Source organism: Drosophila ficusphila, unplaced genomic scaffold, assembly GCF_018152265.1.
Source record: "Drosophila ficusphila isolate 14025-0441.05 unplaced genomic scaffold, ASM1815226v1 contig_607, whole genome shotgun sequence".
Classification (NCBI taxonomy): Eukaryota; Metazoa; Arthropoda; class Insecta; order Diptera; family Drosophilidae; genus Drosophila; species Drosophila ficusphila.
In genome coordinates this window covers 1,531,210-1,668,625 of record NW_025064537.1, presented here as the reverse complement: position 1 = coordinate 1,668,625, position 137,416 = coordinate 1,531,210, and the positions used below count along the sequence as shown (strand labels likewise).

The 137,416-nt window shown below is 40.1% G+C and overlaps 18 protein-coding genes and 1 pseudogene across 29 annotated transcripts; 11 read left to right on the top strand and 8 right to left on the bottom strand.

Annotated features, from left to right (window-relative positions):
- Window positions 1-21,521: 21,521 nt before the first annotated feature.
- Window positions 21,522-22,639, top strand: LOC108102093. Its single transcript, XM_017206747.2, has 3 exons — window positions 21,522-21,647; window positions 21,705-21,820; window positions 21,881-22,639. The coding sequence occupies exons 1-3, from the start codon at window positions 21,599-21,601 to the stop codon at window positions 22,367-22,369; spliced, it is 654 nt and encodes a 217-aa protein (XP_017062236.1). The 5' UTR covers window positions 21,522-21,598; the 3' UTR covers window positions 22,370-22,639.
- Window positions 22,640-23,116: 477 nt separating this feature from the next.
- Window positions 23,117-24,251, top strand: LOC108102095. Its single transcript, XM_017206749.2, has 6 exons — window positions 23,117-23,222; window positions 23,282-23,338; window positions 23,398-23,442; window positions 23,499-23,537; window positions 23,595-23,651; window positions 23,709-24,251. Coding segments are annotated over exons 1-6 (651 nt in total). The 5' UTR covers window positions 23,117-23,220; the 3' UTR covers window positions 24,160-24,251.
- Window positions 24,252-24,302: 51 nt separating this feature from the next.
- On the bottom strand, window positions 24,303-25,856 carry LOC108102094. Its single transcript, XM_017206748.2, has 3 exons — window positions 25,002-25,856; window positions 24,568-24,675; window positions 24,303-24,512 (listed from the first exon to the last, which is right to left on the bottom strand). The coding sequence occupies exons 1-3, from the start codon at window positions 25,824-25,826 to the stop codon at window positions 24,393-24,395; spliced, it is 1,053 nt and encodes a 350-aa protein (XP_017062237.2). The 5' UTR covers window positions 25,827-25,856; the 3' UTR covers window positions 24,303-24,392.
- A 613-nt stretch (window positions 25,857-26,469) lies between these two features.
- On the bottom strand, window positions 26,470-28,524 carry LOC108102097. The gene is made up of 2 exons (XM_017206751.2): window positions 27,935-28,524; window positions 26,470-27,864 (listed from the first exon to the last, which is right to left on the bottom strand). Exons 1-2 carry the CDS (start codon window positions 27,957-27,959, stop codon window positions 26,561-26,563), a joined length of 1,329 nt encoding a protein of 442 aa, XP_017062240.2. The 5' UTR covers window positions 27,960-28,524; the 3' UTR covers window positions 26,470-26,560.
- A 993-nt stretch (window positions 28,525-29,517) lies between these two features.
- Window positions 29,518-44,709, bottom strand: LOC108102102 (gastrula zinc finger protein XlCGF57.1). 10 transcript variants are annotated; one of them, XM_017206757.2, is made up of 8 exons: window positions 44,404-44,709; window positions 41,144-41,255; window positions 38,428-38,533; window positions 36,928-38,315; window positions 34,808-34,975; window positions 33,138-33,875; window positions 32,314-32,526; window positions 29,518-32,226 (listed from the first exon to the last, which is right to left on the bottom strand). In XM_017206757.2, the coding sequence occupies exons 4-8, from the start codon at window positions 38,075-38,077 to the stop codon at window positions 31,616-31,618; spliced, it is 2,880 nt and encodes a 959-aa protein (XP_017062246.1). In that variant the 5' UTR covers window positions 38,078-38,315; window positions 38,428-38,533; window positions 41,144-41,255; window positions 44,404-44,709; the 3' UTR covers window positions 29,518-31,615. The 10 variants fall into 10 exon arrangements, with proteins under 10 accessions (XP_017062246.1, XP_017062247.1, XP_017062245.1 ...); XM_017206758.2 differs by lacking the exon at window positions 44,404-44,709 and adding an exon at window positions 42,938-43,062; XM_017206756.2 differs by lacking the exon at window positions 44,404-44,709 and adding an exon at window positions 42,902-43,058.
- Window positions 44,710-46,052: 1,343 nt separating this feature from the next.
- LOC108102090 (putative protein TPRXL) lies at window positions 46,053-46,888 on the top strand. Its single transcript, XM_017206745.2, has one exon. It carries the CDS (start codon window positions 46,243-46,245, stop codon window positions 46,843-46,845), a length of 603 nt encoding a protein of 200 aa, XP_017062234.2. The 5' UTR covers window positions 46,053-46,242; the 3' UTR covers window positions 46,846-46,888.
- A 1,666-nt stretch (window positions 46,889-48,554) lies between these two features.
- Window positions 48,555-49,570, bottom strand: LOC108102098 (putative protein TPRXL). Its single transcript, XM_017206752.2, has one exon. It carries the CDS (start codon window positions 49,217-49,219, stop codon window positions 48,617-48,619), a length of 603 nt encoding a protein of 200 aa, XP_017062241.1. The 5' UTR covers window positions 49,220-49,570; the 3' UTR covers window positions 48,555-48,616.
- A 1,291-nt stretch (window positions 49,571-50,861) lies between these two features.
- LOC108102110 (cyclin-Y-like protein 1) lies at window positions 50,862-55,324 on the bottom strand. The gene is made up of 3 exons (XM_017206774.2): window positions 55,247-55,324; window positions 52,889-53,948; window positions 50,862-52,205 (listed from the first exon to the last, which is right to left on the bottom strand). The coding sequence occupies exons 2-3, from the start codon at window positions 53,721-53,723 to the stop codon at window positions 51,823-51,825; spliced, it is 1,218 nt and encodes a 405-aa protein (XP_017062263.1). The 5' UTR covers window positions 53,724-53,948; window positions 55,247-55,324; the 3' UTR covers window positions 50,862-51,822.
- Window positions 55,325-57,927: 2,603 nt separating this feature from the next.
- LOC108102103 (calcium/calmodulin-dependent 3',5'-cyclic nucleotide phosphodiesterase 1) lies at window positions 57,928-116,683 on the bottom strand. The gene is given in 9 exon segments (XM_043208700.1): window positions 57,928-58,670; window positions 59,909-61,025; window positions 62,100-62,349; window positions 76,511-76,890; window positions 76,893-77,040; window positions 79,265-79,378; window positions 81,401-82,007; window positions 84,050-84,334; window positions 114,748-116,683. Coding segments are annotated over 9 exon segments (3,537 nt in total). The 5' UTR covers window positions 115,220-116,683; the 3' UTR covers window positions 57,928-58,506.
- On the bottom strand, window positions 73,310-75,390 carry LOC108102105 (polycomb protein esc). The gene is made up of 4 exons (XM_017206768.2): window positions 75,155-75,390; window positions 74,949-75,082; window positions 74,706-74,877; window positions 73,310-74,392 (listed from the first exon to the last, which is right to left on the bottom strand). The coding sequence occupies exons 1-4, from the start codon at window positions 75,212-75,214 to the stop codon at window positions 73,481-73,483; spliced, it is 1,278 nt and encodes a 425-aa protein (XP_017062257.1). The 5' UTR covers window positions 75,215-75,390; the 3' UTR covers window positions 73,310-73,480.
- On the top strand, window positions 91,672-92,263 carry LOC108102109 (serine protease inhibitor Kazal-type 1-like). Its single transcript, XM_017206773.2, has one exon. The coding sequence runs from the start codon at window positions 91,850-91,852 to the stop codon at window positions 92,036-92,038; it is 189 nt and encodes a 62-aa protein (XP_017062262.1). The 5' UTR covers window positions 91,672-91,849; the 3' UTR covers window positions 92,039-92,263.
- Window positions 93,202-93,637, bottom strand: LOC108102106 (trypsin inhibitor ClTI-1). Its single transcript, XM_017206769.1, has one exon. The coding sequence runs from the start codon at window positions 93,590-93,592 to the stop codon at window positions 93,350-93,352; it is 243 nt and encodes an 80-aa protein (XP_017062258.1). The 5' UTR covers window positions 93,593-93,637; the 3' UTR covers window positions 93,202-93,349.
- On the top strand, window positions 93,748-94,563 carry LOC122320545. The gene is made up of 2 exons (XM_043208702.1): window positions 93,748-94,383; window positions 94,447-94,563. The coding sequence occupies exon 1, from the start codon at window positions 94,237-94,239 to the stop codon at window positions 94,369-94,371; it is 135 nt and encodes a 44-aa protein (XP_043064637.1). The 5' UTR covers window positions 93,748-94,236; the 3' UTR covers window positions 94,372-94,383; window positions 94,447-94,563.
- LOC108102107 lies at window positions 94,581-95,089 on the top strand. Its single transcript, XM_017206771.2, has 2 exons — window positions 94,581-94,841; window positions 94,906-95,089. The coding sequence occupies exon 1, from the start codon at window positions 94,598-94,600 to the stop codon at window positions 94,832-94,834; it is 237 nt and encodes a 78-aa protein (XP_017062260.1). The 5' UTR covers window positions 94,581-94,597; the 3' UTR covers window positions 94,835-94,841; window positions 94,906-95,089.
- LOC108102108 (chymotrypsin inhibitor-like) lies at window positions 95,157-96,739 on the top strand. The gene has a single exon (XM_017206772.2). It carries the CDS (start codon window positions 95,159-95,161, stop codon window positions 95,372-95,374), a length of 216 nt encoding a protein of 71 aa, XP_017062261.1. The 5' UTR covers window positions 95,157-95,158; the 3' UTR covers window positions 95,375-96,739.
- LOC108102112 (maltase 1) lies at window positions 98,980-101,094 on the top strand. The gene is made up of 3 exons (XM_017206776.2): window positions 98,980-100,188; window positions 100,247-100,593; window positions 100,841-101,094. The coding sequence occupies exons 1-3, from the start codon at window positions 99,004-99,006 to the stop codon at window positions 101,055-101,057; spliced, it is 1,749 nt and encodes a 582-aa protein (XP_017062265.1). The 5' UTR covers window positions 98,980-99,003; the 3' UTR covers window positions 101,058-101,094.
- Window positions 102,632-105,586, top strand: LOC108102113 (maltase 2). The gene is given in 6 exon segments (XM_043208701.1): window positions 102,632-103,147; window positions 103,149-103,844; window positions 103,901-104,051; window positions 104,488-104,683; window positions 104,742-104,882; window positions 105,394-105,586. Coding segments are annotated over 6 exon segments (1,752 nt in total). The 5' UTR covers window positions 102,632-102,646; the 3' UTR covers window positions 105,461-105,586.
- LOC122320546 lies at window positions 106,417-107,262 on the top strand. 3 transcript variants are annotated; one of them, XM_043208705.1, is made up of 3 exons: window positions 106,417-106,726; window positions 106,791-106,953; window positions 107,016-107,262. In XM_043208705.1, the coding sequence occupies exons 1-2, from the start codon at window positions 106,722-106,724 to the stop codon at window positions 106,915-106,917; spliced, it is 132 nt and encodes a 43-aa protein (XP_043064640.1). In that variant the 5' UTR covers window positions 106,417-106,721; the 3' UTR covers window positions 106,918-106,953; window positions 107,016-107,262. The 3 variants fall into 3 exon arrangements, with proteins under 3 accessions (XP_043064640.1, XP_043064639.1, XP_043064638.1); XM_043208703.1 differs by having other exon boundaries at window positions 106,423-106,726; window positions 106,791-106,949; XM_043208704.1 differs by having other exon boundaries at window positions 106,791-107,262.
- A 13,120-nt stretch (window positions 116,684-129,803) lies between the features above and the next one.
- LOC108093562 lies at window positions 129,804-131,645 on the top strand (annotated as a pseudogene).
- Window positions 131,646-137,416: the final 5,771 nt, after the last annotated feature.

Genomic DNA, 137,416 nt, shown 5'->3' with positions numbered 1-137,416 from the left:
ATATTATTAGTATAGGAATGAAAAAAAATCAGGAATTTGAAAGGTCGACACCAGCATCCCTCACTATATTTTGCCGCTGTCTGTGTGCAAGTTTTCGCGAAGGGCATTTCGTGTAATGGACTTTAATGGAATTACAGTTTTATATACACTTCCCTAGACCTTTGTGCCCGCTTCCACTTGTGTGTATGGTATATGGCTATTTGTGTGTGTTCGAGGGCATGGCATACTATACTATAAGCACGAAAAAGGGCGCTCGTATTTAGTTACAAAGTTTACTCGAGCTGGGGCTATTATATTATTTTTAAGTGCCAGCCAGCCATGTGCGCACTTAACAACACCGGAAGCGACTGCCAAGCGCTGCTTCTTCCTCCGATTCTTCGGCTTCGTTTGCTTCGTTTGCTCCTTGAGCAATTTGGCTAAAATGCAACCGAGCCAAGGGTTCGAGGGGTCAGATATTGACACTTTGAAGCTCCATTCGAGTGGCATAAATCAATGGCCAGCCAATGGCGAGCACGTAAAATATTTCACAACTCTCCTTGAGGTCAGCACGTGCCACTTGGCCACGCTTAATCTTCGTTAGTTTTGGCACTTTTCTCGGGCTTTGCATGCCAAGCAAACACTCTGTACCGCCCACCCTCTCACACACACACACACAAGCACACACTGTGCACAATGCAAGTGGGCGGTGGGTTCGTTGGGGGCGTGGCTGCAAGCCAAACTCATCAAAAGCGGGCGACAGCTCCTGTGGGCAGCGACTTGGTCCCAGCTGAACTCATAGAACAGGGAAAATATTTTGAGAAGGAAATGAGTTTGCGGTGCTGAATCATTTTGCTTTCTTGGCAAGGTTCATATTCAAGATATATGTAAACCTTTCATATTTTTCAAAAATGTTCTATGCAAATTATGATTGTGTTAAACTAAACAGTTACAATTCAAATTTCAGGACATATACTTAATACTTCAAGCCACTGCAGTGCACTGTATAATTAGTAAATGGAAAAAAAAATCAAACTTTGTTTAAGTTATTTCTAAGAAAAAACACTTTTCATGATTCGTTTATGACTATTTATATGCTCAATAAACCTTTTCGAAAGAAAAATTACTTTTCATGATTCGGTTAAAAGTAACACTTTATTAAAAAATAACTTCAACAAAGTTTTGAGCAAATAAATAATTAAAAAACAAAATGTGCTACAGTTTTTTCCATTAATAATAATTCCCGCTTAATATCCCGTTCTCTTTTGGAGTACTAAGAATCGACGAGCTTTTCCGATTAGGATTTTAGTCAAGAAATAATATTTATATTCAATTTGTAACAACATAATTACATAACAGTATAAAACACCATCATATTGAATATTAAGCTATAGTAGAGTTTGTAAATCCCAGTTAGAATTAATACGTGTATCCATAACTTGCAAATCTGTCTCGCAGAATCGCGGCTGTTTTATTCATATTTTGTGGAAAAAACAGGGATTGCGTGTGCGTAATATGAATGTATGCAACTGCTGTCAACGCGAAAAAGCCAAGCGGAATCTGTTTAAAATGCAACAGCAGGAAAAACTGAGGGACAGGCGGTGGCAAAGCGGGTCAGCCATGTTCGGCGATGTTTGCTCCCCGTTGCAACCCACAAAAGTTGCATGCGTGGTGCCTTTTTTGTTTCCGCTGCATGTTTGCCACATTGGCAACATTATAAATGCAAGAGCAACAGCCACGGCAACGGCAACGGCAACGGCAACAGCAACGGCAGCCGCAAACTATGCAAATCAGACAAATGCATCGCTCGAACCCGCTTTTGGCCTCATCTACTCCCTCGGCTAGATGTTCCTTTTCTTGTCTCGGCGCCCCCTCTTTAAAGTCGCCCACACCTTGTTTGCTTTTTTGGCCACAACTAGCGAAAATCCTACACGATAAGAAATAGCTTAAGAGCTAAGAAAAAGTACTCAACGAAAACAGACAGAGTTATTTTGTCCAGCATTGCATGACTTGTGTATTAAAATCATTTTAGGGATTAAACACATTGCCTGCATTAACAACTTCAAAATTCAATAATATTTTCTGCAAGTAAAAAAATATTTTTTACAGATTAAGGTCTTATCAAAAACTTAAAAACCATTATAAAATTGTTTTTTATATTTAATATTAATTTATGAAATAATAACTTTTGTAACATATTTTTAAAATTAATTTTTTAAAATTGTCTATTTGCAATACTATTTTTATTTTAAACTTCACCTGATTATAAATAAATGTAAAGTTATTATTCTTATTTGTATTAATATAATATTATTTTCTATTAGTTTAAAATATTTTAATTATTGATTGTGGAGCTTAAAATAAATCCAATAATCAAGCTACTTAGTGATTTTTTGAAAAGTGCAGGACATCCTTGAGAAGTTTTACAATATGCACATGGTAAAATTGGCTGCCTTTCAGCGGCGTTTGCGTTGCATTTTCTTGGAAAATGTTCGCCTTGTCTTCGTTACCGCCCCGCCACCACGCCCCCTGATTCCCGCCCACTTTCAGTGCCTCCTGCACCGTTGCATATGTGGCCAAATGGGTATTATCTATAAAATGCCCGCAGGTACTTTTCCACTGTTTTGGCCATATTTCAATGCGGCCCGACCGCTGATAGCAAACTGCTGCTGCTGCTGCCACTGCCGCTTCGCATTGTTGTAAATTTTGATAATTCAGCGGGGAAAGCGAAGAGAGCGGAAGCGGGAATCGGGGGAAGGGGGGGAAAACTTTGAAGTGGCATTAATACGCCGAATGCAGACACACACTCACGCTCTTCGAGGACGAAGGATCTGGTGGCCGCCCTTTATCGCCGACTTCGCTTCCGTTTCTGCCACCATTGTTTCTGGGTTATGGCGCACAATGGTGCCGTTTAAATTAGTTAGCTTTTCGGGCCATGTTCGGCTGACTCTCGGCGTGTACTTCTATGCGGCTGACACAATTCCCGTCGCCTGTCGCTTCCCGTTGAATGGGCCTCGTTACTACGGCATATCGAACAACCGAATTCAGCCACCCATTGCCGGTTTCCCTTGCCACCGCCAAGTTTCGAGTCATCGTGATTGTTGTGGTTACTACTCTTGGTGGAAGTGGAGCTTCCAAGTTCCAAAATAAAGAGTATACATGCATCTATTGAAAGATCAATTTGTTGTCTAAAAATGTTGTATATTATTTATTCATCATAACATTTACTATCTCTACGATTATAGGATTTTATTATGATTGATGATGATTGATTGATGATTTATTTAATAATTTACTTCATTTTATAATCTATTTCAAATGTACTTCTACTTATTCTATATACTCGTATAATAATTCCAAGCAACTCCTCTAAATATTTCGTTTTTGATTTTAATGTCATATTTGTTGTATACTACAGAAGATAATTATCTTTACGGAAAACAAGAATCGTAATATGATCTTTTATATTCAGGTTATCTCTCAAGTCGACTTCCATCTCAACTTAGGCTTGTCAATTTTGCACAGTGACTTAGCCATGTATTAGTAATATGTTGTGGCACAAGTTCGGAACCATCGAAAGTTTTGGCCATTGTTTAGCTTCGCCCCACCACCGCATGCTCTGCATTTAATAACATTTAATGTTTGGCTACCTTAGCGGTTCCCATTGTGTTTGGCTAGCGAAGGGGGCGGAACGAGTGGGCGTGGTTGAGCTGGAGGGCAGCTTGCATCTACATTTTTCTTATAAATATAAATGAAGTGGATCGGATCCTTTGTTGCACTTACCGTATTGTTGGACTTTGACTTATATTGCAGTTCGTAGAAAAGGTTGTCGAACAAAGAATATGCATGTGGCTTTTGCATATTGATTGATTGTCAAATTGTGTTATCCAGCTGACTTGAAAGCCCCTTGAAGGATAAAGAGAACATGCGGAGAAGCCACAAAAACTCTAATTGGATTGGTTTCATTCAACAGAGAAATAGATTTATTAGGGGGCGAATAATAAAATATAATCAGCTTAACAATCTATTTTAGCCGTGGGCGAAAGGAAAATATATAGGTTTTTTCTTTTGGAATTTAAAAAAGGCAATAACGATTTACGAATTTAATGTAACAAGATAAATTAACTGTTTAATATTAAGTGCTTTCCCCCATGCGCTTTAACTGTTTAATTTAATGTTTTTATTTAAAGATTGTTAAGAAGTGTTTTTTTTAATGTTCCTATAATTTAAGTTCAAAAACCAATAATTGGCAATTACTTAATAATCAACACAATCACTTTTAGCCAACTAACTAACCTACGTAAGCAAATGGTAATATAATTAAGCTATATATTCTTAATTAAGGTATTGAATCGTTAAGAAATTATATAAATTAAGTATCCGTGTCCTGTAATATAACAAATCAAACAACTTTATTTATAGGAGTTGATTTTGCTTAGAATTATCAAAGTACAAACAATTGCTTTCTTGCTATTTCCTACAATTTAAACTCTGCTTAACCTCCAACTGAGGTTTTCCCCCATTTAAATTCTCCACATCCCTTCATTCTAATAGCCATTCCTCCTCTCGACCACCGAGTTATTTTAGACCGTAGTCATTTACCTGAGAGCGTGTTGTCCAATTCACTAAACCAACGCATCAGGAACAGCCTGGGATTCCTCCAGAGGGCCTTTGGCCGTAACAGCCCTCCTCGAGGACTCGCTCCTTGCTCCCGATTCCTTTTTCTAACTGCCAGGAGCTACTCCTCCCCCTGCCTTCTCCTGCTCCTCCTTTCCTGTCGAGACGTTGCAGCCTGGCTAGAGCAACATTTCTTGATTGCATTTTGAAAGAATAATGAAAATTAGCTGCCACAAGTACAAAACACACATCCACAAACAGGGGAGACGGCGAACGGTTGGCCGAGGGTTTTCATTTTCCCTTTCTCGTTTTTTGTAATTTCTGAATTTTTTTCTTGACTGGAGGGCTGGCCGGGTGTATTGTTTTTTACGTATTCCGCGCAGCTATCAAATTGCTTTTGCCGGCGCATTTTTTAGCAGCACGCGCAGCACACAAAGCCTCGCTCCAAGCTGCAAGTTCCACTTGGCCGCCAGCTACCAGATAGTAAAATTAAATAAAAATGTAACGCAAAGTTTGCCACGCTGGGTTTTCACGGTCTTGGCTTTTTTGAATTTGAATTATGCTAAATTAAGGATACGTTTTCGTTGTCTTTCCTTTTAATATCTGTATTTGTGTACATAGGAAAAAACATATTAATATTACTATTACTGGGATTACACAAAAGTACTTTCAGTTTTTATTGCTTTAAAATGTTATTTCTATATAATGCACTATATTTTTCAATAAATATATTGTTTTTAAATTAGTTTAACAACTTATGTTATTCTTATTGCAACTATCTTTATTTAATTCTCAGAAACCTTTTTTCTTTGCGTGCAGCTATTTTCGTATTTATTTCCTTTTTGGACGCCGTCTTGTCTTCATTTCGATATGCAGAACTTGATTAAAGTTCGCCGTTAAGACAATGGGGGATACACACTGCCGGCAAATGCATAATTCATGACAGTTTGCCTTACAATTAGCGCACAACCTAAAAAATGCATTAAACTTTCATCAACAATACTCGTACAGTGCACAATGTCTGGGGCAGTTAAAGTTTAAAGAATACAAATTCCCAGCGCAGGCGTCGCCTGGCCTTCATAAATCTTCATTAGTAGTGAACTGCGATGGCGGCGAGGTGGAAAGCGTTGAAAAGTGAAAATTCAGCGCTCTTAATGAGCATCGTTGAGTAATTAGCCAACATTGTGGTTGGCAGACCTTATCCTTACCGCGCTGTAACTGCAGCTGCATTCGCCATCCTGGCCGCACAATTTCTTTAACTATGCTTAATCAATTATTTATTGAAGTCGCTCCGGTTTTTCTTCGTATTTTCATTCAGCTTCTTCTCTCTGTATTTTCCGCTGGACGGAGGGAATCCAACTGAAAGCTGCCCGGAGAAATAGCTGATGTTGTTCGGATTTGGATTTCTCCTTTGCTGGTGACCTCTTCAATTGCTGCCAGCGAATATTTACTGCATTGGGGTTGTGGGATAAGTGTTCTACAAATGAGTTCATCAATTAACGCTCCACTCGGACCGCATTCGTTGCTGTCGTGAGTCTGGGTGTGTTTATTATTAATGGATTACTTAGTGCATTGCAACGAATCAAATGAAATGGGTGCTTTATTTTAAAAATATTTAAGAATGGTTTTGCTACAATGCATACATAATAAAATATACAATAAGCTTTCTGTAACTAACTTTAGTTTTATTTAATTTTTTCCCTTTTTTGCCTATTTGGTTCCTTTCAATTTAATTGAACTATAGCAAACACTCCACGCCATCAAAATAAATCTCTTAAATAACATTTTACATGTACACAGGACCTTAAAATTCTAGAAAGCTAAAACCCAAAACACTGCACCACTGCCAAAGGTGCATTTGTGTATTAAAGTTATTTGTCTAGAAACGACTTCTATTTGAGTCCATCGAACCGTCTTCGAACTGCTCTTGGCCCCTTTCAGTCGGGATGGACTCAGCTGAATCTGGTAATTAAAGTAACCCACATTCTATTGGCCTTCTATTGCTATTTCTATGGCAGTCGATTGCTTTCCCTTTTTATGGATACCTGGCGTGTACTGCTAAAAACACAACAACGCACTTTAGTGCCCCACAAAACATTTAATTGGCCGCTCAACTGTAAATTCACTCGACTGCATCAAAGATTTACAGCTTGGTCCTGCAACCGACCATCACAGGATGGAACTCGCTTAAGGGGGAAGGGGAAAGGGGATGGGGGGATCGGGGGTATAATGGGTGCAGGATTTTCCAATTGCTTGGACCCAACGTAGACGGGCAGATGTTTTCGGTCTATGCAGGCGGTTTGCATTTGGCATTTATTGCTCCGCCAGCAATGGTAATGGTAGCTCCAGCTCCAACTTCTCCGCCATATCCTCCTCTTGGCTCCTGGCTCCTGGCTCCTGGCTCCTAGCTCCAATCTCACATTCCTGCTCCTGTTTGGCTTAGCCATGAGCAGCTGCACTTGGCTTCTCTGCTGTTTGTTGTTTGTCCTGGCCGGACTCTAAGTCGGCAAACTCAAATTCAAATTCAAATTGTGTTGAATGTAAGCCCGTGAAGAACGACCACTCCGGTCGGGTAATAAATTTTCAAATTGTTAGCTGACACTGACTTTGATTACGTTGCTGCTGTCTGTGAAATACAATAATTTAGAAATGCTTAATACAGTTGATGCGGTTGTTCAATGTTTCAAATAAAAAATGCTGTGTGAAAGCAATAAAATAAAGCTTGAAATATAATAATTTTAAAATACTTACTGTTTGTTTAATGTTTCGAAAAACCTTTCGCCAAAGCAATAAAATAAAATAGTTTGACGAGGCTTTCCGCAAGTTTTGTTTACATGGAAAACACATATCCAGTTTTGGCATCATGTTTTATCATTTATTTTATATTTGCACATGAATGTAACAATGCAAACAATTGTTCAACTAAATCACATTTTGGATAAAGCAAAGGTGTTTAAACATTTCCAACATTCATTTAAAAATAATCTGTAGTAGAATACATTTCTGAACCAACACGAAATAAGTTGAATAACTATTAAATAAATCCGTGCCGGAATTGGCGCTTAAAAACTTGGCTTCAATGTGTACTTTGTAGCTGGTTGCACCCACAGAAACGCACAGAAATGTCGACCTTTGGTTGTTTTCACTCCGGACGGACAATCGTTCAGCTGTAAATTTGTATTCAATTAAAAATCATTTCTTTGTCAATTATTCATTCATTGTGCAACGAGTCCTGGCAAATAGGGCGCCGTTCTGGCTCAGTCAGTCAGACAACCAGTCAGCCGTTCATTAAATTTATGACAAATAAAAATCAATTTTTATTTATATCTTTTATACAGCCAGCAACTGCTCTGCAAATTCCCACACACACACAATTCAGGCAGAAACACAACAGTATTTATTATATTTCATCTATTTTTTTCCACACACTTTTTTCGTCCGCAAGAGAATTGTGCATCTCGCATTTTTACTTGGCTGCAAGTTTTATAAATCAAAATTGTTAATCAATACACAACGTCTATAAACAAATCAAGGTGGAAAAAACTCCAACTTTATATAAACTTGCGTTTTTAAGAGCAGGTCATAAATGCAAATATTCATTTTTGGTTGAGCTGAAACTTTATGTCAAAATTAATTTACAAAGAAATATTTTTTTTGGCAATCGTTGCTGTTTTGTTTCAACCTTGAAGTTTAAAATTGAATATCTTTCTAATACCCATGAAAATAAAATTTTGTGAAAAACTCTTTAGTCGTTTTGCTCAGTTTAGCTTTATGTAAATACAACTAACTAATTTAGAATATATATTAATTTTCCATACCTTTGCATGGGAAGTTCATAAGAATATACATTTTTAATTAAATTTATTTGACCCTAATGTCATACTTAATTTTGATAAAATCTTCCTATGAAATATTGATAAGGAATTTGTTTAGTGCAAGTGAAAGGGATTGATTGAAATTTAATTAAATATAATTTCCAACATTAAAAAAAACAATTTCTGCAAAATCTAAAGCTACTAACTACTTCGGATGAAGTCTATCCAATCTAATCAGTTGAGTAAAACTAATAATAAACAGTTGTTAATCTGGAAAATCTGTGCAAACCTCATGGCAAATGTTTTCTCTGGCATCGAACCATCGGAGATTTCCAGCCAGAGAGGGCAATCTCGGGTACCTCTTGTGGTCCTCCATCGGGGCACACACTTTGCCATATGTGTAAGCCCCATAATATATATCGATAATATTTTATTATGCCCCCCTCCCCCCAATCCCCAACCTCCGATCCCCAACTCCACTTCCCCTTTGAGTGCGTCGAAGTGCGCACATAAATTTGGCAAAAGTAAATGCACTGGCATATTGGGCAAAGTGTTGGGGGGACCGAGAAGAAGTTTCCTGGGCGAGGGGAAACGCAGTTTGCTTGTAATGGAGCTTAATGCAATTTCCAAGCAGCCAAGCACTCGATACGGTAACGCAAACGCCAACAAGATTTCTCGCAGCAAACATATTTTCACTTTGAGCCACGGAGCCTTTGGTCAGTCAAAGAAGCAGGAAGGCGAGTTAAGAGGTAAAAAATATCGAGCGATAAAAATATTGTAGAGCGAGAGAGCGGGGCGGAAAATGCAATTTGTTTGGCACTTGTTACGGGGCGTATACACGATGTCGACATTTGCCACTCCGGAGTCTCGCTAATTAGCTGCTGGCAGATTTGCAGCCGTAAGAATGGAGGAACAGAAGAAGTAGCCACCCGGCAACATCTGAGCCAAGCTGGAACATGAATGGCATATTTTCCCTAGTCCAAGCTCCCTGCTCCCTGCTCCCTGCTCTTCAGTGCCAACCTCCTCCGCTGGCCGCATAAAAAATCGCTTAAGTTAAGCGAAGCGTCAAGTCGTTTGCCCGTCTGTGTCCACCACAAAGGATTTGGCCAGTTAGCCAGCCAACACTCGAGTGGTTCGCCCTCAAAGCCGTCCTAGAGATGCCCAGCACTCCCGCTGGGCTCGAAACTTTGTTGCCAGCACTTTTTGCAGATCTCAACCAGCTGGTGTCAGGGGGCATACGGAATTCGCATTTGCATTCCTACTATTTTTTAGGGCATTGCACATTGAAAAACCCCTTTTCAAAGCGACACTTGGCATTATAGTATCTTGGATTCTTGACATCCCCTGAAAAAGTAATTTTCTAAGTTAGTCCTGGGTTTTTGTTCTTTGTTTCAATTGTTTGCTTCTCCTTTGCATTCAAACAAAATCAAACAAAGTAAACAACTTAATATTTAAAATTGTGCGTTAAGGTAAACTAAACTGAAGTTATTGTTGCAAAATATAACTACACCAAAACTAATAAACACAAAGAGCTTTGTTATGCAGTAGCATTTGTTTCGTAAATGGTCTCTTATTATATTTTAGGCGCTTTTAAATATTTTATAATTGTTTACTGGTCATTCAATAGAAAAAAATTTAAAAAATAAGCGTTTCTCTTTGTTACAATCTTTAAAATAACGAACATAAAGTTTTAGACTAGACAAGTATTTTAATTTAAAAACAAATTGAAAGATTTTATTATTTTAAAAAAATTAACTTAAACTTTCCAATTTTTGAATTTCATAAAAGGAATATCTAAAACTGTCAGAGTGAATGACAGGAAGTCCTTATCCTCTCAATAATGTTATTATATAAATAGTCTTATTAGATCTCGTTGACACATTCTCGAACAGAGAAGTTCATTCGAAATGTATGTATTTTTTACAAGCATAAAATGAAGACCTGAAAGTGGTCGTGTGGTTTAGAGTCGGACAGAGTATCTCTCTGACATTTTTCCAACCCCAAGCGTGGTTAACTCGAACATCTCTAGTCGCAGACCAGTGCAGAACTAACCAACTGAAATGTTGTCTTTGACATGGCTGTCGGTTTATCGCGCCGCTTGTCAGCACAGCTCTCCCGCCCCAGTTTTTCCGAGTTTCCCCGCTTTTTCTAGCTGTTAAGCCTTGGCTGCATGTCATTTGCCGGGAGGAAGAGGGAGTCGAAGGGAGGGGGCTAATCGAAAGGGGAGAGGGGAAAAGGGGAGGCGAACAAGTAACCGGAACAGCCTCAATTTATTTGCACTTAGGTTGCGCAGGACAAGAGGTTAACAATGCAAGTGGCAGCTGCTTCGCTCCGCTCCGTTTTCTGCACTCTGTTTTACTGATTTCTTTTGGTGGAACGGCTGATGGGGCACACACCTGTGGCAAGGTGAGCCCGGCGCCACTTAATTGCTTAAAAATGCGAAAATAATTGCACCGAATGCATTCGAGCGAGTTCACCAAACAGCACCGCCAGCTGCACAAAGAGCCATTCAAGTGATTCCGCTGGCCGGCCGAAAAGCGTCATGCATTTTCATTACGTTAACGGGAAAAGCACACGGAAAATGCAATGCCATTTCGGCCAATGAGCGACAATTGCCACAGTCCGTCTCCGTTTGCAGCTGGGGTCCTTTTGGCCGCTTCCTGCCGCTTAACCGTGGCCTTAGCCTTCAGCCATGCAAATTCAATTTGGCAACAGGACGAGTCAGAAGAAAACGCTCGAAAAACAGGGAGACATGCGTTCAAAAGTCGCCAGTCGCAGAGTGAGTGGCAGGTGAAGAGAGAGAGCGACAAAAAGTCCTGAAAAGAAAATTGGGTTCACAATAATCGAAGATCCTGTGCCCTTCCTGCCATTTTTATAAAAATGCCATTATTAACAAAATACTTGGTTTCAAAAACAATCTTCCTTAATTAAAATTTGAATCTAAGCTAGAATTTAAATAAACTGTTTTTATCCTAAATATTTTACAAACTTTTTTATATTTTTATATCAACTTAAATTTGTAAGAAACTATCAGTGGCATTTCATAATATATTATTTTAGTTGTAATATTTTTGAATTTTTTTTTATTTTAGTACGTTTATTTTTATCCAAATGAAAAGAGTATAACTGTCACACAGAATACTGGTCAAGGTTTTTGGTACATTTTCAGTCCTCCTCTTTTCGAGAAATGTCGACAAAAAGCGGCGACAAATGCCGAGTGCAGTTGGGGCGTTTGCCATTGTTGCTACCTTCTTTGGACAGTTAAACATGCGCGGTTTAAGCTTCAAAAGCCAACCATCTGCTGACTTTTCCTTATCTACCGAAAGCGATTTCGGGCTTCTTTGCCAACTGCATACTCTTTGAGTTTCATTGTCATTATCCTTGGTCTTTGAGGGCAATGGTTTCAGGTTTTGGTTGCATTAACTTTCACTTTTAGAGGAAACTCGTTGGAAACAACAAAAGAAAGGAAAACAATGGATTTGCTGAAAAATCACTTGGCTATACAGCAAAGGAGTATAGTGCCTGTGCTATAAAGTCTAAAAAATCAGGTCTCAAATATTAAGGAAAACAACTTGATTTCACATTTCAATAACAAGTATAATATAATATAAATTTATTAAAAATTTTTCACAATAAATCAGTATAAAACGTATTAAAGTGTTATCCTTTAAAAAAGCGATACGGGCAACATAATCCTCTTAAATGTTAAATAAAAATGTAAAGGAAAAAAGTATTCGCAAACATTTGCATATTTTCTTTAACGTTTTCCCTTGCTCTTCTAAGCGCTGCGCAAATATATGTGGGATAAATTTCTTGAACAATCGAGAAGCGAGCTGTAAAAAAGCCAGTGTTGCCACCCACTTTAGTGGTAAAAATTATGCTATAATTCAAAAACAGCGCCAGCAAACACACAGTGACGTACATGTACCGTTCATTAGCACAAAACCCACACATTAATTTTTCGCCTCTGTGTGGGTGGGTGTGTAATCTTTTGGGAGTAAAAATGCATGCTGGTATGTGTCTGCGTGTGCCTGTGTGTGTGTGCGCGTGTGTTGCCTTTGTCGCCATAAAGGATATAAGCCGTGTTTTTAACACACCCTTAAATGTGCATGTGTTTATGTAACACCACGACTGCAGCAGTAACATCGAAAATACAGGACAAAAAATTGGAAATGGAAAGGAAACATTTTTACCCACTATCAAATATATAAAAAATAAACAAGAAGACAACCTTGATGTTCACACATTTAAACGCAAAAATTATAACACTTTTTGAAATTATGTATCCGCAAGGTTCAACTTAAAAAAGTTATTGTGCCCAGTAGTTTAAAGACCTTTAACTTTTTACAACCTAATAAAAATGTTTTGGATTTTTAGTTCTTACTTGCAGCTTCGATTTAATATAAAAACCCGAAAAATCAGTTCAATGTGCAGTTGCCGGAGAATCTGCTGCAGATTTAGCTTAAACGCCAACACGCCGAGGGGAGAAAAAGCCAAAGGCAGGAGTCGGGGCCAATTTCAGTTTCGGTGATAAATTCCGTATAATAAAGAAGACATTAAGCAAGCGCCACGGCGAATGGCGATGGCGAATGGCAAATGGGAATGACAAGGACAACGGCAACAAGGACCGCCCGCTGCCTGGACACATTTTACACCTTGCTGGAGCAGCACTAAAAATTTTTATACTATCCTCATTTTGGCTTCTAAAAAAACCGTGTATTTTATAGTGTAAACGTTTTAAGGTTCGCAAGTATACAGTCCCAACTAATTGCGCTATTAAATTGCGCTACCAGTGGCAACTCTGAGAAAAAATGGAACAGTGTTGTCCCCTTTTAACAGACTGTCATTAAATGCCAAAAACATTGAATAGAAATAATTTTAAAAGAGTGCTAAATGTGAACTAAGTTTATTTACCTTTGGGCGAAACACGCATTTTAAATCAAATGCATTTCGGCCATTGAACCGCATCGGAAAAATGGTTTAAACACACAGCAACAACGCATCGTATTGTGATGAAAGGCTAATGGCATTTAATATTTATGCAAATTTATTATTGATTTCGATTATAAATCTATACAGGTCAGCAATCAGATTCATGTACCTGCAATGCCTTTCGGCAATTTTCATGAACGAACTTAAATTTATTTGCATGAAATATTAACCTAACCCGAACCGCTTTTGTTTTAATTTTATTTGTTTGCCCTTGTTGAAATGCGTTTTTGTGAACCGGTAAGCTGAAATCAACAAATGACCGACAAAAGTTTTATTTAGGCATCGAAAAAGTGGGTCAATTAAATGTATGCTAAATTAATAATTAACTTAATCAAATTGCTATGCAATTTTTCATAGCTGGTCACGGCATTTATTATTTAAAATTGTCTACTTAGGTGAAATACAGTTGAACATTAATAATCAAATTAGTTTTGTTAACTTCTATAGGAAAATACATCGAAATGTTTACATATTACATGACAATAAACTTAAAATTCATGAACCCTAATTTAAAGTTTTAAAGTGGTAGAACAAATTGCAACCACCATTCAGTAACCCATTTCAAAGTGAATAACATTTTAATTAAACTCATTAAACTATAAAATATTATTATTGCCTAATTGAATTAAATTGTGTGAAATTAGAATTAAATATGTTGTAAACCAACATGTAAATAATTAGTTTGGGATAAGGTGGGAGCTTAAATCGCCCTATAAATTAATATGATAATTCATTTTTTTTACCATTATGTATGCTTCTGTTTTAATTGATTGGTGATTCCATGTAAAATGTAAGAGAAGAATTTAAACACAAATAAAAAATATGAAATTTAAATTCAACTTTCTTTTAGTACCTTTTTTCATTTCTACATTGTTATCTACATATATAATCTTCTAAGCATTTTACATAAATTGGTTTATGTAGAAAAGTGGCAAATAACTAAAAATACACAAGCTTAATAGTACTTTCACTTTACCGGAAATCAATTTACGAGGAAATTTGTTCTGAACTTGACCACTATTTAATAACAGATTTATTTAAGTTAATCCAAAAAGAAGGGGCAAACAAAACTCGGAGAGGCACAAAGCTCTAGTTACGCGGCTGATAAAACCGCAGCTGGACATCGGAAAAGTCGTTTCCCCTCCTTAAAGCGAACTCCTTTAGTTTTCCCTGGGCGAGTTGCAGTTGCGTTTGACACTTTTCCCCAGGAACGGAAGCGGGCTGCAGGGAAACTAGGGAAGTGCACCTAGACAGGGACTTGAGATTGGCACGTTAAAGGCAGACAGCTGAGGTTGGGGAAAATCGGGGGCTGGAGGCCACAGCCGTACAACAACCACAAGCCAAACAAGGGGCAACAGCAGAAAGAAATTACACGCAGGCAACAGGACAACATAGTTGTCAATGTCGTTGTTGACGTTGTTGGGCTAGCAAAAAATTATCATGCTCCTCACATCAGAGGCGTCGATTTAGGAAATCCCTTTTTGGAAATAAATATCTAAGGGATCTAAAAATAAAATTTAGGTAATTTAAATCGGTTTTACAAACAACTTATTATTCTTGTAACTTTCATGTTGGCCAAAATACCAAAATTTGTATCCAACGTTGGGAAATTGAACTGAATAATGTTTTCCAAACAAAATGTTTTTATTTTTTTTCACAGAAATCAAGCCTTTAAAGACATAAACTAATTTGTGGTTTTTGTTGTACTATTATTAAAGAAATCTGCGAAGAAATATAAAAGTTTATTTACTTATTTCCGGAACGGAAAACAATAAAACATAAAATTGTCAATTTTAGGCCTTTATGGAAACAAAGTAATATTTTTTTGACCAATTCAAGAATATATTCCATAATAATATGATACGATTTCGGCAGATCCCCGACAAATACGCCGCTGTCTTCTTTGCCAAAATAGCAGCTGAAACCAAAATCGGCAAGCAAAGCTGAGATAACAGTTCTGTGGCCTCACACAGACCGTCAACCGGCCACCGCCACTCTTCCCCTGCGGTGCACAAATATTAGCTGTTAAACAAGCAGCGTCTTTGTTGCTTTCACTCCTAAATTTACAATTACATATGCAACGCTAGAAATGCAAAGTGAAGAAGCCGAGAATTAAGCGCATGGAGAAAGAGAAAGAAAGCAAAAAAGGTGGCTAAAATATAAAAAAATAATGGAATGTAAAGCAAAAAATATTTAGCTTCGTTAAGTTTTGGGTGTGCATGCGAAAACAGCAACAATAAAGTGTTAATGTGTGCAAACACACAATCGCACACAGACACACACGCTCACATGGAGGAAAACAACCGCAGAAAATGCAAAACACATGCCAGGGAAAGATTCGCTCCATTGAAGAGACTGGGATGTGGAAAAGGACACACCGGATGTGGCACTGCATCCGAAGGATGATGATGCGAGGACTTGAGGACACAAAACGTTGTCAACTCCAAGCACATGCAAATGAAATAAGACGAAATAAAATAGAATTCGAATGGCGCTGGGTACAGATAAAAATGGATGCATGTGACATATGGATTTGTTGATCAAGGATTTCACGATTTACATATTACCTTTTTGAAAAGACTTGTTTGTTATTGAATTTTTGATACAGTAAGAAGAACTTTTTTATTTATAAGTCATGTTCCCAACATCTTATAATAACTAATATTGAAATATGAAGTTACAAACACTTCTACAAAATAGTTTTATATTGTGTAGTTTAATGAGGAATAAAAGTGCATTTTCGATAATTGGGTTAACCACAACTTGCAGCATAATTTGCATTGTTGATATTTTGTAGATTCCTCTTTCCACCACTCAGAGGAATTTTTTTAAGCAGCACACAAATTGCAGCACAAGCACAAAAATATTTCCCAATACACAAATTTTGCGTTCACGCCCAGCTAATCAAACTCAACTCCCCAAAAGCGGAAATAAGTGCGGGCAAGGAAACGAAATTTGCAACAATGAGGAGCACACAAACATGCGAACATGCATGCATGGGGAAATGTTGCACACAAGCATAAATATAAGCATATGCACACACACAGACGCATTCAGGACCCACACACACACCACGACGTGCATTAGTTGTGGCCCGGCATTCATTTCATTTTTATTCCGCACTCACTTTTCACTGTTAGTTATGTCTGCTTGTGGTTTCCTTCTTTTCACGTTATTTATGTTTATTTGCATATATTTTATTTCATTTTATTTTATTTTTCTGGGGAAAATAGAAGAGGAAATGCAACTAAAACACGCTCATTTATCTCAGCATACACCACGCGAAATTTGTGGTAGAGCCAAACTAAACCCTAGCATACTTTCCAGCGCCCCGGGTGTATTTGTATCTGAAAAAGCATCTACGAATGTGGGAGAGGTCGGAAAATTAGTAAACAAATAGCTGTAATGGTCAAAACGTGAAAAAGCTCAAGCTTAATGCCTCAGTTCTTTGAACCCAAACAACACAAGCTGAAATGCACCTCAACGCAAATGCACATGTGAGCTTGTTTACGGCAACAGCTTAAGTATGCAAATTTATCTGCGGTTCATAAGCAGCTTACAATTTGGTCTGCAAACATATCTTCTCCCCAACGAAATACAACACAACTCAAGTGGCTATCGGCAGAGAGGGAAATCATGTTGGCGAGTTGAAGAACTTGGACAACATTAACAGCTTAGGTTAAATAAGGATTGTATACATTCGATTGGATTTAGGCATTTAATAAATATAATGTTTTAAAGCGTGTCACTGAAAAAGAAATATATGTTCTTGGTGATCAAACAATATTTAATTGCTTTGTTGTTTTAAACAATTACTCACGCTTTTTTAGGAAAAGTTATATTTAATAAATAGTCGTGGTATCACACTTCCCCCCATCCAAAAAAAACATCTATATCCTGGTTATTTGTGTCCAGTCCTCGTTTTAGAAAATCATTGCAGCTTGACCGTCATTGATTATACTTAATTTGATCTATTTCAAAAATGATTATTGAAAATAACTTTATAATAACGATAATAGATAATTTGTACTTCTCAATCTTTATCTGTCTTAAATGTAATGTAACAATATCATTCTAAGGATATTAAGATTTATTATTAACGAGTAAACCGATTTTAACTTTACATCTGCAACTACTATGATGTTCAATAAAAGTTCCTTTAAGATTATTTGTTTTGCGGTAAAGACGTGCGTTATTACCTATAGTAAACTTGACTTTTAGTTGATAGTCATTGGTCGTTTACAATAAGTATTTATGTCCTCATAAATATATCAAAATTAATGTTCAGCTTAACAGGTTGTCCACAGTTCGATAATTGTTTCCATATTGGCACACTCAATAAAATCAATATTTTGAATTTCATACACAATTACATTATCAAATTTATTGATACAAAAAACTATAACTTCAGCCCTTTGGGATCTGCTAGCAACAGATGTGCAGTTTGAACAAAAAAAAAAAGGAACAGCAACATGAAAACGCAACACCCGCACAACTATCAGTAAAATATTTGAACCATTTGGACTCCGCTTCTTGGCATTTGTAAACAGAACGCCCAGATTCTCCCTGGAATCGAGAAGGTCCCTTAGTCATGTTTGATTTGCAATTTCGCACAATCAAACTCTTCCCAAGGCTCGAGCTCAAAGAGGCAGGATCTGGAGGTTCAGAAGCAGACGGCAGACTAAATCCCAAAAATTGCCAATAAATTTGTGCTATTGACTGTGTCTGGGTACGAATTTGTTGCTTGCATATTTTATTTGTGAAGCGTATGTTGTGAAAATGCAAATGCAAATACCAGAGTTCGGATGAAGCGTGTGACCAATATCTGCCCAGAAGTAGCAGATCGAAACGGTTTACAGTACTTGGTTATCTTTAAAAATAGTATTTTTGAATTAATATTATTATAAAATCTCTTTTACTGTTTAGTTTATAATTCTTCAAGTTGAAAAAGATGTAGGGAAATGTAATAAATTCAATGAAGAAAGTTATTATAACTTTTGAAATACGTTTAATGAAAAATAAATGGAAAAATACAGTTTGCTTCTTAGTTGATGTACCAAAAAATTCCAAAAAGAAATGATGAAAAGTGACAGACCGTTTTGTTAAAAAATAAAAAAAATGCAAACCAACTTTATTCTGTTTTTGTTCTGAGAAGAACCCATATTTTAAAAATTTTTCTTATCAGCAAAATTCACGCAATTTTTTAATTTTCAACTGAGGGCGATTCGCCACGGGTTAAATGTAAATCGTGAAAAACGAACAAAAGAATCGTCCTGAAGACTGGTGAGGAAAGGATCGAAGCGTAAAATTAATGTTGTGTAAGGTATTTCCGATTCATTGATTAGGAGGCTCGGAGGCCCGGAAACAGTCCCATGGCCAACATGGCGTATGAGTGTTTCGCGAATATTTTAGCAGCCGTCACGCAGCACTTACCACTGGCCGTAACAAAGGTATTTGTGTGTATGTGTGTGCAGTCGTGTGTTATTTGGTGTAAATTATATGGCCGAAAGATGCAAAATTAGCCAAATAATGGCTGCCTAATGTGCCGGAAAGCTGGCGAGCAGAAGTTAATGGCGAAAATCCTTTAGTCCCCCATGATGAAAACATAAAACGGAGCCACTAAAAGCAAATCGAGAGCAGAGCGAGCATATTTGCTAATCCAATAAGAGTTAGCTGCTTCACTGCCTGCCAAAAAGGGCATTAAAGGGTTAACGTCGCCCATACGATTTGCGTAAATTTCCAAAAGTGTAGAGATTTTAAATTGCTTCATATATTTGCAGCTTACGATTTCTTTTATTTTTGTTGCCCCTGTCAAACTTGTGTCGCCGTAATTGAACGGACTTTAAATGCCAGCCAAAAATTGCACAAAATGCGGGCTAACACAAACGGCTTTGGTGCAGGCTTTACTCGTTTTTTAATTTATTTGCGTTTGATGTGCCACTGAAGCCGAGGTTTAGGTGGTTCGGTGCCGCGAATGTGGAGCAAAATGCAGTTGGGACTCCATGGCGACTCCTATGCAAAAGAAGCAGCGCTCGCCAACGCGACGACATCAAAACTTTTACTTTTTGTCCTTTTATGCGATGGAGTTTGTTTTAACCAGCGAGAGAGTTTGGTCATACGGCAAAATGTGTCAGAAAAAAGATTAAACCCAAAATATATAAGACAAACTATTGGATACAGCGATTCGAAGGTAATAACACCCATATAACATCTAAATGTTATATTCATATTAATTAATTTCTTCTAAATTAAGTTTTATTAAAGAGCAACTTGTATTGCCATAAGATTTTAAAGCGTTATTTTTTAATAATTTAAAGGCGTTTAACAAGATAAAATGACACTTTAAATGCTTACAATGTTTTATACATAAAATAAACTCTTAAAAATTGGTATGTAAATTTAGTTAAAAATGCACAAGACCCAATGAGAAAACCACTACAGACTGCTATTTTTTCTGGATTTTCTAGAATGAATTCGATCTGCAAATATTTAGGGTATTACAATTCACCATGGGGAGAAAGTCAAACTGAGAAGTGTCCCACATAAAGAACAATTTTCGGGTCGAAAACGCGTTGCATGGCAGCGAAAAAGGCAAACTGACTTCAAGTGGCATTTTGACATTTTGTTGAATTTCAACTCGGTTGTTGTTGGGGTGAAAGGACAGGGGGGCAGTGGGTGGGTTGGGTGGTGCAGCAGTGGGAGGTGTGTAAAAAGCGAAAGGGGCGGGGTCAAGGGGCCAGAAAACTCGCAGGTGGCTGGCCATGCAAACGAAATGCAGAGCGACGCATTTTTTGCTTAAATTAGAAAAACAATTGCCAGCGTTGTGGGCAGGAAAAGCTGTAACTTTGGTCAGCAGGTTGACCACTCAAAAAGTTCGCAAAGCGTTTACTTTTTACACGTTGTATTTCAACTTTGCAGAGCTGGTGTTAAAAGTTCCCAGTTTGGACTCAGCTTTTTACTGATAAATTGTTTTTTAAGCCCGTTGCCCAAAGAATACATGGATTTTATTTTGCAGTTTATTTTAATTTTCTTAGAGTGCAGAAATTAAAAAATCAAAAAAATTAAAATTAAATAATAAATAAATAATTTAAAAAATAGGACAACTTGCATTCCCTTGCAGAGGGTGTTATTATTTCAATAAGAATACCTCAAAAGTTGTGTATGTACAAATTCTTAATTCTCATGGTGATGCTCATCCGTGTCGATCTAGACATGTCCGAATGTTTTTGAATTGAAACTAAAATTTCGATTTTATGCAAAATAGCCCCCCAGTTGAAAGCTATATCTCAGGAACTTTCTAGTATTGTACATACATATATGCAAAGACGGCCGGAATCGGACGACTATATCATAAAGCTGCCCTAGGAAACATCAAGCTTTTAAGTATTTAATTTACTTTGTTTACAAACATTTCCAGCGATATTAGCGATAACATTGCAAATAATTTTAAATGTTAAGATAGTTTCGCAAAAACAATTTTTAAACATTGGCCTAAACGTAATTTAAGCTAAACTCCACTTGCACTCTATTCGGAATTCTAACATCCATTTTAAAAACGAATAAAGAAAACTTACATATGCAGTGCAGTAATCCTATCTAGAATCAACAATGAAAATTTCCTCGTCTAGTTAAACAATTACAAGAAAAATTTTAAACAAAACAATTGCAAAAGGTTCAACACCGTAATATCCTAATACCAAAGTACATATGTTACTTCCATACCAGTTTAATAAAAGTTAAAGTTATACAAACTAACATCATATCAAAACTGAGTTGACAATTTAAAGTGCCTTAGGACCGTATAGTTCTATATTGATTAATCAATTACTATAATTTGGAACAGAAAAAAGAGCACCCTATACGCTAAATAATAAAATTCAAGTCAGTAAAGTCATCATGAGAAAGGTATGTAAGTTTAAAGCTAACCAAAATGTAAAATGGAAAAAACATATCTCGAATACTTTCGAAAAAATTTTGCGAAGATTTATGACCTTAATTCAAACAGTGTGAAAGCCCTATTAAATGCGATATTCTCGCAACCCAAAGTGTGGGCATTGTGTGGAACCACAACTATCGATACGGCTCTTTTTTTTTGTCGATTTCAACCTGAAAAAATTTCCGTTAGAAGAAAGAACAAGAACGAAAGCGAAGAAAACAAAAAAAAATCAGAGCTCGTGTTTTTACATATTTTGTAGAAAATGGAACTGCGTAGCCGAACTCACAATAAATTAGTGGAATTCCTAAGAAGCAAGTTGAAAAAATGATCTTACACATTGCATATATTAAAAGCTTTACCACGCGCAGGCGCTGGCGTTTATGAGAATGGCATGGAAGTAGAAGAAATGCGCGAGCTAGTTGACACCATAGAAAGGTCGGCCATTACCGAAACGGATGATCCAGAACTGGAAAGGGCTTTGCAGGTTGTATTAAAGGTGTTTTATCAATAAATTATCCCACTAAAACCCCGTGGATTTCGACAGGAGAGCGAGATGGAGTTTTTGGCCTCGCAGCCGAGTGCTTTGCACAACTCAACGATGATCATGTCGCCACAGTTGCTCAGTAGGAACTCCGAGGGCTTGGACAGTCCTCCCAGCGAGCCCGTTCGTTTGACTATTCGGGCTTTGGTCCATCATGCCATGGACTGGAGTCCCACAGCCGAGAGGCGAATCCCTGCTCGAAAGCGCAGTGCTGAGGTTAACAACCAGATCATTGAATCGGATGGCAAACGTTCTAGACCGGCAGTAATCCAAAGTGGCCAGAATCCTCAGGATCAGGATCACGATCTGGATAATGAGAATCCCGACGCCTCACTCGTTTCTCAGGGCAACGATGGCGATTCCGGCGTCAATTGGGATGAAGTGTCCTTTTCCAGCGCCAGTGAGTCCAGCTCCTTGTTTTCCATTGGCGAAATGCCTGATCGCCATTTGATCAGCACCAGCAGCGTTGCCGTCTCCGATTTGTCAGAATAGCACGAACACAGCCAAGCCTGAAAGTCTCTCTCAGTATCTTGTAGGTCTCAAGTGAACTCAATTAGAACCTAAATAAAAAAAATGCATTCATATAGCCAAAGTTTGTGTTAACTTGATGTCAAATATGTTTTCCTATCTATTTTAATTATATGTATGCCTCAAAAAGAGATTATTTCCAACCAAATTAATGTGCCAAAATCTTAAAGTACAACTTTAGCTAAAAAGCTCAATGTCAAACTAAATTTAATAAATGAATAATGAACCAATAAAGCCTCCGGTATTAATTATTTATAACCTGACTACTTTAGTAGTTTGGCTAACCGATTTTTAAAAGTTGAGAAGAACAGCTAAGTTTCCTAATTGAACAGTGCTTACCCTATCTAATAATTGTATTAAGGATATTCCCTACATTTTTTTTAGCGTTTTTGGCAAGCAATAGTCAGTACCAAGAATTTCTTTGCTTTCTTGATTAAATTTTTTGGTTTTGCTATTTTCTGAATCCAAAAATATATTAGAAAGCAATGACAAAGAGAAGCACTAAAAATATTGCTTATTTTTTATATTACTTGTATCCGCTTAAAATCGAAAAATAGAAATAAATACAAAGTAAAACTTAACGAAACGTTTTCTTGTAACCAGATAAAAACCATTTTAAGTTTTATTTAACAACTGTAGAAAGCAGTAACACAAAATAAAATTACTATTATCTTACCTGGATTTATCTGTCTTACAAAGCCATTTTGAAGGATGGGGTATGAGTTGGCACTACCAAAAGTGTGTACACACTTTTCAAAACATTTCACCTCTTTATTTGTCAAGTCATTCAAGTAATTTAAAGCTACATTTTAAAAATGTAATGGAAAATAAAAATCCGAATTAGGTTGCCCGTTATAACGCGATCCTTTATTGCAGGTCTCTTTCTAAGGTTCCGCACATTGTAGGCGATGATGATGACGCCCAAGAAGCTGTGTAAGTCTAATTTATGTATATTATTTTTACTTTTTGTTTCTGCAATTATCGAATTAAAGGATCGGTGTCTCGGAAGTTGATGAAAACTCAAACGGATCTTATGTGTAAGTTGATTATGTATTCCCTTTTTTTATGTTACATGGATATGCTATATAAATAGGACCAGTGATCAGGATGAAGAAATTTCAAACGAGGATGAGTAAGTACTTCACTTATGTAAGAGTTGTTTTTTCTTATTATATTTTTGCCCCTGCAGAACCGATCTGAATGGTGCGGATTGGTCCATGAATGTTACTTATATAGCAGGAACACCGTAGGAAAAGTCCTAGCAGTCCTAAGGAACTTTCTTATAATTGTGCTTTTTCGACAGAAAACGTGCCCACAGTTCGACGGATATTCAGAAGCCGGATATTCAGAAGACGGATATTCAGAAGACCGATATTCAGAAGACCGATATTCAGAAGACCGATATTCCGAAGACCGATACTCAGAAGATTAGAACAGTATTTTCGCAGCGGAAGAGATCTTACGATACTGAAAAATCTAATCGGACAATTCGCCTTTTTCAATCCGCCCCACAAGTCTTAACTTCTCCGGACATTTCTAACCCTCAGGAATCTATTGGAGAACGAGTTTCAAAACGTATTAGGAACAATCCGGCTGCGCTGGCCAAACCTGTGGATATTACCGGCTACTTTCACGAGCTTTCTGTGGAACTTGTTGAGGAAGGAGTTGGCCTGAAGCCCTTTAAAGCTCTGCAGAAGCGCATTGATCGCCTGGTAGACCAAGCATTGGAAGAATCTAGAATAACCAAACGATGAAAAAATACTTCCTGTTAAGATTGCATATGTTCTCCATTTTGGACAGCCATTGCTTAACTTACAATAAAATGCGTTTATGATCTCAAAGCTAATTTAACTAAGCCCTTAATCCCAACCGATTAACAAATAAAGAAAAATAAAACTAAGATTTTTTAAATAGACCAATAAAGAGGGAATTCGAAATACATTTTTAAAATAATATAAAATATAAATTAAATGGCAAAACAAACAGCTTAGTAACCACATTCATCGTTTTCCAATTCTGGGCAATCGCAGTAGTTGACATCGGGAGCGACATCAGAGACCATATCGTCCTCACCAATTGTCACGCAGCGCACATTACATGGATATTTCTGTTGGATTTATAAATTACTTAGAATCGGTTAAAAACTAGAATTTTTAACGCACCACTACGACTAGCGGATGTCCATCCTCATCTGTGAGTCCCACATAATCGCAGCCATCTCCTTCATTCTGCCGGTGAAGTATAAACTTGGTCATACAACAGAGCACGATCTAGAAAAACATACTTTATATTTTCAATTAATGCAAGCTGAGTTGGAAGAAAGTTGGGCAAACAGGATAACAACTTCAATTATTTTATCAAATAACAATTACAATTACGAAACTATAACATTTAATGTTATTAACTTAATAGATTAATGGAAGATGGGATATAGTTATATTTTAAGCCGCAGTATTTGTTAATGTGTTGCCTGTTATAGTCGCTTTTTTAGGGTCTTACATAACATATTCGAAGTAAAACAGAAAAAAAAACGTTAATATGTTACTTTGTCAGGAAAACTTCATACAATCACTTACTACAACCAGAAATTACTTACGAGGAACTTCAGGGCCAGGACCCACAGTGCCAGCAGAAAGTAGAAGAAGTTCCACACCGCGCTGGTGAACGCCGGCAGACAACCATTCGTGTTGATGGAGCCCGCTGTGAGGGCGGGAAAGGGCTGCCGACTGCTGGCTCCGAGGGACTGACCCTCGCCGGGCTGGAAGTTGTTGAAACAGGTCTCGCAGGATCGCTTGCAGCAGGCATAGGGTGCCAGGACCGTCGACGAGCAGTTATCCTCCATTCGCGGCATCCACTCCGCACTCATCCAGTCCTTGTAGCCGTGCACGCCGCAACACTCCTTGCGCCACTGCAGTCCGTCCCACAGGAGCTTCCACTCCGGACACGAGTAGTACATATCTATGCCCCGAGTCAGCGAGGTCTCCGCCGCGCTCTCCAGCACCTCGACGCCCCGGTACAGGTTCCAAACGCACCCGAACCCGGAGGCGATGATCACGCAGGAGTAGAAGAGCCACACGGCCAGCAGGAGGCGGATGTTGGGCGTGCAACGCCGCCGCCAGAGGCGCCGCCACATGGACACGCTGCAGAGGAAGGTCACCACCAGCTGGGCCCCGAACACGTAGATCCCGAACAGGTAGCCGCTAACCAGGCGGCACTCGATCTCCGACAGATAGCCGGTGAACAGCGCGTGGTAGTAGGCGGTCACCAACAGGAGCAGCAGTCCGATCACAGCCTCGGTAATCAGCAGCAGGTTCACGTACACGGAGGCTCGGCGGAAGGGCTGGCGCATTTGGTCATCGCCGGGGTCATTGATCTCAGGTTTGGCTTGTTGGCGATGCTTTTTTCTGAACTCAAATTTCATTTGGATTGACGGGGGGAGCAAAGATTTCCTAGCCAGTGTGCTACAGATATCTCTTCTTGAATTTTATTTTGAATTTTCATCTTTGAATCTCAATTCAAAAATCTCAGATAAAAACATTCTGCAGCATTATTATCCCTTAGCAAAGAAAATACTTATTTCAGTAATTTGTTGTCATCCCGATAAATGACCTTAATCAGGACCAACCAGGGAGTGACTTTTTAAAAAGTCTTATTATCATCGAAATAATCTAAAGCGTTATCGAATAATTATCACCTATGTACATGCGTAACAATCGTGGTTTACTCTTTTGATAATTTTTTCAAAATACATAGAAAATAATTGTGAACAAATAGAAAAATGCTCATATAACAAGTAGACAACAGTTTAACAATAAGAAGACTCAAAAGATTCCACGTTCTCAATCTCCCCGATATATAAATCTAACAAACTGTAAATATGTAATATATAAAAGCAGGGCTTACTGGAATACTGCTATTTCTGATAATTTAAAAGAAAAAAACTAAGGATAATATCAATCTTAGCTTGGTTAAAATCAGTCAAAAATTAACATTCAATGGCAAAAAGATACCCAGAGTAAACAAAGTGTTATTTTTATTAGATAGATTTATTTAGATCGCAGTTTATAAATGGAAATTTGCTTAGCTAGATTTAAGTTTAAAACTTTTTGAAATGAATCTGAGCAGTAAATGAGATACACTGTACAAAGGTATCGATCACCGCACAAAACTGAACTTCAGTACACCGGATGTATAGTCCATATTGGGTCCGATCTGCCTCGCATCTATCTTTATGAGCTTAACGTTATCTAGGCAGCGCGAACTTTGAACTATTTCCGGATTAATATCGCTATCCCGGATCCACACCTCCAAGGGCTGACTGCGCCATCTTTGTTTCGACAAAACCGCAATGCAGCTCCAGATGAAGGACTCTCCGTGGCACCGAGATCGGGTGATATCCAGGACCTTCAGCTGGCGGCAATTGATCACGAATTCCAGTAGGCCCAAAGGACTTTCCAACTGATAACCACACAGATGGAGTTCGGTTAGCTCGCGAAGTTGATGGGCCAGTTGTCGCAGAATCTGATCCTCCAAGCATTGCAACTCACCACCCTCGTCCTCCTCCGCCTGGCCATGCAGCTCCAGACGCGTGAGCTGTCTGAGATTCGCAAGCTCTCTGAAAAATCTTCCATAATCATGGAGGATCCCACTGAAGCGAAATGCCTCTATAAGTCTGGCTGCTCCGGGAGGATTGCTTGGACGAGCTATACGGGACAGAACATCGAAAACAAAGTTCTTGGAATAAATCGACAGTTTCTGCAGGCGTGGCAATTGAAGGAGTTGCTGTGTTATGTCCGATTCCATGCACAAATGGTAATCGGCTATTTTAATGTGCTCCAGAGTAGGGCACAACTGCAGATCGGCGAGATCACAGCAGTTCACCTCATCACAATCCTCCATTATATCAAATTTACGTAGTTTCAACAGGCGGAAGAGATCCCTGAAGTGCTGGGATTCCAGGAACTGGCAGTCATCCAGGCAGAGTTCGGTGAGTTGCTCCAGGTCGCACAGATATTTCCCAGTGATTTGGCAGCCCCTCAGTTTAAGCCTCCTTAAATTCGGGAATACCCGCCGAAGCAGTCGAACATCCTCGTCCACGAAGCGAACGCGTCCGCGGCGATTTCCATCGCCCAGCCACTCCAAGGAGTGGATTCCTTTCAAGGTGTGACTGCTCAGGAGTCGCAATCTCCGGACATCCAAGTGCTGGCAACTCAGGCGTTCCATGTGGGGAGCCAGGGCCAGGATGAAGGCCAGAAACTGCCGGGAATTGGTGCCCGATCGTCGGAACATCTCGTCCTGCAGGACAACGCTGCGACTTCGGGTCCTCCAAAGCATCTGCACAATGCTCTCCAAGCGCCTATTCAACCTGCCGATCTCGAACTGCTGGTAAACATTCAGCTGGCGGACGATCAAAGCCAGGACATCATCATTGAGTTGCAGCAAGGAAGCGGCAGTGGGTGCTGAAAAGGGGAAGGACAGTCGATTCTTAATGCGTTCAAGGTTGTTGTTTGGTGTGTGCAAATTCAATACCTGTATCTGTTGCGGACGACGTCATCTGTGAGTTGTGTTTTCGATCGTGGTGTTTGGAATACTAACCATTCTGTGCCGTCGCAACGGCCAGCTGAGGGCTACCTAGTGCGAAGGTCATTTAGGGGTGGTTTTCCAGGCAAAGCGGGCGGAATTCGCGCTACCTAAATTCCTTGTCCTTCTAGAGATGGGTAACGGATGCGATAGTTTACGAACTAGCAAGGATCGGTGCGATATTATTCAACAAGTGGACGGCAGAGGAGAAATGTTTTCAGAATAATGTTTACATAAGTTGATCCGCCGGAATTAAAAAAAAAAATCTTACGCATTTACCATCATTTATTTTAACGATCTGCACCAATTTTAAATCGAGTAACTGGAATTAAAAACAATAAAACCAGGTGAGGAGAAATCACAACTTGCACCTCTGAAAATAGTTGTGGTAATGTTTTTATTACCAATTCAGGGAATATTGAAAAATATATAAAACTTTATCCAAATTTTTTTCACTTTAAAGAATGAAATCATAAAACAGAATAAAATACGACGGCTGTCAAGGTCATAAATTGAGGATCCAAGGGATCTTTAAACTTTTAAAAATAAAGATTGGAAATAAAATGATGAAATTGTTCGATTTTAGTCCGAATGTTCGCTGATAAATAGTTTTGAAACCCGTGGTATAAAATCCGTTTTTATGCTTATGCTGCGCGTTTTTGCTGCTCATTTATTTGTTTTGTTTAGTGCTTACTACTTCATCAATTTAATTACATTTTACTCGTAACTTGTACAATATATACTATATATAATATATATATATATATATTTATATGCATTTCATTTCTTGTCCAATTTGTTGTATAGGCATATATTTTAGGTATATATAGTGTTGTATTGTATCTGATTTATAGTACATTATTGTTTCTATTTAGTATTGTTACTGTTTGTTGCTTTTAATATTTACGTTAATTGGGGCGTTCCAAGCGTTATCTTCAGCTTCTTCTGTTAACTACTCCTCGATTTTCGCTGCGTTTAGGAAACATTTTCAGCGCTGTCCCAGCGTATTGTTTGTTTTTAAGGTTAATGGGTGAGTTTGTCTGTCAGTTAATGTGGCTTGGAGAATATTAATCTATTCTCACGTTATGCACTACGCAACTTACAAATAAACTATTTCGTTTGTTTAAATATTGCAACACAAGTGAATTTCCTCCTTGGGGTCGTACTTAAAATTGCCTTCGCATTCTACACATACATATCCGTTATATATTAGTTAATAATCGTACAATAATATATATCTCTACATTCCTTTTATATACTGCGCTCTATACACATCACCAAAAATCCAAAAACACCGAAAACTAACACGGATAATCAACTACATAATTATAGACGAATGAGTGTTTGCGACTTCCAAATTAAGATTTTTCAGTGTGTTAAAATACTTGCAAATGTTGAATGTTTTAATGATGATTTCTTTTTTTTTTTACAATTTTCAATTGTTCCCTGCATTCTTAGTGTATTTAAAACTTCACTTTGCTGCCAATAAACGTGAATAAATTAGCTGGGGTTAAATAAAACCAAGTCGTGTCTTTAAATGGTCAAACAAACAGTTTTACATTTTCCGTTTATTCGTGTACAGTTACAGTTTGTTAAATTAAATTTAAATTGGGTTTAGGCATTTAATTGTTGATAATTAAATGTGTAAAATGTTGCATTTAAAAGGAAGCATAATGTGTGGTTGTGTGTCTGTCAGTATGTGTCTGTTTGTGATTCCTCATTAAATTATTAAACAATGACTCGTGTTTAATATGTTGATATTTTTTTAGATTTTCCTTTTTATTTTTTTGTTGTAAAATTTAAAGCAGATATGTTGTTGCTTGTGGCGCTTGGGGCGTTCTCGTTAATTGTTTCACTTTCTTTTACTTCGTTACGGCTTTTATGTTCTTAATGTTTGTTGTTTTCAACATAAGCACAGTTTAAGGGTTATAATTAATTTTAGAGTTGTGCCTAGTCGTATATATATATATGTATGGGTTGTTGTTGTTGTTTGCTGTTAACTTTAATAGTGGGGTAATAACTTGTTGTTATAGGTTTAGTATTTATATATCATAATCGTAATTGTAATTGTAATCATAATGATTGGGCGACGCGCCCAACTAAAAACTACTCGATTGCCGATTTGCGGCTCCGCTTTTCTCCGGTTTGCCATCCGTGTTCTCAATTATTACTTTTAGTAGTTCAACTAACATTAAATATAATAATTTGTTGTTGTTTAATCCCTTTTCGTTATCTCGTTAGTTGTGGCTGCTGTTATGCTGCTTCTTTTATAATAATTTATATCTCATAATCATATCATCACAGTCCCACTTTCGGGACTTGACACTGTAAACTGGGTTAAGGACTACACTTGGCCAATATATGTGAAAGTCTACGCGACCGACCAATCGCTCGTTTTCAATGATCCTCCTTGGAAAATGCAAAAATAATACAATTGTGATAATAATTTTCGATAGATTTCCAAGGGTATTGTTGCGTGTTATTTACAAACTATAAAATATATATTATAATCGTATGCCTATGCATATCTGCATATGTTTATGTAAGATGAGGATGCTTTCTATGAATGTCGCTCCGTATGCATAATCATAACTTAGTCGAAACACAATAAAAATACAAGATGATGCGCTTTAGCTGGTTACGGCTAGAAAATCCCCTTCTTTGAAGTGTCTATCGAGAAGAGTGGGTGGGTCGAGTAGTCCCTGGAACCGATTGAATCACTAAGCACAGCTTAGTGGCAACCAGACACCACAGAATCCTATCGATCGACCCAACCAAAATCACGCGCCGCCTGGCACACATTTCAGAAATGTAGAAAACACGTGAAATTAGACGCTAAGCGCCTAAGCATTAAAGATACACAAAGAGAGATACCGAGAACAAACTATGAGATGATTCGTATTGCACGTTAAAGCTGGCGGCGGCAGACTAGTAAAAGAGTGTTGGTTTGCATGGTGCGATTGGGAAGTGAGGAAGATGGCTCAAAGGCGAGCCGGTATTGCATCTGGGAATACAGAACACATTCTGTAATTGACTTTCTGGGGTGCTCCGATTTTTAGGGGAACAAAGAAGACTACAAGTTGTAAGAGAAAAGCATAGGTCTAGTTAAAAAATATTGCGAAAGTTAAGGCGTGCCACAGAAATCTCCAGTAAATTCAAAATCGGATAGCATTAAGTGTATATTGGATAAATTCTAATACAATCACTTAATCTTCTGTTTTTTGAATTTAAGGGAATTTTTACGGCAGCCAGGAACTATGAAAGTGATATTCAAAAGCTACTCAATATTGAAAATGCCTAAAACAAATCTTTTTTAAATCGACACACCCCAGAACCCCTGCATACTACGTTATTCTTCGGGGTCACAGATCAGCGTAACCAGCGCGCTGCTAAAACTATTGTACATACAACTAGCTGCTTATATGGGGTGTGCTTGTTATGGTGTTTGTGTCCTACATAGAGATGTCGCGTCAGCTCGGCTCACTACTAGCTCACTGGCTCACTGGTGGCACACCGGCCTCACCACGCCGCCTGCGTCGACGCCGCGGCTGCCGTGGCGGCTATGGAGGTGCTGGTCGTGCTGCTGGAGTGCGCTGTGGTGGGAGTGTAGCCGTGCAGGAGGGGCTACTGTTAGTAAACAACCGGGTGCTGCTCCACGTTCGCAGGCAAGTGCTGCAGCTGGATGGCGGCGCGTGCCAGGGCACTCGGATCGCTGATCAGGGCGATGGGCGGCGGTTGTTGCTGCTGCTGCGGCGGCGGGGCCTGCGGATGGCCCTGCTGTTGCTGCTGGTGATGCTGCTGCTGTTGTTGCTGCTGCTGGTGTTGCTGCTGCTGCTGCTGGCGGTGCTGCTCCTGCTGGTGGTGATGCGCCGCCTGCTGGATGGACAGCTGCAGCAGTTGCTGTTGCTGCTGCTGCAACTGCTGCTGCTGCTGGTGGGCGGCCACTGCCGCCTGCTGCTGATGCTGGGCGGCCACCTGTTGCTGGTGCTGCTGATGGGCAGCCACCGCTGCCTGCTGCTGGGCCGCCTGTTGCTGGGCGGCAGCGGCTGCGGCGGCCTGTTGCTGCGCAGCCGCCTGCTGCTTCTGCGACTGCTGCTGCGCAGCCGCGTTATGCGAGATGAGCGTGGAGGTGACCAAGGGCACCAGACCCGGCGTTAGCTGCACTGCTCCGGCTCCACCCGCCGCGCCCGCCGTGATCTGCTGGATGGTGTGCATCGTGGTGGTCGCCGAGTGGTGGGGAACTGAAACGGTAGGAGGGCCGGATAAGTTGGTCGATTCGGGCACGGGGAGACTCGCTTGCGCTAGCGCAGTCGTGTTTGCCGACTCACTTATGATCGGTTTCACTTCCTGCTTGACTTGCGTCAGCACACCAGCTGGTATTTGCGGATGCGGATGCACGGGTGGTGGCGGCATCATAGCATCCGGGTGATTCATCTTCATGTGGCGCTTCAAATTGCCGCGCTCGACGAACGCCTTGCTGCACAGAGTGCACGCGTGAGGTTTCTCGCCCGAATGGGAGCGCATGTGCGAGACCAAGTGACCTGCGAAACGGACAATGGAAGCGACATGAAGATCTGATCGTCGGGGATGTCGAATTTCGAAAACGGCTCGGGTAAGTTTTTGGGGCTCGCTCTCACAGTCGCTGTTTGCACTTAAACTAGCTTTTGGGGGTAACGTCTAGTCAGGTTTAGTTAACAAAGGATACTTCATTTACATTACATTATGCGAAAAGACTCAAATTGTAGTCGTGATTGTATATTATACCGAATTGCTTTTTTTAATTTCATATTCGAGATTTTAGTTTTACTAATCAATCAAGTAATTAAACAAATAATAACATAAATATAAAAGAAACGCTTGATTCCTTCTTTAAAAGTGCCAGCTGAAGCACATACAATTTAAATTTAAATGAAAGCCCCTGACTAGACGTGACCCCCCAAAAGGACGGTTGGAAGCTGTAAGAGCAATCCCCAACAACAGCAACTGGAGGGCAGGAAGTTATCGGGATATTAAGGTGGGGGGCTCGGCTCGGGATCGGGTTCTGGGTCTTTGCAGCTGGAGCTGGGGCTGGGACACTATGCTGACGCCACGCCACGCGTGCCTCCACTGGATGCATGCAACGTACAGCAGCGATCATCGAGCGCTCACTCACCTTTGCAGATGAAGTTCTTGGGGCACTTCTCGCAGGCGAAGGGCCGCTCCATCTCCTGGCCCTTGGTGTGGCTGCGCTGGTGGAAGAGCAGGTTGCCCTTGAGCGGAAAGGACTTGCCGCACGTCTCGCAGGTGAAGGGCCGGTCGCCGGTGTGGCAGCGCGACATATGGTTGATCAGGTGCTCCTTGCGCGTGAACGGCTTATTGCAGACGTTGCAGCAGTGCGGATTGTCGCTCGAGTGCTGGCGCATGTGGTTGTTGAGGTGCTCCTTCCGCGTGAACGTCTTCTGGCAGTACTCGCACTTGTGCGGCGAGTCGCCCGTGTGCAGGCGCACATGGTTCGTCAGGTGCTCCTTGCGCGTGAACGTCTTCTTGCAGTAGGAGCAGCGGTGCGGGGAGTCGCCCGTGTGCTGGCGCACATGGTTCGTCAGGTGCTCCTTGCGCGTGAACGTCTTAGTGCAGTACGTGCACTTGTGCGGCGACTCGCCTGTATGTTGCCGTACATGATTAACCATGTGATCTTTGCGCGTGAACGCTTTCGTGCAGTACGTGCACTTGAACGGTGTCTCACCCGTGTGCTGGCGTATGTGGTTGACCAGGTGCTCCTTGCGCGTGAACGTCTTCATGCAGTAGGAGCAGCGGTGCGGCGACTCTCCCGTGTGCTGGCGCACGTGGTTTAGCAAGTGTTCCTTGCGCGTAAACGTCTTGGAGCAGAAGTCGCACCGGTGCGGCGTCTCGCCTGCTTGCGTGGCAAATGTGTGTGTGTCGCGCGGATGGGACGAGAAAACGTTTAGAGATTAGTAATCATCGCCGTGGAACAGGGGGGCGGTCATGGTATGGGCTAGCTGGATGCGGGTCACTGGACACCTGGCGTGGCTTGGTATTTGCTTTTCGAATATCGCTGTGAGTTGCATACATTAGTTTGAAATCTAATGCATTCGGAGATATCCATTTCCTATTTGCCATTCAATACAGGATAACTAACAGGTGCTGAGCTGCCTGCTCGACATAATGAAATATAATGTCCGAACTCTCTTTTGAATCAGTATTAACATAAATCGAACAAATTTCTATTCTAACATGAGGAAGACTTTGGATACATAAAACATAAGCTACACCCTTTTCCAATTGTTATATTACATTTAACCATTTTAAAAGGTTTGATTATATCAAAACCTGAACTGTGGTTGTAAGGCAGCGAACCTTAAATGAGCTATAAAAAGTGCATTGTCATGGCATGACATTGTCATGAGATGAGAAATTGAACTGCAAAAATGTTACCCTGAGTCAATTGATGTTACAATCGGATAACAGTCGAATTAACTGATTCTTGTAGAGCTGGATCCAATATAGTTGATATAATTTTAAACTGAGCTCATCAATAGTTTGCTGGAATTGTGATAAGAATGAAATTAAATGCCACGTTGATCCACGCGGGACACAATGGATCGCAACTAGAATTTGCACCCCAATCCTAGCGAGAGTTCGTTATCGCTGCTCTGGCACCAATTGCGCCGCCAAGTGTCTGTGTAGGTATATATTTGCTAGGTATTTCGTGTGTTCATGTGGACTGTAGCTGAAGGAATCATTAGCGGCGTGGGGGTGTCAGGATCGATCTGGATCTGGATCTGGGTTCTGGGATCGGGCTTACGATTCGTTTTGTCTCTTTACCTGTGTGCCAGAGGATGTGGTTGGTGAAGTGCTCCTTGCGACTAAAGCTCTTGCCGCAGATCTCACAACGGAACGGCGTCTCGTTGGTGTGGGAGCGCATATGGTTGGCTAGGTGCTCCTTGCGCGTGTATTTCTTGCCACAGACATCGCACTGGTGCGGCGTTTGACCTGGATTTTTGGGAGAGGGTAGCAGAACAGAACGGAATCGTTGTATATAGGGAATGGCGTTTGATCTCGTTCGACAAGACAAAATCGCATTCGTTAGCGCAAGCATTTTCTTTTTTCTCTCATGGCTATTCCTCCAAAAGGATCAACGACAAGGAGTCATCGTCCTTTTGTGGAGGAGTAGTGGCAGATCGGAGAAAAAACAAAATTTCAGATCCCCCAGCCCATCCCCGCGCGCACCGTCCAGTATTTTAAAACTCTTTTTTTTTTTTTTTGCATTGTGGTGGTGGTTGGGTGGCTGCGTGGGTGGGTGGGTTTCGTATTCAATTCAATTCTTTTCTTTCTTTTCTTATTTTTTTCTTTTCTGTTTGGTGTGAAACTGGCCGTGGCTTGCGTTGTTGTGGTTTCGAACGAACGAAGCGAACGGAGGCTGCTGGCTCGGGCATATGGACGTGGGCGTGGTGGTGGTGTCAGATGTGGTGTGGATTGTATGTGGTGTGGATGTTCATTGGATGTGTGTGTGTGTGTGTTTTGTGTGTGCCTGTCAACTCTGCCTTGCTCCTACTCAGTGCTGGTCTTCAGGATGCTTCATAGTTTTTGCGTGGAACGTGCAGTCCCGGAAGAAAGTTGTCGCCAAAGAGCTAAAGGCTTGGATGGCATGGATCCCTACATAGCAGATAGTTATGCAGGTGAGCGGGATTTGTTGTGTGTTTGATTGTGTGTCTGTCTGGTGTTCTGGTGTTGTGTATGTTGTTCCAATTGCTTTCGTGTGATTCGAGTGTTAAATGTCGCAGTTACACAGAGACGTTGGCAATCGACAAGCAGCAACAACGAACTTTTCATTACTTTCTTGACATTTTTCTTTACTTTTGCTTTTGGCACCCTGTTCGACAGCAGAGAGAGCGTAGACAAAGTTACACAGGCATTTCATATATCGAATCGAATCGGGAGTGAAGGATTGGACTTGGACTTGGACTTGGTCATGGAGTGGTGGAGTGGAGCGAGCACTGGATGAAGTGTTTGGATTGGTGGTGCATGTGAGCATGATTTAGACTTGGTGAAGCTGGGGATGTGTGATGCAGAGATCATGGTTGGGGGGAAATGGAGCGGTATGAGCGAGTGAGCGTGTTTTCTTTTTTGATTTTTAAGCGGGATTAGGCGCGGAGCGTTCCCCAAAACTCTGGAGATTTGCTCGCTTAAGCGTTAGTTGACACAGAGAAAAAATAATCAGAACAATTTCAGTTTTATCTCATTTGTGTAAGAACCTTTCTGAAAACTCTGGGAAAACTGTGCAATGAATATTTTGGTAAGAGTATCCTATTTAATTTTTTTGACTGAGAGGTAATAAAAATATCTTAAGATCAAAATTGTTCCTGCTTGGAAATTGTATGGTATTGATTTTGAAAAGTATCAGTATTTTAGTGATTGTTATATTCGAAATATGATCTTGAGTTGTCAGATAAATGAGATATTTTGGCCAGGAAAGGAACCAAACTAATGACCATTTCGGGGTTACATTTTTTCTCTCTGTGTGAGTACAGTGGGCGGGACTGTGGGAGTTGGCGGGTGGAAGAAGCACAAGCGATGAGCAAGATAGAAGAGTGTGTGAGAGAGAGAGTGAGAGTGGTAGGAAGAAGACGTAGGACGCACGATGAAGTTATATAATTTTTTGCGGTGCTTGTTGTCAATTCTTTTTTGATTGGTTTGGTTGGTTGGTTGAATTTTTGATTTGGTTCTTGGTTGGTTTGGTTGGTTGGTGTGATGTGGTGATGGCTGTTGTTGTTCTTGTACTCTATGGATATAATTTGGTCTGACTGGAGTTGGTCTTGGAGTTATTTTGATAATTATTATAATTTTTTTATTTTTTTTTTGTTTCTGAGAGATTCTGATCTGTCTTTTTGTTTTTTGGCGCTCGCCGCTCGCATTGTCCGCCCCCACCAATCAATCACACTCACCAGTGTGCCACATGTAGTGGTTAACATAGTGTTCCTTGCGCGTAAAGGACTTCTTACAAATATCGCAACGATGTGGCGTCTCACCCGTGTGTTTGCGCACATGGTTGACCATGTGCTCCTTGCGCGTGAACGTCTTGGCGCAGTACTGGCAACGGAAGGGCGTTTCGCCCGTGTGCGAGCGAAAGTGATTGTCCAGATGCTCTTTGCGGGCAAAGGTCTTTTGGCAAATGGTGCAGGCGAACGGTTTGTCCGTCGAGTGCCGTTTCATGTGCCGCTCCAGGCTCGTGTTGTTCGCAAACACATTGAAGCACACGATGCAGGTGAACATCGGCCCGCCAATGTGGATCTTGCCGTGGCGCGTCAAATCCTGCGACGTGGTGAACCCCTGGCCGCACACCTGGCACATGAACGGCTTCCGTTCGCTGTGGTAGCGCCGGTGCACGATCAGCTGGTACCGGAACTGGAACATCTTGCCGCAGATATCGCAGACGTGCGTCCCCGTCGCAATCGGCGTACCGTCCGGCGCTAGCGCCACGTTCTGCCCGCCATTGCCATTGCCGCTGCCGTCCACGCCATGAATGCCTCCCTCCATTTTAGGCATAAGCAACTCACCCGCCGTGGTCGTGGTGCCCCCACTGGTGGTGCTCCCGCCGCCGCTGCTGGTCGAGCTGCTCGTCGTCGTCACCGTCACCGGTTGGCCCCCGTTGCCACTGGTGGCCGGCGGCAGTCCTCCCGCCGATGATGCGGCCGCCGCCGCGGCCGCTGCCGCATTCGCCGAGGCCATTACCGCCGCCACGGCCGCATTGTTTGTTGAAGCCGCTGCTGCGGCTGCCGCCGCACTTGCCGCATGACTGGTGACCTGCGGCGGCAGCGGCGGAGGTGGTGGCAGCTGGCCGCCGTGGGCCGCCGCCAACTGATGATTGACCACATCGCCGTGGATCTTGCCAAAGACCTCGTGGTAGGTGAAGAGCTGCGAGATGTCCTCGATGTTCACCTTATACATTTCGATGCCGTGCGGCGGCTTGCCATCCTCCTTGTGCTCCGATTTGGGGAGGGGCGGTGGGCCGCCCAAGGTGATAGTCGTCCCACCAGTGGTCACTACAGGGGCTACTACCGATGGCACCGAGCTGGCAGCGCTCACGTGCTGCATTCTTGTGTCCAGATCCAGGCGATCGTTGTGGCGTTTCTTCTCGTTCCCTGATTTCGATAAATCTTAACGATGATGTTGTTATTGTTGTGTACTTTTTTTTTTTTGGGGAGTTATGGATTTATAGTTGTTGGGGGTTGTTGTTGCTGCTGTTCTTGCTTGTATTTCATGTGTTGCTGCTGTGGAGCGCCTACATATTGCTGCTGTTGTTGCTGCTGTCGACTGCTTTCGCTGAGCGTGGCTACAACAAACAAAAATGCAAGTGGAAGGTGGAGAGGTGGTGTCACTTAATCTCTGGCTGCTCAGGTTTTTTTCTTGGTCTTTTTTATTCGACGCTGACGGGGGACAATTACCATGAAATTGCTGCTCTGCCTGCTCCTGTGGGGGTGGTGTGTTGCTACTGTATCAGTTGATCCGAGTGGGTGTGTAATTGGCGCACAGCCAATTGCTATCGTTCACCTGGAAGTGGACGAAATTTATAGAAATCAAATCTGTTTGATTAAGATAATAGGGGTTCGGATGGTGTGAACTAATAATAGGATAATTTAATTATGTATGAAATGAGCTGAGTTATTAACTTTGTTTAAATAATCATAACCAACTTTTGGGTTTCCCATCAAAGTTGATAAAAGCTGTTTCATATATGTAATATATTGCGGTTGTACTTTCATTTTAAAAATTAAATATGAAATACGAATAAATCAACAAAACGAGTTAACGAACTGCAGCAAGCTAAAGTTAAGTAAGCCCCCAGTTTAACATTTTGTTTAAAAGCTATCTACTATGTAGTTATTTAATGACCAATTTATAAAACTTTGACGCTAAAATGTATATTGAGTACAATAAGCGACCAGACATAGAGGACCTTTTGCTAGAGTAAATTGATATGTATTTTTGTTAGCTTCCATGCTTAAAATGCGGCTAAACCATTGACTTTTAAGAGAAATTTTGCACGCCTTATGGCGTTTTTTTTACCAAAATGCCAAATTGTCCTTTGAACAGGACATCCTTGTTGCCCTATCCAATGATCGGACAAGGTTAACTCAGGGTGGGGGGTGATATGTGCATGACGCTTTATTTGGAATCTGCTGCTGAAGGACAAAATTGCAGCGCAACGTGCGTCCATTAACCCTTTAACAATGCAAATGTCATCTGCATATGTGTGCGAACATTATGCAAGTACAGTTGAGCCCTAAAACATTCACACTGAGCAAACAATCATCACCCAGGACTAATTTATGTAAAAAGATGTTGGCCAGCTCTTCACTTTATTGATTTTGCTGCCGGGCATTAAAAGTGATATAAATTGCCCATTAGCGAACCGCAGGACCCACACCAACACACACACACACCCATTTCGCTATGTCTTCATCAGCAACCGAAGAAGAAGCAGAGTGAGCACAATGAAATAACTTTATATAAATTGTAAATGGCAAAAGGCAGCAAAACGAATGACAAGGGACTTGAAAAAAGGGAGTGGAGCTGGGATTTTGAGGCTGGTAAACTAAGGGAGGGGCAGGATCCAGGATTTAGATATCCAATCAGAGTATGCAAGCAGGAGAGAGAGCTCAAATATAGAGGGGAGAGCGAAGAGAGTGGGGTGGTGATGGGGGTGTTGTAAATATCAAGAAGTACAAATCGATTAAAGACAACGCGTAAGTGTGTGCGTGTGTGTAACAAAAACCGAGCTGCGAATTAAAGATGGATGAGAGAGAGTTAGAGAATGATAGAGGTGGGGAGCCAACTGTACGGAGAGGAAGAGCGCGCGCATGAGCGGGAGAGGCGGGGAGTGTTTGCATAGGTCCTGGTTTTGTCCCTTTTCGCTAAGCGCTTTACAGTTACAGCTTACAGCTTTACAGGCTAAGCAAAAACGGGTGCAACAGGGAGAGGAGAGGTTGCCCCCCTGATTACTCTCTCACACTCTCTTGTTTTTCTGGAGCAAATAATTCAGCAAACATGGAGAAGAGCGCAGAACGGGAGAAAGGACACTAAAAAGGGCGCCACTTTTAATGCGGTGAGGTAGGAATGAATCCATGTAGTGTGCAAATACATATATCTTTTGCACGCACATGTGTGTGCGAGTGCCAAGCCCTGGAAGAAAAACAAAAAAAGTGGGCGGTTTTCGGGCATGTAAAGTGCTGATGAAGCCGAGCACAAAACACAAGACAAATGGCCCAATCTTCAAAGGGGGTGGGCCCTTCCGCTCCCCCTGCCATTAAGTAACTGTAACTCAAGCATCGCCATAAAACGAATTAATCGAGTGCAAACCACAAGCGCGGGTCAAAAACCTTAGCACTTGGTTAACTGATCAAATGCAACGGTTCAACTATGTATAATAATGGCATTCTTAGATACTATTTTCAATTGTTCAATGTAATTGTTCTTAGTTAAGAAAGAAGAGAAAATTGTATGAAATTTTTTCTAACCCAATCAGGACCAGTAAAAATACCTAGATTAGGTATCTGATCCGAAAGAAGTGCATTGGATTTTACACAAAAACAAACATAAATTTTTATTTGAAAAGACCATCCATCTCTTAAAGGGCATTAAAGTAATACATACATACATATATATACATACAAATTATAAAGGAAGGGTTAGTGATGCAAACTGCAGGGAATTTAATTTTGAGCAAGAAACTAAATATTCTAAGACCCTTAGCGTCAGTATGCAGTTTCAACTCGATCTTATGATTCTGTAAAATTTGGTCAAATCCTATTAAAATTCTAAAAAAAACACGGCATGTAGAGAGAAAGACTCTAAAAAAACCAGGCTTTATTTCGATGCTTAACAAAGCCTGATTTTTGTATATACATATGTATATTCTTCTACTTATTTTTTCAAGGAATGACAGGCATTATAAGATTTTCATATTTACCCTCTGTACTTTTGAAAACAATTAAAGCACTTAGTTACAGAAAGGATTATAAATTAAGAAAGCGAAGTTTTTACATTACAATAAGCCATATGGCGTAATAAAATATTCCATAATGGGGTTGAATAACCCCTTTTGGGTGGTGAGATGTAGTCACCCTGTATTTTTATGTGAAAGCAATTGAAATCACTTACCTCATGTGGTTCTCTTTTTGGCCTGGTTCAGCCGATTTTACTTGGGGGCTCGCCAGGAGCGGACTTAAAGTATATTTAGATGGATATGGACGTTCCTTTGGGGCCAGGCCACCTGCAATAAGGAACGAGAAAGGAGACATGGCAACAATAATAACCAGTGAGCAACAGTTTGTTTGCGGTGTTTATGTTTACGCGAAATATTCAAACGGCCCGCGGTACAGTCTTCCCCTTTTCCCTTTACTGCCAGTTTTCAGTTTGAGTTCCACGCACACTCATGCAAGCACGAATGTGGGAAGAACGGACAGGGGGCGAAAGCAAATCAAGCGAAAACTTATTTGCAGCCAATATATGCAAAAGTCACAGACACACATCTCAACCAAAAAGCTGCGTCTGCGTGAAAAGAAGAGCAAAAATATTCTAACTCCAATTGGAATGGGAATTCGAATTGGAAGAGGGGCGGGGGCATTGCAAATTTTACATTCCCAACTATTCCCCATTCGAAGTGCTAACAAATCAAATTAATTGTATCTATATCTAGAAGAGCTCTATGTGCGTGCATCTCAGCCAGTCTTCCCTGCTTTTATTCTAGATTCTAGACGGGGGGCCGCTCTCCTCTTTCTCTCCTTCTTCCCACTTTGCTTTTGGCTGCCAGCAGGGAAAAAGTTGTATCTTTCTTGCTACCCGCCTCCTCTCTTCATTCCCTTGCCCATTGCTTTTCGTGCACTTTTGTACACGGCTTTGCTTTTTTTCGTTTTGTTGTTCTCGCTCACGCTCTCTCGCTCTCCCCTTTTTTGCTCTCTTTGCCTTACATTGTCTCTCATTATTCATTGAACGACAACGCCACCACCCGCAGCCCCCTCTCAATCCAACAACAACAACGTTTTGCACGAACGACGCTACGTACAATTCCCAGCCGCCTAAAGCGGAAAACCAATAAAAACGAATTGAATCGCAAAGCGTAAGTACAAAATAAAGCGAGGCGAGACAAAAAATGAAAGCTGAGAGCAGCAGAAGAGCGAGGGAAAGAGCGAACGAGTACAGGCGGCGCGTCGATACAAGTTTTGCCTTTTGGCTCACATTCTATATGCCGAGATCCGAACTCGAGTTATAGTTATAATTATTGCCGCTGCCGCCGTTTTTTATTTTTAATTTTGTTTGGCTGTCGCTCAAATTTTGAGCGAGAGAGCGGCAAATGGGAAATGGGTGAGAGAAGGGGACGGAGGATCAAGTTGGAGAGTCACATTTTCATTACAGCCAATTAGTGTGCATTTCATAATTGTTAAACAAAATACACACGCACATACTCTAGTAGGCAATAGGAAAAGCCGCAGGAACCGGCCGTTCCGTTCTAACATATGGCGGCGAAAAAGTGGCGATTCCAAGAGCACGACAGCCGATCGCTCAATTTGGTATATTGTTAATAAATTTCTGAAAAATGCAACCCTGCGTTTCCCCGCCTCTCTCCTTGCAAGAATGACACGATGATGACGTTAATGGGAACTCTGTAGCTGTGGATGTGCGCAGCACACTCACATACACTCTCACACACCAATACACTGGCAGCAAAGTCGACCGCAAAGTCATTTGATTAATATTTCTCGCATTCTATTTGGCTGCGAATTTCACAAATAAACACAATTGTTTCCAATCAGTTTGGCTCTCCCCTGCCACCCCCCTTTCCACCACTCCCCCACACGCTGCAGTTTTTACAAGCTTTACAAAGTATGGTTCTTATGACGCCAGTATATGAAAATTTACTTGGTATCGCAATGGTGGCGGGCACTCGACACTCACACTCTCGGCCGCTTGTGTATGTGTGCGTGCAACAGTAGTGGCAATCAGAATCGAAACGCCGCGCGGGTGAGAGGCGGTGGTGAACGGCGAACTGAGTAAAGCAAACTGAAAAAGTGAACGAGACGCGGAGGCAGCAGCATGGTAGAATAAGTATAAGTAGTCTCGTCGGGTGCAAAACTGAGCAACGGCAGTAAAGCAAACTGAAAACAAACACATGCGCCGAGTAAAGGTTTAGTGTTGGGTAGTCTCGTCGGATTTGTCAGTCCCGAACGCATCACACGAACGTTAACGGACTGAACCTGAACCAACGATTTAGTAGTAATTTTCGACCACTGAGGCGATTTTTTCAACCTGGTTAAGAGAAACTTTAAATTGGACAACGTTTTCCCAAATGGGTAAATTCTCCAGCAAATCCAGAGAGAGCAGACCGAACGTTAAGGGACCCGAACGTCCCTTGCAACCAAGTACAATGAGTGCGAGTGAAAAAGCAAACTTAAAAACTGAACGAGACGCGGAGGAAGCAGCAGGGTAGAATAAGTAGTCTCGTCGGGTCCGGCTGTTCTTTATAAACCCAAGACCTGAACCCAAACGATTTGGCAGCCGACAAGCGATGTAAAGTTCTTCGTTCGGGGCGCTCGGGCGGTAGCCGAAAGCACAAAAGTCCGCCGGGAGAGGAAGAGCCAGTGCTGTCGGTTTGGCGAGAGGATTGGGCGATAGCTCTTTCAGCTTTTGCCTGCTAGTACAGATTTGTCAAAAATGGTTTGTTTTATTTCCAATAGCAATTCTTTTATTTTACTGCCTTAAAGTAACAGTACACGGGGGTGATTAATTCTATTTCAAGAAGCCGTTATTTATCTTTTAATAGAGCCTTTGGAAGATTATTCCTTTTACCTTAAGAACAAAATATTTTGTTATATCAATCGGTGAAAAGATAAGTTGTTTTTTGAAAGAGGTACAACTTTTCCAACTCTGTCTAACCACTCCATTCAAACCAAATAATCAAATGGGCCATGCTAACGCCTAAAAACAAAAGCAAAGGTAACATTAAATACCTTTTTCAAAATTTCATTTCGATGGGCACTTGCATTTAATCAGGGAAGCGAAAACAGCACTATAAACATATCGGTCAAGTGCATCCTAGATTTAAAGCACCTGAATTTACTGCAGCAAAATACAGCTATTAAGCATCTAAGTGGACAGCTCTGGTAAGAGGTGTGGAGGCAGCGAGAGAGAGCGCGAGTACTAGAGACACCGCAAGATACAGATACAATGCGTGCTGCCTGTGTGTGCGTGTGATTGCGTTGTTCTTATTAACAACTCGCTGCCCCCGCCACTCTCCCTTTAAATTGGCTCTGCTTTTTCGGGGCTTGGGCATAAAAAGGCGGCAAAATGGCTAAGCACATAAATCCGACCGGGTCCAACTGGCCAATTTGAATGCAGGGCTTGCTAATTCCAATTGCACTCACCGGCTGGTTTAGTTGTTTTAATCCACAAGAGAGACGGGCAGCTACCACTCCTTTTTCTGGTTGCAGCAGCGTCCCTCGTCGAAAGGCGACGCCGTTCACAATTCTTTAAATTGGGCTTTTGGTTATATTCCCCGAAATGGGTTATCACTTCCAACCGGTCACTAACTGCATTGCGCGCACTGTACACAATTACTTGGCTCATTAATTAGATCGGGGTCTTTATTTTGTTAACATTTAACGCGAATCCAGAGATTGGATTTAGCTGCGGGCGGAAGAGCGAGAAGCAGTGTGACCGGCTCGGGTGGATTACTGAAATACACTTTCAAAAATACCTGGCATACCAAAAATACCGCACATAGGGATGCACCTTAGGCGATAGCTAAAACTGCAACAACAATGTTAAAATTGTTCGATATATCGATATCATCATAACTCAGCGAATGCACCCTCCTAAGCCATCAGATTTGCCATCCTCACCTAACGAAGACTAAGCAACCCACCACCGTAAGCCGGGACAGACTCCATTAACGATCGAATCCTAAGGAGCGGGAGTTTTAAATTTTGAAGATTTTATCTTAATAAATTTACTATTATAACCGTTACTCCTAGATTAAAGTGGTATACTGAATTTGTTCAAAAATATCTTACCTTTCGACCCCATAAATTATATATATTAATGACGATGATCAGCAGACATTTCGATCTGTTATCAATAATCAATAATAATCAAATATTAGCTATATAATATAGTAGTCAGATATTTACCTTTTTATAACTATTATTTGGCAAAATGCATAAAGACTGAAAAACAACAAAGCTATGCCGATTTTTTTCTCATTTTCTAATTCATAATTTATATTATTTATCCGATTGTTCCAATGACAGTTTTATGATAAAGTGATAATTTTTATGAAATTTAATTTGAAGTTCAAGCGTCATAAGAAAAAACCATCCGAAAAAAAATCATGCCTGATAAAGTTTTAAAAGTGAGAAATGACTTTATATAGAAAAAGACAGACGGATAGACGATCACGTTTAGTTCGATTCAGATGGTGATGCTGATCAAGAAAATACATATGTACAGATATACCTTATGGGGTGGAAGAATCTCATTAACTGCGTTGCAAGGCTGGTCGTTGAATTCTACTTCATAGGGTTCATGGAATTATCGCTTTAACCAAATATGTAATTCTATATCGGTTAAATGGTTTTACTTTGAATGCACTGAAAGTAAAGTGCGAAAAGCCACATAGACGAACAACATAACCTGGCTGTCGAGTTTCGTCCTTGTAGATTCACATACCTCGAGTTCCGGGTCAACCAGTGATAAAATGTCCCTACCTATTAAAAAAGTAAGTAGTCCACCTTTAAGCGTGCTTTAAACAAACTCCCTTTGCCTTCTGTTAAGTTTTTTCATTTTTCTGTTGTTATTTTCGCGGGTATTTAAACATGCTTAATTTGTGCTTTTAAAAGATAGCTTTATGTTTTGATATCCAAGTGTTTGCACACCCGCTAACAACACTTCAAAGCAAATAAAACCAGAAGTGTTCCATTGTTGGATTAAGAAGAATCACAAAGAAACTTTCCGCAGCCATCTCCGATTTTGAACTGCCACACAAAAGACAGGCTTCTTCTTTTGGCCCTGTATACAGATCCAGTAATAGCAGACTGTTTGTTCTTCTAATACAAACTAGGCATCATCGACATGTGGCAATCATGTAGAGCAAACACAGATTCAGACAGAAGACCAAAACACTGCCGATCTCACCTATAAATATGCGAATCAGAACTGGATCATCAACAGTTCTTCGGTTCAGTGAGTGATCAACAGAGCTAAGGATGCGATTCCAACCCCTCTTCGCCTTTGTCCTTCTGGCCATTTTGGCCACCGCCTACGCCCCTGATCCGTCGTCAAGTCCTGCGTCGTCCTCCACGCCGTCCAGTTCGTCTGACCCTTCGTCGTCCTCCACTCCGTCGTCGTCTTCAACTCCCTCCTCGTCCTCAACTCCGTCTTCTTCGTCAACGCCGTCGTCGTCCTCAACTCCGTCGTCTTCTTCGACACCTTCGTCTTCCTCGACCCCTTCGTCTTCTTCAACGCCTTCGTCTTCTGCAACCCCGTCTTCCTCTCCTGCCAGCTCCACGCCAACTTCCCCCAGTCCTGCCTCTTCTACTCCCGCTTCTTCCACCCCGGACAACTCCTCCACCAACTCGGATACCTCCTCGACTACGTCGGACTCCAACCAAGCCCAGGAAATTGCCAGGCTGCAAGACAGAGTTAACGAACTGCAGCAGAATGAGAGGCGATTGGCAAGGAACGAAAGGCAGTTGCGGAGGCAAGTGCGAAGAGGACGGCGACAGGCAAACCGGCGACGGGGAAACCGGCGACAGGGAAACCGGCGGAACGGACGCCGTCGTAATGGAAGGAGGAACCGACGCAACTAGAAACTTCAAAATGAACCTTCAAAAAACATGTGCTTAAAAACTGAATCTGACAATTTAAATAAAATAGTTTTATAAAAATAAATACAATTTTGGCGTTTATTAAGGGTTGATAAAAGAACTAGAGGGTAAAAGTTAAGTCTATAAATCGAATTTATCATAACACGCCCTTACTATAAAAATGATTTCCTATAGTTGGTTCGATACTTATAATATGTTAAATCAGGAAGGGACGCTAGATTGCAGTTGGAATTCATGTGTGTAAAACGACTACACTTTTTTCCTTGATAGTTTGATCCTTTTTCTATCATGTCTGGATCGACTCCTATGGTGACGTTGATAAAGAATATACATATATACTTAATGGGGTCTGAGGTGTTATAACATTAAATACAATAGGAACATTATAAAGACCTAAACTCCAGGACGGCGGAGAACATAAATTACCTAGGATGGCAATCAAACTAAAATCGGAGGAGTTAGGTAAAACGAGGCTGAGTTCATATTACCCCGGAACAATTTACAAAACTATCTGTGAGTGCAGCTAATTTGTTCAAAGTTTCTCTTTTAAAATCCAAGAGGCCAAAGTCATCCGGGTCAAACGGTAAATATTGGACATTGGTCTACCGCAGAGCGGGAACTAACGGTACCGCTCTGTACCTTGGGCTCTGGCTGGCAAAGGCATCGGGTCGGACGGTGAATATTTGAGAAAATACCATGAATTAACGGTAACCCGACGCGATCCGCCTGAAGAGGATAACGGTACCAGGTCGAGCAAGTTAAAGACACATCGAGAGTGGTAGCCAAGTTAAACCATTGCCAACAGAATCAATATCGCAGGGTCAAGACGCCAAACGACGGACAAGTCAACTTAAACTGAGGCTGCAACGTTGAGATCTAAAGGTACATTTGGAGGTGTCTTGGCGTGGAAGTTGTGCGTAGGCAACCGGGCGTCGACTTACACGAGAGAGACCCAACTCCGGGTGTGAGACTCGGTAGGGAAGCGGACGCGAAGTAGGGGCACCGCCGCAGGAGTCGTCCGCGAATAGCATCGACATCCTTTCATCCATTCATCAGTCCATCCCTTTATTCGTCAATCTGTCCATGTAAAGCCCAAAGCGTTCGTAAGTTCCAAAAAGTACGTAAAGAAAGTATCATAAGGTTAGTGAAGTCCGTAAGGTTCTCAACGTCCGTAAGGTCCCTAAAGTCCGTAAAGTTCGTAAAGTCCGTAGAGTGTGTCGAGAGTCTCCAATTAAGTGTTCTCTTTGGTTTTTTCTTAAATATATCTAAGGAATTTAATTATCATTTTAGTTATTTTTAGCCCTATTATAACATCGTATTCACTTGCAGAAGGTATTATAATATAATATCATTCTATTAAGTACATACATACATATATAAATTCTTACAATCTGAGTCAATCTGCGTCATTACAATCTGAGTCAAAACCTGAGAATTTCCAAATAGAAGGATAGAACTATGTTATCAAGGAAAAAAGGGGATTTGTTTTAAACACTTGAATTCCAACTGCAAGCGTATATAGGTACGCTTCGTTTCGCCGAATCTAGCTTCCTTTCCTGATAATTATCAGTATCGAACCAACTATAGGAAATTATTTTTATAGTAAGGGCGTGTTATGATAAATTCGATTTATAGACTTAAGTTTTACCCTCTAGTTCTTTTATCGACCCTTAATAAACGTCAAAATTGTATGCATTTTTATAAAACCATTTTATTTGAATTGTCAGATTCAGTTTTTAGTATTTTGAAGTTTCTAGCTGCGACGGTTCCTCCTTCCATTACGACGGCGTCCGTTCCGCCGGTTTCCCTGTCGCCGGTTTCCCCGTCGCCGGTTTGCCTGTCGCCGTCCTCTTCGCACTTGCCTCCGCAACTGCCTTTCGTTCCTTGCCAATCGCCTCTCATTCTGCTGCAGTTCGTTAACTCTGTCTTGCAGCCTGGCAATTTCCTGGGCTTGGTTGGAGTCCGACGTAGTCGAGGAGGTATCCGAGTTGGTGGAGGAGTTGTCCGGGGTGGAAGAAGCGGGAGTAGAAGAGGCAGGACTGGGGGAAGTTGGCGTGGAGCTGGCAGGAGAGGAAGACGGGGTTGCAGAAGACGAAGGCGTTGAAGAAGACGAAGGGGTCGAGGAAGAGGAAGGGGTCGAAGAAGACGACGGAGTTGAGGACGACGACGGCGTTGACGAAGAAGACGGAGTTGAGGACGAGGAAGGAGTTGAAGACGACGACGGAGTGGAGGACGACGAAGGGTCAGACGAACTGGACGGCGTGGAGGACGACGCAGGACTTGACGACGGATCAGGGGCGTAGGCGGTGGCCAAAATGGCCAGAAGGACAAAGGCGAAGAGGGGTTGGAATCGCATCCTTAGCTCTGTTGATCACTCACTGAACCGAAGAACTGTTGATGATCCAGTTCTGATTCGCATATTTATAGGTGAGATCGGCAGTGTTTTGGTCTTCTGTCTGAATCTGTGTTTGCTCTACATGATTGCCACATGTCGATGATGCCTAGTTTGTATTAGAAGAACAAACAGTCTGCTATTACTGGATCTGTATACAGGGCCAAAAGAAGAAGCCTGTCTTTTGTGTGGCAGTTCAAAATTGGAGATGGCTGCGGAAAGTTTCTTTGTGTTTTCCTAAACCCAACAATGGAACACTTCTGGTTTTATTTGCTTTGAAGTGTTGTTAGCGGGTGTGCAAACACTTGGATATCAAAACAAAAAGCTATCTTTTAAAAGCACAAATTAAGCATGTTTAAATACCCGCGAAAATAACAACAGACAAATGAAAAAACTTTACAGAAAGCAAAGGGTGTTTGTTTAAAGCACGCTTAAAGGTGGATCATATATTTTTTTAAACCTTTAAGGAGACGTAATTTTCTCAGATGCTTTCAGTGCATTCAAGAGTTCTCTATGAATAAACTTTACCGACTTAGGAATCCTTGTGAGAAAGTTAGATCTCCATGAACTCTAATTGCTAATACAAACTGCTGATACAAATTAGTTTCGAATTAGGTAGAATTCAACGACCAGCCTTCAAAAACAGTGTGTGGAGAAGTTGGGGCAGGAGAGGGTAACAAATTTTTGCTTCGCGAGGAAGAACCCATTAGAAATGAAGTCTTTTTAAATGTCTTTTCTGGGAGCTCAAACGCAATGGAACTGTTGTCAAGTTCAACCTGATCCAGATATGTCGATAAATATATGTACATACTGGTGCCGAAGGACGTCTTTAAGTGGCTTAAAAAGTAAATGGAGAACGACAAACAAGGTTAAATAAGCCGTAGGTTGGTATGATTGTGATGGAAGTTTTTAAAATTAATATTTTAAGAGATGCACTACTAAATACATAGTTTTTACATTGGTGGGAGATTAATGTGGATTTTAAAAATTATGTAACTTTTACGTTAAGGAATGCGTGGGTTTGCACTATTATACACACAAAGAAAACATGTACTCTTTCATTTGAAAGATATCAAAAGAATTTAAACAAATGAGTACATACCAGAAACAACTTAGAAATACAGTAGAATCCGCTTATAGCGACTTTCAAGGGACCGACGATTTTTCGTCGTTATACCAGGAAGACGCACTAAGCAGAAGGATTTAAGTGTATAAGTCTGTCTAGGGACCAATCAAGACATCGAGTTTTCGTCGCAATACCCGGACGGACATTATAAGCGGAGTCATTATAACAGGATTCTACTGTACTCAGAAAGACCATACTCTTCTTGGTTCTTAACTTTCGTAACTGAAAGTTTCTTAAAAACTCTTGACGCAGAACAATAAACGTGACTCATTTTCAGTAATATATATATAATATAATCAGAATGACCAGAGTTTAAATAAACACGTTTTCCCTATCTTAGTTATTGACTTAAGATAAATACCTAATTAAATACTGTTGTACCCTGTTACAAAATCTGAAGACAATTTGAAAATGTTTTTCTTTGACTACACAACCTACCTTTATAAAGTTGACACTCGACCTTCAAGCAAAACAGCTTAATCTCTTTGATTTGCTTTTATTTAGCTTTATCGTAAAATAAATTACAAAATAAAATACATTTTGCATATAATTCGTATCCTTATATGTCTAGTACATTAATTTACTCACAAATCTTTTGGGTTAATATTGCGCTGTGCTCTTCATATCTTGCTCATCATTTGTTTGTTTTCTAATGCTAAGAACCAAAAAACAAATTGCCGCGGGCCGCGCCCCCTTATTTTTTGTGCCTTAAGCCTGATGCGGGGAAGCCGAATAGCCGAATATATCGCTCATCGTATAAAGCTAAATGGAAACTTAAAGAATCACACGAAATCATATTAGAATATTAAGAAAATGGGGCAACGTAAACAAATTAAATTCGTAACAAATGTACAGGGAAATGTTCTGGGCGCGGACGCTAAGTAAATGACGACTTCTCAGCCGGGGCCGAGCGTTGAGATTAAATTGATTAGATGCCAGCCAGCAGGGCGGCCGAGTCAATTACAATATTTAAGCCTTTTTACAAACAATTCTCTACTGTTTCTGTGATTTATCTTTTGGCAATTGGTTACGCGTTGCTGTAGTACTTCTGTATCTCTGTTAAAATCATCCAAATCCTTGACTGCATCGGTAGTTTCGCTTACAAGAATATACATCGTTCGCATGTATATGTAAAAAGTGGTCCTTAATTCGAGACGTGTGGTTAAAACTTTCTTTCTTTCTTTGTGTATATATAAGAGTGTGATTCTGCACGCAATTGGGTGTGGGTGTGGGCGTTAGTGTCCCTTTCAAGGTGCTGGCTAAAAACCCTCCCGCAAGTTTGCCCTACCGGATGGCCTAGGAAACTGTTTTCTGAACGGGATAAAGACGGAGAGGAAGAGGGGAGCTACGGTTCTCGAATAACGATCGATCGGACTATAGAGTACAGACATCTCGACTCCTTGCTGCTGATGGTTGATCCGGCTTAGTAAGCTAATATAAATCACGATAGTATGGCCACGCTGCGCCGCGGCCCGCCCTGACTAATGTTGTCCATGGAGGACCACTTCTTGATCCCGTTCTTGAGCGCCTCGGCGGTGACCTTGTCCTGCATCACCCGCGACATGGCCTCCAGCTTCTGGGCCCGCTCCTTCGACAGCGGCTCCGTGGGGAAGTTGAGCTCGTTCGCCTCGGCGAGCGTCCTCAGGTCGAAGTAGTATTTGGCGTACACCGAGGACGGCACGTTGATGTTGAACTGCAGCAGCTCGAGGAACTGCCGCTCCAGCTCGTTCATGTCCTCCACGGTGATGTCTTTGAGTATCTGGCAGTAATCCACGTTCCAAACGGCCTGGTCGTCCCACACCTTCGACGCGAGCAGGATGGCACCTGCGAAAAATCCGCGTTGGTTAGTAAAGTCATTTTTCAAGAGAGCACGAAATTGTGTTTTACACAAGCTGGGTAATGAACATTGCAGAAAATCTAATATGTAACAAATAATCTTACAAATTTAGATAGATCAAAACAAAGATTGTTTAAAGATACAGAAAAATAGAGCAACTTGAATAAGTTCTGCTTTGATAGTGAAAAAAAAAGGTTATTTGAATTCTGTAAGTGTAACATACAAAATATATGGAGTATGAAGATAAAACAGCACAAATATAAAATAGGATTGTTCTGTACATCTCACAATACTTTTGTGATCTATTTTAATATCAGTCGTTTAAAGTTTTACAGTTTATGCATCGGTTTAATTAAAAAGAAAACTTTTTGAAATTGTAGTATCTCGATTTTGAAAGGAATGTTTAAAGAAACTAAATTCAAATTCAGTTGTAAAAGTTTTTATAGCAACCCTTTATATGTCAAACTAATAATATTGGCAATATGTTTAAAAGCTACACTCTATCTTGAACTCTATTTTTAAATCTTGCAGTAGTTTAGGTGAGAAACCCCCATTGATTGCAAGATATGTTTATACCATTCTCTGGTTAATGGTAAAAGTAAGGCGAGTTTCTTCCATCTTGAACTCCTGCATCAACCCCTCAATGATCCGGCACCAAAACCACACTCACCCAACACCATGCGCTTCCAGTTGCAGGGACCCACGTCGAGCTCGGCGTAAGTGAGCAGCCGCTCCAGGTAGACTAGCGTGATAATCGCGCACTCGGCGGTCAGCTGGGCGGCGTTGAAGAGCGTGCGCACGAACTTGTAGATCTGCCGGTGCTCCGGGTTGTGCGTGTCGTAGTTGTCGGGCACCTGGTCGTGGGTGAGCGGATGCAGCTTCTCGTCGAAGATGTCCAGCCTCCGGTCCGATTGCCTGTTCTTGATGTGATAGTAAATGGCCAGCGAGACGCACTTGACCGTGTTCTTCAGATTCGGCTGCGACACGGTGCTGTCGTCGAGATAGATCGTCGAGCAGGAAGAGCTCTTCTTCATGCCGCCGCCTCCGCCGCAGCTGTTTCCGCCCGGAGTGCTGCCGCCTCCTCCTCCGCCGCCGCCACCGCCGCTTCCCGCCTGCTGGGCGATCTGCTGCTGCGACCGCTTGCGCGTCATGCCGCCGTTCTCCACCTTGGACCGCTCCAGGAACATGGTGGCCGCCGTGGGGTCCACCGAGGGGTCCTCCTCGCCCTCCAGCGCCTCCCGCTCGGAGATGTGCTGCAGGTTCTGCTGGTTCTCGAAGTTGTCGCCTCCGCCGCCGCCCTGCTGGCTCTGCTGCTGGTGGTGGCCGTGGTGGTGGTGGTGCAGGTACACCGCCGACGTCGAGCCGTGGCTGCCGTCCAGCTGGTGCTGCGACGTGTGCGGCGGATGGCTCAGCTGGTGGCGCTCCTCGAAGACGGGCGGCATGTCCTTGGACTTGCGGTCCGACTGCGGACTGGAGTACGCGCAGCACGAGTTCTTGTTGCCCATCGCGATGTGGATTCGGGTCTGTTACTCAAACTAAATGCAACTGGGCTTGGCACTCGCTCTCTTGACTAGCGGATGGACTCCGGACTCGGACCCTCGTACTGATCCTCCTGGCAGTCGCTCACGCTCGGTTCTCGCTTTTGGCACTTGGTCGTGGTGCGTCTATGTCAATGGGCATGGCGCTGGCTCTTCTATCGCTCCACAATTACCGCTGCCGGCGAGCGATTGCTGCAAGGGAAAGATAACGATTAGCGCCGTGCTCCAGTCGATCTTATCTGCGAAAATCTGTACTCATCCCATAACCCATTTATTACCAATTGTGTTGCCCGCGGGAGGGTAATATAAACTGGGGAGGAGGCTTGCCGCTTGAAAGGCAATTTAAGTCTCCACGACACACATGGGGATTATTCGAATTCTTTATTACTGGGTCATTCCATATCAAGTGAGAAACCTATCAGCTCAATCATATTATAATGATTATTTCATTTTGTTTAAAATTGTTGAAATCATCAAGTTATTTAACATACATAAGTAAGTGGTTGTTTATAAAATAGCATTACATTTAATGAATAAATATATCAAAAGAGAGAATAGGCTAGTGAGAAGTGCTATATGGGTATAAAATGAAATACAATATAAAATACAAATATTATTCAGATTGGAAAGAAATTGCTTTATATAAGTATGTTAATATACTTTATATTTCTGCACATGTGTACTTTCATAGACGATACATATATGTGACGAATGATGGATGTAGATATGATAGACAACAGCCTTGTTGTTCCTAAAGATAATGGAATCAGTCACATGACAGCTTGCAAATATTCCACTCCACTTATTAATTGGGATAGTTTTCACTCCAGTTGTTAATTGGGATTGTTTCAGGGTATTCCGAAATTCGACCAGAGCAACTTGAAATCTTTATTATCTACCGTTTATTTGCTCTGTTTATAGGCGGAATCGTTTTGGCTTAGAGGCCGGCCAGATTGTTGTGCAAAAATTAATTAACCCAAAGCACGACAGTGGGCTCCAAGTTTCCTAATTTGGCGAGGTCTTTGTTTTATTTTCTTTTTATTTTTGTGGGGGGACAGCACGAGTCTGACTTTTTCTGTTTTTTTCTTCTTTTTTTTTGGGAGGGGCGGGGCGGCAGCGAAGCTTGTTACTCTGTTTATGGGGGGAATTAGGGTACGATGGAGAGTCGGACGAATTGTCACCCAGAACTGATGGCCCAGTTTCAGATTATTCGTATCACTGTCAAACTTTCGAGCGTTTTTCCCCGCACATTAATCATGGAATGAATGAATGAACAAATGGAGAGCTGGCGTCGCAGTCGACGCCGGCAGCGGTGCTCGGCCTCTGCCCGGAGAAACACCCACGAATGGCCACAAAACTCCAGTTATTTGCTTTTAATCATGTAGAATGATCATTATCCCGATCAGTCGATAGCCGCCAACTGTTTGCTCAGTTCATCGGACACTTTTCACACATCTTTACTGTTTTTCTCGCGTTTTTAGTTTAATTACCTGCTCGAAAATGAAATGTACGACTTTAACTAGAGATGGAACAAAATTTTATGTTCCCTAGAGGTGTGCGATGATTGGAAGGTGCATTGGCTAAGTATCGATAACACAAATGGTAGAAGAACGCACTTACAGGGTGACCGTGGACTTATGTTTTTCAGTTCCGGTTAGCGACTAAGAGAAACGATTGGGACTGGAACGGTAAAGGTTTTCAATTACATTTTGCAACTACTACGACCAAGTTAATTATATCATTTTAAAAGGAAACCATTTGCTGTTCTCAACTTAGAACAAGGCAAATCTGTATAAATTGGTTAAGCTTTAAAAACTCTAAATAACCATTTTGCCCTGTCCGTCTTTTAAAACTTTTTTGAGACTTTTTTTCTTTGCTGATTAAAGTAAAGCTATGTGGTAGTAATTTATTAATTATCCGCAGAAGAAAATCCTCCCGCTTGACGGGCCATTAGTTTTTAACGTTTCAAATTAGGTTTTTTAAGCATATAAAGTTAAGTCAGGAAAATTATGTAATATTTAGAAAATTTATAACTTTAACTTTTATAAATAAATCTTGGCTGATTTACTTTTAAACCGTTTTCTGAATTATTATGGCATAAAGCTTGATCTTACCCCGCATTATGGGGTACAAATTGGATAGAACAAGCTGTATTTTCGTTGAAAAAAGATGAGCAAATTAAAAAAATTTGAAATTAACGAATCCTTATCCTTTACGCCAAGAAACAAAAGTACACGTCAATACAAATATTGAAAATTAAAAATGTGTTCCTTAAAAGTAAACTTTCCACATAAAAAACCTCCCCCAGTTAGGTTTAATAAGAATTTTTATTAGTATATTAAAAGTCATATGGTGTTATTATAATTTACTTGAAAGTATTTCGTAATAAGCATACATCTCAGCCATATTCCTTTTTCTCAAATATTTCTGCATTTGTTTACCATCGCCGTTAGTTTATGCATATTAAATGTTGAGTTTACCATAGTAGGAAAATTAAAAACGTTTCTTTAGTAGGCTTGTTTGTTTTGCGAAAACTCGTAAAGTACACAATTAGTTTGCTTATTAGATATATAAATAACTGGGCTAGAAATGAACAGATGAAACAAAGTTATTTACAGATCTCAGTAATATGCGACTTCGGTTTTGGTTGGGTTTCCATTGGGTGGTGGTGTTGGTTGGCTATTTATTTATTTAGTTGGTGTGCCTTTCGCTAATATTCTACATCTTTTGCATCCTGTGCAAGTTGTATTTACACAAAACGTATTCTTCATATTTTATTAGGGCTTTATATTTAAGTAGTTATGTTATTTAAATGTAATGATTGCTTTCAACTTATATACTGTATGCATGTGTGTATTCCGTATTTTTCCATCAGCTAAGGGGAGTTAAGGGACTTGTCATCCCAAAGTTAGCACGTTGGCTGGAATTGTTTTGCATATACTGTATGCCGTCTTACGTGTGTGTGTTTATGATACTACTAGACTACCTTTGCTAATAACATTGAATAAACCTCGAATATATCCATATGCATACTATACGTTCGATTAGTATTTCTGTGGCTCCTTACTATTCAACAGAGATAAATAACAACTTTGCTTTGGTTGAAGGTCTGCAGCCTGTCTTGCAGCAACTAACGCTATGACTTTGTACAGATTTTAGAGAAAGGTCGCTATACATACACACTATATATGTACGATATATATGCGCATCGCTTTGAGCGTTCCAGTTATACATTATACATTAACATACACGTTTGTCCAATAATATTTACTTCCACATAATAGATATTCTGGCGCTATATTTACTATATCCCATTGCTGGTTGGTAGATTATTAGATTAATCTGCTGTGTACGTTTGTTCTGTTCTGTTTCTCTTAACTGCTTCTGTTTCTGTTTGTCGTTTGTGTTTGTTTTCAATTTGTGGCTACTAGTATGTAGACATGGTTTCTGCCTCCCAACGCTGTACAGATCTGCACCACTTTGCTCGTACGTTTATTGACTACCTTAATAAAGCTATGATCCCAATTTCAGCTGATAATTTGGTACCTTACTGCTAAGCACTTTTACCACTGCCCTTTGACGCTTGTTTTCCCTCCTTTCCGGTTGGTTTTCCCTAGTTTTTCTTAGGTTGTTTTCCTGCTCCTTTCCAGTGGTAAAGAGCAGTGGTAAATCTTAAAAGAATGGTCCCGCTATCAGACATTTTGAAAAACGTTTGAAAACATTTCAAGTTGGTTAAAGAAAAGAAAACCGAAACGAAAGGAAACCAAATCCTCCTGCGACTCAAGCCCTCCGCCTCGTCCTCCAACTTTCGTCCTGCGCTCTCGTATAAAAATAAATATGTTTGTAGAAACGTGACTATTTTATCCTTAACAATACGTATTCATTATCCTTCGTATAGGTAGCTATGTGCATTTGTAGATCGGAAAGAACTAGAAATTCTTCGCTTTCGTCCTGGTTTCGAGGGAAAGTCTGTTAGGGGTTAGTGGAGAGTATATACAAGTCGTACAGCTAGTTCTCAGGTATTTTTTGGTTTAGTTTTAGTTAGGTACTTAATATCTAGACAGCTCGAGACGAGCCTGTCGTCCCTTTGCAAAAACCACTCCTTAAATTGAGCAATTCGAGTGCTTGGTAAATGCAAGAACACGGAAATAAAGTCGAAAATAATAAATGGAAACGATTACAAAAATATATGTATTTAATTAGAGCGAAATCGAATACATCGAACTTATAGAAATCATATAGTAAATTCCACGTTTGACTAAAACTAATAAAAGACAAGTACAACTCAAGTCTACGTATAAATGCTCGCAACGAACCAACAAATTCACAACAAATTTCAGTTGAACTCTTCGCTATTTACATCTAATCGTTTTGTTTTTTCTGTTTGTTTTGTGCTTGGCCCTAGTATTTTCTTAAGTTTTCTTCTGTTTTGTTTTCCGCTTGCAACAACAAAGTATACAGTATTTATACATATATATCGATATTACTGATCCGCAACTAAGCCTATATAGATGATGTACGTAAGTCTAACTCTACCACAATTCACATAGAGAGCGCATCTTAAGCGGTTTGTTAATAATAATCTAGGCTGCTTCTAAGCTTAGTAAACGTTATCCTTGGAGCCGTCCCTCAGTTTTTTTCAGTGTAACAATCCGAATTCGTTCCCAAGTTTCCCTCTGTATTTTGAATTCTGTTCTTCCGTTTCCGTCTCAGGTTGCTGTCGCAGGCGGCAGGTGGCGCTGTGGCCAATTTACTCGGCAGCGCCATCTGCCGGCTCAGCCGTTGCCTTAGTTGCCTCGCCATCTGCCGTTTCCGTTTCCGCCGCACTCGGCTTGTTCTCCCCCTCTTCCGCCTCCGCTGCCGCCGCGGCTGCAGCTTCCTCCGCTGCGGTGGCCAACGCTCGCGCCTCGGCATCTGTAATTATAATTAATAATAATTAGTTTACATTTTAAACAAATAGTTGTATTTTCGTAATAAACAAACTTGCACCACTTACGCTATATTTTCACGAGCATTGTGGCAAACGAAACAAGGTTTGAGTAAGCAAATTATGAATTTGCTTTCTTAAAATAATATCTTCTATTTTATTCTATATTGTTATAGTGAGAGAACATTGACGGCCATTGTACTTTAACTTTTTTGATGATAAGTCGAAAAATTTATAAATATATTGAATAATAAGTTTATAAAAATAAAGATAGGTAACGTTGCATATCTTAAAACAACTTTCTCTAAAAAAATTAATAACAAAAATGTTGTAGCTCATCGCAATATGCTTTTTTAAAAAGTTTTCTTTTATTTTTCATTATTAAGAACACCCCTTCTGAAATAGCAAGTCCAAAAAGCCAATTTCTTGGTATTCCACATAAGACCTTCTTCAGTTTTAAATGGAATGGGGTTTGTCCTTAAATTAATAGAGGGGGTCTTGATTCTTCTAATGGCCGCTTTTTCGGCGCCTTTCCATGAGCTCTGCGTAAGAAGGTTTATGCATGAATAATAAACGGCCATTGGCAGACGAGACGAGAGATCAAAGCGAAGGACAGGTCAAACTCAATTAGCCAAGTTAATGTGACTACGAAAAGCGGCTAGCAATTAACATGATCATGAAATAAGCTCTACACTTTAATATGGTACAAACTATAATAGGCTTGAAATATAATTTAAGAAGTTTTCCAAATTCCAAACATTTTAATTTTTAGCTTGATACATGATGATATACAATAACTAATTATGGTTCCCTTTTTTAATTAAAAATCGTCAATAATATTAAAAAAATGAAATTGTTTTTTGAAGTAACCTAATTATATTACTCAGAACCAAATTATATCAAAGTTAAAAGATAGTTTAAAAGCTATTAAAATATTTTCTTCAGGTCAGATAAATAAATGGTTTTATCTTTAAAAACTTCTCTAGATTGTTGAACGAGTAAAAAACAATTTTAAAACCATAGCGGGAACTTATTAAAGCGTTTTTAAGCATAAATACTACAAATATATTTTTAAATATCTGTGGTAAATAAGGTAGAATTTCTTACTCTCACAATGTTTGGGATTTCTTTAGAAACAAATTGATTTTAAAATGTATTTCCAGAGCTCAGAAATCAATTCCAAACAATGCTATAAAGAGATACGTATAGTTAGAAAGGCACCCACCTTTGACGGCCTGCTCCTTCCAGATGCGCTTGTTCTCGACCAGGCAGGTGAGCCAGGGCTTGGGTATGTTGAACTTTGACCCGGGGGTGGTGGTGACGCTCTTGCGGGAGAGGCACTCGGCGGCGGCCTTGGCCTCGGTGCGGTCGCGCGGCTTGTCCATGCTGGGCGTGATGCCCGAGGGCGGGATGACCATCGTGGAGGAGGCCTCGTGCTCCACCAGGGTGGAGGGCTTGCCCTTGTTCATCGGCGCGATGGGGGCGAGGATGAGCTCGAGCATGTCGGACATGACGCCCATGCTGGGCTCCACGATGAAGTCGATGAAGCAGATCTGCGACTCGGCGACCAGCGTGTTGTTCCGGTCGCAGAGCGGGCTGAACGGCAGGCCCAGCTCCTTCTCGAGGTCGCCCTGGCGGAAGAACTCCTCCAGCAGGAGCATCGTCCAGCGGTGGTGGACGCCCCACTGCTTCGCCGGATGCGAGATGTCGCAGCAGTGGAGGACCAGCGAGAGCACCTTCTGCTTGTCGATCGTCGCCTCCTGGAGCGTCAGCAGCTGTCGCATGGCCTTCATCTGCTGGAAGTGGTTGGTCATGTCCGTTCCCAGGACCATTTCGATGACGAGGCCGCGCAGCTCGCGGAACTCCTCGCGCGACAGGTGCGACAGGATGTTGTACTCGTCCTCGCGCAGCAAGCGGAAGCTGGCACTCGCATGGTGGTTCTCCAGAACGGCGCGGTCGTTGTAGAGGAGCGCCGTCTCCGATCCGGACATCACGTGGAAGTTGTTGGTGGTGCCCGTGTGCTCGTAGTCGTGCAGCAGGGCCGCCAGCAGCGAGGCGAAGATCTCGAGGTCCGTCAGCCAGTTCATGAGGCCCGTGTTGCACAGGCAGTAGTGGATCGTCTGCATCACGTCAACGGCGTGCAGGTTGTTGTGGTACGGGTTTCGGTACCGGCAGTAACCCTCCTCCACGCGGTGCAGGAACGCCTCCAGGATGCCCGGCGCTATCTTGAACTTGTGGATCGAGCCGTAGCGGTTGAACAGCTCGTACGCCACGTACTTCACCACCTGCCCGCTGGCCGCCTCCGTCAGCGCGAACACGTCGAACGTCCAGTCGTCCAGGTTCTGTAGATTAGGAATGGTTAGTTAGAGAAGTGGAACATGAGGTGTGGAGTGTCATATCCCGAGGCTAAGATACATGTATCACAAAAAATATTTTTGTGAATTTATTCTTTTGAAGATGTTCAAACATTAGAATTTATTATTTCAAAGATATTCAAATATGTATTTGAAAGTGTTTAAATATTATTCTAATAAAAGTGTCCGTGTAGTATAGCAATCATAAAAAAAACATATTCTTCCTTTCAATGTTATTTCTTTTCCAGAAAAAATATCTCGTTTATTGATGGGGTTTCAAATTGAAAAAATGTTCAATTAACTATTGATTGTACAAATTTTAAATGCAAAATAAATCGCCTAACTTTTAAATGATTTAGAGTACAGTCATTTCCATTCTTTGAGCTAGTGGCGTATGCGCATTATCGATTAAACATTCAATTGAAATTTGTGCGGTGAATACTCATACGCAGAGTAGACTGGCATAATTTGGAATTAAATTAACCGTTGTACTTAAAAATCTTATGCTTAAGATATATTAAACCTATGCTAAAAAGTCTGTTTATTAATTAAATATTAAATAGATTTTTTTATTAAAAAATATATTGTGATTTTTCAAATGACAAAATATTTTAAGTCTTAAAAATAACTATCATCCCCTGAATTGAAAACAATGTGTAAAAGTTAAAATGATTGCTAGACTTCGAATTTGGTTTCTTAATTTCTCTGCTATTCTTTGGTGCATTTTTAAAAATTACTTGGTTTATAAAGTATGCAATAATTTTATCAAATTGTCAAAAAAGTGTGCGCATAAACCTTTTTTAAGGGATTTCCTAAGTAACTTTTTTAAAAATTTCAAATATCGTTAATTACTTGTAGAAGTTTGCAAATTCTTGGGAACTCGTCGACATCGCCAAGACAGTCGCAACTTAGGTTTTAATTTATGAATAGATAAAGTTCCTCGCATAAACTTTACTATGCCGACTCTTTTTCTTAACAGATATATATTTATTTTATCGGCAGCTCATGCTGCCTTGTTAGATCATTTATTAGATCTATCCGCGTTACTTGGGAACCACCTACCTTGAGCAGCCTGACCACGTCCGGTGGGAAGGCCGTGAGGGCCGAGCTGGAGACGCGGCGGTACATGCGGTCGACGAAGATGCCGGCGCGGATGGCGTGGGCCACCGAGCGGAACTTGGGCTTCTCGTCGCTCTTGCGCCGGCTGGTGGCCATTTGGCGGGTGAAGGTCGAGGCCAGCCATTCGCGCACCTCCGGCGGCACAGCATCCGGTTGCACCTCCGAGAGCTCATCGTCCTCGTCCGCCAGGCGCCTGTTTCAATTGGTTTTCGGGGTGGGGGAAAGCGGAGGAAAATCATTCATTAGTCAGGTTGCTCGTAATTGGCTTTTCCGGGTTAATCGGTTACCAAAACAATACTCAATTAATGTACGAAACTAAAGGAAATCTTTAATTGGTTATCTGCTTTCCAGTTCGATAAGCTAATACTTTAATATTCAACTCAAAGGTAAGCCAAGTTCGTAACAATAAAAATGTAAAACGAAAAGTAAGTTTTAGTGTCGGTTAAAAATTTTGCACGGAAAAGGAAAGTTTTCATTGGGGGTAGAAACAAAGTTTAGTTTTTGTATAAAAGTTTAATTAGTGTGCGAGGAAAATAAGTAGTTTTCGGTTAAGTTAACACTTATAGATACAGATAGCAGGTACGTCTACATGTATTTGCATTAGCTAGTTAACATCTCAAAAGTTTGGGGGCGGTTGGGGTTTTGTGGTTTTGTGTTTGGGTGTTCAGGTGTGTGTTGGTGTGTGGGTGGTGGCAAAGTTTCTACTATGCAAAAAGCTGACAAAAGCAGGCAAAGTGCAGCATGCTTCGTGTGGCAAGTGGCATGTGGGGCGCTTGTGGGCGTTTCTTGTGTGTCTGCGTCTCATGGGCGTGGTCGTGGTCGTGGCGACTCAGCGGATTTTCTTAATTGCATGCCAGGTATCTGGGAATATTATGTGCAACATCAAAAACAAGAACAGCAACCACAACAGCAAAGACTTCGTGCGAGGGGGTAAATACAAGTTCCACTGGCCCAAGTCGTCAACTTGTTTACAAAAGAATCCTAGAATTCCTAATTGGCTCCCGCATACGCACACACACACACACACACACACACACACACATTTACCTACCCACGTGCAGTCGGTAAAATCTCCGATAATTGGGCGATTCGGAAAAGTGTCCCTCTTTTTTTTTTTCAATTTTGCCCAATCAATGCACTTCCATGACAACAATTTTTGTCCCCCCAAGTTTTTGACCATCTCAAATTTCATTGAATTATGTGTGTCTTCATCGCACAACCCACAATATAGTTTACACATTTTTCGCAAAAAAGATAATATAACTTCGGAACTTTTCAAAGACAACATAAATATTAAATTTCAGCGTCCATCACTTAGTTAGAATAAGTTCAAAATAATAAGTCCCTATTTAAATAGCTTATAAAGATTCTTTAAATATTCTTAAAAAAGAAAGGCAGATGGTTTTTGAATTTTAAAATTTGTTCACTCGCAAGAGAACCTTACGGAATCGACATATTAGTTGAAATCAAATGTTTCTTGCTTTTTTAATGGAAAGCAGTCCATTGGCGAATCATTGAACCATAATATATTTACTTGACGTTTATTTGTTTCACAAGTCGTTCCTGTACCCCAATCAAGCTTATAATATAAGATGACCTGAATTGTGAATATTAAATTCCTGTTAAAATTTCAAACGGAGATGACATTTTTCCTGGTAAACCACTTTTCTCTCATTACTTTCCGTTTTCTCCTTACCCACAGCATCAAAGCACTTAAGCGCTCCTTGGAAATTGTAAGTCTTAATGGAGAGAAAGATCTTTAAAGTCGGTAAAGAAGATGGGAAACCGAGGCTGTCTGAAGCGCTTTTGACTTAAGCAAATTAGCGAGAGATTCAATTATGGTTAATTAGGCAAAACTTCATAGCCCAGACACGATTAAAGGGAAAATAGTCAAGTAAATCTTGAATTAGTAGGTTGACATGAGATGATACAAACGAAAGCAGAGGGGTGTGTAAATCCCGACTATTATGCTGAACCAAAGAACTTAGCGATAGTCCTAAGCAAGTAACGCTTTTTAAAAAGTATGCAATCTTACTTAAATAAAGTAAGAAGGTATACATTGTTAAATAGTTAACTTCTAAATGCAAAAGTTAAGTTATATTTAAAAGGAATAAAAAATACACTTTCACATAGTTTTTTAATTTCCACAAACCTACATTTGATATATGTTTATATTTAATATAAAATATACGAAACTAAAAATGCACTTGACGTGTATTTTGTTCAACTAAACCCTCTGGCTTTCATCTGCTTATATTTTTGTATTTTTTGTTAACACTTATTTTTCCGTTCTTGCTGACTTTATATGTATATCAAAGGATTTTGAGAAATATGGTTCCCTTGCATGCACTTCACACCCTTTCCTTCGCATCCCCTCTCTCTGAAGTTCCCGAAAATGGGTTTCCTGCCTCCCATCATTGTCCTCGCATAACAAACACTCCCTATAAACTGCGGTGACAGTTTGTCATGTGGATTTATTTTCTGTGCACTTCCTAGCAAGTGTTGCGGTTCGGATGTTTATATTTGCAGCAAGTTGGTTCACCGAGCTTTGCATTGTTCTGCTCTTGGGGTTTGGGCTGTGTTGGTTTTGGTTTTTGTTTCTAAGACTTTGCTCTAGAGTAATTCCACATAGAATATAATACCATTCGCTCAGCATGGCATGCTCCGCTTCAGAGACACAGAACATAACGACACTGTTTTTCTTTGATTCGGGGATAACACTTTAATGGCAGATCGCACCTTTTCTTCTTCTCCTGCGTCTCCTTGGCGCGATACTGAATTATGAACTGTATCAGCTCGACGGTGATGACGCTTTGTCGGCTGCTTTCACGCCTCAGACGACTCATGGTAATGATGGTCGGCCGACTGGAGCCCAGAAGCTCCTGATGGCTCAAATAGAACACCCGCCTCCCTCCTCGCGGCGACCCGCTGCGGACATGGAGTCCCGGCGGAGGTTGACTTTGTGGCAATGTCGTGCCCGCTTTTTGCCACTTGAAATTAATACATCACTCCCAGGGACACTGGGCCACTTTTTCCGGGGGACGGGGTTCGAATTCGGGTCTTCTATACACCACCCCGTCCACACTTCACTTTCGTAATTAGCTGGCAAAACAAAATGCGCTTTTAATGACGGGACAACAACCAATATTTGTGCAGCACTTTTTTCGTTTTTTTTTTTTCGGTTTTTTTGGTTTTTCTGGTTTTCTGGCCTACGGAACGGAATTCTTTCTTGTCGCCGCTCGTTGCTCGATTTTTGTGTACTTGGCCCGCCGCGAGTTAAATTTAAACTGAATTGCGGAGAGCGCCAGCGAAAAAAAAACCCGCAAACGGTTGGCGAAATTTCGCCAGAAGAAGCCGTTCCTGCTCCACTTGCGTGAGCCCACGGAGCCCGGAGAGTCCTTTCCCAGCAGGATTGCGTGTACGGAGCTCGGCACACGCCAACTGCAGGTCGAAGGAATTTAAGGCCGGCAGAGAATGGAAACTTGGAGAAAACTGTGCTAGCTGTGCTGGCCCATATCAATTATGTCAGCAGTAAGACATCGCCGAGTCATGCCAAGCCCAACACGGCCAACTATTATGTACCAAAAGGCCAGCCACTGAGAGAATGGCAAGGTAATTGTTTTTGAGAGTAAAGGATTAACCAAAGCTCCTTAAGGAACATTTGGGAAGAAATACCTAAGGCAGTAATTAGCGTTTGTCTATTAGTTTTATTCAAATGGACGACATGTGGTGCGCTTAAATTTTCAGGAAATATAATCTGAAGGTATCTGAACTATCAATGGCTTATCCTCTATTAAAAACTTCCTTCTTAAAGAAGCTATGTTGAAGAAACAATGAGAATAATATACATACTTATGTTTTTTACCTTCAGTATAACTTATGAGTACCCGAAAATGAACATGCGAGTTTCCTGTTTAAATGGATACCTATTTGACTAGGTTTATCTCATCCTAGACCACTTATTTCTTTATATTCATTTATGTTTCCTTCTGTAACCCCAATTTGTATCCGAAACACTCCCCCTTTTCCACTTGTTATCCCAGTGTATTCCCAAGCTGTAGCTAGTCCACTTGTGCACATACAAACTTGTATACTTTTACTATTTCCCACAAAACAATTACACAAAATGCTAAAAGGCATCCACGAAACAATACCAACAAAGTATCATGAAGAAGAACGGCTTTGGCTGTAATAACCAGCAGAAGTAGACGGAATAGCCGGAGCCTGATAAACACGACAACGTCACGAATTCATTTAACCAGAATTCGTATCTGTGGCTGAAAGTAACTTCCTTCTGGGTCCTTGGCGTTTGCCTTTTGTTTAATGACTCTCCACGATCCCAGCTTTTACTGCGCGATTTTTATTGGGAAGGGTTCAAGGCGGTTTGGGTGTCAGGCCGCCATAAAACCAGCTCAAAAACAACCAACAACAACAAGAACAAGCCAAGACCATTTAGCCCAGTTCTTTTGCCAATTGCATTCCATTCGTGCGCGCTTTTCTTATTTTATTTTGATTCAATTTTCATTTCTCGAGCGTGCGGCGAATTGCGTGCTGCGGCGTTTGCTAAAATAAATTGCATCAGTTATTGGCACATTTGCATGATTTCTCTGTAAGCATTCCCCCGACTTCCTGCCCTGATTCCCCCCTCATATGCAGTTGGCCAGCACGCGAGCTCAAGTCTATGGAAATGGGCTTAAAGTCTGCAACAGGTTGCATTTCAATTCGAGCGACTGCAACTTGAATTGCTTGAAAAATACTTGTAAAGTCAACTGTATGAATAATTAATTGCAGCGGCTTTTCTCATTCATGGGATAAGTGTAAGTCCGTAATTAAACTTAATAACTTTGTAGAAGTGGTTAAAGTGCTTTTAAATAATACATTTAACTTATACCAAGGCACAAGTCTTCTAACACAAATGTGTATTCTTCTATTAGTTAGGAACATATTTTTTTAAAGAAGTTTATTATGTTTAACTTGGTAAAGTTAAAGAAAACCACCTTAGGCGTTGCTCTAGAAACAAGTTCGCAAAGTTAGGATTTCACAAAGAACTTTCATAGAATCATGTTCTTCATTTTCTTAAAAGATTTTTGGTTTTTGTTTTACTGTTTTTAAGTTTTCTTTAAACCTATAAAACAGCGGTGCGTAACCTTAAACTTGAAAGTTTCTAGAAAAGGTGCTCTGGTGTTAGTGGGTGTTGGTTGGTTTTAGGGGTCATTTGATGGCCGAAAGTGGGGCAAAAATGATGCCACTATTGTCCCATAAAAGGCCAATGATAATGCGTTTCCTCTGGAACCCGCCATTTCCCCTCCCCCTCTCCACCCAGGAATTTTCCCCGGGAAGCGAGCTACTTAATAGTTATGCGTGCAATTTCCCGTACTCGTGCCTCAAGTGTTTTGTCGTTGTTTTCCCGATGTTTTTGTGTGGCATTCCTGGTTGTCATCGCCATTGACGACACACGGGAAATTGCTGGCAAATTGACAGCTTTGTTTTGTGCCAATGATTTTGTGTCGTCGGCGGCTTTTTGAAAACTCACCCACGAAATCGGCTCACATGTCCCATTACCCTCTCCCCCGTCCACGCCCACTTCTCGATGGTTATGGAATGGGCGGGTGGCACAAGGACGATGTTGCAATGTAACACAAAGGCCGAGCGGAATACTTTTTGCGAGGGCTACTTTCAGAGCGGTTTTTATTGAGCTATGATTTAAAGATCAACTGGCGATTAAAAAAAAACACCGTTTCATTAAAAGGAATAATCATTATTTATGAGGAAGTTGGAAATTATAATACAATATTTGTTAATTTATACAAATCATCAACCTTAAAAATACTATTGAATTCAAAATTATATGTTAAACTTTTATGTTTGAGGATAGGAATTTATTATTATATTGTAGGGATTATGCTAGTTTTATGACTGTAATGTAAATTAAATTATTTTAAAAATTAATTTAAAATAAATAAATTTAAAATGCACTTTAAAAATGTTGTCTTTGTATAGAAGGAACTGGCTGTCTTTTTTTTCCAGTTTTTTTTAACTGTTAGTATATTTTTTAAAGATATTTTTACTTTAACAAAATGACTTGCTTATTTTCTTGGTTTTTATTAGTAAAATTCCACTACTTCTGAAGCAGCCCTCGCGCTTCACCGTACGCCCACGGCTCTGTGTGATTAAAGTGCGTATTCGCTTTGTATTACCAGTAAGGCGGAAGACAGGACAGGACTGAACAGGACCTAATAGCAGGACAACGGAACAGAACGGCCCGAAGGTCCTTTCATTTGGCGCTACTATGTGGACACATTTCGCAGCGCACTTTCCCGTTCCCATTTTTCGGCCAAGTTGAGCTGAGTTGAGTTGCCGATGTGGCAGAAACTGGCAGTTAACATCATTTGTTATTGATTTTCGCACTGGGTAATATCAGCTGTGGAGCTGTCCTCAAGGTGGGGTCGATTGTCGATTGTCCAGGGGTTATTTGCTTTTTTTGGGTCACTCCCATTGTACTCGCCGGAAGATGATTGATGAGAGAGTCGAGCCAAGTGAATATATACTATATACTCTATTTTCTAAACAGTAACCAGTAACCAGTAACCTTCAACTTGGGCCGCGTGGGATGGGTTTGTGGTCTGTTGACCCAATTTCTACGCGCTGGTCTATGCGATGGGGGTTCGCCTCTGACTCATTTGAATATAATTCGCAATTTTAATTGGTTTCTGCTCCGGCGGCTGCAGGCACTCCGCCGCTGCTAAACCATTAATTATAATGCACATACATCACTTAACGAGACCTGACAATCCGCCACTCGTCCAATCAGAGTTAATGACTATTAATGACACTGTTCCAATTACTTGCTTGCCACTGCCACTGCCACGCCCACGCCCTCGCGCCGCTGACGCCTCTTCTGCCGATGGGGCATAATTGCAGAGTTTTCCCTTTGATTGTGATTTATTGAATAATTGCTATTTATTTTCGCCGCTCGCAACTTTTTCACATAGTTTTCACTGCTGTTCACCGATCAACGCGATGTGTTGTGTGTGCGGAGTCCGAAATCGAAAACACATTAAATTTATTTCCACCTTATCGGCATGAATGAAGCCGCAAAATGGCATTTAATTTGTGAATTTTCAACAATAGATATCTGCGCCGTTGATTACGCCACTCGCATTCACCTGTGCGCATACCCATGAACACTCTATATCTACCTCAAATTTTACAGAATTCGTGATTCCTGCACTTCTTCGTATATACTTTTTGAAGTTTTATTGCTATTTGTTTTTATCATAATTAAACAAAGCCAAAATTGCGTCAGCGACAGCGGCAATGATAAGATACTTTGGATATTTGTGGGTAACTTTATGGGTCTTCAGTGTCAGCATATAACTATGCAAATTGTAGAGGAAATCTAAAACATGGGTACAGTGATTGAAGACTTAAATTTCAAGTTATAATTGAATTATAAGTTTTTTGATACCAAGTATTTCCTTTATAAATAAGGTATGTAAAAACCTTTTTGTGATAAAACTTAAATCCAAAACTGTCTGAAATAATTTCTAGTAATCTTGTAAAATGTTTTAAAACTGAATTAAATGTTCTTTAATTTTTGCGTTTATTGTTTTTCTTTTCTTTACTTTTCAATCCGATATAGTTTTATATATTGCCGCAGACCCAACATAAAAACGGCCCCTTATCATCGGCTAAGTAAATTCCCCAAAGTTTTTATATCTTGTCATCTTAGCAGGTCGTTAGATCGGAGTAATTTGTGGGCTTTCCTTTCAAAATCTTTAATACGCGTGGGCTCCCTTCTGACGATTTGTCTTTATAAATCGAAAGTGGGCGTCCGCAACGCCCCCCTTTTAAGAGCTTAAAACCAAAGCCCGGGATTTGCTCGGCCTGATTTGGGGGCTTTTAGTAGGGGACAGTGCCCCGCCGAACGTCTTGCCAGCCAAACGGCTGACTTGTGAGCTTTGCCAAAACTGACGCGCTAAACTAATTTCGGTGTCGACGGCACATGTAAACCGAATTAAAGTGACAGCCTCTTGGCAGCCGCACATCCTTCTTTCCTTACTTTTCCCAACCAGCGGCGCTTGGCTTGATTAACCCTTATGTTAGTAACCGGGTACCCGGGTACCCCCCGCGGTATATCTGTGTGAAAAGCTTAAAGCAAGTTCAATATTTCATGTTAAGCTCTTAAATCGTCGTTTTTTAACTTAAAAGGAAGCTAGTTGCGAGTTCATTTAATTTATATATATTTTTTTATTATATTTTTTTATGCTTAAACTTCAGCCATCGCCTCATTAGTAACCGGGTACCCGGGTACCCACAGTGGAAAGCATAGGAAATAAAGTGAATAAAATTTTTATAAATGCATGCAATATAATTAATTACATTGAACACACTGGACACGATTTACTGAATGTTCGTCACATACAGGTTGGCGACAATTGGCACAAGACTTGCGTGTCTTTCGCCGTCTTCTTATTGGCAAAGCATTGCAGACATAGCAAGATCCTATAACCATTTTTCTTCCGGTTTTATCTTCTGGAATCTCTGGACCAGGATTTACCACGACTGTTTCTGTCAATGCATGGCCTAAAATACTTTGAATGGCAATCTTTGTTGAAAAGTGACGCATTATTTGTGGATTCGCGGTACGATTTTCAATCATCGGCAATGCTAGTTCCTCACTTAGCTTACGCATAAATTGACGACGTTCTGTCGTTTTTTTTATCATTTTATTATTTTTTTAGAATAAATTATATATGTCGCAAGTGAAGAAATGTCTAACATATTGAAAAACATTGCCATTGGCCATCTCGAGGATCGTCGTTGACTGGTGTATCTCCGCACCATTTGGTCCATTGTGTCGACTCCAGTTTTATATTTATTATAGAAATTTATTATTTCTGGTTTCTTTTTAGCGTCATCACTATTTTTTTTTCCTTATATTGTCACTTACTATTAATATTTTAAGAAAAAAATATTTTGGAAAAATTTTTTTAATAAAATAAACAAAATTTTTGATATTCAGAATTATGGGTACCCGGGTACCCGGTTGCTAAAAGACGTCGGTAAAGTTGGTTACTAACATAAGGGTTAATTTTTGGCCCGACAAGTGGGAGACGCAAATCATCATCTGAGTGGGGTTTCGCGGTGCTGGGTGCAGGGTGCGGGTAATTGCGTATTTTGCGAGTGAACACACAGAAAGACATTCGAAGCAATCACACAAATGCACTCGGAAAAACCAGCAAATCGATGGGGCTTCCATGGTCTTAAAGATTTAAGGTGTTACCACAAAAATGCAGTGGCGTTATCAATATAAATATATATAAAATCAATCTTTATATACTAACAGAATGTAAAAGATTAATTTATAAAACTGTGTTACATTTCATTCAAGCCATGATCCAGTGCTTTTAATATCACACAATAATTGTAAAAAATTTGTATGACCATAAGACAGGACAACATTTAAAATTTAGAAAAAATAAAGAAAATTTTAGGAAGCCTTAAAATGCCTTTCAAAAATTACTTGGCTAAAAAGTGCGAGCAGCCTTTATCTTTAGTGCTGCTTTTTCCGAGTGCATCGACATTGAAACAGACAACGTGGATATATGGAGCAGGATGATGGGAGGACAAACCGCAGGCGGATGATTCGTCGTTTATTGCAGTGGTCGCCGTAGTCGTTCTCGTGGATGTGACTGTGGCGACGGGCGTAGCTGAGGACGTGAGTGGAGCTGGTGTCCGAGGAGGGTGCCGAGTTGCATCTGGACAGACAAAAAGTACAAATGACAAACATAATGCAGCAGCAGCCACGCTCTCATACAAGGAGCACGTCTCCTCCGGACAACGGAAAGTCCCCCGCTGGCTTCAATTTTCAATTTAATTTATGGCCCCAACCCGATACACCCACAACCAAATGAAGAAAAAACTAGAACAATGGTTTCGGATTAGCCGGAGCTTTGCGTGTCAAGGCTAAACCCTTGACGAGTTCTGGGAATCCCAATTCGACAACTTAATGCCGCTGGCAAGTCGTTCCGAGCAACTTCAGCTAATTACTCACAGCCACCAAACGGAGTGGAGCCAACCGGATTGTTCGGAGATGAAAGGAGTGCGGTCAACGAACGGCGGACAAAGAAGATGCAAAACCCAATCAGCCAAGAACGATGTGAGCAAAAATAAATTCCCAAAGATGGGAACATAAAGATACCCTGGAAACAGCACTCACTTAAGTAAAGTAATCTCTTATATTGGTCACGTTAGCTACTCCCAATTTTAAATATTTACATTTTATACAGAAATTATCCCTCCTAAACCAGAAAAAATTCGTTATATTAGTTTCTCCTAAAAAAATATAAATTTTAAGGGCTTAACCATGCCGGCGAAAAATTATACTTTACTTTCATCAACTAAAACCCGAATAGATTAGCAAATGCAATAAAAACTGTGGGAAAAACTAGCAAGAGCGAACTATTTGCGCAGTAAAAGAAAAATATGGCGAACCGTTTCATAAATTCCTGAAATAGTCCAGAATATATCCCGCTCTAAATGGGACACCATCTCGGTTCTCATCATAATGAAACGAGTCATTTTCATAAATTTCCATTACCTACACCCAAAAAGCAACGATGGAAATGGCCTGCACTTTCATCAGGCGAAAGTGTTCAATAAAAACTCAGCTAGGGTATGGCAAATCATTGTGGGACCTGCCTCGCTTAATCAGTCTGCTGGGAGCTGTTATGGCTGGCTGGGATTGCTGTCCGCCGCTTGGTTACTCACTCATCGCGAATCCCGTTGGCAGCTTCAATTTCGTCGCCTCTATTCCCCACATTTCGACCCGGCCGACAGCGGCGGATTGGAGCTCGTTGCCAGTGCAGCAATGCATATAAATGACGTAGCAATTGGAAGCCATTTGTTATGCGAAGCTTTGCTTTGTTCCACAATTAGAATTGCCAACTGGGGACAGTCAGCAAACGAAGAAGTTTCGTGGCTTTAAGAGCAGCAGTTTGGATCTTACTCAAGCAGAAATTACTTTTTTAAGGCAAAGCATTTGTTATTTAAAACACTTTATCGCTTTATTTGGGATAAATTAAAGAATAAACAAAAAACAATGCTGAAATCTGTACATCTTTAGAGGGGGTTATAGAAACGAAAATCGGTTCAAAAACTATCATTGGTTTTAATAGGAATTATTTAATACGCAAAGACAATGGTGTTCTTTTTAGCATTGTAAATCTACCTTAACTCTAGCCAACTAGGAACTAAGTGAGGGAAATGTTGTAAGTTTTGGCCACGTGAGATTTGGTGTGTGGTTACGCGATATTGTGCCATCAGATGGAGGCCGCCTGTCTGCGATTGCAGCGCCACACGGTGGCGTCATCGCTCACGTAGACCAGGACACTGGCGTCCCGGGAGAAGGCGATCTGCCGCACGGTGGCCACGCTGCGCGGATTGTGCAGGGTGGTCATGTGGGCGCCATCCGGATCGCTCGGATCCAGCTCCCACACATAGACCTTGCCCTGCTGGTTGCCCAGGGCAATCACCTTTTGCCATGGATTAAACCCGAACCGCACGAACCAGATCTCGCACTCGTCGTACTCGAATTCCGCGATGATCGTGCAGGAGGAGTCGCTCGGCTTCACCTGCTCGAAGCTCTGGTGAAGTTGTCCCGGCTTCCAGCACACGATAGCGTTCTCGCAGGATTTCGAGAGCACAAAGTTGCCGAACCACTGAACGCAGTCCACGTAGTTCCTGTGTATGTCCCTCGTGGAAAAGTCGGGAAAATGTTTTGTGACCGTGGGAAACGGAAGCGTTGATTTCTCCTGGCTAAAAGTATTCGACAGTTCGATCTTCTGGTGAAATTCGGGTGTGTTCAGACACCACAGCTTCAGGGAATGGTCCATGCCGCTGGACACAATTCGATCCCCACGCATGTTGAAGTCTATAGAGAGCACTTCATCTCGATGTCCTTCCACTCCCCCCAAAATGGCAATGCAAACGTGGCTCTGGATGTTCCACAACCTTATCGCATGGTCCTTGCTGCCCGACAGCAGAAGCTGCAGCTTATGGGGATGAAACTTGAGCTCGTTGATGGCCTGCCCGTGGCCAATGTAGTTGCCCACCGCCTCGTTCTGCTCGACGTCAATGACTCTGATGACCCCGCGGTATCCTGCCGCGGCTAAAAGTGGCGAGGAGGTCTTCAGGTCGTACGACCAGGCACAGGTGTAGAATACCTCATCGGGCTGGGAAGCAAATTTTAAAGTTTTCAATATTTTCCACTCTTATATATATATTATTTCTTGACATTTTCTTCTCAGTTAATTTAGCCGCCTGTTACTCTGTTGAATACTCTACTTTCTATGTTATAAAAGATGGATCAATCGATTTAGAAATGCTTGACCTTACAACATACTATCTGAAACTCAAAATATGGATTGGAATTAATATTCCATATTATTGAGGTTTTCCCCTAGTTTTCGAGATAGCACCAGAATTATTTAGCTATAACCAACTGAGCAGTAATGTCACGAAACAGCTCTCTATCCAGGGACTCACATCCGGGTCCGCGTAGCAGTGGAGCAGCTGCATCCCTCCTTGACGAGGGCACTCGTAGACCGTCACCCGATTGCTGCCCGCTGTGGCGAAGACCTGCGGCTCATCTTTTCCGAGCAGTGTGTTGAAGGCCACGCCGAAGATGTTGGCTCCGTGGTTCTCCTTCACGTGGGTGCTTCGGTGAGTTTGGGAAGAACGAATCATCTCAGAATCAGCTGCCAGCTCAATTTTCAATCAATTTCTTACTCGTATTTGTAGGCCGCATGTATGTGTGGCTTCGATTTGATGCGTGGGCGTCCGCGGCGTTTGCTCCTTGTACTGGAGGACGGAGATTTGCTGCGTGAGGTGGTGCTGTTTGTTGTATAGCTGGCCGACTCATCCTGCCAACGGACAGAGGCCCAAAAGATCCATTAGTTCTCATTTCGCACAGCCATTTGTCATTCGCTACTCACGCCACATGATTCCTCCGACTCTTCGCCTTCGTTGCCGTTTTTCACTTTATCACTGCTCATTTCGCAAGCGCCGCACGTTTGCACGTTTAACTGAACCCGAAACTACGCCCACGATTGTAATAAACAATTGTTTTGTGCCGAAAAAAGGTTTAAATTGCGCTAACAATATAAAGTGCAACTTTTGGCGGCAATTATTCGCGGAAATAGTGTGGCCCCAGCAACAGATCGCGAAAAACACCAGAGAACATAAGCATATACGGTCTTACCATTGCTTAGAGTGGCCACCTGGTCACGATCAGCTGGTCGGTGTAGGTGAACCTTCTTTAATCGATAAACGATACGTTAGACACTTAGGCGGCACATTCAAACTTTGAAATGACAAAACACATGCGCAAGCTAGTTTTTTTTTAAGAAAACAAACAAACGTAGGACAAGTAACATGCCATGGTTTCATGTGAGGAATAAAAACTGTTACAAGTATGTACAAAATTACACTGGTCAAGAAATTTACCTTTTCTTTCAGGTTTAATTTTGGTAATTTTTTCAAGCCTAACAGGCTTTTCCAAAAACAAATCATATTTATGGATAGGCTATGCGTTTAGATTTATTGTTCGAATTGCTTATTAAGAAAAGGATGTTTTGAATACTTTTGTTTAATGTATTACAATATTTGACTTTATTCTTTATTTAGTTGCATGTACATATGTATCAAATAATTTATTTTGTGTTTTTTTTGAATCAGTTTTGATATAATATTAAGTTGATTTTCAGTTTTGAACATAAAATATGCAAAATTGCTTGCATTGTGTTCAAATTTATTTAGAAATTCCTCATAACAAAAACTTTTAAAAGATCCTGAGAGAAAAGGTTGTGAAAAACTTACTAAGTTCATGAACACGATTAAAAAGTCCGTGTGCATTTAAACGTAGCAAGTATTATATTGCACTTTGCAAACTTTTTGTACAGAAGACGCGGCAAGGAACATTTACAAGTACGCAGAGCGCGGGTGGGAAACGAAACAAGTGTCTTATTTTTTTGTTTTTGATTAGTCTAGGATAAAATAGTTATTTACAACAGAAGCGAGCAAGAGATTTGGGGAAGGGGGCGGAGGCTAGACAGAAGATTACAGCAGTGGAAATCGCAGACAGAGGTCGGCAGACAGATAGATAGATTGGATAGAGGACAGATAGAGAGAGAGACAGGGTTTATAGAGATTAGAGTTTATAGAGTAGTTCATTCCGGAGCAGTGTTGGTTAACGCAAACGTCAAATGAAAAGGCAAATCGAACGAACTGAGGAGGCGGAACGGAACGTATAAACGGATAAACGGTTAGCATAGAAATCAAATTTCAAGTACGTTTTGTTCGTCGACATGGACCGTGCCCAGGTAGGAGTCCTTAGGCGCCGTTGCCGGTGCACGGTGGCTGGGTTACTGCAACTGCCACCGCTGCCGCCGCTGACCGCACTCTCCGCCGCCTTGGCACTTGGCTCTGTGTTGGCCGGGGCAGCTCCCTTGTCGCCGGGGTCCTTGGCAGGACCCTCCTCCATCACCGACTCCCTCACGGTTTCCAGGGCGGGCTGCAGCTTCTGTGGGGCGGGCACTGTGGCAGGTGGGTTGGTGGAGCTGCTGTCCGTCGAGGCCGGCGGCCCAGTGGGTCCGCCGTGGGTCTGTGGGGCCAGCGAGACGCCCTTGGTGCGACCCTCTATGCTGTCCTGGTTGTCGCCCCCGACGCTCCACCTGCCCCAGCTGACGCCGCCACCGCCGTCGTCTCCTGCAGGCTGCAGCTGCTGTTCGAGTTGTTGTTGTCCTGCTGCTGGTCATCGCGTCCGTGGCTGTGGCTGTGGCGACTGCAGTTCAGGTTCTTGCAGTTGCCGTTGCAGCCCTCCCTGCCCGGGATTATTATACCATTTCCGATTTCCGAGCACCAAGGCCAGCGGTGGAGTGTTCAGGCGTCCAGCAGTTGGCAGTGAGTAGCAGCCAACCCGTGCAAGTGGCAATTGTTAGGTTACGAGACACCACGTTGATGTTGCATTGCATTCGGTTTGATTTTGTGTTTGTGTGAGAGTTTTATTTAGTTTCATGTTTTTTTTTTTTAGGTAAATAGTTTTGTCAATAGAAAGAAAGAATATAAAAATAGAACATCAGTTGAGAGATTGTGGTAAAGCTTGAGGGTTTAGTAGAGGGAGGTTTGAACTTTTTCCACGCAGAAGGCCTTATCATCAATAAAACTGCTCAAAAGTATACATTTGTTCTTGAATTCGCCCTAAATGAATATAGTTGAATTTAAATAGAAAGAATTGTATTTAAATTCCCATAAAATTAAGATACTTTATAGTATAATTAAATGCCAAATTTGTTCTTTAAGGGCGAATTTTGAAAATGCATCAACTCCAAAACAACATACAAGCAAAGTTAACTGCGGAACTTTGCGAGTTGTTGGCAAAAACAAAATAAAATAAATGCGCTAAAAGGCAAAATCCTTTCAATCCGACCTCACTTGGCTATGTAAATCGAAGAATCGTGTCATGATGGTGTTCGGTGGGTAGGAATATGTTAAAAATTCATGTGGCCCAGCACCTGAATACAATGGAAACCGCGTACTCCATACATATGCAGATGACATTCGGGACATTCGGCGGGGGATTTAATTGAAAGTGTGGTAAATAATAAAAATGCACTGATGCATTGGGCTTGTTATTGTGGACATTCCCCTGCTGCTTCTGAAAGGCAAACCAAAAATCGGTTTCGGTTCACTATCGAAACATTCTCAAAACCAAAATAATTACTTAAGTGCTATTATGGATTATCCTGAAACAACCATTTTCGAAAATCAAAAATTATTATGGTAAATAAAATTCATATTTCAACTAAAAAAATACCCTACCGTTTTTAATTACCTCCCTTCAGGTTTGATAGCAAAGTTATAGCAGAAGGTAGGAAAACGGTTTAGATTCAGAAGAAGGTTCAAAAGAGTTCCATCTGGCAAACGAACTGAGCAGAGTAATGCAGATACACCGAGAGAAATGGCGAGCACAAAAGTAAGACACCGAGATTTGAAGGCAGACAGGAGGGGTGACTGGAGTTAGAGGCAAAATACGGTGCTGCGATTCGTTAGGGGACGGTGTCTGGGGTCTTAACCTTAATTAGTAACTCTCAGGAGCCGAAGAATACAGTACACAGTTATACGTTACGTAAGGCTAGGCTATGGCTAAGAAATACTCGATCTCTGCAAAAGTTAGATGATGATGTGTTCTATGAAAAAGGTATGACAGAATAGATATAGATATAGATTTAGATACGCTGATGATGGTGGTGATGGGCTAGAGTTTGTTTTTACTAGCAGAGCAAGGCAAAGTATAGATTTCGGTCTTCGAAATACATGAACTGAAGAGAGCACTACAAAGAATGAGGATAGAAATAGTTGGTAACAGAGTTAGAAATAAGTTGGAAGAAGAAAGAGGTGATCAACAGTGGTTATTGTGGGATTCGGTTTGATGTGGGCGCGAATTCGGGTATGGTTTGGTTATAGAAGAGATGTTAGAGTTAAAAATCAACAGAGTTAACGACAAAACCAAAGCGACAAGTTTGACTCGATGGGAACACTTACTCTTCGCTCTCAACGGATGAGGACGCAATCTGCCCCAACTTTGTTTTACCTGTTGTGGGGCTTCTGCTCAATAACACAGACACACACACAGTAACAGTAACAGAACGGATATAAAAAGAAAAATATTCAGATATATGTATACATTGAGTAGGTTTAAGGGCCTCAAATGGGGATTCTTCTTGGGAGTAGCGAGCTTAGATGATTTGATGGCTGGCGAAGGGACTTGGTTATCGGTTGAATGGAAGCTTGCCTTGGATGCAAATCCGAAATTTTAAAACTACGCAGCATTAGTCGGATGAGTCCTACTGAAAACGGGTTTCAAAGCCTAGGCCAATTCGAGGGGAGCCCCAAGGAAGGCCAAGCTGAAGCAGAGTTATCCAGAGTTCGACTCGACTCGTTATCCTCTTGGTTAGGTTAGCCCGCCAAGAAGCTTGCAAAATTTTCGATTTCGATATTCGATTTTCGGGGATGTCGTGGGGGGTTAAGCTACCACTTTCACCTACCTTGATTCGTCAATGAAGACGGCCTCGAGCACTCGAGCCGCATAATGCAGATTGCGCTGCATGTCCTCGTAGGCAACGGTCTCATGGTCCATGCGGCGGAGAAGACTGCGTATTCTGGGGGGATTTGAACAAATTATTAGCATTTTGTTTATGCAGTATTTTTGTACATTATTTGGCAACGTTTTAGAAGATGACATTGTTGTGTTTTTTTCGGAAACCTAAAACCAAATTTGGCCTTTCCATACTTTAACCTCATTTTAAAATAATAAATGACATTTAAAATTACTTTTAGTTTTTGGCACGGTTATATAGTTTTTAAAAAATTTCTGGTATGTATTTATAAAAATATAGTTTTAGACTTAAAATTAGCTATAGCTCAAATTGTAATTAAACGGTTACAATTTTCACGCACTGGCTCTCGTATAAAAGAGTTTTTAGGAAGGAAAACATTCCATAAATAAAGTCATGCGTTGTGTTCCCTGGATCGCCTTCTGTTTAATCGTTTACTTGAACCTGAGTGGTGCAAGAGATTGTCTGTGCAGCTGTTATTATCGTGTCTGCGGTACTGATAATATAACATATATCTCCCCATGCGGACCATCCTGCAACGGCGTCGGTACTCTCCATGTTGGAAAATGTAATAATACTATTGCGTCAAATGTGACAAAATTGTAACCAAAACGTCTGTTTTATTTCATTGTATTGACTTTCACTGACAGCCTATCAATCAATATAATGAAATAATTACTTAAAATATAAAAATTAATAATTTAAAAAAATGAAAAAGAGGCTTTTATTAATCAAACTGAACTCAAAACTTAGAAAATAATTATTTAAACTAGAGAATTTATATTACAGTAGCAGCTGAAGGCCGAACAATCAATCATTATTAATTAGTTCAAAAGGAAATTATAATGAAATCCAAGTATTATTTAGAATAATTCGATTCAGAGTGATAAGCCTTGGGGTGCTTGGCATATTAAAGGTTTCAATCTTTCTATTGACGAGAGTTATGAAAATGTAGTAGAACGCACCCCACGCTTTTCGGTATTGAAAAGTGTGAAATCGTGTGAATCGTTTCGTAATCTGTTCATTTTATTTAAAGCTCTTATATATAGTTCTTCAATATGAAAACCGTCTAAGGCTCCTACGCGACTAAGTGCCACATATGTCCAGAGGCAAACAATCGTGAGTCTTGTTAAATGATTTCATGATCGACTGAACAACCTTGCATTTTATGGACAGTCGAGGCCCAACTTCGTCTCTCTATTTAATTCTTTACAGGGAATCTTTGAAAGAATTTATGAGTTCTTATCACAAATGTTGAGCAAAATGTATTAAGGCTAAAGAACATCGAAGTTGTCGATTTTTTAATTTATTTTCTTAAGTTATCCGATTGTTCCAATGACAGCGATCCAACAGCGGACAATAACTACCTACTTTTGTTAAAGTTTTATTACTGAAACTGAAAGACTTTTTTTACGTCTAAGATCGAGTCAGTTGGTGATGCTAATCAAGAGTATTTATACTTAATGGGTTCTGAGGTTGCTCGTCCATTTCCTCGCAAACTTCTAACTGGTATTATAATATCTATTGCAAGAGTTAAAAAAGGCGCTGTCTTCCACAAAAAACTAAGGAGGAAAACGAGCCATGAAATCATAATTGTAAGCCATGATTTAAGCCATAAATTACTTGCTAGAAAAAAAAATGGTTCACGTAATTTAATTTTATGAAATTATACGGTGATGCGTTAAAATAAAAAAAAAACCTTTGCTACTAAGCAATGAATTTTGTAAAAAACTTTAGATATTCGCAAATATCCTGCGATATATGAAAAATATGCCAAATTGTTCATCACTCTAAAGAGTATCTGAGAGTCCGCCCACTCGAATAAGAATCTCATTCCCTTTCGATTGGTTTAAGCATTGGTTTAAATTATGATTAAAACAAAGCTGTCGGAATCGTTTTCCTCTTCTTTTTATGTACATTTCTTGAAATGCTTCAAGTATGTGATCTTGGCAAAACTGTTATTCTTGAGCTCGACGTTATGGTAAGCTAAATCTACCTCCAGATTGCCAAGAGGACCAAACAGAGGACACTAGATAGATATGGATATGGGACTGTTTAGGAACTCACCTCCCGGCCGCTTTGTTAAGGGCATCTGGCGTGTCGACTGGCGGCAAACTCTCGGTGTCCCACTGCCCGGCGGCGAACGAGGTATTCGAGGGCGATTCGAAGGAGTGTCCCGACTCCTGCGGAATGTCGCTGTCCCCCCGCAGGAACGAGTTGGTCCCGGCGACGTTTATCGAGTGGCCGACGGTGTATTCCGCCGATTCGCGACCGGGTACCATTTCGGTCTGCGACAGATTGGCCGACGAGACGTGAATGTTGTCGGCTAGATAGTTGGTGGCGTTCGGCGACGACGGTTGCATTTTTCCGGCTGCAACTGCAACTGCAACGGCGGCGGCGTTGGCGTTGGAGGTGGCGTTGGCGGATGGTCCGGATGGTCCGGAGCTCAAGCCCTGATTGCTCGATCGTCTGTCGCCGGCGGAGGCGGCGGATCCGTTGCTGCCGGAGCGGAAACTCAGGCGCTCCGCAAGGGGATCGCTCAGCGGAGTCTGGGCAAAGCCGCTTCCCGGAACTGTGGAGCTGCAGGCGGTGGTCGAGGGCGATGCCAGCTGGCTGTCGATTTGGGTGAAGTTGCGGCTGTTCGTGCGTCGGATAATCGTCAGTGAGCCGTGTCCTGCAAGCAAAACCCGCCGAGAATCGGGTGGGTGGAAACTGATTTAGTCGCCGTCTGCTTATTTAGTTATATCACCCTCACACTTGACACATTGATTGAGGCCCTACTGGGATCTAACGAAGCACACAAAGGCCCATAAGGAAAGGGTTCAAAGGAGGAGCTACAGTGGGCACAAGAGCAAATTTATTCTCTTTTAAATAAAAAAAAATTTTGGTACGATTAAAACTATTCCGCAGTACTTCAGTTGGTATGTAACGTTAATTTAAAGAATTAATATTTCAGTTAAGATATATTTGCTGCCAGTTTTTATGTTTGATTTAAGCTGTTTATCACCAGGTTCAATGCTTACTCTGCACAGAAAAACTAAGGGTAAAAAGCCTTTTTAAAAAGAAAACAATTTATTTTTAATAATTACTATGAATAAGTACTATAGTATCCAGGTATTATTTAGCCAAAAGGTTAAAATATTTCAATCCATAAAGAATCATTTTTTTATTGCGAAGGAAGACTACATTTGCTGATTTATATTATACATAAATGTGTATTAATTTTAAATATTTAACTTTTGCTCCACCGTTCGCTTTCTTCTTTGGTCAGAAATCGACAAGAAATCAATAGTGTAGTCCCATCATTTAGGGCCATTGTAGCATAGAATTCTTTATTTAGTTTAACCCCAAGTGAGGGGAAAGTGCTTAACGAGCAGCGAACAAAGGCCCTTCAAGAAGTTCCTCCTGCGAGACGAGTCCTGCCAGCCCCTCCCCGTCCCCTGGAACCCCACTTCGAGTTGGCTGAGTGGCATCATCCCAAGTTGGCTCTGAGTCGCCTTGTCGGGCGTGTCGAAAAAGTGCAAAGGATTTATCTCTGTGTGTTTGTCAAGTGCCAAGGAGGGCGCACGGAGCTATCTATCTGTGAGTTCCCCAACCTTCTCGACAGCGGGAATCTTAACTGCATTCCATTTATTTTGACAGTGCAAGCACCTCGAGAGCGAGGTGATGGGCCAGTCATAAAATCCGCTTTATGCAGCACTTAAATTTATGTTACACCCGAGATTCCTTGGCTTAACTGCTAGATGCGCGGGCTCTTTATCGACTCCAGTTTTGGTGGAAATGTTTTATGCTCCTTTTACCGGCGACTCTCCACGTCCTTAATGACTTTTCGCGCTTCAATTTACCCCACAATGTTGGGGAAACTGGAGAAAGTGCTGAGCTGGCCCCACCTGGCATCAGGCATCAGCTTACGGCCAGAACGCAATTCCGCTGGTTTTGACCCATGTGAGCGGGGTGGTGGAAATTGCCGGCAATTAAATGGCCTGATGGCCGCATAAAGTGCGTTTCGCAACTGGTAACATGATCGATGGTCCCCCATCAATCTCTTTTGAAAAGGTAAGTAGTTGGGTTGCTCCACAAAGTAGTTCTTTATCTCAGAAAGATATTGAGTAGAATATTATTTAAGTGCTTCATCGAAAAATTCGTCAGATAATCAGGAAACTTGCTAAACTTGTTTATCTACAATAAAAAGCTTCGCTAATTTAAATTATTTATCTCAACAAATTTCAAATGATTTAATAATTGAATGGCAAAATTACAATTTTAATTTCTATAGAATTTCACAATTAAAATAGTTTTACATGCCATTCAACTGATTAGTTTATTCAAATTTGCTAATGTAAATAGCTTTTTTAAGCTTAATTGCCATATGTGGACAGATGCCCTTCAGCACACATACATTTCAAATTTGACCAACTGCGCTGCACTGCAATTTCAATTAGCCAATTCAGTTCTTAACCACAACTACCCGCGACTCCCATTCCCATCCCATCTAAATTACCGCAATTTCCGAGCGATGTCAACCCGACTTAGCCACCGCAATCTCCGCAGCTGGTGCAGGATGGATTATGCAAGCGGTGTCCTGTCCTCTGCTCGAAATGGAAATTATAATGCAGCCTTAACCCAATCCCTTCCCCCCCTTGGGTTCCCTCATCCGGATCAGATGATGAAGTGTGCAAAAATAAGACACAACGCCTGTGGATGCTCGTTACTTACTTGCCACTTGACCGTTTATTGTCGCATTTGTGCCACTGCCACTGAACTCGGCGACCGTGGGACTGACGGCTTCCTGTGCCGGCGTGCTGACACCACCTGCTCCTCCTGTCCCGGATGCTGTTCCAGTTGCAGGTCCCGCCGACCCGCTCGCTGCACCACTCGATGCCGCACCACCACCACTGCTGCTCGAAGCCGCGCCACTTGTGCCGCCGGCGGTGCCCGCTGCTCCTGCTCCTCCGCTCGCCTCGTCCCGCTTGCTCGGCAAACTCTCCGGCGTGCTGGCAACTGAAACGAGACAACGGGAAACGTTCTTAGTCTAGGGGATTTGTCCTTCACAACTCGCAGATATAATCTCTGCACTTAAATTAATAACATGTTTCGCATAACAATATAAAATACATGTTTGGTTTTTAAGTTTCCAGTGTAAATTTGAACATTTTGCGTTCTATCAGAGCTATAAAAATTATTCAAATTTATGTCCAAAAATTTCTAAAAATAAAAAAGGATATTAAGGGCGGGCTCTTGACTGAAAATTAGATGCAAAATGTTCTTAGACCTTTTGTCTAGAACTATTTTCATCTGTACCTCACCAGCATGACGTGCTTTGCATAGGTAAGTTAAGAAAATTATCAAGCGTTTTCGAGTCACTACCACAAAATATTGTAACAAATAAACAAATATTAAAATGATGATTTGTAACACTTTATGTTATATATTTTTACCTCAAAATAAAATTCCAAAATTTTTTAAAACAGTTTGTTTATTTTACCCTTAAACAATAATAAGTAATTGGGGATGCTTTTTAGACAATGAGAATCACTTTTATTACGTCTGGAACTAAATGTGTCTTTCTGAATAAGGTTTTTTATTTGTGCTTCCATGTCTGCCCGGCTGCTCCAACAGGTTTTTGCTCGGCAATCAGTATTCAAACTATCCCTGCTTGTGTACACATCTATGCGAGCCCTAAATCCTTTTGTTGTCTTTCACTCGCTCGAAATCCCTCCTTTCTAATGCTGTTGGGCTTAGCTAAAGTGTATTTGTGTTGTGTATTTTGTTTGCTTCTGGTCCAGAAGGGTCGGACAACGTTTTTTTTTTGCGGATTTTGGTGATTGGAAAGACGTATCTACTTCTTTAAGATACATTTGCAAAAAAAACTTAAATTGGAGCTGTACGATAAATGATTCCTGAACAATACTAGTAAATTAATAAACACAAAAATGAAGCAGAAAAATTGTTCACATTTCATCAGGTGACAAAAAAAAAATATTTATATAACTTTAAAAACGTTAAAAAAAAAAAAAAAACGGAACTTCAATCATTTTTCTCTGCGCTTAAGGATTTCTTATGCTTCATCTTGTATTATCATCTCCTTTGATTTGGCCAGACTAAGCATCCCGTGGCACTACAAGATTAGATTGAAATTGCTTTTGCGCCATGAAAGGATTTTATTAGGCCAAGCTAATACCGTTTTTTGTGCCGGTTGCCAAGGCCAACAGCTGTGTGCTACAAGCAAACTAGGTTGCTATTAAATGTTTGGCTTATTCCGATTTAGTTCGTTTATTTTAAGTGAAGCGTATTTATATTTAGTACACCATGTGCTCAAAAACATTGAAAATCATTCAAAATTTATTTCTGCTTCTAATAATTACACAAATATGTTGGTAATAAACCATTGTTTAAATCTTTGGTTTTTTTGTAATATTCAAATTTTAAATTATTTTTTTTTTTTGCCATGAAGAGTATTAATTCTACTAAGTAGGTGTTCAAAATCACGATTTTACGCGTTAAATGAGTCGATTTTTCCGTAAATGAGGCTTTGGAAAAATATCTGATTTGGGAGTCTATTTAAGCGACCAATCAGACACCACAGACATGCGCTATCTAGTTTTGATCGCGATTTGCCTGCTCATTTGTTTGGTCCAGCCAGGAGACTTTGCTTGCCCTTGTCATAAAAAATATGATCCTGTCTGCGGATCGGATGGAGTAACCTACACCAACCGGTGCATTCTTGTCTGCAGATCACGGGTGACGCCTGTTTCATTGCTCAGGTTCGGGCCTTGCTAAAAACTGTAACGTGGAATTAGGCTGTCTAATATCTATTTTTAAGAGTAAAATTTAAAAAAATTAACACCTGTAATTGGTTTCTTGTTTGATTTTTCTTACGATCTAATTTTTTTACAGACTTTGTTAACCAGTCTAGCAACAGCTGACCCCAGATCATTATCAAATATTAGGTTTTACTTTTTTTTCATAAGAAAAAACAAATTAGGTTTTTTGCCTAGAAAGCAACTTTGTTATACTAAAGGTAAGAGTTAAAAATTACGATTTATCGGTTTAAACAATTATTTTTCCGACTAAATAACGCCTTGGAAGCGATCTGGTTTGGGATTCTCTACATAAATAACTTCCGATCGTGTGATCGTCTTTTATAACAAGTCTTATACCACAGCTGTTATCGCGATTTGCCTGCTCTCTCTATAGGTACGGCCTGTAGAGTTTACTTGCCCATATCATTTGATAAATAGACCTGTCTGCGGATCTGATGGTGTACCCTACGCTAACCGGTGCTTATTGCAGAGATCAGGCAAGGACCGTGGCAAAAAGTATAACACGGAAAAAAGCTACTTAAATTCAGTTAACCATAAGAGCAAAAAACCATGTGTGAAATGGTAACTGGCTTCTTGTTAAAATGAGGTTAAAAATCACGATGTATCGGTTTAAATGATTCGTATTTCCGACTTATCTATGCTTTGGTTTGAGCTTCTATATAAATATCTGCCGATCGTGTGGGACAGTCCAGCCCTTCTTAACCAGTCGAACACCACAGCCATGCGTTGTCTAGCTCTGATCGCGATTTGCCTGCTCTCTCTATGGGTTCAGCCCGGAGAGCTTTGCGCATGTACTCGCGAGTATAATCCTGTGTGCGGATCGGATGGTAAAATGTACTCTAACCCCTGCATGTATAAATGCGGGGCAGGAGGTTATATTGATAAAAACGGACCGTGTCGATAACTGCACCGTGGAAATCAAGATGCTTACTACATACATATCTGTTTATAAAGAGTTTAACAGAAAATAATAATAAAAAAAGATCTGATCACTATTTGTCAGTTGCGCATGTCCTTGCATTTATCGTCCTATTTGCGGATTGGGTAGCGCAACCTACGGAAAAATGTTCGGAAAGGAAAAAAGTATTGTTGTTGGCTGCTTTTAATTATTTTACCATGAGTTGGTAAAGATGAAATTTCGTTTTATTTGCCTAGAAAGGTAAATACTTTATTACAATCGGGGGACGTTGAAAATCACGATTTCAAGGTTTTTTTTCCCCACTAAATGATGCTTTAGTCTTGGATACTATACGTATATCTGCCGATCGTGTGGGACAGTTTCAGTCCTTCTAAAGCAGTCGAACACAACATCCCTGCGTTGTCTAGCTCTGATAGCGATTTGTTGCTCTCACTATTGATATATGCCGCCTGTCCCTCCCAGTCATACGTTGTCTATCTCTGATCGTGATTTGCCTGCTCCCTCTATTGGTTCAGCCCAGAGAGCCTCTTTGCTCATGTATTTTAAATGTAATGTAATGGTGTAACATACGGAAACAAATGCCGTTTAAAATGCAAAGCAAAGGTGAAAGATACTAAAATGGTTAAGGCAAGAGAGTGCTAAAAACTATAACATGGTATGAAATAAGTTGGTCACAGGTTGGAAAGTAAAATATAGCATCTTGCCAAATGTGAACGAATTCTTATTATTTTGGTAACTGGAATTTTGTTTAATAATCATAACGATTAATTACTTTATGTTTTTAAATCAATATAATGCAAATTGTATAAATATTTACTGTGGGCAAAAACTACTAAATAAAAAAAAGATAAAACAACATTTATAAATGTCTATTTTGAATGTTTTTTCCATAAGCTCAAAAGTTCAAACGATTTTCTAGTTGGCTTGGATGCTAATAAGAAGTATTACCGTTGGCTTACAAGATTATTGCTTTTTATTAATATAATATACCAATAAGTTTGAAACAAATCATTGCTAAAATATTAGGTTTTTATCTTTTTGATTAGCTTATAACTAAAATATAGGTCAAATAAAGTTTTTTTTTTGGCTAGAGAGGTTCTTTAGGCGTTAAAAATCACGATTTATCGCTTTAAATGATTTTTTTTCGACTAATTGAGGCTGAGGAATGGAGTTGCTTGGAAGTCTATATAGTTCCAGCCCTTCTTAACCAGTCCAACACTACAGCCATGCGTTGTCTAGCTCTGATTGTGTTTTGCCTGCTCCCAATATTGGTTCAGCCCCAACAGCCTCTTTGCACATGTATTTTAAAATATATCCCAGTCTGCGGATCGGATGGTTTAACCTACGGAAACATATGCCGTTTAGAATGCAGAGCGAAGGTGAAAGCTATTACAATGGTTAAGGAAGGAGAGTGCGAAAAACTATAACATGGAATGAAATAAGTTGGTCACGAATTCTTAATATTTTGGTAACTGGAATTTTGTTTAACAAACTTAACGATTATTTACTTCATGTTTTAAAATCGAAAAAATGCAAATTGTTTAAATATTCCCTGTGGGCAAAAACTAATAAATAAAAAGATAGAATAACATTTATAAATGTCTATTTTAAATGTTTTTGCCATAAGCACAAAAGTTTCCTAGTTGGCTTGGATACTAATAACGAAGGCTTTTGACTGCTTTACCAACAAATAATGTATGAATAATATACCAATTTAGGATGTTGGTTTAAGATTGAATTCAGTCAACAATAATTGGGTTATAAGTAATATATATGTAGGTCTCATTAATTTTTTAGCCAAGAGAGATAGTTTAGGCGTTAGATATTATGATTTATCGCTTTAAACGTTTTTGTTACGACTAATTGAGGCTGAGGAATTGAGATGCTTGGGATTCTATATAAATTTCTGCCGATCGTGTGGGGCTGTTCCACTCATTCTTAACCAGTCTAACACTACAGCCATGCGTTGTTTAGCTCTGATCGTGATTTTCCTGCTCCCTCTATTGGTTCAGCCCAAAGAGCCTCTTTGCCCATGTTTTTTGTTATATAATCCAGTCTGCGGATCGGATGGTAAAACATATGCAAACGAATGCCGTTTAAAATGCAAAGCAAAGGTGAAACATATTAAAATGGTTCATGAAGGAGAGTGCAGAAAACATTAACATGGAGCTAAGTATGATAAGTTGGTGATAAATTGATAAGTAAAAAATAGCCATGTGCCAAATTCTTATTAGTTTGGTAACCGGATTTTAGTTTCATATATTTAACGATTATTTACGTTGTGTTACCATAGTAAATATCTGTTTATATTTTAAAACCGAAATAATGCAAATTGTATAAATATTTCCTTTGGGCAAAAACTAATAAATCTTTTAAAAAAAGAAAGCCGTGTTATTATTTACACCACTTATTACTCAAGAACGGCAGTACAGATTTGGCTAAAAATTGGTAGGGAGGTGGCTTAGAGCCAGGAGACGGCCATAAGATACTTTTTATCCCGTTCGACGGAAAATCTTCTGTACGTGTGTTTGTCATTGAACCGATTTTGATGAAATTTTTTTTGTGGGTTCCAGGGGGTTTGAGGATGGTTTGGATTCACAATATGTTAAATAATATATTTATTATTTTTGAGGTTTTTAATGTTTTAATAATTTCATTTTTTCCGCTTATACATTGCAAACTCAGTAGGTAATCATACATAAGTCTAGAACTGAGTAGATTTTGTACAGAGTTTATAAAGTAATAATTTAATTGTTACAGCTAATTTCCAAAAGTTAACATTTGAGACGTGGCACAGGACAACGTTTGTCGGGTAATATTAGTTTAAAGATAAAATACCATTTTTAAATGTCTATTTTAAATGTTTTTTGCCATAAGTCCAAGATTTCAAACGGTTTTATAGTTGGTTTGGATGCTAATGACAAAGGTTTTTGAATGTTTTCGTGATTTGCCTGGTCTCTTTATTGGTTTAGAGAGCTTATTACCCATGTCCTTTGTTAGAAAAACCTTTATGCGGATCGGATGGTTTAAGCTGACCTAACCAATGCGAATTTGACTGCAGGGCAAAGGGAAAGCTTTTACAGTGCTTAATCGAGGACTTTGCCTAAAACTATTTAATGGAATATTATAAGTTGGTCATAAGTGGGAAAGTAAAAGATAGCCACGTGCCAAATGTGAAACGAATTTTATTTTGTTATGGTAACGGGCTTCTTGTTTAATTCATTTACGATTCTTCGCGGTGTATTACCATACTAGTTTTCTGTTTATGTATCTGAATACCAGTAATGCAAATGTTAATCATATTTCAAGTGGTCCAAAATAAAAAATAAAGAAATATTAAATAAAATATCACATATAAATTTCTATTTTCAATGTTCAATGGTTTTTCTAGTTGGCATGGATGTTAATGAGACAAAGGGGTTTGCTTAACAAACATGCATGAATAAAAAATCAATTTAGAATTTTGGATTAAGATTGAATATAAATGACTTTCGAACTTCAGTTTTTCATAATTATGTGCAAATTCGACTGTATACCAAAGGGAAGATGTTGGCTGACAAGGTTATTATTTAAAATTATTATATCAATAAGTTGAAAATAAATCATTGTTTAAGTATTGGGTTTTTATTTTATTGTTAAAGATTCTCATTAAAATATAGATCAAAATAGGTTTGTTTGCAGAGGTACTTTTGTATAAAGGTTGGTGGCGCTAAAAATCACGATTTATCGGTACAAATGAGATTTTTTCGACTAAATGAGGCTTTAGCAGGGAGCTTGGATTCTATATGAATGTCTGCCGATCGTGTGGGGCAGTTCCACTCATTCTTAACCAGTCTAACACTACAGCCATGCGTTGTTTAGCTCTGATCGTGATTTTCCTGCTCCCTCTATTGGTTCAGCCCAAAGAGCCTCTTTGCCCATGTTTTTTGATATATAATCCAGTCTGCGGATCGAATGGGGTAACCTACAGTAACCAATGCGAATTTGACTGCAGCGCAAAAGGAAAAGCTATTAGAGTGGCTAAGCAAGGACCGTGCTAAAAACTTTATTATGACATGGACTGAAATAAGTTGGTCATAAGATGAAAAGCCAAAAATAGCCACGAGCCAAATGTGAAACGAATCTATTTACTTATGAGAAGTGGATTCTTGTTTAACAAATGTTACGATTGCTTATGTTTCTGCACCAAATAATGCACATTTCAATATTATTTCCTGTGAGCAAAATCTTATAAATAAAGAAGATTAAAAAACGTTTATAAATGTCTATTTTAAATGTTTTTGCTATAAGCCCATAAGTTCAAAAGGTTTTCTAGTTGGAATGGATGCTGATGACAGAGGTTTTTGAATATTTTAAAAACAAATAAATTGAAATGAATTTGAATGGATACCAATGAAACGAAGTATTACCGTTGGCTTACAAGGTTTTTGCTTCTAATTATTATATCAATTAGTTGGAAATTGCTTAAATTATTGCTTAAATATTATTTTTATTATTTTTTTTTATTAAATCAATAAGTTAGAAATAAATCATGGTTTAAATATTGCGTTTGTATTTGTTTATTATAAGGTTCGCGTAAAAATATTGATTAAATTAGGTTTCTCTGTCTGGAAAGGTATTTTATTATACTTAAGCATCACGATTTAACACTTGAAATACTTTTTTTCCGACTTAATAAGGCTTAGCAATGGAGCTTGTTTGTGGTTCTATATAAATAACTGCCGATCGTGTGGGGCAGCTCCAGTCGTTCTTAACCAGTCTAACACCACAGCCATGCGTTGTCTAGCTCTGATCGCGATTTGCCTGCTCTCTCTTTTGGCCCTGACCGGAGCTTTTTGCCCATGTCCTCGCATTTATAATCCTGTCTGCGGATCGGATGGTGTTACCTACAGTAACCAGTGCGAATTTGACTGCAACGCAAAGGAGAAAGCGATCACACTGGCTAAGCAAGGACCGTGCTAAAAACTTTAACATGGAACGGAAAAAAAGGAAAGTGAAAAATGTGAAACGAATTATATTTATTTATGATAGCTGGGTTCTTGTTCAATATATTTAAAGGTTATTTAAGTTTTGTTACCAAACTAATTTTCTGTTTATGTTTTCGGGTCCAAGTATACAAGTTGTAATAATATTTGCTGTGAGCAAAAACTAATTAATAAAAAAGATTGAATAACATTTATAAATGTATATTTTATATGTTTTTATTGGCATAAATGCCAATGACAAAGGTTTTTTAACCAATATAGAAAGTTTATTTGAAATAATATTAACGGTTTGAAAGAAAAAATAAAATAATTAAATGGGAAACTAAGCCCCATAGTTATACAGACTTTTCTTTTTGTGTGCAGAGACTTAAAATTTATTTAACCATTTTCTCTAGTATTTTTTGTTGACGTATCTGAATCCAAATGTTAATATTATTCCAAGTGGGCTAAAAACTAAAGAGATCAAATAAAAGAAATTAAAGAAATACAATATATACATACGTATATGTTTATATTTGATGTTTTTGTTATTGACCCATATGTTCAACGCTTTTTTTTTTTTGGTTCGCATGGATTCTATTTTGACAAATGTTGACTTAACTTTAGCCAACTAATAACGCAGCAATGATAATACAAATCTATATGAAGGCTGCCAAGCAAATGTGGGTATGCCAAATGTTTAGATCGGCATGAAATATAAGGACTGAGATATAAAAATTATATTTTTGTTTTATATTTTTAGTTATACTTAGCGGCTGATAAAACAAATAATTAATTAAAATTTTCCTGTAACTTCTTGTTAAAAATGTTCATGAAATATATTGAATGCTAATTGAATCTAGTATGAACATATTCTGATCAAAATCTCTAACAAACATTAGGCATGTTAAGAATGGTTGCAATCAAACATTTTTAAATTCGTGTTTTATAAACTGGAATTCCCAGTAGCTGGTATACAATTTAAGGTAAAGTTAAGAAGTTCAAATTGTTGATAACGAGTCAGTAAACATTAATACCCCACTCAAAGATCGGAGTAATAAAGCCACAAATCAGTGCAGTTCTCGAAAATAGTGAATTGTTTTTCCCAGTGTCGCGTTATATACGATTGGTGTTTGCGATAAGTTGTTCAAACGCTATAGATTGCAATGCCAAATGCTCTGGCTGATAAGCTGATTTATTTATATATATTTCACGTTGATGATTAATACAAGGCACTTGTCTTATTTGCTTTCAATTCTTCTGGAGGCTTCTTTGGCTTGTTGCAGACGGGAATCGGGATGTTGGATGTTTAACAGTTGCCTGTTCTCAAAAGGCCAACGCTGCGTCCCTTGCGCTCCACACTTCGACGGAAGCATTCGTACTCGCAGCGATTGGGAAAAGTCTGCAGGTTGCTGGCACAAACGGGCTCGTAGTTTCTGGGGCAAGGACAGAATGGCCGCTCCTCCTCTGGTTCATCTCCATCGCAGCGAATTGGCGATATGGCGAGGGCCAAAAAGAGGCACAGGGCCAACAAAACACTCAGGAATTTCATTGCGTCGGGGGTAATCCACTTGCTAGACTGATTCGATACTGTTGCTCGACTTCTTTTTCAGTCAATGGAGCTTTGGCTGGCTTCGATTTGGCCCCTTATCTTATCAGTTCTCGCGGGCTTTGGAGTTGTGAGTAAGTTTTCTAGTTCATAATGCGACTTTGTTGGACTGGAAATACTTGCTGAATTAATTGAGTTCAGTCCCTGGAATTTACTTTGCTAACTATTCTATATGCAGTGCAATCATTTGAATAATTTATGAGCTCCGCCACTTTCAATTTAATTACTCACTTAGTTTATCGCGGAACCGAACACGCAATTGTTTATAGTTCAAAGAAAGCTCACGGCAAAGCTACATATTTTTCACTCAATTTGCAGAGAGCTTTTCCCTCTTTCCACTCCGCCTTCTTATCGGCGATCAGGTAGTTGGGGGAAATTCCCCTCCTCACCTCCTCCTCCCTCAAAAATTTACATTCACATTACCCCGCATTTTTATGAGAGCCAGTAATTAATGGAACGCCAGTCTTTTTGTCAGGCAATTTACACGACGCCCGGCTATTCAATTTCAATTGCCATTCAATTTCAATTAGCTCCGGCCCCTGGGGAAATTCGACTGAGTTCTAGCCAGTTGTGGAGTAACTACCGCCATGCGAGGCGTATTTCTGGGCCTTTTGCTCTTGCTTTTTGCCATAGTTACGGCCCGGGCTCTCAACTGCCAGCCGTGCAAATTGCTGGAGGCCCGAAAAACTCATGCCAACGAGACCCAAAAACAACAGAAGTGAGAAATAGTGGGAGTGAGTTGGTCTGGAGGTCGCGAGAGCAGTGCAAATTAATCAGCAGCTTGTTTGGCTAATTAGCAAAACTTACGCACACATGGAGGCAGCGACTTGTACTCGAGCTCAGAACAAACGATGATACCCAAACTCAGTCTCAGTTGAACACTCGCGGTGAAAAGACGACGAGTTTTTCAAACAAATCTTGTTCATTTAACAGATACACAAAGCGAAAATGAAGTGCCTGGTTTTTGTGGTCCTTCTGGGACTTTTGATAGCAATCTTTGCAGGATCCTCGGAGGGCAACCTTTGTACCTGCGATCTGAAGACAAAGTCGATGGAAGTTTGCGGCTCGAACGGAGTCACCTACAAGAATCGCTGCGAGTTCGAGTGCACTCAGCGGGATTACAAGAAACTCGGACGGACTCTGAACATCCGGAGCATGGGATCCTGCAGTGTACCAGATAACTGAAAAACAAGTAACTCTACGCTCCAAAATGAGTTCAATAACATACTCGTGTATTTATAGTTTTCTTATAATAGTGTTGCAGGCTTCTCCGAATTAAATGCGTGCTGTGAGATTATATTTTGAATGAATGTATTACTAAAACATTTTATATACTCATCTCGAACAAAAAACGTTTAATGTTATTGTAATCAGTTTGTATACTCACGTGAGCCTTTATAAAAAAAGATATTCCAAATAAACAAAACTATGGAAATTAAACTCAGTCGCAGTTGAACCACCTGTGGAATACGACTTCCCCTTGGAAAATAATTAGCTGCGGGAAAAAGTATGAAGTGGCTGTTTTTGGTGGCTCTTTTGGGCCTTTTAGTTGCACTTTTTGGTGGATCCGCAGAGGCTACATATTGTCCATGCAACCTCATGAAGGCGGAAGTGTGTGGCACCAATGGGATCACCTACAAAAATCGATGTCTTTTTGAGTGCACACAGCGAATGTACAGGAAACTCGGAAGAACTCTTAACATCCGCAAACAGGGCTCTTGCTAAAATATGTTTTGTTGTTTCTGACTAAGAAAATACTTTTAATGTGACTAAAAGTAACCAAAGTGATTGCCCAATAAAATTATCAGCAACTGTTTTTTCTTGTTTCTTCAAAACACATTTGCAGTTGTCTAAATTGAAGATTGTTGTTTGAGTGTAAACAAGGTTAATTGTGCTAATTGTACTGTTCTGTTCATTCGGCATTCTTGAAGAATGAATTATTATGTAAACGGTTGAGATTTTTAAAGCTTGGTTAACCTTTGAGCATTTGTAGCACTCGATGATTTATATACATTATTTGAAAACATATTATAGTATTATTGCAATGGCTTTTTCATTTACTTTTTAAATCAAATTGACTTAGTTAATTACTGAAAGTGTGTTATGTAAGTCGTACTTAGAAAAAGCTTTCTGTTCTGATTAAAAATCTGTTTCTCGACGAGGCGCATCGAAGTGTATTATGTGCAAATAACGCCATTCAATGCTAATTAAAAGCTGTGCCAACTGCGTCATCCTCACAGTAAATCAATTTCTGGCTTTCGGGCGGAGCTCGTTTCATTGACACTTCGGGAGGGACTGTAACTCGAAGGCGATTTCGGCAGCGTTTAAACAGTCTCCTCACGCACATCAATCAAATTTATGCATAATTAATCGTTGCCAGCAGCGATTCGCTTTCCTCGTGGATTTGCCGATGGTTCGACCGTGATTTATTAACTCTGTGCAGCGACTTGACTAATTGAATCCCGATACGTGCCACACAAACTTCGCAATCGGGTGCAGACAAAGCCCCTTGTTCCGACCCGGCTAATTCAGTAGGCCAAGTAATAACAAGACCAGCAGCAAGTCTAATAAAGCCAATGGCTAACATTTATGGGATCAGAACAACGAGCTACCGTTTGTTTTTATGACAGGAAGCTGACAGCTGCAGCCCAGAATTTGCACGCCTGAGCGTTATTAAAAAGATAATAATGAACGGGTTGAATCACGACACTAAATGAGGTTTATCTTGGGGGAGGGAAGAGGAGTTCGAGCAGACTTATCCGAATCAGAGATTACTTCATCCCATGAGACAAACAAGATGTGTCATGACAAACAACATAGATTTTTGGTTTTGATAAGAAATTTAGTAAGAAGAAAAAAATAAGTGTCATAAAAAGAAAATTATAAGGGGCTAAATCATTATAGTATAATCTAAGCTAAACAATTTCAAAACATAATTTTAGAACGAAGTACAAAAAATAAATTGAATTTTTTATAAACAAGTTAATAGGTTTTGTTTTTATAAACTAAAACTTATGGATATTAATTTTAAAAACAATATTGTTGACTTCATGTTTGCTTATCCGCTTCAATAAAAAAGTCTTTTATAAATTGTGTGTGTATTAAACTATTCAGATTCATTTGACATGGTAGAATTTTCCATTTAAAGTTCAACAGCTAAATAAGTTGAAATATTTTATTATTATTATATCATTTTTAATGACACAATTGTTACCTTGTTTAGCTTCTCTATGTTTGTATAGCTTTTGTAAAGTAAATATTGTTCTGTTTTTCAATAGTTCGTTGTCACTATCTGTATAAATAGACCGCCTTTGTTTTCAATTGCTTACTCTACCTTGAGTGTGTAATAAATAAGTTGGTTTAGGATTATTTCAAACTTTTGTCTTAAGTTGATGACACAATTCCGAAGAGCGAGCACTCGAAACTTGCTGTTCCTTTAAGTAATCATTACTATTTCCTGTAATGGCACTTCGGTAGTAGCCCCATCGAAAATTCCATCGTTACATGAGCTTATTCCAAGTTGGAATTTCCAACTTTGTTCTATCAGTCAGTGACTTGAATGCTTATCTAACAGTCTGAGCAGATAATATGATAATATTCAGTTGAAAGAGGATTTCCCGCCCACAGCAATAACAATAACAGCTGGATGGCAAAGGTCGACTGGGCCAAAACGAAAAACAGGCGAGTAAACAGGGATAGATATTCGGGAATTTACATGAGGAACCTACTTATGACAACGGCAATCTCTACGAATGACAGTAAACTCGAACCGCTGTTGTTGTAATCGATTTGTGATAACAAGTATTTGATAAGCGTAAACGTATTGACAACATTAAATAGCAGCCCCAAAAGGGGAAAGAGGAAACCCGCCCAATTCAAATTTGCTGATGCTTAAGGGTTGTCAAAAAAAGCGACGTAGACACACACACTCACACACACACAGCAACACACGTACAGATATAAAAAATGGATAAGCCGGAAAAAGAGGAAAATGCGAGTGATGGAAAAGCGAAGCATATGTTTAGGCGCGTGTGTTAAATTCGTAAATATCTGGGGCCACCGGATTAGTGGGAGCTGATTTTTAATATGCCGAACTGCTGCCGGAGCAGCCAGAATTCTCTGATATGATTAAATATTTACATAATAAAAAATGTAGGCCGTGCATTTATTTATTCGAGCTGGGAGGGAAGCCAGAAAGCCAAATTGAAAAGTGCTTTGAAAAAAGAATCTCGCCCCGGATTTCGCCCAGAATGTTTTAACACAAAGGCTTCTGTCGGCCCTCCCGAAAATCTCGTCCCTTTTCCGCGCAAAGGCAATTCAATCAGCGTCGCGACATGAAAGGTAAACCCAGTTGTCCTGCGAGGAGCCCACAGGCAGGTGAGACAGCTGAGTGAGAGGTGGCCCAGTTTGGAGGGTTTTTTGGGGGGCGGAGACAGCCGGGGGATTAGCCGGTGCTCCCCGAAAGCATTTCGCTTTAACTTTTCACTTTCCCGGGGGTGCGGCCCCGAAATTACCACGAACCTTCTTCGCTTTGATTTCACCGGCAAGGGAATCTCAGCGCGAGCAGCCACGCCCCCTGTCAAACCCTTTTCATGTCCTCCTGGCATGGAGCTGAATTTATGCCGAGTCCGCTCAAGATTTCTGCACATATTTGTGCGAAAATTTCCAATATACTTCTAGGCTGCCAAGAGCATGGCACACAGATAAACAATGCCAGCCCTTTGATTCCTTTATAATGCTTAATTAGGCTGCCTGATTCAGTCGGGTGAAAATCTTGTGAGGATTGGGTGAAAAGCGGGCTGGAGTTCTATTTTGGCCAATCAAAGGAAGTGCCTGATTGCCTTCTAATTAACGGGTTATTGTTTTTGAAATAAGTTGACTTAAAAAAAACCTAATCAAATACACATTTAATGTTATTAAAGGTCATTTAACAGTAAAGCATTTATTTACCTTTTACCTAGTTTGTTTCAATTATTATTATTGATACATATTTTCCAATTTCTGTGGAAATTCCTTTTGACTTTTTGTACAAATAATAAATAAGTTAAAATGTACCTACAGCTGGGTGTTAATTTACTTCCGTTCTTTCATGCATTGTAGTTTACTCTTCTGTTGATTTAATTAAATGGCCAGCAAATTTTCCTCTGTTTGGTCAATTGGCCAGTGTAAAAGCCTCGTTGAACAAAAAGTTTAACTGCTTAAACACTGTTCAAGTTGACACGACAATTGGTCAAATATTGAAGCGATCAAATCGCCAAGTCAAATAGACAAACCGGAATTGAAAAGCCGGCAACAGTATAAAAAGCCGGCGCAATTGTGATGGTAATAGAAAACAAGTTTGTTGGTTGACCGCGATGGATGTGGTGAAAATAGCTTTCGTATTGTGGTTGGGATTGGTTGGCATTCTGGCCCACAAGTCAAAGGAGCAGGATGCAAAGTACAATTGGTGGCAGCACGAGGTGTTCTACCAGATATATCCGAGGTCGTTTCAGGACAGCAATGGCGATGGAATCGGAGATCTCCAAGGAATAACTTCAAGGTTGCAGTATTTTAAGGACACTGGCATCACAGCTGTGTGGTTGAGTCCTATTTATGAGTCACCCATGGTGGACTTTGGATACGATATATCAAACTACACCAATATTCAGCCGGAATATGGAACCTTGGAGGATTTCGACGCCCTTATAGCCAAGGCTAATGAGCTGGGTGTTAAAGTCATCCTTGACTTTGTTCCCAATCACAGCTCGAATAAGCATCCTTGGTTCATAAAATCTGTGGCCAGAGAGCCAGGATACGAGGATTTCTATGTGTGGGAGAATGGCACTCTCCTGGAGAACGGAACTCGAGTTCCTCCCAACAATTGGTTGTCGGTATTCTCAGGATCCGCTTGGATGTGGAACGATGAGAGGCAGCAGTACTACTTGAGGCAGTTTACTTATGGACAACCCGATCTGAACTACCGAAACCCGGCCGTAGTTAAGGCGATGGATGATGTGATGCTCTTCTGGTTGAATAAGGGCATTGCCGGATTCCGCATCGATGCCATTATCTATATTTATGAGGATGCTCAACTGAGGGATGAACCTCCAAGTGGAACCACCGATGATACGAACAATGAGGCTTATCTAAGTCACATTTACACCAGAAATCAACCTGAAGATTACGGATTACTTCAACACTGGCGGCAACTTTGTGATAACTACTCTGCCACCCACGAAGGACCTCTGAGGATAATGATGACCGAGGGATATGCTTCAATTTCCCAATTAATGGAGTACTACGAGGATGCAAATGGAGTTCTGGGACCCGAGTTTCCCTTTAACTTTGACTTCATCACCGAGCTGAATGAAAACTCCACAGCTGCAGATTTCGTGTTCTACATCTCCAGGTGGCTCATCTATATGCCACATGGTCATGTGGCCAACTGGGTGATGGGAAATCACGACAATCCTCGAGTGGCTTCTCGATTTGGTGAGAAATCGGTGGATGGCATGAATATGTTGCTGATGACTCTGCCAGGAATTGCCATTACCTATAATGTATGTAGTGAGGTAATCTTTTCAGAAAGATTTTTATAGGTTTTTCTTTATATTTCAGGGTGAGGAGTTGGGCATGACCGATTACAGGGACATCACCTGGAGCGATACTGTGGATCAGCCAGCCTGCGAAGCTGGAATCAACAACTACAAGTGGGTTTCTAGGGATCCAGAGCGTACTCCCATGCAATGGAGTAGCGATCTGAATGCAGGGTTCTCAACCTCCAATCAAACCTGGCTGCCTGTCAATCCCAACTACCAGGAGCTCAATCTTCGCAACCAGCAGCTGGCAAGAAAAAGTCATTACAAGATCTATCAGTCCCTTCTGAAGTTGAGACAACTGCCTGTTCTGAAGAATGGATCCTTTGTTCCCGAAGTTGTGAATCGCAGGGTGTTCGCATTCAAGCGGTGAGTGCCAAATTACTTAAATTTCTTAGACAGTTAAAACCCCTGAAATATCTAGAAAACATTTGAGTGCTTGTAGGTTAAAACATTCAACTCTATTTGCATTTGCCTAATTAGGGACAAACTATAAGAACTACAAGTTGTTAATTTCAACAGCAGTAATTATTTATATAGTAATCAGTTATATCCTCTTTGAATTATTATTTTCTTGAATTTTAATTTATTTAAATATTTCTCTTTATATCCCCAGTGAACTGAAGGGCGAGTACAGCCTGCTGACCATCCTTAACGTGAAGAACCGCACAGAAGTGGTGGACATCAGCGACTTTGTGGATCAGCCCAATCGGTTGCACGTCCTTGTGGCAGGAGTGGACTCAGAGCACCGAGTGGGGGAAAGGCTGAAGGTCGAGGCCATCGAGTTGGCCCCCTTTGAGGGCTTGGTCATCCAGCTGAACAAGCGAAAGTAACTCTACTTGGTATTCAACATTAAAGTACGAGAAAACATTCCAGTCGCCGCGGCGAAGCTTTTCTATTTTCGCATTTAAATGTATCTCGAGGGCCATCTAATTCGAGTTTCCATTTCATTTGACAGCAAAACACATTTCCATTTGCATTAGCGCTTCGCAAACATTTTAATTGAATTGAGAGCACTTGGTGTCGACCTTCTACTTTTCACTTTGCCGCACTTTCTCCTCGACTTACTCCTCGACTTGATTCGAAAGTCGTAATTCATAATTGTCGTCGGATTTTGGCCCTTTTTGGGGTTTAGGGTAGCTGATAAATGGTTGCCGAAATTAATTAAATTTCCCCCACCGAGCTGACATAAGTAAAAGCGGTTGTTGATGGCCTAACTTTGTTTGGGATTTGGTTTTGATTTTTATTTCCATTTCAATTTTATTCTTAATCAGTTGTTATGAACCAGATGAGCAAGGTGATTAGCAGGTGCTTTTAAAGCAAAAAAGTAATGTAAAGTAATTTTGCTTGCTACAATTTCCAGACGTTATCTCATATAAAGTTTGTTTTTGCGCAGTTTTTGTAATTATAGCTGTCAAAGGGAAACGTTTTTGCCCACCGAACCATGTTTTTGACGCCTATTTGTTGCGAATAATTGTCAATAAAGTTAGGAAATATTACAATGAGTTCAATTTCTTATCTACAGGGGCTCGCAGCTTATTTCGTGCAGTTACTTTAAATTTAATTGCAGTATTTTATTAGGAAATTTTAACATGTTCATTGAACGAAAGCGATTTTCTCAATCATAAAAACAAAACAATTATTAGATAAAAAAACCCGTTCGTGCAGCAGATTCTACTTAACTTATTATTTGTAATTTAACAGCTAATATTTTAACGTATGTGTATATAGAGTTCATAGTAAAAAGTAATGCGAACAGTTGTACAGTTTTTTAAAGTCGTCTGCGAAACATAATAATATTTTCAAAAAATTGTATAAAAAACGAATACAATTTTAATAATTAATAATTTATAAAAGCTTTCTCAAATATATATATATTTTTTTTATTTTAATTTTTAAATTTATTTCTACCACCTCACCTATTTTTACGTCATGATCTGATTCAATTGCTTGTGGATCCAAAGCTTTTCAATCAGCTGGGGCGATCGGTTCCACAAAAGCTTTCAGTTGATCGCCGGCAGCTGCCAAAAACGCTTCTAAAAGTGGGGACCAAAATTGTGCTCTGATTTCTTTGAGGTGAGCAAAAAGTGACTTTCATCTAGACCGGTCAGGCGACAATTTCTATAAAAAGCCGCAAGTTTTCCGCCCATCAATTGCTATAATGTAAATTGGCTTTTCAAGTTCAGTGTGCCATAAAATTGTGAGAAACAATTTTGTTTACTCATTTAATTCGCGCCGCAATTTGTTTTGATTTGAGCTGATAAAAATCTCCCACAAATTCGCAAACGAATGTCGCCGCTGATAATTAAACAACTACTAATTAGAAAATTATTCTAATTATACGGTGGAATCGCTTTAAAAGTGACTGCCAAATTGCCGAACTGTTTACTTTCAAACTCAACGAGTTGATTACTTGGCCGAAATGCTCGCTCCACTCATCCAAATACTTCTTTTTAGCCAGCTGTATCCCGGCTTCATAATGGCAGGATTAGTGAAGAGCGATTCGGAGGACTTCATTGACTGGTGGCAGCACACGGTTTTCTATCAGATTTACCCAAGGTCCTTCAAGGACAGCAATGGCGATGGAATCGGCGACCTAAAGGGAATCACCTCGAAGTTGCCTTATTTGGCTGACACTGGCATTACGTCTACCTGGTTGAGTCCCATTTTCCAGTCACCAATGGTCGATTTTGGCTACGATATATCGGACTACAAGCAAATCCAGCCGGAATATGGAACCATGCAGGACTTCGAGGAGCTCATCGATAAGGCTTTTGAGTTGGGAATCAGAATTATATTGGATTTCGTTCCCAATCACAGCTCGGATCAGCATGAGTGGTTCAAGAAGTCGGCTGCCAGGGATCCAGAATACGAGGATTTCTACGTTTGGGAGGACGGTATTCTCCTGGAGAACGGAACTAGAGCTCCCCCCCAACAACTGGCCATCCGTGTTCTATGGATCTGCTTGGGAATGGCACGAAGGTCGAAAGCAATATTACCTTCATCAGTTCACCAAGGAGCAACCCGATTTGAACTACCGCAATCCCAAGGTGGTGCAAGCCATGGATGATGTGATACTATTTTGGTTGGAAAAGGGAGTCAGCGGCTTCCGCATTGATGCAGTGAATCACCTGTTCGAAGATGAATCTCTCAAGGATGAACCACTGAGTGGGAAGAGCCAGGACCCAAATTCCTACGACTACACCAAGCACATCTATTCGAGGGATCTGCCAGAGGTCGTGGAGATGATTCAGCACTGGAGGAAGCTCCTGGAGGAGTTCAGTGCCAAGCATCCCGAGAGACCCACTCGCATCATGATGACGGAGGCGTATGCTTCACCCGTCCAGCTGGCGGACTACTACGAGGATGCCAACGGGGTTCGCGGCTCCCATCTGCCCTTCAACTTCCACTTTATCACGGACGTGAAAGGCGACTCGGATGCGCGTGACTTTGTCTACAATGTGGAAAAGTGGCTGATCTACATGCCGCGCGGGCACGCGGCCAACTGGGTCATGGGCAACCACGATAACCCCCGGGTCGCCTCTCGCTTTGGTCCCGCCAGCGTGGACGCCATGAACATGCTCCTCCTCACCCTTCCCGGCGTCGCCGTCACCTACAATGTGAGTTGCTCGGCCTGATTGGGTCGCCTCTGGCTTATCTGGCTTCCTGTTTCCAGGGCGAGGAGCTCGGCATGCAGGACTACCGCGAAATTAGCTGGCAGGACACCGTGGACCCGCCGGCCAGGAATGTGGGCGAGGAGCGCTACAAGGAGGTCTCCCGCGACCCCGTCCGCACTCCTTTCCAGTGGAGCAGCGAGCAAAATGCAGGTGAGCTAGCTTTATTATTAATTAATGCTTAGATAAAAAGTTCCTTCTAACTACCTACTACTTTAATCATTTAAAATGATAGTGAATCAACATTGTCCAACTAATTAAGAATTGCCTAACTAAAAAGAAAAAACAAACACATTAAAAAAAAATTTGTTCATTGTTTAGTACACAAGTTCCAAATTTAAATTACCAAAAACAATTATAACTTTTTTTTTGAGTTGGTAAGTTTAAAATACCCACCTTGTAAGTATACACATTGAAATAAATTTTGTCTTTAAAACTCAAGCATATTAATTTAACACCAAAGCCAAATAACTTCTACAATTTATAATATGTATTAATTTGTCAATGTATTATAATTTTAAGCAATATAAAATTCTTTATCATTTTTTTTTTGCAATTAAAGTTTATAAATCTCATCTGATTCGTACAGGCTTTTCCACCGCTTCCAAAACCTGGCTGCCCGTCCACCCCAACTACCTCGAACTGAATTTGGAGGCCCAGAAGGCAGCCCAAAAGAGCCATTATCAGGTTTACAAGGACCTGATTGAGCTGCGAAGGTCGGCCATAATGCGCCTGGGCAGATTCACTATCGAACCGATTTCGCGATGGGTCTTCGCCTTCAAGCGGTGGGTGCTTAAAGGAAACCCTTTAGACACATTGATTAGTTTCAAAGTAATTTTGCAGCTCGTATCCCAATTTCGAGTCGATAATTACCGTCATTAATGTGAGCGACAAGGAACAGTTGGTGAATCTCACGGAGTTCATAAACCAACCTAAGAAACTGGTTGTTGAAGTTTCCGGAGTGAATTCCAATTATCAACCTGGGTAAGTTCGCCCCTTCGATTTACTGTCATCCATTCCCCGCTTTACACCGAAAACATTTTTGTTTCCTCTCTTTTAAAACATATCCTAAACTTATGATTTTAAATCAATTGAAAACCAATTTTGCTCAAAATTAAAAGTAGCAATACTAAGAAAAACTTAAAAATAATTTCCTTTTGGCCTTCTAAATATTTCTAAAATATTTTAGCAAAATTTAAATTTTCAAATTACAAAAATTATGAAATAAATTCATTTTTCTTGAAATCTAATCAAAGCAATAAAAAGAATAATAATGATATCAGTTTTTAATTAGTAGAATGTAATACTAATTTTAATTTATTTTTTATTAAAGTCAGAAGTTAGTTTACCTTTTAACCTTTTAATGAAAATTTCTCCAGTCAATTTAAATATTTATAAGAATAGCATCGATTCGGTATAATCTATAATCTATAAAAGAACTACTTTCCCGTATAACCCACATTCACTCCAATTTCTTTCTGTACTCCCGCTGCAGTGAATCCCTGGCCGCAAGTGCACTGTCCCTGGCCGCCAGAGAGGGTCTCGTCTGTCGGCTCGTCTAGTCGGATCGGGATTAGAGGAATTACCAGCTGATGGCGGCAAACTTTGCTCTTTAATTGCATTTCCAGTTCAAAATGTCACGCGATTGAATACAAAATGGGGGAAAATTAATGACCGTGGAGCGGACAGCTGTTTGTGTGTGTGTTTTTTTTTCGTTCGACTCGAATAGATTGAATTTAACGCTGGCCGGCGCTAATGAAGGCAAGGGGGGGTGTGGGGGTCAGAGGTCGGAAACAGCTCCTGACCGGCAAAAAAAAAAGTGGCCACATCGTCGCCTGCTCCTGGCAAGTTGCCCAGAACTTGGCCGCTTCTGATGTTTGTGTTTCATTCTCGCTCGGCCACAGTAATTTTTCATGTATGGAAAGAGAAAACACCCACGAACTTAAAAAAGATTTATGGAGCTGGCGTAGATTTCCAGCTCCCCATTTCGGAAATGCCCCCAAGCCGGGAATATAAAATATCACATGGAAAAGTTTTTAAATGTCCCTTAATAACTGAATTAAATGTTTGCGAACGGCAACTATGGCAAACTTGTTGGAAACTTTTGATTGCTCGATGCTTACACAAACATTTTGCCAACAAATGGCTCTTGTTTGGATTAGAAGTTGTAAGTTCGTAATTGTCGGAAAAGTGAGGCAAATTTTGTGAAAATCTATGAAATTTAAATGTAATTTTTAGCAAGTTTTTAGTTGATCAACCTTTATAATTCATTAGTTTCTAGTAGCCAGAGAAATAGAATATTAAAGCAATTAAGAAATAAAGCTGTGTAGCCAGCAGCTACGTTTTATTAAATCTTGTATTCTTTATTACTTAGAATGAATTATAACACGAGATATTTAAAAATTTCTAAGGCGGATTAAATGTCAAAAGCCTAAGTGATTATTGCAGTCTTTGTTAAATTTACCAACATTTACTGAGAACTAAAAAGATTAAAACGATAAGTATACATACTTTCAAGAGAACACAAGTAAATTAAAAATTTCTCAGGGCTTAACTGATTCACACAAGTTTTAACATTTCATTGCCATTACGCCACGTTGAACAGAGGCTCTCAACGGATTAAGAGTATATATATATATTGCTTTCTATATGCCCCGCTGCGTTTCATTTCGCTCTCGTTTTCACCCTGCCTGCTCCGGAATCGAGTGAGGTATTTAATATAAACTATTTGAATAATTCAGAGACAGCATTCTGGCCGAGGTCCTTGGGCTTAATCTGCCCCCGGGAGGCGGAATTGTTTTAAGAGAGCGCAGCTCAGCGGTAATGAGGTGAGCAAAAACAACTTTTTGTTTTATAATGAAAAAGTTATTATTATATTCATCCCAATTTTAGCGAACAGCGGAGAGCTTTGGTTAAGCAGCTCGTAAAGTCCGCGAATGTGATTTTGGTGGCACTGCTGGTCTACAACTTGTGGCGCCACAAATGGACCAAAGTGAATTTCAATCAGTATCGGTTTTGATTGATTTTCGTCATTCCGCGGGCTTTTACCATGTATGTATGTGTGTGCGTGCTGATTGATTGATTGATTGATTAATTAATTAATGAAACGAACATCAGCTTAAATGTCATTAACAGTTGGCCGGGACTAACGACTCTTGAATGTGGCCGATGGGATTTGCAAATTTAATTTCCTCTACCAGTGGATCTGTCAAGTGGCTGGTGATAGATGGTTATTTTCTGGGGAAGGACTATGGTGGGGAATTGATTTCAGATCAAGCTTGCATTGTGATTGTTTAAAAATGATTTATTTATAAGGATTAATGTGAGTAACGAGAACACAATAAAAATTTAAATTGTTTTGCAAGTTTTAACGATTATTTATTGTTCAGATGTATTTTTTTTTTTTTTGATCTGGACTACAATTTTGCCACTCAAATAAAGATAATTTTTTTCTATTTAAATGGCAAGTAACTTATTTGATAAATGTAGTTTTAAGAAATGTAAGCCCGATTTAAAGAGTTGCTTAAAAGCAAAACTGCTGCATTTATCCCCCAGAACCTCTTTTTTCTTCACTGGTTTTTGCCTATCCTTCTGACCTATTAAATTTCTGAGATTTCCCTCGTTTCCAATGTTTGTGAAACCACTTATCTTCATGCTAAGCGCTTGACACTCTACGACAGCAAGAGGCAAATAAATGTAAGTGTTATCCTCTGACTGAAACTGCATCCTTCTATATCGCTTTACAAATCTGCAGAAGGGGTTTTTTGTCTCCATCTGCACTTGAACAGCAGAAAAGTTGATAAATTATCCCTGCCTGAGAGAATTTGAAGGGAGTGAGTTCAGCGTAAATGAAAAAGTGGCAACAATCGTTCCCATTCAATTTGTTGCCGCTTCCGAATAGTTTCGCGTTTTTCAAGGACTTCATCGTTTGGCAGCCATTGCTACAAATTTCACGCGTTGATGCCTCCAAAAAGGAGGCAACCACCGGAGCAAACTAGATTTGCCAATGGCAGAAGCCTTGGCAAGAGAAACATCAGTACCAGGAACAGGATATGCCAATGAAATTACAGCAAAGTGCCTGCAAATTAACCAGAGCAGAAAGCTGCCAAGGACGACAAGGACCTCTATGGGTGAACGATTGACTACGGAATTTGGTTTAACTAGAAAATGTGTTCTGGTTTCCATTATGTGTAAATACGGTTAAAATAGCTATTCAGATGTTTCTCTTAGGAATCAAATATTTAAGGATTTTAATTTATGTTTAAAGCTTTCCTGAACAACTTGTAGAACTTTGGGACTTAAATTTCAATCAAAGGGAAGCAAGTTGATACCGCTAAAAAGTTATCTAGCGACTGTAATTTGCAGCATGCTGAGTAGTACTTAAAAAGTTTATATTACATTTAAGTTTACTTAGTGAAACATTTGGGCCAAACAAACTTCAGAGCGTCCAACTGGAAAGAGCTCCGAAAAATCAGAGCAAAATTGAGTTGCAAATTATGGCAAGAACACCTCGTCGAACTGCCAGGACAACGACGTCGCACTGTCTGGCTTTTGTTCTCTGACATTTGACGAGAAGGCAAACAAGGAGGACAAACACAGCCAGGACGTAGAGTGTGTGTGTTTAAGCCTTTGTGCTAGTTAGCCAAATTGTAGCAAACATGTTGGAAAGGCCCGAAAAGGAGGCGGTGCACCTTGATGCCGAAAGTGGCATCCTTTCCGCTTTCCGATTTTCCCCAGCCTTTCGGCGCGTGTGTTTCTGCTTTTGGCAGCAGCCATTTTGAACTCAGCCTTGTTTTATGTATTTTCCTTGTTTTTTTTTTTTTTTGCTTTTCTGGGGACTGCCGGCTATACACTCATTTTGCAGACAGTCGTTGGCGCCGCTTTTAACGGTTTTTAATTAAAAAAATTTCCAGAGCTCGGGCCATTGGTAATCATTTTCATTTTTATGTCTGCCTTTGTCTGTGAGCCTTCCGAAGGGTTTAACGAAAATTGATTTTAAGCCTTTTTTCGCTTTTATTATCATGGCTGTCGCTGACACTTGAAAGAAAAAGTTGGCCCGCAGAGACTAAGGCAAATTGATTGCCAATTGAGAGGCCATTGCCATAAAAGAAAACACAGGGGGCACAAAAAGGACAGAGCCGAGCTGCATATATTATCCTTTAAAGTATGCTTTGGCCAAGGCAGAGCCAAATTCAATGAGGACCCCCACATGACAATAAAACTTTATGTTCGTATGTGTGTTCTGCTGGCGCTTTGCCTTTGTCGCATTCCTTAGCATTCGGAGCATTTTTGAGCGTTTTCTGTTCGAGCGGAATTTATGCAAATTTGATTAAATTTCCTTGTCGCTTTTGGCCAGAAAGGCTGAAGTACGCAGCTCTGGCAGGTCAAGGCATCTTAGCTATGCGGTCCCTAATGAAACGCCTGAGAGTATGCCGCGGATTCTGGCAATTCACGATTGAAAGTTTTGGCTGTGGTTCCTTCCCTGAAGTTTTCAGAACTTCCTTGAGCAGGGCGATAATTTGGGTTAAATTATTACTAAGTGGTTTTCTTTTACAAGAAGTTTTTGCTTCTTTGTATTGCTATCATTATTACATAAGCATACCACAAAAGTCTCAAATTGCACAAACGAAAGGGGAAAGCATTTTGGAATATTTTGACTTTGTGTGATTTTTCTTACTATAAATAATTGTTGTTACTGAAGTATTTAAGTTTTGAAACTGTAAATTTAACCGAATTATAGTTTTTATTAGGAATTTTTGAAATAATAAACGGTTCTGCATAAATGGATCGAACATTTTTTAATCTTTTATTATTTTCTCTTTTTAAGTATTACAATTCCAGATGTCGGAGGGAAGCAGCAAATGGAATACAAGAATACCTTAAGGATCTTGCTGCTTGGTGTAAACGTTGGAATATGAGAATCAATCCGCAAAAAACTACGAACCCCTGCTTTACACTGAAGAGACTTGTATCTAACACCCCTGAAATCCAGCTAGAGGGAGTCAGTTTGGAACAGCCGTCGCAAGCAAAATATCTTGGTATCACACTGGATAAGCGCCTTACGTTCGGACCACATCTGAAAGCAACAGTCAAAAAATGTAACCAAAGGATTCAGCAACTGCGCTGGCTTACACACAGAAGGAGCACTTTGCCGCTGAGATGCAAGAGGGCAGTATATGCATTCTGTATCCTGCCAATCTGGCTTTATGGTATTCAAATTTGGGGGATCGCAGCCAAATCGAACTACAAAAGGTTACAAGTGTTGCAGAATCGGTTTCTACGTACCATTACTGACTGTCCCTGGTATGTGCGTGGCACGACACTTCACAGAGACCTAAATCTACACACTGTGGAAGAACAGATTGGGAGACACACAAGCCGATACCGAGATAGATTAGGAAGACACCGCAGCTTACTGGCTAGGAATCTACTCCCAGCGAGACCTTTGAGGCGTCTCAAAAGGCAAGGCTTTGCCAAGACGATAAGGAATCAATAAGAAAATACTAGGGGAGATGTGGGGGTTGTGGGCATAGTTTTGTTTTTGGCTTATAATTACCGAACTAGTGCATATTATTTGGACATATGGGTATCTGTGTAAAGCTAGAGACCTAAGCTAACTTGTTATGAAGAAACATACTTGACTTTGTCATGCAAAAAAATTTCATATGGACTTTTGTAAAATCGTAATTTTTAGCTAAATTTTTTTTTTTGGGGGGTTGTGGGCACCCTGGGAAAAATGCTGCAAATGGAATAATATGGAAAAAAAACCGCAACCAATATCAACAAAATGACAATTTATTTATTTCACGATTATTCTGAAAGCCGAAATATAAAGAATAAAGCGTGGAATTCTTAGTGATAATCTATATCTTACGAATATTCTGGAAGCCGAAAAATTAAGAATAAAGTGTGAAAATCTTAGTGATAATCCCTCTCAGCGGGAGAGGATCCTTTTCCAAGAGCCTAAGATTTCTACAAGAATGTTCTAGAGGGTTCCAAACAAATTTTGAAAACAATTTTACAAGAAATTGTAGGTAATAAAAAAATTTGCCAAAAAAAAACGGGTGCCCACAACCCACCCAATTTTGGTGCCCACAACCAACTTTCGCATGCATTTTAAGAAGCAATTAAAAAATGTGTTTGCATAAATTTTTTGGTTCAAATCGATATTGTTCCATTTAGTATATTGCTTTGACTAAATAAAAATGCATTACACTTACCTTTTTAATCGATTCACTTTAATTGATACACTTTTGAAAATCTTTGAATAAAGTTTCACCACCTTTTCCAAGCACAAGAAAAACCAATTCGTTAATTTCAAAAAGCAAACGCGTTCGTTTACTTTGATATTTGGCACAAATCATACATAGGGTAATTGCTTGCGAATGACATTACCAAAAAAATTCAATCTTCATTTTGTGAAGATATACGTAGGGGTGCCCACAACCGACCCATGCCCACAACCCCCACTTCTCCCCTATATATAATCCTCTTCTTAATGCTGAGGTTTGGTTTACTTTTCTCATTGGTGACACCTGTGTTGTTAAGTACTTTAATTTGCTGTACAGATTCTGCACTAAATAAATAATAAGAAAAAAAAAAAAAAAAAAAAAAATAAATGGTTCTGCTTTACTTTATGTAGTAATAAATGTGATACATATTTCTTACTCCTTTCTTATAAATTATCATTTTGGGATATAATTTAAAGGGGCCTTTTTCGACGCTTTCTTAATCGATCTTCATTAATTACTCCCTTTTGTGCTTCCTTTGTTCTTGTTAAATTTAATTACTTTAAGCTCATTTCCCAAAATTAGCCAGAGACCAAACGAAAGCCCGCTGAACCACAAACTAAATGAGCCACTTAACCCTTTTTCTTCACAAAAGCGAGGGTTTTTGGGATCGGAAAATTCCAAGTCAAAGGACTGGGACCATCTGCTGTCTGGCGGCACATCAATTAGACTTCTGGCCGTGGGTCGATGTTGTCGATGCGTTCAACTTGTCGGCCGAACGCTTGATCAGCCAAGCAGACGAGAACAGTGCAATCCCATCCTCGACACCACCCATCTGCCCCCTGTCAGCCACGCCCCCTTTTCCAGAGGGCGGAGCAAACAAATCGACGGCCATAACCAGTGGAGGGGCGAAAGACAAAACAGCCGCGACCAGGCCAACAACAAGTGTAATATGTCAATTGAAGGACACTTCCAGCCGAACACTCACCCAATCCGCCACACACAGACACACTCACACTCGCACACCCACTTCCACACTCACAAACACTCGGGTAAACTCTTGACTATTTATTGCAATGCTGTCTGCGCTGTCGCCGCAGGATATGCTACGGATATTTGCAAAATATTGCAGCGCCCATAAATTGAAACCCAAAAGGACAGGCGGCCGCCAAGCGACTTGGCTAAAAAGGCAACAAAAAAATATAGAAGGGGGGAGGGCGGAAGGGGGTCGCCAAATCGGGGGGCGTGGCTTCTGGGACTGGGGTTCAAATTCGACGTGGCCTGGCTTTGTCTCAAAATCGCCGCACGATTTGTGGCCGCTACGTGACCGGGCAAACGAGCCACCCTCCAGGACATGCCAGGACATTCGGCGGCTCAAAGGACTGTGCGCCACGGACCTGACCTTGGGCCAAAAGAATTGGCAAATACTATTCTGGGCCAATGTTTAATTTTTGTCTGCTGACTATTTTGGAGAAAAGGAAAATTGCTGCGATGGCTAAACGGCGTAAAAGATTTAAAGTACTAAAGGATTTATAAGAATTAAAGGAGTTAAAGATTTTGGGTTGGAAACGTGGTTGGGAAAACTTAGTCTGCTCGGACTTGAAATGTAAAAACGTATTATAAATTCATATATGCAAGCTCATCAGTTATTTAAATTTGCACTGAAAAGGGGGAGTTTTGTTGATTTTGAATCCAAGAAGTTCCTTTTTTTAAGTAAACCATGTTTTCCAACAGTCAGATTGACATTTTGTCCTACAGTTAGGAAATATATTCTGGAAAAAAATTTAAAAGAAACTGTTTTTTCCTTTTCACTGCATGTACGTTCTTAAAAGCGATATATTTTAACAAAAAATCTTTACATATATCTCAACTTTTCATTGCATTTGCCATAAAAACGATTATCTATCGTTAATAATTAAAACAACATTCTATGGCATGAACACAATTGTTCTTACAGCTTTAAAAACCAATTTAAAATTAAAACTGACATGAAAGTAATGCTTTTCACAGCAAACGAGAATGCTTTTCCGTTTTCCCAAGCCGGGGAAAGAAAATCCGAAATTGCATGCGTACTTTGCAGAATATCTGATGCACTCCATCGGCATCTGGCAAATTCGTTTCCTCCGAAATACAATTCATGAATTTTAATCTCGAATGGACACATGAGTGTGCCGCACACCCTCTTTTCGGACCGGTGCTCCCAGCCACTTTATTAGCCAAAACACAACTGACCGGCAGCCATGTAAACTTAGCCAAAAGGGCGCTGCGGGAAAGTGGGAAAACGGGAAAACGGAAAAGCATTGTACATGTGACCAGCAGAAGGCGGTTATCAAACTTGGCCAGAACGGCTGCCACTCAAACGGATCGAGGCCCGAACCCTGTTTACCTGGCAATAGACTTTTAAATTTCCCCACCGTGTGTACGCAACTGAGAACCTAAGCTGTGGTGATGCTGGCCAGGAAATCTGCGTGGCATATGCAGAGGGCATAAAAAGTTTCTCATAAATTTCTACCTCAACCCTGTTGGCTCCGGCCAACAAGAATCCTAAATGAATTGTTGCTGCCCGGATGGAGAGCACGGGGAGCAGGGGAGATAACTTTTATAATAGCCCAACTCGTTGGAAATTCAATTTCATTTTCAATTTAATGCTGCAACGAGCCACGAACGTACCTGCTCTGCAGAGAATTACCCTCAATATGCTGCTTTTTGTGGAGCCCTTTTTGTTGCCATTTGAATTGACTTACCTGCAATGAAATGATAGAAAAATACGTTACTCACCCGCACATACTCGTATTATTTTATGAGGTTCAGCAAGAAAAATGAGCAGCACGAAATTAAAACTAGAGCCGGAGACTTCTTATACTTTTGTTCTCCTCATTGTTCACGGAGTTCAGTGGAGGCCAGCTGGGAACAAAGGCCAGCTTCAAGGTGACTCCTGCTGTACCTTGGTTTGCAGCTCACAAATATGGGTTTCAACAAAATAAATATTTTATCTATTCTACTCTGTTAATTCCGAAATGTATGGAAAGTATTTTGTTTCAAGGAATAATGGTTTCAGGTGTTATTTTCTAATAATTTTTTGAATTAATGACTGGTATAAGATACAATTTAATACAAACAAAACTTTTTACGCAAACAATCAAGTCGATTCATACGTTAAAAAATAAATTAAATTATTTTGTGAAGAATTATTGTTTATGCACATTAAAATACCAATATTATTTATATCATTTAAATAATTACAAGTTTAAGTTTTATATTTATTTGTACTTTTTTTTATAGAAAAAACAATTTTGCCAACATTATTTTCTTGACTTCTTCAACACTCTTATTAAATTATTAGCAAGAAAAAGTTATTGCCTTTGAATTTGAAATATTTTAAAAACAATTTTCAAGTGGTAAGCTTACAAAAATGTTTATTGGTAAAGTATGAACTTTTCTTTGACAAGAGTAATACGGTGCAAACGATTTCCTTAACTTTTCCTGATTGTTTTGCACCCCAGCCACCAACAGTTTTCCCCTACACTTCCTGCGTCTGATTCTCCCTTTGTTCGACCCCTCATTGTACTCGACACCAGAGGAGCTTTAAGTTGCTTAGAGTCCGAGTGGCAGCCACTTACCTATGACGTAGGAGTACCCGTCCAGCGTGAGGACGCACTTCCTGGTGGTGGTGCCCACCAGTCCGCCCAAGACACTGACGCCGATGCCGCCGGCGCCGCCGGACGGGTACCTGGAGCTGTTCATCCTGCCGCCCGCCTTGCCGAGACTGGAGGACATGGTCCCCGGACTGCCGGCCTCGCAACTATTCAGACTCTCGCGCCGCGGCTGGGGATCCAGCCCCACGAACTCATCCCGCCGTTCGCCACTGGAGACCAGGCCGTCGCTGGAGTGATCGCGCTTCTGATCGCGGTCCACGTGGCGCAACCGGGTGCGCGGTACTCGGGAAGCGGGAATCGGAATGGAGGAAGCGGGGGATGCAGCGGATGTGGAAAGGGGAGCGGTAGCGGTACCATCCCCCTCCTCCTGGCCAATGTTCAATGTTTGTGGTTTGTCGCGTCGCGTGGGCGGCGATTCGTCCAAAGTGTCGCCCATTATAAACGATTCAGATTCAGATTTCGATAGACACGCTCTTTATAAATCGGTGGAATTATTTATATCGCGAAATGCATTTTACGAAACCGTGGGAACAAATTTTGCCTTGTCGACGTACGCCAGTTGTATTTGTATTTGTATTTCAATTTGTTTAAGATTTTATATTCATTTTTCACAATTAAAACTCACTTTAAATCACTTTATCCTTCGTTATTGAATTTTATGCTGTCTTTCTGGGTGAAAATAAATCAATGGATGCAGTTGCACAAATGAAAATTGAATCGTGAAATAGTTAAAGTTAACTCAGGCAAAACAATGATTGGCAATGATATTGCGCATTCGCAGTGTTGTGCAACCAAAATAATTCAGTTAAAGAGGAAGTGCATTGTAGAATATAAATTGTAAGTTCACTTTAACAAAAAATGAAGCTTCTCTGAATTATTATAATTTCTCTGCATATTTTTGGACATTTGTAACAAAAACAGAATCAGCTTTCGTTTTTAAAATTTTTATCTCACAATAATGAATATTTTGATGACACTTTTTCTTGTTCGGTTGGCATATTGTGTTTTATGCGATTTTACTGTGCAAAAAATGTGGGGGTGAATTTCAGTAAATACTTTCGCGTTTTTATAGTGTACCCAGTCCTGGCTCTAATTGCAGTTTTTTCCCGCTTCTGTCAATTATTTGGCTCGCTCGTCTGCTGCCTGTCGCTTCTGTATGGAACACAAGCCCTCTCCACTCATTTTGACTGACATTGTTTGGCGTTATTTGATTCGGATTTTATCGCCTTTCGTGTGGCTCTTCGGTTGGTCAGTTTGTCATTGGATTTTTTTTGCATATTTGTCATAATGCCAGTCCATTTATCAAAAATCCATCAATGCCAAATGGCTTTCCGTTTTTTGTGCGCTCCTTTATTGTTATTGTTTATGTTTCGTGGAGCGATTTGTTTTTAACACAACACGGATGTCGACGTTTCAAGTTTTGTTAAATCGTTTCGTAGCTTCGTGTGTGGCCCACCCAAATGTATCTAAATAAACATGTATTTGTTCAGATTTTAAATATATCTATACTTCAGCAAGTCGTTGGCTGGTCACGTTCGACAAATAAAGCTGAATGGCGACACTTTTAAGGTGGCTCGTACCCCGAGGAAACGCAGGAGAAATTTCTTTTTGGCACGTGGCCTAAACGTTTCACTCGAGTTGACTTGGCTAAAAAGGCGGCTGCGATACGTGCTGCCTTTTGGGAGTGATACAGGACTATCCTTCTTCTTTTAGGTGAAGAAGGATTATTGGTTCGATGGGAAAGGGGCTTTGTATCATCATTAGCCAGCTAATTAAAACGTTAACAAATGGGGCTACTGGGAGCACTTGTTTAATGAAAGCCTGCGTAAAATATTTTAAGACTTCAGCTAGATGAGCTCTGAGTCTGCTTTGAATTATTAGTTATTTTCATTTATGACGGAATATTCCGTCTGGCGGTAATTAAAGTAAAGCTTGTCTAACGATAACTTAAACCAACAAATAACTTTCATCGTAAAGCTTTGTGTGGCTAACATACATTATTAATGCGGTATGCTAGAAATAATTAATATTTTTGGGGTAATCTAAGCAGTAAGCTCACAACAGTATCAAGAGCAAATTTTGTGCTCTAACCTATACACTTTAATCAACAAACAAAACCGAATTGTTTTCGCTTCGAGACTGCTCTCCCTTATTAAACTCTGACCCCGGCAAGGTAAACAGATGAATTCCGAATGATAATCATAAAATTTTAATTAAGCTTTTATGTACATATATATAAAATTCTTTTTGCTGTTGTTTGAGTACGCCCGCATTGGGCGAAAACCCAATTGCCTGCCGCTTTGTCCTTTTGTGGTTGAGGTTATTGTTGCTGCTGCCACAGCTGCCTTTGGGTTGCCCACTCAATTGAGTGGTGCAAAATCGAGAGGCAAGTGTCAGGAGCAGCTGACAGGACTTGCGTAAGCTGGCAGAAGCACTTGCGGCTTTAAGTTTCCTTTCCTTTCCCGGCTCTTTAAGGAACGGCAATATTGCGCATACGCCGCGTTTATCAGTGTGCCTAATGAGGTATCAATAACACCGCATTTACGACTCAATTAACGAAAGATGTTTGGCTGAAATCAATGCCGGAGCTCCGAGGAGCACACAAAAGATATTATGACCGGGTGGTGGAACATTTTGCGTTGCAATTTTCGTTCGGGGCATCATAAATCGCGAAATCCTTCTTATCTTTTGCGGTCAAAGGGGGTGGATAACCCCTGGAATAAAGAGATTCCAAGTTCAGGGAACTCCTTCGATCGAATAAATTTTAAATTTATTCGACGAGTGTCCCGGCAATTTATCTAGCTCCGCCCACATTTGTTATTGGTCTTCGGGAGCAAAGTTTAGCGACCCGCATTACTAATGCTGTTTATTATAGTTTTCGTCCGTTTATCTGGGAATCTACTTATATGTTCCTCTGTTCAAGTCGAAAAGTTTCAATGAACTCGTGCGTCTATCGGTCGTTCTGGCCAGCATCGTAAACATGTCTATCTGAATGGCTCCATCCACACATCTAGCTCAAATGCCTTTTGTCCCACTGATCTGACAGATGAAAGATGAAAGCCAGGCAAATGAACACGCAGAGATAGTCGGAGCAAAGTCAATTATTTAATTAAAAGCTGTCACTTGCCGGAGCTCAATGTAGCTGTTAATGTGGGCGTTGAAGCCAGGCCAAAACTGGGCGTGGCTCCCCACACGATTGGGTTTGGTTTGAGGGGGAAAACATTGCAAATAACAGGAGAACAATAAAAGTGAAGCGACATCGCCATCTCATGGCAATAATTAAAAGCGCATACACAATTCAGTCGGAAAAGCGAAGAGGAAAATGCCGCATAGGAAGTCGTACACAAACACAAAACAGGCTGACAAAAACAATTGTGTTAGATTTAGGGCCGAGATCACAGATAAATAATGGCATGCACTTTTCGAGGCAGCCAATTAAAATGGGTATTTTCACAAAGTTTTCATTTGCTGAGTGGAATTCGTTGGAGTGCAAAAGGCATGTTTGTTATTAGAATTGAACAATAAATTGTGGATTAAAGTTAGCTTGTTTAAATAGAGACTTAAATACTTTGAGTGAATATCTGTTTTCGTTTTATTCAGTTTGAATGATTTAAATTTAGTGTTATTTGTATATAATAGTATAGTGTTAGAGCTACATAAAAAGAGGTATTTTTTTACGATATAGTAGGAATATGAACTAAAAAAATCTTCAGGAAATGTAATAACCTTTTGGAATGTGGACTAGTTTCGCGTACTTTCGATCAGTGTATATTAAATAGAGCTGCATTGTCGCCCCAGCCATTTGCACATACAAACTGGGCTATATACTTGGGCCTGCGCTACGCTATCCCCCCGTTTTAATTGTTGTAATTCCGAGTTGTTGCTGCCTCTTGACACGACCCCTTCATGTTGTTGGTCGGTGTAATTTGCCCGATGTTAAAGGGGCGCCACTGCGTCGCCGTTGCTGGTTTGTCTCGGCTCTGGCGTAAATAAAAGATGAGTTAAAGAGCGATAGTTTGGGGCCGGGAATGTTGCGCAGGACAACGAACAGCAGGCCTCAAGTGGAGGACTTGGGATGTCGAGACGAAGGACTCCGTTAATCACACACCACATTCTGCTGCGGATCGATGCGGGATGCAATAAAAAAGCAGAAGGAATTGCATGTAATTGAAGGGGAGCTGGAAAAACAAACTGAGCGTCAGGAAGTGTGCTATAAATTTTCCAACTGCCCAACGGAGTGACACTTCGAGGAAGGTCGAAAGAAAAGCCAGAGGAAACCGAGAAAGAGAGAGAGTCGGAGTGAGAATTCCTTGCCTTGGCTCATTAGCATTTTGGGGCAGAGGAGAAGGGAGAGGGGAAACCTCAATGCCACATGAGGCCAAATGTGAAAAAAGAAGCCAGACAGGCCGACTTGACTTTGTCCACCTCGTCGTCATCATCATTGGCTTCGGGAACCACATTATCGTCGGCATTTACATTGCAAATGGTTTCTGTTTTTTGTTATTTACACACACACATAAACATACAGGACTCCCAGCTGTGGGTTAAATGCAGTTCCTGCCACAAAGACCCATTTACATAGAAGGACAAGAGTCAGAGACGAAACGGCAAACAAATGAGAAAAGTCGCATTATTAATTTGCCGCACCGCACGACCATAAATAAGGATGTCTGTCTTCGGATTCCCCCTTTCCCTCTCCGATTTCCCTTCGCCACGCGCTTTTTGCACATACATAAAATTCAAAGGACCTCCTCGGCATCCTTGTCCATATGTTTCGCTTTTGCCGCACGGCTTTTCTCCCCGGCTCCACGCAATTTTCTCCAGCAATTTATTACTATTTTGACTTGTAGATGTGCCGCCTTCTATCTGTATCTGTGTGGCTCTTCCTATCTGCGGCCTGAGTTCTTTCCCTTCTATTTTCTTCTTCTTCGGTTTTCCTGCCCTGCGACAATTTGTAAAGCAGGCAATTATCCTTATTAGCCGCTTATTTATAGCCATGTTTGTTTACTCGTTTTCCCATAGACGCATAAACAATGCGAAAACGATAATGGGGAAGTTGGCGTTTCCCAGGCTTGGCATAATTGCCACAGATTGGCAATCAACCATGCGCAACTCTGTGCAACAGTTGGCCTTCGGTCATTTTGGGGGAAACTAAGGACTCTAGGTAGCAAATTGAATAGGGAATCATTATTAAACTTTCATGAGCGCTGGGATTGATTATGGTGAGTAGGAAAGCTACCATAAGTAATGGACTATTCTGACTAAGAGATGGGTAAGTGTATCTATAAATAAGTTACATATCGATGGAACAGGTTATTAATGATCCAAGAGAATATTGTTTTCAAAACAATATGGTATTATAAATATTATATCTACATACATATATCTCTATAGAATATATTTTTTTAAATGCGATTTCTTTATCAAACATTTGTCGACATTTGAAGTTGTCGATATCGGTATTTTTACCTCGCTGAACAATTCGATTTGTAAAAAATGAAGAGTAATGGACTTTGCTTTGGATGTTTTATGGGAGGGTGAATAATATGGCAAGCTACAACAGGGACTTGATTTCATTGCTAATGAGGAAATATTAAATATTTAACGGGGCACAGGAAACATTTTTCCAACCCTTTAAAGTGACTTTCAAGGTTTTATTCTCACCCTCTCGCCTGCTCACAGCTCCGAGTCATTTTAAATTACTGCATAATGAGTTGAGCCACCTTTCGTGGCGGAATGAGAAGAACTGGGGCGCTGAAAGCTTTTCGGGAGTCTTTCGGAGCATAAAGAACATTGTCAAATCAGCGACATTTTTATTGCCGCCCAGGCCCCAATTCCCGCCCCCTGGACACACCACACACACACACCATAACACACATGTAAATGTATATGAATGTATGAGTGTGCGAGTGGGAGTGTGAGTCCGTTATGCCTGCGCTCGCTTACATGCTGATGATGTCGTTATTAAACGCATAAATAAATTGTCAAAAAATATGTGCGCCAAAAAAGACGTAAGGAAGTGCCGGAGCAGAAAAGGACGAAGGGTGGTAAGGGGGAAAGGAGGGGGAGGGGTATTCAAACCCTGAGAGGAGTAACTTTCGGATGCGTTTATTGTGCTTACATTTTAGCTTTGCTTTATGTACTTGCCAGGGCGACAAATAGAAATGTTTCATGGGCGCGTGGGACCTCCAACGCAAAACTTATTTCTTGAGGCTTCCCTCCGGTCTTCTTTTCGTACATTTCCTCTTCTCTGATACTTTTTCACGCTGTTGACTTTGTCAATGCTTTACGGTCTTATTCCTGTTCAGCTGCAGACAATTGTCAATTAAATGGAAGGCCGAGGGGAGCTGCCCCTGGGGCAGGGCAACCTACTCTGCTGAACAAAACCACAAAGGAACCTCGCAACGCACTGCACAAAAGTTCAGCCGGGTGGCAATGTGCCTCGTATTTATTATTTATGACATACGCAGTGCAGAAAGGACGGATAAGGACCCTTCGAGGAGCAGTTCGTGGAAGGATTGCCGCTCTCCGGAGGGAAAAGCTTTACTTGCTGGCGGAGGTGCAATAAATCTCCTGCCTTTGAGCCAAGTTAAAAAGTGTTGAGCTCGGCATTAAGCACTTAAGGCTTATGAAAGTTTACGGAAGTCTTCGAGTAATAGGCGATGCATTTATTTCGCAGGTTATCAACAAAGTTGTTCAATATATTATATTTTGTATAAATAATTTATTATATTAAGTTACCATTACCAACAAATAACTGATGGCAAAATACACAATTAAAAGATTTAGTCTAATAAGTAGGGTAAGATGGGGTAAAACCGCCGGTGGGTAAAACCGCCATTTGGATTTCAAATTCAAATGAAGCGCCGAAACGATTAACCGTTGATAATGTAGATTCTGATTGATAATGCGCGGTTTTTGAAGTCGGTCGGAATACTGCAGCTTTATCGTGACAATTTCTATAGCGCCATTTTTGTTTCACTCGACGGCGCCAAAAAATTTTTGTTATAAAGATTGCTCAACCAAGTGTAAGTGAACGGCTTAAAAAAAAAGAGGTAAGTGTCCGCTTATAGTACGAACCTTGATACTGATGTACATGTATCAAGTTAGTCAATATTTCCAAAATTGTACAAACTAAGTGACCTCGAAAAAAATTGGCGCGTGGGGTAAAAACGCCGCGAAAAGGTGGGGTAAAAACGCCACACAATTTGATAACGGAAAAACTCGTTTTAATCGAGAATGAATGTCTTTTAGCATCATGCCTCGCAATTACGCAAGAAAAAAATCAAAAATTGATGAAAATATATTTCAACGGGCAATCGAGGAAGTTCAGGAGGGCAGCAAGGTGGCAGTTGTTGCCGAAAAATATGGGATTCCCCGAGAGACTTTGCGAGACCGAGTCAACAAAGCGCACAACGCTTATTATGGCCATCATCCCCAGGTAAAGTGTCAAATATTCACAATTTTTGTCAATTGAAACAATATGTAATGTCATGATTTTGAATTCAATTCAATTTAAAAATAACAGCCTTTCTTTTTGAACAGATAATTGCAAACAGTTTTGTATAAAATGATTTTATCTTTTAAATAAGAATATTTTAATTTTCAGTTTCAAACCTTTGTTAATGCGACATTTCTTCTTAGTTTAAAACTATTTTAACCACGTAATTCTTATTTTACAGATTTTTACTGACGACCAAGAGGCATCGCTTGAGAAATATCTCGTAAAAGCATCAGCTATATTTCATGGTTTCTCTCGGACAGCAGTTCGACGACTTGCTTATGACTTCGCTTCAATTTCTTATTTTTACTTTTATATAATATATTCGTTGTAACATGTAATATCCATTTGAATTGAATAAACATTTTTCTCAGAAGTTATTGACATTATTTGGGTACTTAACTACACTAAAACCAGAATGGCGTTTTTACCCCACTAGGTGGGGTAAAACCGCCGTTTTAAACTTTTCTTCTGAACGATCACAATTCTTTTAAAATAAAAGCTACATAAAAACTTTCTAAATGAATTATGTAGCCAAGGGATTAAACTTTCAGAAATATGATTTGGATCATTGATCATTATATAAATGAAAGCTTGACATCGTCAAATATACATTTTTGGCGGTTTTACCCCATCTTACCCTAAAAACATTTGTATAAGCAGTTTACAGGTTCCAAAATTAATAAAGTTCTATTAACATTCTTGAGTTGCTTTACTGTAAATTGCCAGGTTATAAGATAAATAAATAACAAAACGCAATTTAAAATATAAGCAAAAAGGTTTCAGTAGAAATCAGTTGAGCAAGATTTTGGTGTTATAAATTTCATTAGCTTTCCAAGAGTAATCTAGGAATCAGTTTCAGAACTGGACAACTTTGTAAGGCGTCCCAAAGCATAAAACAGAAAATTGCTCATCAAATTATTCACAATTTGTATCTTTCTGCATGGTGCACCATAATGTATGGCACGACGTGTTCCCGAGTCCAGCGAGCAGCTTTTAAAGTCATTAATGTGGCTTCATTTGCATAAGGTGCTCCCACTCTCCACCGCCCACCGCCCACCGACCAGCGAGCGTTCTTCCTGTCCTCTGCTATCTGGCACTATGCAGTTGGTGATTAGTCGTCGACCAACGTCTATCAACAGTTTACCCTAATGCCCGAGCAACATGCAATACCAGAACTGACCTCATTCTGTTTACACTTGCAGCTGTTGCTGAGCCACCCAATGAACCGCCCAAATCACCACGACCACCGAGCTAGTGAACCACCCAGCAAACAGCACCCACCGTTGATTGTCTGGAAGTTTTGCCCGGCTCTTGGTTCTTGTGCAACTCATTGAATCCGAGTGTGGCCGAAAACAAATCAAGGCGGCAACGTCTTTGTTGCTGCTTTTGTGGCACGTTCTCGGCTTTTCTCTTTCGAGTGCAAACTTTTTGCAACTGTTTTTGCATAATGGCCCCCCCACACCAGTTTAACCCCCTTTTCAGCTGGACACAATTGCTGGCTGGCCGTTAAATGCAAACACTTCATTTGGCCATCACAGAAGAAAGGAACTTTCGATTGGTGCCAAAATGGCCAACCAACTTTGGCCAGGAACCCCAACAAAGTCTGTTAACTGTTTCGGCCATAAAACTTTGTCCGGTGTGTACATTCGTCTGCGTAAGACTCGAAGTCTTGGCCAAAAAACTTGGCTGTTTGGCAAATTTGTTGCACTCAAGCGGGAAATGGCAAGGAATTGGAGAAATCGAACGGATTTGCTCGTTTTCCCAAAAATGCAACTTATATTTTGTGCCTGATTGCCTACATTCGATTAAACTTTCCTATTAGATTTAAAAATTGGTACTTCATACAAAAAAAATAAACATAGATTGCCATTTTCTGGTAGCTTGCCTTAAACAAACAAATTTGTTTCTATATAAGTTCCTCTTAATTCCAGCTGCCATTTGAATTCTTTAAGTGCACATTCAGAGGATTTTCTCTGATCGGACCATAAAAGTGGTGGGTGTATTAGGGGTGCCCCAAATTGTCTTACATCATATACAGGAATACGCTTTTTCGGATGGCCTACAGCATCATCTACCCCTTCTTGTGTGTATTTGTGCAATTTTCGTTTTGATGTTTGCCTATTTGTGTTTGCCATACACACAACACACAAAGTTGTGACTTTTTGGGTAAATAAACATGCCTATTCCCCGCCTGCCACTCTGGGTCCTTCTGCCATCTGTGGATGATTTGCCGAATCACTCTGAGAGTCCTGGCACTCGACACCACTTGGCCTGCTCCTTTCTAAATGATGCGCCATTTCTCAAATCTCTTCGAGGCCGCAACAACAACGATTTCAACGAAATTCTCACATGTAATGGTGTGAAATTCAAAATGGCGCCCGGAGGTTTTGCCTTTTGGCCATTGTCATTTATCAAGTTTATTAGCGGGCAAAATTGCCAGGGGGGGTCGAGAGCACATCTATTCATTTGTTAAGGTATTCAAGCAATTAAATGCGATTTATGAGGTCGAATGCTTAACAATTTTGGGAGGCTGAACAAACATTAGTGACATCATCAAATGCATACTCAAGTGCGGCCATAAATTTGTGTACCTAAGAATGATGCAATGTCGGGAATTGGGGAAGAAATGGGGGAAGTTTCATTTGAATAAGAAAATTTAAGTCAAATGAGTTGGAAAAAAATCGAAATTTTTGTATATTTCGAGACCTAAAAAAACTTTATGCAAAGCATATAGTTCTAGTTCTAAGGAATGATCATAATTAATACTTTGGAAGCAAAAACACTTAAGAACCGAATATATTTAACTTTAGAAATTAGAAGTAAGCTTTGCATATTTTAATCTTTTTAAAATTCCAATGCAAAGGCTCCGATCAAAACTTTTTGGATATGGGCTTACCAACTTGCAAATTGCGCAAAATTTCATATATATTCTTTGCAACAAAATAAGGTACTGCAATTATGATTATGTATATCCGGAAAATTCCGGTTGTCTTCTGCTGCCTTGCAGCCAACAAATTCTTCGTATTTGCCCAGTGCAACAAACTTTGGCTAAGCCCAGAAAAGTATGCAACATTTTCGCACAGCTTTCTGGCTTTCGAGAATGTTGAACGGCAAGAGGAACTTCGAAATGCCAGGAACAACTACCGCCAACTTGGCTAAAACCGAGGTAACCCCACCCGGATTTATACCCCTTTCGATCCGTTCGTTGGGGCAACTTCCTGAGCAGTTTGTGCAGCACCGGCTTTTGACGCTTTTGGCATGTTTATCGCCTCGCTCGGCCCGAGTTGAAATGGCCCAATTGGCCGTGGGCCAAGTCAAGCAAGACAGAGCCGCTGCAAGCTGGCCAAGTTGGCCGTGCCATTCCGAATTGAAACTGTGCGAACTGCTTTGTCGGCGGCATTAATTAAAAGCAAATTACACTCGCCCTTTTTGTTTTCTCGGGAAACAGAAAAAACTTTAGCTGCAGCATCATTAAAAACTTCTTAGGATTGTTTTTTCCATTTTAGACGGGAGTTTTGCGTCACATTTCATGAATCAACAACTTGATTAGCAATTCAAATGCTCCGCGACGACCGCTTCTCCCCCGTATGATGATATCCACCTGGCCGAGTTCCCAGGACAACAGCTGTCCAAGGCAACCGAAGTTTTCCTAATTAAAGTGGCTTTCAAAATAACCGCAACCGAAAATCGCTAACAAAAAATGTCTGCGAACTGCCAGAAAATTGTCAATGAAGAAACAACAAAAAAAAAAAAGGGGGAGGTGGAAGGTGGGCGGCCTGTCAGAGCAGCGGGAAAAAATTTAAATATGTTTACCCGACAAGTAAAAAGACATTTCCCAGGACCCTTTTTGCGCGGCTACAAATGACTGCGTTGTGTTCTGCGGCCTCTGCGGCTGGCAGGCAACCAAAAACAACACAGATACAACACACACTCATTTAGAGGGATACACACTCATACAGCGGCAAAATGTGGCATAGTTCTAGGCGCGCTGAAATGTGAAACCATTTCTCCGGTCCTCCCTATCGTTACATTCAGCACAAACAATGCCAATGAATGTGAATTTGTCCCAGACCTCACGAAATGTCTCGAATTGTCAGCAAAAAGTTTTCAGTTTTGGAACAGCCATCGTTCGTTTCCCATTTTGTGAAGTTGTGATTTCTCTGGCAGGCGGTTTGATTTCCCTACTTGGAGTTTTATGGTACTGATTTTGAGTGGCAAGCAATTTAAGCCATCGAAAGTTATCCACAAGTTTTGGGCTTAAAGCAAATATCATTTATTTATCATAAATCAGGCATACGCCCTGTGGTCTTTTGGCTAATTGAAGATGAATGCAAATGAGGGGCATTTCTAGAAGCCTCAGGCGTGTGTAATTATTCATGTGAGATGTTAGACATGAAATGATGAATGGATAATGTTTAGTTTTCATTTATGTATGTATTTTTGGAGGTAACTAAACATATTGTTTTGTTTCCGTTAGATTTCAATACTTTCCGGGTATAATGTCACTTAATATAGGTTTAGTAATACCTTTGGTATTTTATTTTAATGTAATGATTTCACAACCTAAATTCCTAAGCGTCTATTTAAAGGGTATTCTAATTTTCCGTTTTATTAAGTTCGTATTATTCTTTCTATTATCTTTCAATTACATTTTAAATCAAATTGTATGAAAAAAAAAAAAGTTGAAGGATGATCTAAATTTCCCCAACCCTTAAAAAATTTATAAAATATCATAATCTTGATACAGACACAATGGCTGTGCCAATTTTCCCCACTCTTCTAGCTCTTGTCCCCACCACTTTTGTATCTCGTTATTCCCCCATCTCATTGGAATAATTAGGCTAGCCGCCATAAATTCATTATGCCATTAAGTGCAAGCCGTCAAATGGCCGCAGCGGTTGGGGAAGCTATGTTAATGGTGATATAGTATATAGTATGTGGCGTGGCGGATCGAAAAATCGTTGCATATAGTTAGGCGCTGGATGGCGCCGATTGGCACGTGTCGGTGTGTGTGCTCTGCGTCGCCAGGACCATTAAGCCAACGCCTCGGCGGATCGAATTTCGCATTTTGTTGCAAGGCTGCGCTGCGAAGTATGCTACGAAAAAGCGGCAGCTTCGGCGGCGAAATAACTTCATCAATTTCGACAATATTCCATTATCGTCAGCACAAGTGCGCCTGTGTCTGTGTGTGTATGTGTACATAAGTGCCCATGGAGCTGTGTGTGAGTGTGTTGATTTTATTAGGCCGCCCAACAATTGTTTGCTTAAAAGTTTTTCACACACCGAAGTCAACGATGTCTGCTCTTTGGCTTCAGCGTTTGATTTTTTCGCATTTTTTTTCGAGCACGTCCTTGCTTTGTCGTTGAGTTTGTCCCCAACGGCTTTGCACGTTTGCTATTCGGACATTTTTCGTGATTATTGATTAGATAAAAACACACAAGAAACCCCGGAAAATGAGGGCGGGGAAACAAAAACAAAAGGAGCGAAAGGCCGACGACGTAGGAGCTCAAATAAAAAAACGAAGCAAACTTAACGGCACTCAAGTCACTTAACTTGGCCAGTGGGAGCGACTGTTATCTACTCGATAAGTTGAAAGTGGGTGAGAATTAGACAATGACAACGTGGTATACATATTATATATATATTGAGTCAGCGGGTAGATTCTCTTGATTAGCAAGGAAGCTTTAATGTGGAGCAGTTAATTCGCAGAAAGAAGTACCAAAGTCGGGAGTAGCTTAGCAACTTATAATCTGGGATGTGTATAAAATACACGATGTGTATAAAATTCCCAGCACAAAAATATATTGTTCCTTAAACCAGTTAAAGTACAAATATCGGTAGACTGAGAAATATTTTGAGAAGCTATAGAAACCTAAAATTGTTCATTCTTCAAAGAGAATCAGAAATTAATTTAATAAATTAGACTCTATTCAAAAGCATTTGTATCCTTTCCTTTTAACAATTCTCGTTCTTTAACTTGGATAATAAAGTCTTATCAATGTCACTAAAACTCAGGCGGCATAAATGCTTTTTATGAGATGTCTGATTTGGCTGACACCTGTCCAATGTTTTCAAACTTTCCGTCAGTCAATCAAAGGCTCGAAATGGCGTTTAATTTTTATAGCAGACGCTTTTCCGCCTCACTTCTCACCAATCCGAAAAGAAAAACTTACGAAAACAAAAGGAGCGAAAACAATGCCAAACAATGAGGGGAAATAACAAAACAAAAGCATTGGCATTTCCACGCCGCCAAGCAAACACACGAAAATTTTAAAAAGAGAGCGGGAAACAAAAGAAGGAAAAGGCAGCAAAAAGAAAAGCCGCACATTAAATATTTTGAGAACATTTTCGGAACGCTCTTCCCCCTTTTTTTGTTGATTTTTGTGGCGTCAGAGTTTTTTGTTGTGAACTTTTCTAAGGTCGCTCGCTGACATCTAAATTTATCTATAAACAAGAGCCACAAATCTACTTTTTTCATTATTTGTTTTTGCCCGTTTGTTTGCTTGAAAGCGAAAACATTATGACAGCCTAATTGAATTAATGTGAATTTTTAACGCGTCTTTATCCCAATACTCGGATTTGTTTTACATTTGGAACGAACAAAATTTCCGCTTTTTGCTTTTTGGTCTGGTCAAGGTCTGTCGCTCTAATTAGCACACATCTGTGGATCATTTGCGCTGCACTTAATGACGCTCGATTGTACAGATTAAATCGTATTCGTAATTAACACCCAAAGGGCATCGTTAACATCATTTAAGACATTTAAGACAGTTCCAGAAAAGCGCACAGCGAGTGGTCCACACTCCACACTCCACACTCTTGGCCAGATTAAACTCGTTTTTGGCCCGGAGCTCTGCACTTGAGATCATCACGGGGAATGTGAAGATGGCAAGTGGACAATGCAGATACGATGACAAAAGGCAATTGGAATATGAAGTGCCGGTGAGCTCGCGTAAAGTGGAGCAAGAGCATAGATAGGGAAATACCCTATAAAAAGTATTACGAATTTATCACGCAATAAATTAACTATTGCAGATTGAAGCCAATAATTTTGTATAACTAAATGTCTACGTTTTTTAATTACTTTAATTGATTTCACTTGAAAAGAAGTTCTATAATTTCTCCAAAGGGGAAAAGTTTTCTTGAGCTCTAAATATCATTGAAAAAGAGGAAAACTTTAAGTCTTTAGTTAAAATGTTAATCATAAGAAATAAAATTTGTTGCTTGAAACAATTGTTCAATAAAAAAGCTATTTGTTATGAAAACTTAATTTGTAATAATAATAACAGTTTTTTATTTAAATTGATATCGATTTATGTAAACTGTTTGTGTTCCTTTAAATTGGCTTGACAACATTTTACACCCGTTTTTGAAATGTTAACCATAAGAAATAAAACTAAAGAACTGTAGGCTGCATCATGTTCAGTATGCCGCAGTAATGCATAAATTGAAGAGTCAGCCGCAGCTGGCAGTAAAAAACATAAATGCCTTTAATTAAATTGCCTGTCTTGCTGTCCTGAATGGCCAGCTACTCCTCCTCCTCCTCGAGCCCCTCCTCCCCCTGCTTGGCCATGTAGTTTTTGGCAACGTTGCGTGTGAGCCCGAAACGAGTTCGGGCCAACGAAGCTGCCGCCGCCTGATGGGCAGTGAAAATTGATGGGCCGCTTCAATATCTTCGGTTGTCTTGTAACATTTTGTATCGCCGTATCTGCGGCGAATGCTGCATGAAATTTAATGAGATTTTCGTTCGGCCCGCTTTTTTGTATCATAACTGTTTGTATTAATTTTTTTTGAATGTAGGTCAAACATTTTTGGCATTTCTCGAGTGCCTGTCGCCGCTTAAAAGGGTAACCGAAATCGGCCAATGTACACGCGTTGCTTGAATTGCATTCCAATTCCAATTCCAATTCCAATACCAATTCCAAGCCATTGGCGTTATTTGATTTTGTCTTTTTCTAGGCCTAGCCGAATCACGAGTGCACTACCTGCTGATGGCTCTAATTGATCCCCTGGGCATGGGCGCAATTAGCTGGCCAGCTTGGCATGTTGGCCCAAAGCAAACACTCGACCAGTTGTCCACTTCAAGACACTTTAAACTCGAAGCTTTTTTTTTTTTTGTTCGATTCCGCCTATCGCATCTCGCAGCTGCTGCTGGACTGGATCTTGACCATGTCTAACAATAGTCCAAATTAGAAATAGACATCGACAATGACAAAAGCAAAATCAAAAGCACAAGCAACGAGTATGACAACAACAAGTGTCTCTCCAAATGGCTACGACATAGAGATATTCGGAGATTCGGAGAGCGTTCTCTTGTTGCAAATTTTTGCAAATGCAATAGCTGTAATTACACTTCTGGCAACGAGATAACTGGGGAGGCGGAATCTGGCCGAGGATGTTTGTTTTTCGAAAAAAGTCAGGGAGGGAGAACAGTGTTTGCTTGTACTTTGCCAAGATTTGCAAAACATTACATGTTTTCTTAGAACTGTTTGTAAAAAAGTTACCTTTTTGTTTGTAAACTAACTTTACAAACTTTGTAGTCTTTTTCTTTTATCAAAAATTAAAATCGTTTTTTTATCCAAATTTAATTTTGAGTAATCACTGTTTCACCGGCGTCACTTTGAAGGCGCATTTTTTTTGCAGATTATAATTTATCATTTATTAAAAAAAATTGCTATTGTCAGCAAGGCGGCTGCTGCATATATAATATATATAATCGCGCCAATGCGAAATTATTTTTCTCGATATAGAAATAGTGTTTTTAAATTACAAACAAAATGGGCAAGAAATCCGACAATCCTGAAACATCCAGTAAGGGTTTCGATGCGGAGGTGGAGGAGGAATACGCCGTGGAGAAGATCATCGACACGCGGGTGCCCAAGGGAAAAGTTGAGTAGTACCTTAAATGAAAGGGCAACGCCGAGACGGAGAACACATGGGAACCGGAAAGCAATCTCGACTGGCAGGATATTATCCAGCAGTACGAGCTGAGCCGAAAAGATGAGGTAAAAGCGGCCGCTTCCTAAGGATCGTCCCAGCAGTAGTGCAAAGACCAAGGATGCCCCAGGACGCGTTAGCACATCGGCTTCCTCAACAAGCAATCAAAGGTAGGAAGAGTCATCAGCACCGACTGGAAACAAATCAAAACGCGCTGTAGAGGTGGAGGACAGCGGCGATTCCGAGACGATCCTGGGCGCTTCCAACAACAACGGTCGGCTGGCATTCCTTATTCAGTTTAAATGCGCCGACCAGGACGAAATGGTGCCCTCTTCAGTGGCCAACCAGAAAATCCCGCAGATGGCAATTCACTTCTACGAGGAGCGCCCGTCCTGATACTCTGATAACGAGGATTCAATTAGCTGTAAGGTCACAGCATTAACACAGCGGAAAAAAGCGTTCATTCATCTACAACCTTTCTACTTTTGTCCAGAATTCATGTTTGGATTTCAATTTTGATTTTAATTTTTAATGAATAAGAAAACCCTTTTGTTCAGATAAAGCCTGAAAGAAAACTATTTATTCTAGTTAAATAATCCAGTTGATCTACATGACAGGTATGACAAGGCTCCTTAGTCAAACTTAAATTTTATTTTTAAGGTAGATTGCTTTATCTACATAAAAAATGTTTATTTTTTTAAATTTTAAATTTAGCAAAAGAAATGGACTTTTTCTTTTTAATATATATATAAAAATTTGTTTAAAACCAAGATGCATATTATTTTTTGTTTAAAAGAATATGTGAAAATGATATTTTACTTCTCTTCCTCCTACACATGTGTTTTTTTTAAGAAATTATTTATTTTTAGCTTGTTAGATACAACGTTTAATACGTCGAAATTAAACTTAATATTTCTTCAAAAGAATGCACACGGCCAATGTGAAATAAACTTTGACATGCTTATTTTTAACACAAACTGTGAGCTCAACTAAACAGAAGCACAGCGAAGAACAAACCCTTTAGTAAAGTGTTTGTTTAAAACTAAATAAATATAAAAATAAATGTTTGAATATGAAGAGTATTTCCTCATAGCACTGATCGGGTTTTCTGCAATCTCATGGATTGGATCACTGCACAGTGGGATCGATTTCGTGCGCCAGCCGCCGGCGACCACTGTGCCACTTTTCGGGGGCGACAATTGCCGCGGGCAATTAACAATATCCATATGTACGATATTTCTTATTCGTACATATAGTATAGTATCGCTGTCTGCTTTTGGCGGCGTGACGTAGGCGAAATGCTGAAAACGTGCTAGATACTTTTGTATCTGAGTATCTTTGCGAGGCGTGCGTGTGCTGTTGATACTGCATCCGTTAGGTGTGTGTGGCTGAATGCAAACGATGTGAATTTTCGGCCAACTATTTTGGACGCCGACTTTGACTTCGACGTCAACGTCGACGCGTGCGTCCGGTGCGCAGTTGGCTTTGATCAGCTTAACCAGGGGATTTCGGGGGAGAAGGGGGGGCAAAAGTTTTCCAACTTTGTTTGCATTGAAGTACGTATGTATATAAAAGCGGCAACATGATGTGGCCACAGTTTCTGAGATTTGTATAAACAATTTGCGCGCGGAGCAGCGCATTTTGCAACATTTAGATGTGATTTTGACGATATGTCGCGCGTGTCGGCCACAAACTTGGTTGGCCGATGGAAAAATTGAATTTACAATTTACATAGAAATTTTTATTACATTTTTAATGTCCGCCAATTGGTTCCATATTTTTGGTATGTATGAACCGCAGACATAATGGGCCGTGGAGGGAACTAAAGTTTCCGTTTGTGTCTGCGAACAAATTATGCGATAAAATACACATAAACGCGGGGCCCTCAAATGCGTATGCGATATTATTGTATTTACTAGATTTTTATGATATCATAAACGAGGCCGAGCAGCATATTGAGAGTCAGATTTGCGTTAATCATTTGTATAAATTTATTTATTTCTTTTAAGTGTTTTTTAATGGAGTGGCGGGCGTTTTTTTTTTTTATTTATTTATGCTAATATAATGACGTAAAATGTGGCAGTCTGATTTCCCCCAGCCAAGCGAAGTAGTAGCAGAAAAATATACATTTAATTAGCAACAATTCTTGTTGTGCTATATTTCACACTTGATTTGCAAAATTATTTGTATTATATTCGAGAGTCGGGGCTCGGTTATTGATACGATCGATTTGTTTTTGTTAGTTTGACAAATTGCAGTTAGCTGATTGCATCGAACATAAATCAGGGTGAATAACTGAAAATGTTCGGATATAAGTATCTAACTTTTTCCGATGGGTGTGCGAGGGCGTAATAAAATCAACAGAGAGATAAACAGTCAATTGCATAAAAAACAAATTATAGGCGAGGGCGTGGACGCTTTAGATAATGATAAACGAAAAGTTCCACAAAACGAAAATTATAAACAAAACGGCGGAAAGACACTTGTTCGGTTATGCACTTGTTCGAGTGACTATTATTATTTTATATATTTTTTTTACTGGTTATTACAATCGATTTGTGACGAGCACTGGGCATTAAAATTAGCCGCGATATTCGGATCTTCGGATTCGATCTGCGTCTGTCCGATAAACTCACGATAAGCCGGTGGATGCTCAGGTGGAAAGCACGCGAGCGCGATAAGAAAATTCGGCAGCAGGAGCAGCACTACGTCCGCACATGCTGCCTGCTGGGGATAAACTGGAACTGGATTTTTCGGATTCGGAGTTGATAGCAGCAGCGGAATCACAGAGACACCGAGATCCAAACAGAGACAACGCCACACACACACACACGCGCTTCTAACCCGTCCAACAGCAGCAACAACAACCACTTTGGCCCAAACGGAGAGCTTTCAGGCCCCGAAGAAATCTGCGCATGAAAATTCGCAAGGCGAGAGAGAATGGTTTGGCGGAAAAGCTCGTCGCACATTTCCCGCTGTTTTCGAAAGAAAATTGCCTTAAAGCTTGGCCAGCTAAAGCGCTTGTTGTGTCAAAAAAGCTGGCCAAAGTTTGGAAAAGCTCAAGATTATATTCTCAAGTCAAATCAACAAAAATTGACTTGATTAGAAATTGTAGTATTACATTTTTTGGTTATTCAAATTATAAAAAGATATTACATTTTCATTAAAAACGAAAAGAAAAAATCTAACTTAAGTTGAATGTATTAATTGCTTTTTAACTATAGTTTCAATAAGAACCTAGACTCAATTAAATATTGAAAAAAAAAAAATTCATTTCTCAAATTGCTTTTACTATATTTAATGTACTTTAAACGACAACTTTAATTTTTAGTCGCAAAAGCTAAACAATGTTGGCAAATTATATAGCATTTATTTTGGCCACATTTTTTTCCAACAAATATAACATATTAAGACTTCTGAGTTATTTTAATTTCCTAATTTTATTCGAATTAAAAAAAATGGTTTTAAATAATAAAAAAAACTTTTTAAATTTAAATTTATGTTTCCATAAAATTAATTCTTTAAAATTATAAATTTTTCTGCGGACTTGGTAATATTTGATTTGCAATTTTAAAAAGGGAATCTAAGTTATTTTCTGAGATATGTTCATCTGGGGAAAGCGAAGTCAAGAACACCGTCATGCATTTCCCAGTATTTTTCCACCTGTTTAAGCTCGACAAATCCCAAGGGCTCTCTGCTCACTTATGGCTTCGCTTTCGGAGCACCGTTTTCTGTCTCTTTTTTGGCTTGGCTGTTGTTTACAGAGGGGCGCCTTCAACAGGTTGCCACCCACAACGAGGAGTTTTTCCAGCTGCCACTGCTGTTCGGGAGTCAAAACAAAATGGAAAGCATTTTGAACAGGGCGACCCTTGGGGCTAACACACACACACATACACCCATTCACACGCACACACTGGCTCATATATAATCGTACAGATACTTTCACAAAATAAACCCCCCTACACGCGTACATTTACGCCCCTTTTTGGGGAGTCCGGAAAATATAAAAATATTCTAAAAATGTCTTGTTTCCCTTAAGTTGTACAAGCGTTAGCAACTTCCTTTCTCAGTTCCTTCCTCCCGTTTTGTTCACTTTGTTCGCTGTTACTTTGCATATTATTTGCTTTTCAGGGCTGACTTACCAGACATCAAAAATAAACAAAGCCTCTCGAAGATTTTAAGTAGCACAAAGTATCTCAGGGACTTACCTGGAAGAAATCAGATGGAAAACAGTTAGCAAAACAGTATTAATTCGAGTAATAATTCTGGCAACCTTATCAAGGATTTGGAATGGAAAGCCCTGCTTCACAAGAGGGTGAAATAATTAGGGCCAAGGCCAAATAATGGGGCATCTCGTAAAAGCGGTCAGACTATCAGCATTAATTTGGGGAAACATGAGACTGCGGAATCGCGTGAACATATGTTGTATCTGGAGGTGGGTTGTATCAGCCACAAAACATAAGAAGTGCCACAAAAGATTATGAGGTTCCTGTTCAGCTTCTTTTGTTGCCATTAAAGCGTTTCATATTGCATGCAGTGCTCTTTTCAATTAATCAATTTCCAAATCAAAGGATTTTATGGCTTTTCGAAATGCGAAGCAAAAGCTTTCGAGAATACAAGGTCAAAGAGAAAAATCCTAATAGGTCATATTTTCAAAGTATTTCTTACTTTGTATAACAATAAGAACATTTTGTCAATACATTACAATTTTTTATTTAAAAAAAATAAACTTTTTTCGGATTCTTTTCAGTATTTTATTTTGACTAATCAAAAAATATTGAATGTTTTATTGTTTTATATTTTATTTACTTATACATTTAGTAAGATTTACAAATGACCGTATTCAATTGTAAAGTTGACTTTGTCACTAAGGTATTGTTCTTTAAATAACATCATTAAAACATGAGAACACGTTATAATTAAAAAAATATTTGAGCGTCACTACTAAATGTATTGTACTATTTGTTTTTGGTGGAATTAAGTTTGCATAGTCAACAGACTGACAACTTCTCACTTCTTTTTAAGAAATAATAAGCGAACATCTTGTTTGGACGCAAAAAGTGGAATCACCAAAAAACTTATACTTTGAAAATATTCGTTGAGGTTGTGTGAAAAATTAAAATAACTTAGTTGTCGAGTTTAGTTTTCTAAAGTAATTAAGTGCAAGTGGATGACAAATTGCTTTACACACATCTGTCAAATTTCTTCGCTTCGAAATTTAATTTAGCAGCACTGCACTGCATGTCTGAATTTGCCAACATTCTGAAATTGAATTTAAGTTCATGATTTCATCCATTAAATATTTGGGGATTCTTGGCTAACTCAATGTTTATGACTTGTGCTCGGCAAATACGTAATTACATTTCGGATATGTGCAGAGCAGTGCGAAATGCAATTTACAGCTGCACATATGTAAATATTGCTCATACGCAACGTTGGCCGGACGGAATGCCATTTCTGCGGCAAAACGTTTGCATCGGGCATTAACAATAACGCAGAGCAATTAGTGAAGAGCACAAGCAACTCAGACTCGGTCTGCAACAATTATCCAAATGCTAATTGCCGAATTCCAAGACAAGGAGAATTGGTCTAAGTTATGTGCACCTTTGAATCCGATTCAGATAGCCCAGGTCGAATGACTCTAAGTCAAAGTTTGCTTAAGTTTCGCTTAATCCTGTACATAGTTTTGATTAATTGTTTCTACTTTGTGCTTATGGCAGATTGTGTTTGGTAATGGCAGTCAAGTTGTTAACCTTTGTGCAGGGGTGAGAAATACAATGTTTTCATAATCTTCTACATGGCTTTGCAATTGTAGTTTCAAATTTGTAACTTGGGCACAGGTAACCGTTCTTTGGATAAAATATATAAATATTTTATTTTATTTTTTATCACTTAATTTTTCTTTCAAAATTGAACTGTAATTATTTCTTAGCTTTTTAGCTTCGTAAGGATTGTTACACTTTTAGTCACTTTGAATAATCCTTTTTTGTTTCGTTGATTGCTCTCCTAAGAGACTTGATAATTTTATGTAAATTACTGGGTGATACTAAATTGTCGTATATGTTTTTATTAAGAACTTGCCGGTGTTTACAAAGAGTTTATTCAATGGCCACCCCACTCACCTAAGGGTTATCCAAAACTTGACTTTACATAAACTCCAATCGGTTTCCTGATTAATTATTGTATTTAATT

Excerpts from the sequence above, each read along its gene's own strand:
- LOC108102093 (XM_017206747.2), top strand. The coding sequence starts at position 21,599 with ATGGAACTGCGTAGCCGAACTCACAATAAATTAGTGGAATTCCTAAGA. Across the intron at positions 21,648-21,704 it reads ATTAGTGGAATTCCTAAGAA|GCGCTGGCGTTTATGAGAAT; the intron begins GCAAGTTGAAAA and ends TACCACGCGCAG. Across the intron at positions 21,821-21,880 it reads AACTGGAAAGGGCTTTGCAG|GAGAGCGAGATGGAGTTTTT; the intron begins GTTGTATTAAAG and ends GGATTTCGACAG.
- LOC108102095 (XM_017206749.2), top strand. Across the intron at positions 23,538-23,594 it reads GAAATTTCAAACGAGGATGA|AACCGATCTGAATGGTGCGG; the intron begins GTAAGTACTTCA and ends TTGCCCCTGCAG. Across the intron at positions 23,652-23,708 it reads ACTTATATAGCAGGAACACC|AAAACGTGCCCACAGTTCGA; the intron begins GTAGGAAAAGTC and ends CTTTTTCGACAG.
- LOC108102094 (XM_017206748.2), bottom strand. The coding sequence starts at position 25,826 with ATGAAATTTGAGTTCAGAAAAAAGCATCGCCAACAAGCCAAACCTGAG. Across the intron at positions 24,676-25,001 it reads TCCTGGCCCTGAAGTTCCTC|ATCGTGCTCTGTTGTATGAC; the intron begins GTAAGTAATTTC and ends ATGTTTTTCTAG. Across the intron at positions 24,513-24,567 it reads GACATCCGCTAGTCGTAGTG|AAATATCCATGTAATGTGCG; the intron begins GTGCGTTAAAAA and ends TAAATCCAACAG.
- LOC108102097 (XM_017206751.2), bottom strand. The coding sequence starts at position 27,959 with ATGACGTCGTCCGCAACAGATACAG. Across the intron at positions 27,865-27,934 it reads GTCGTCCGCAACAGATACAG|CACCCACTGCCGCTTCCTTG; the intron begins GTATTGAATTTG and ends TCCCCTTTTCAG.
- LOC108102102 (XM_017206757.2), bottom strand. The coding sequence starts at position 38,077 with ATGCAGCACGTGAGCGCTGCCAGCTCGGTGCCATCGGTAGTAGCCCCT. Across the intron at positions 32,527-33,137 it reads CAAGAACTTCATCTGCAAAG|GTCACTTGGTCTCGCACATG; the intron begins GTGAGTGAGCGC and ends TCCGTTTCGCAG. Across the intron at positions 32,227-32,313 it reads GGAAGTGAAACCGATCATAA|TTCCCCACCACTCGGCGACC; the intron begins GTGAGTCGGCAA and ends CTACCGTTTCAG.
- LOC108102090 (XM_017206745.2), top strand. The coding sequence starts at position 46,243 with ATGCGATTCCAACCCCTCTTCGCCTTTGTCCTTCTGGCCATTTTGGCC.
- LOC108102098 (XM_017206752.2), bottom strand. The coding sequence starts at position 49,219 with ATGCGATTCCAACCCCTCTTCGCCTTTGTCCTTCTGGCCATTTTGGCC.
- LOC108102110 (XM_017206774.2), bottom strand. The coding sequence starts at position 53,723 with ATGGGCAACAAGAACTCGTGCTGCGCGTACTCCAGTCCGCAGTCGGAC. Across the intron at positions 52,206-52,888 it reads CTGGAAGCGCATGGTGTTGG|GTGCCATCCTGCTCGCGTCG; the intron begins GTGAGTGTGGTT and ends GATTTTTCGCAG.
- LOC108102105 (XM_017206768.2), bottom strand. The coding sequence starts at position 75,214 with ATGAGCAGTGATAAAGTGAAAAACGGCAACGAAGGCGAAGAGTCGGAG. Across the intron at positions 74,878-74,948 it reads CATGCGGCCTACAAATACGA|CACCCACGTGAAGGAGAACC; the intron begins GTAAGAAATTGA and ends AACTCACCGAAG. Across the intron at positions 74,393-74,705 it reads ACTGCTACGCGGACCCGGAT|CCCGATGAGGTATTCTACAC; the intron begins GTGAGTCCCTGG and ends TTTGCTTCCCAG.
- LOC108102109 (XM_017206773.2), top strand. The coding sequence starts at position 91,850 with ATGCGTTGTCTAGCTCTGATCGCGATTTGCCTGCTCTCTCTTTTGGCC.
- LOC108102106 (XM_017206769.1), bottom strand. The coding sequence starts at position 93,592 with ATGAAATTCCTGAGTGTTTTGTTGGCCCTGTGCCTCTTTTTGGCCCTC.
- LOC122320545 (XM_043208702.1), top strand. The coding sequence starts at position 94,237 with ATGCGAGGCGTATTTCTGGGCCTTTTGCTCTTGCTTTTTGCCATAGTT.
- LOC108102107 (XM_017206771.2), top strand. The coding sequence starts at position 94,598 with ATGAAGTGCCTGGTTTTTGTGGTCCTTCTGGGACTTTTGATAGCAATC.
- LOC108102108 (XM_017206772.2), top strand. The coding sequence starts at position 95,159 with ATGAAGTGGCTGTTTTTGGTGGCTCTTTTGGGCCTTTTAGTTGCACTT.
- LOC108102112 (XM_017206776.2), top strand. The coding sequence starts at position 99,004 with ATGGATGTGGTGAAAATAGCTTTCGTATTGTGGTTGGGATTGGTTGGC. Across the intron at positions 100,189-100,246 it reads GAATTGCCATTACCTATAAT|GGTGAGGAGTTGGGCATGAC; the intron begins GTATGTAGTGAG and ends TTTATATTTCAG. Across the intron at positions 100,594-100,840 it reads AGGGTGTTCGCATTCAAGCG|TGAACTGAAGGGCGAGTACA; the intron begins GTGAGTGCCAAA and ends TTATATCCCCAG.